This window comes from Temnothorax curvispinosus, unplaced genomic scaffold, assembly GCF_003070985.1.
Source record: "Temnothorax curvispinosus isolate PA1 unplaced genomic scaffold, ASM307098v1 QBEX01016430.1, whole genome shotgun sequence".
Classification (NCBI taxonomy): Eukaryota; Metazoa; Arthropoda; class Insecta; order Hymenoptera; family Formicidae; genus Temnothorax; species Temnothorax curvispinosus.
In genome coordinates, this window is record NW_020226210.1 from 275259 (window position 1) to 419437 (window position 144179).

A 144179-nucleotide genomic window follows, 5' to 3' on the forward strand; every position below is an offset into this window, starting at 1 on the left:
AGAAACTGATCGATATGTACAGATATGCAATTGAACAGGCAAGTGGATGAAGAAGGCTTGTCACATTCGCACGTTAAGTTATTTGTATGGATGAACATTATTCCCTACTGTACCATACGTATCAGTACGTAAAGTGTATTATCAATTTAGTGCTGTGATGGTTCTTAGTGAAAGTTTAGCCTGTGGATACGAAGAGTCTATTGTACAATATTAAGTCACATTAATGCGAACGTATTTAATTTAAACGCTAAAAACCTGTAATCACGAGGTGTCATTATATCAAATATTTTCTTCGTCCATCTGCTCCTTCAATTTAACGATTCGATCGTGTACGATTGAAAAGTCCGTCGTCCATCCGGAATTTTAAGTTACGGTCGAAGCTACTTTCGTCCGATCGAAATCGCGTCTCAGTTCCCTCGAATCTTCGAGAATTTGCTCAATCCCTCGCATAATTTTCGTGGCTTCCTTCGGGTCGTACGCACGGTCTTGTACTCGAAGCGACGCGAGCATCATCGTCGACGAGAAAATAGGAAAAGCAATAAAAAAAAATGATTAAAGAGAAAAGATAAGGAAACGAAGGAAAGAACGAGCGGTTCAGACGTGGGCCGCGCGCGTCAAAAGCGGATCTAACTTCTTAACACGAGAATCGTGATATTCCGTGACTTGTATTGTATATTGTACACTCCTTAGATTCTTTGTCCTCCGCCCTCCCGACTCCGTTCCCAATCTTGCCCCGTCATCAAAAGTCCCTCCGCAAAAAATCCACGTGATTAAGAATTCTATATATATATATATATATATAATAATTTAAAAATACAACACTGTGTATACAACTCATTTCTCACGCTCCGATTAATAAATAAACTTAATTGCACGATGAACTTATCGTTGCATAGTTATATCGCGCGCGCGCGGATATCTGCGCAAAATAAAGCCACAATATGTTATTCCTTAACGAACGTCGCGCCATTCGCGACTTATCAACTTCCGTGCATATTTCTCCTTTTACACTCCGCGCGAAAAGCCACGGTTGCGTCAGCTCTATTGGATAAAACGTGTCGTAACGTTAATTTTTACTATCTTTGTACATTGCCCGTTAATAACTTTGACACTAACTCTAGCAATAGGCCAAGTAAATCGGGAATAGTAATCTCGCTTCGCCACCGTTACAGAAAATCGATCACCGTTTGGCTACTACGCGAAGCGAACGATGATGATTAGCATTAAACAGATGTTGTTTGCGTACGAATGTAACCAGTCGGCCGATATGCGTTTTATACGCGTTTTAACGAAGAAGCTTTTGATTCCGCCGCCTCTTTAATGAAAGAAATCGTTTTTCGTTTTTGCCCAGAAGATAAGCGCGCAAGAACGCGCTTCGGTGGCGCAGGAATTTTAATCTTTCGGCCGATCGGTCGGACGATTGTAATAATTACGGTTTGCTCGTGTGAAGATACGGCGATGCGCTCTTTCCCGACCGCAAAATAAAGTAATGAAAACGTGAGGGGCAGCGAACGTTTTGAAATACGTACAAGGAAGCATATATATAGATTTAATAAAAAAAAAAAATCAGTACATTTTTATCTGCTTTGGATTATTGTAAATTCATACTTTATTATGATTTCGCGAGAATTTGCAAAATTTACATAACACTTTAATTTAAATACTCTTAATATTTCGGAAGAGAGTTATAGTTATATCAGACTCACTACGATATGTTACATGAGAACATAGTGTTCCAGGAATGGTGCAAATTGATGAGATATCGACGTAATTAGCCGGCATATGCGTCTTTTTTTTTTTTAATGAAAGGTTTCCCCGATGAATTCGCATTTCCGTGCCATGGCGCAAAGGTAAATTCCGATGATTACGTAGATAAAAAGTTAATGAATACGGCCTTGTTTGAAGCAAGCAGACTAACGATTCCTTGCAGCGAGACAATTAGGGGTATTACATAGGTAATTAGGCGGCCGTGCATAAGTTTCGTCACATTATAACTCAAACTGTTGTCGCTTTCACGTATACCATGCGACGTAACTCCTAAGTGCGAATAATTATAATATTTTGCAACGACGGAAAGCTACGACTGTCAAATAAAAATAAAACGACGTGGAGTGTCGATAACGGAATAAAATTGTTGGAGAATGTTATTGCGTTCTAAATTTGATTTTTTTTAAATATATTTGACACAGTGCTGGCACGTGAAAAAGTTAATTTTGAGGTTTTCTATTATGACTCTCGAATTACGTGGTTGTGTCTTTCTCGGACACAAAGCTCCTTCATATAAAATAAATTGTGGCGAGGAAGAATTCTCCTTTTGTCAACCACGTGTCTATTCCGACATCGTTGCCAGAAATGGAGCAATCGCGATTTCTCGATTATCCCGGTAATTTGAAACGCTTGCATTTTGCGGCGACTTTCGTGTCACGTAAGCGCTTTCGCCGAACGATGAGTAAATTAATATGAAAGGAGCAAGATTAGGAAGGGCGGAGACGAAAAGGGCGATCGGAGCGGCGGCGATTTTATTTCACGACGAAAATCGAAGAGACTTTCGTGTCGCAGTATGCTAAACCGCGTCAGCGAGGAGAGTCGCTCGGCAGCGAGCTGAACACGAATGCGAATGACTGTATTACAATAATAAGTTGATTCACGATGCTGAATATTGCGTTTTATAGAGCCATAACGCACGTTTGTCGCGATAGTAAAAGTCACGCACGATAAGACGGATGGATTTATGGGAGAATTAAGAGTCAAACAATTAATTCCCGCGAACAATTAAGGATCTCTCAGTAATTTTCCGCGTGCTACAACGTGCTAGGATACTTCGTTATATCGTGGAATCATTTCCGTTCAATCTAATAATCTAATTCATTGATTCATAAAAATATCGAAGTTATGCACGTAAAACAAAAACTGTCATTTATGGTTGATGCACTGTACGTCGCACTGCGTTCTGCAGACTGGCAGCGACAGGGTTAACGACCATCTGAAGGAAGGGAAAAGGCGGAAGGCACACTATCGCACATCGTCTGATTTTTATAAGATCTTGCTTCTCGATTTCATCAGAACGCCGTTAATGAGCTCGTGAGTAATCGACGCGATCATGAAGGTGATGCGTCTTACGCCGCGATCGGATCTATAACGTAACGTAATAAGGAACCCTAGGCAATTATTAACGTTTACCGTGATATTCCATGCGCGCACTAAATAATTTATATCCTCGTAACGTGCACGACCCGAAAGGATTTCGATCAAACTCATTTTGCTCTTGTATCGCGAAATCGATTGCTTATTGCTTTCCAATGGAGGGAGGCATTTAAATTTGCATAGTAGCAATTTTCGTAGCTACGGTGCAATGTCGCTGCAACCATGACAGATTGCATTGCTGGAGTACAAGTTTTAAAGGTCTTACCGCATGTCAATGCGGTTTACGATTGAGCCAATGGTAATGGACGAGGGTGGCAGCGAAGGGAGAAAGAAGAATTAGTCGGTACCAAGCAACCACTACACACACCACGTAGCGTGTTCCGCTAAAAGAGCTCGGTTTAATATCGTTTATAAATTATTCTCCGCGGAGAGATAGCCATCAGCATACAAATTGGTTCGCCCAGGACCTCGAGGCTTCCTGTAGAGAGGACCCGCTATCTCGTCTAGATTCTCACCCTAGCCATTTTTCTACGAAAGCCATGTCGGGAAGTGCTCCGAGAAAGTTTTACAAATGCGCAATTTCGCAGTCGTTTCAACCGGAACAATCGGAACCGGGAACATGTCAAAGAATTTGTCGGTCGCGCGCTCTCGCGATCATAATTCCCTCTGTTGATATCTATTCGTTCTCTATCTATGCTAAAACGCTTAAGAGGTGCATTAATTTCACAGCTACCGAATATCATTATTTAAAAGGAAAATCTCGATGTGACCCATTATGACAATCGTTATGTTATCTATGATAATAACGTGTGCCTTCTCCGTGCATCTTTCGCTTTTTGCGAAAACTTAATGAGAAACTTCTCTCTAAAAGGCATCAATTAAAAGCCAAATGTCCTGCGAGTAGAGACGAAGAGGCGCAGAGAAAACGACCACGCGGACTCCGATTCTCGAAGAGAAGCCCCCGACTTCCTCGGGAACGAGAGAGAGAGAGATTAGGAAGCAATCGGAATGCACGGTGGCCGTCTTTGATCGGCGAACAGACACGATCCGGCATTGCCGGTCCAGTCCTCGCGAGGTCCGTGTCCTCGAGGGAATTAGAATCCTCCAAGTTTCGAAGAACCGCGCCGCGCGGTCCACTTGGCAGCCCGATAGCGACGAGGATTTAATTGACACCGGGAGGTGTCGCCGCACTAAACTATGCAAAGTAGTCGGCTTTCGTCTTCTGAAGCCTTCGACGAGCTGCGCGAATCGCCGAGTTCTATCGAGATAGCCGACCTGTCGAAGATGATTATCGATCGTACGGACTGACGGTGTGCCCTTTAACAAAACTCGATAGATTTTTTTTATTAAAGAAAGACTGTAGATTATTTTTGACGATGTAGAAACATTTTTCAGAAAAAAAAAACTGACGCGCGAAGGCTGAATAAAATTAAGAAGTTTACATTTTGATGGAATTTTTTATTATTAGTATTCCGTTAAATCGAATTATAGAGACTCTGTTTTCGGATATCTGTATAGACAACGCCGTAACGAATTTAATTATTTCCAATCGTATCTCCATCCGGTTCAGCAACACTGAAATATTACGTGTTGTATGATTTAGGAGACGCGAGACCCGTTGAAGATAATCACCAATTTGTGTAAATTAGAAAACGCAATAATCGATCTCTACAAGATTCCTAATCAAGCGGCGGTTAATGGCGTAATCAACGCGTACGAATGCTAATAATATTCATACGTAAACATCGATATATAATATTAAAATCGATATATCATAACATCGATATATCATATATATCGGCAAGTTTTTTTTTAACGTGAGCAATCTCTCACACTAATGTATACTAAAGTTTATGACTCTTCGACAGAATTTTGCGCAATTATATTAAACAAAAATTGCAACTATTAAAGCTGTTGACCTTGCGACAATCGATATTTGAATAGCGGAGCAGCATCTTTAGGATACTCGAGAAATTTCCACCGTCTTATTCCCGATGAAGGACATTGTCTGCACTTTCAATGGCCGCGCTTAATTGACACTGGTAGGTGTCACGACTCTAAACTATGCAAAGTGACCGGCTCGTCGGCGGCTTCGGGCCTCTGATGTCGGCCACGTGTGCGCGGCCTCTCGAGAGCCGACTCGAGCCATCGCTAGGTACACGTCGGCACGTCTGACGTCCGCGAAGACGATCGAGCGAGGATGATCATCGATCCGAGAAATTGAGGCTCCGCCATTCGATCGGACCGAACGAACGAACGAACGATCCGTTCGGCGGAAACTCATATTGAAACGTATTAATTATTGACGCTGTCGGTATCACGTTTCTTCTACATCGCTCACCGCTCTATGCGTCGTCTCTCCGCGCTAACGGGAGGCTCGAATTCCTCCTCGCGAACCAGTTTATACCGAAGCTCTTCGTGGCGCGATGACAAAGATCGGCCGCCTCTAAAAGTCGAGGCCGCTCTTTTCGTTTTTCTCGTGAATGTTAAAACGTTTCAACATTATCTGCAGCATCTACAGCATTCTTTTGTGAAAAAAAATGTAAAAACAAAAATTACACGTACGCCGTTAACGTGAGGATCTCTTTCGCAATTTTCAGTTCTCTTTTTCGCGCGTACGATAAAATTTCATCCTCAACTCGTTTACGTCGTTTATTTCATCGTAATAGAAATCGTGGAAGTTAATCCTCGTATAGGTTCAGCTCTTCGCGTCTTCAAGAGACGGTCGTCGCGACCATCTGTTTTGCGACTTCCTTCGCACGAGTAGCACTCGCGCAGAACTTACTCGACCAGGCGTAAAATACTCCGAGAGTCCGACGGTGCCGTTCTTCTCTTCCCCTCTGTTTCTACCTTCTCTCTTCGTCTTTTCTGTGCCGGCGACGTGCCGCAGAGGGCGGATATGTATAGCCACGGCGAAGAGGTACACGACTAGAGGACGGCTCCCGGTCTCGGTGGATGGACACGGACAGGTCCGCATTGTATTCTGCGGCCAGTAAATCCTCCCGCTCGTAGTGTAAATGAGAGCCAAGCGGGAGAGAACGCGGCTGCCCAAGTCAGAAGGGAGTTCGACTCGATCCCCAGCTGCGGAGGAACACCCAGAGGAGATCCGGAGAGAGCGGACGAACGAGCGAGCGAGCAAGAAGGAGGAAGAGGAAGACGGGGGTGGAGGGACAGAGAAACAGAGACGGAGAGATTTATCTTCCGCGGCGACTGTGCAGCAGCCCTTTGTCGCCGGCCGAACGGTGAGAAGTTCGCATTTTTCGTCATTTTTTTCCTACCGGCACCCCTCCACGCCCATTTCCACGTCGTTCCACGGATTTATTCTCGTTCCTTCTGCATTTCGACAGCGACACCCGCGACACCCGGCCATCGCGTCGTGAGCAACGCTACCAGGCTACTGGAATTGAGAACTTTGATGTATGCGTTTGTTTCAACAGTGAAACAATTTCAATCAAGAGTTTCTATATTGCATAAAGCTCGTATTATCGCGATGGCAGCAAACGGTTTTCTACCAAGAGAAATTTGAATCCGTCGTTCAAATCAAGAGGGCAGAGCGGCTGTCACGAATAACCTCCTTCCAACGATCCTGATTAGCACCTGGTCGTCGCGAATGGGGATCATTCAAAAATCCAAACTCCGCGTACCACGTCGAAGGCTCTTCACACGAGCTCGGCGAACAGACCGTATATGCGATCGCGTATACGTGTATGTCAAAGGGGACGGGGGGGGGGGGCAAGGTTGTGTGGAGCGGTAGTGGCCGGTGGTAGGAGAAGTTTCTAGTGAGACAGCGTTTGTCGGCGCGTTTGTGGGCACCGACGCCGCCGGCCTTAAGGTGCAGTCTTCTAAAGAGGCCCACGGTGCGCTATAATGCCCACCGGTTGCAACGACTCCGGCGAGCGGCGGAACTGCGTGTCTCGCGTGCGTTAATTCGACATTCGTGACGTACGCTGGACCCAATCTGGGCGTAAATTGGTCTTTCATACTGGGCTGACATAACTTTTAAATGGAAAAGAGGATCGCAGTATAAAGCGCGTTATATATATATTTTAAAATTGGATTTTATGAATCGAGAGATAAAGTGCAGAATTCCTTACTGTGGCTAATATGTAGAATTTACCAGATTTGCGACGCAAGGCTCATTTACGCACAACTTGTACTAGTCGGAGGAGAACAGCGCTCTTTTCATTCTCGGTCGAATCGCGTGGGAGGGACTCCGCGTCCCGTCACTGATTTGCGATCAATTTGCTCTGATTTACAATCGGTGTCGCGAGTGAGAACGCTTTAGGCTTTAGGCTTGTTGTCGACCTCGAGAAGCATTCCGATTGTGCCCCAAGCTTCTTCGAAGAACTTCAACATCCTTTATATATTAACTAACTATAGTTCAAGCAAAAATTAAGCAAATGATTCACGAGACTGGAAACTCTAAATTACTAAAGTTACTACATTAGAATAAAAGATGGATAAATACATTAATGAAAAACACTAATATATCAAAGATAATGATGTATTAATGATATAATAATATTAATGATAAATATATTAATGAAAAACATTAATATGCTAAACGATCTCAATGTCTATGTCCGATTTGTGAAAACTTGGAATTATAAAAGCTATTGATTGAACTGGGCACGTATTATGAAACTTTTCGGAATGGATTCCGATCGGAATTGTTCAGTTATTTCTTAGATTTCTATTGTCTTTTCTAGGGAAAACGGAATAATTCTGATCGGAATCCATTCCGAAAAGTTTCATAATACGTGCCCTGTACAAGAAATTCGTATTTCAATTTCCGCATCTATGTATCACGAATTCAAATGAGAGAGGATGATATTAATCACGCGCGTTGAAAGGAACGTGATTCTCGCTCACATTCCCAGGGATCAAATGAATCGAAGATTAAATTCGGCGTTTCATCGAAAATACCTGCCGTAGTAATTAGTAAGATCTGCGGTTGGTTGTGTGCGCGAGATAGACGTCGGAGACAAACGGCGAGAGACTAAAGGAAAAGGCGAGACGCGGAGAGGAAAGAGGCTGACTCGTCAAACATGTCGACCGGCGTGGTATTTCACCATGGCGCGTCCGCCACGGGGCCCGACGCTCCTACGACGTAGCGTCATACATAACGCTGAGACCTCTCACAAAGGACTCGTGGTGAGATGGTAGCCTACAAGATCGGATAATATGGGTAGTTATTTGTCGGCGCCGATGTTGGTTTTTCGGTCGAGTGTGTTGCCGCGTACGTGTGAGACCCCCTGCGGCGAAGGACCCGACGGGCACCGCTCACGGGCCCCTTGGCCTCTACTATTTCTCCCTTCTCCTATGCGCCTCTCCGCGCCAGCCACAGACGGACGGTATTTTTTATTTTGTCGTATTTCGCCGTCGCGCTGGGTCTTGCCATCCCTCTCATTGTATCCGGATACTTCTCTCGTTACTTTCCATATTCAATCTCTTCTCGCATATCTCAAGGCCCGGTGTAGAAGGCGTTGTAGAAGGGGGAAAGGATAATGCGAATATGGAAACATATGTGGGAATTCTACGCGAACAATTTTTTATAGCCATTTAAAAACCTGTATCAAATTTGTAACTTGAGATTAAAATTGTGATCGTTAATGTATCTCTATCAGGTATATATAAAATACCAGTACTAAATTTTATTCATATCTCTAGCTGCGTGCCCCGATCTTGCTCGTAACTTCCTCGGGAAATAGATTTTTCGCAACGATAAAATACGGATACGGGTAATCTTCCACACCGGCGCGCGCACCGCGAAGCACGTAGCAAATTATGCTAAGAACGACCTAGATCACGTCCAAGAGGATCAGTTTCCCCCCGTACTGTGCCATTCGCGCGACGGGAAAAAGCGAGAATATGGGATCTCTCGCAGCGAACGAACGGAGGTGAATTCCAGCGCGCAATCGTAATCGGCGCGCACCGGTCAGCTCCGATCCCGCTAATTACAACCAGCTCGGGCCGACCAGCAGGCACGGTGGTGGAGCAGCGGAATATGAAAAGTGTCTCCCCTCTCGGTATTTAAAACGGCGACGCTGATCCGGGCGTTTACCGGTCTCACCGATGGCCCCTTTTTACGACGTAGACCAGCAGCGGCGAGGCCGGCAATCACGCGCGCCGATATGATCCACGGAACCGTGGGAGCCGGAGCGGGAGCGCGCGGGGAATAATTCCGCGAGCAAGTCCGCCGCGCGTTAATTCGCTCGTTGACTTTCCGCGAACGAGGTGAACGCATAACCCGCGATCCCGGGGAAATAAACATAACCGTGCGCGGCGCTCGCTGGTGTGCTCGCTGCCGACTTAATTGGGACGTAATTGAAATTAGGGATTGTAAATCGTAATTATACGACGGCGAAAAAAATTGGCTTAATTAATTTCATCGAGTCGACCCTCGTCGCATCGTCGCGCAGCTCTGCGCCGGCAGCCGCCGCCGCGCTCTTTCACGTCGTGCGCTGCTCTCGATATTTTAATTTCATATGGCGCGCATCGGCACGTTCGACCGCTCAATGGCGATGTGACACGTTGCGATATAGATATTTTTTGCGAATATAATTAAACGCGGGTAGAGGGAGCGAGGAAGAGAGAGGCTAATTTCTTTCCATGTCTCCGTACTATTAACGTTAACGTTTGGATTATGAAAAATGATTCTTTAAGAATCGTGATTAACAATCGCTTAAACCTATAAGTTTTTTTTTATGATTACGCAATTCCAGAACGGTGCTCGATGATTCCGAAAACTCAGGCGTATTCCCGCGGAATGTTCAATCGTAGCAGAGTTACGACCGAGAACACGTCCGAGACGAGCTATATTTTTTCCTCGATTTCCGGTCGCCGATCTCGACGATTTCTCGCGTTAATTTCTTCTCCCGGGTCGCAAGTCTGCTCACCATGGTCACCTCCTCCCTTTCTCCTGTCCCCTCTCTCTCTCTTTTTTCATCGTCTAATAGCAATAAACTGAGAAAGGCGAGAGCCGTTAAGCACGAAAATATACGAAGGGGGAGGTAGAATCCCGCCACCACACACATGCTGCGCCGAGGCGTCCGTAACGTCTTTTAATCACGAAATGAGCCGGCTCTCTTCAAACGCCGAGGGGCCCACGGTCCTCTTTGGCCGAATTAAGTAAATCAATAAATAACGAGGATACCTCGGCAACACCTGCGCCGCTCTCCTCGCCTCGTCGGCACGATGTAACAGGATTTACGGCGCTCTGCGCAAAGCGCCGCTCCGCGCCGCGCTGCGCCGCGCTGCGGCCGCTCCGCTCCGTGTCGGCGTCGCGTCGCGGCTGATTCCTCCTTGGGTTCGTTCCTCTCTTTCTCTTTCGCTCCTTCCCTCCCTCTTTGCCCCGTTCTTTTATCTTTCCGTCGGGCTAAGCGCCAAAAAATTCGCCGAGACTTTCTCTGGGCGGAAGACGGGAAACAGGTATCCACTCAGCGAGACGTCGTTTTTGCGCTACGAGCTATATAACCGCCATGTTGCATCTCCGCGCGCGACGCGTACGTCTTAAGAGGCATGTACTTTAGCAAATTTAATATTGAAAATATTATCAAGTTATCATAGAAGAATATACATTGCAAACTGTTTCTTATCTTTATGTGTTATATTATTTTAATGAACAGATGATAAAATATGTAACATGCAATTTTTGTTCTTTGGCGTGTGCGAGTTTTCTGCCATCTTTGCACTTACAATTAGACCATATTTCAGACGTAGAGGAATGGGGAAAAGCTGATCGTAATTCAATATGGTGATTAAGGTTTATAGCTGATAGTACCTGCATGGTGCACAGCAGAGTCGTTTCATACACGTGCGGGCTAATGTGAATAATAAAGCTTTTTGCCGCGTCGGCTGTCACGCGATATTTCCATTTAATCTTCTTAATATTCAATTTTTTAAAGAAGTTTTTGTTCTTATTTTGCAAAATGACATTGTGAGGACGCAAACAATAATTCGCAATTAGCAGGGTTTAAGCTCTCGAGTAATGAGCCTTTCAACGTAAGTTCTGAGCCACAATATACCTACAATAACTTATGTTAGCCCTTTCATTGGTCAAGATACTTTGCAGCATGCTTATGTTCTTATGCAGATTTGTGTGTGCAAAGGCCTTAACTCGCTCGTGGCAGCGGCAATGGCGAACGCAGCACCATTTCGCAAATTGAAATGGTACCGGGTGCGCCTTTTTTTCGCGGCGTTTAACCGTAATACGCGGAGCGTTTATCCGCGTGTACGGAGCCCCCTCGACAAAAAGAGGAACTGGCGCGTACAAACGGCAAGGAAATATTGCTTGGTGTCGGCGCGCGAAAATTTATTGCTCTGGTCGGCGACGCGAGGCGGTGAGAGCGAGCCGGCGAAACAGAGAAAGCCGCGATGTAGAAGGAGGAAGAGAGAAAATAGGAGCGCGGACGATGAGAGAGAGAGAGAGAGAGAGATCCATCCGGCACTAGCTGGAATATAGAGACGCGTTAATAAGAGAGCGGACAGGGTGCGTCGCGTTTCGGCTAATCGAAAATGTAAAATGGGACGCGAATGGCTCGAGCCGCGGACGAGAGAGCCGACGTTGCGTTAAATTATCGGGCAAATAGAAGGCGACGCGCCGGAATGCTTTGCTCGCGTTAGCCGTTCAACCGGAGGTGCAGAACGGTGTGTTTCAGTCAGCCACGCGAGGTACCACATGGTCCCCCCCCCCAACGCGATGATAGTTTGTTGCAAACGGAGACAGCACAAAGGTGTCCAGGAACCACACAGATCCCTTTACGATGACGTGTTATTTACGGCTTAATTCGCGGAAACGTTTAAATTTTCATTCCCTAATGACTTGACAGCTAACGGAGCTTCGACGTTTGCAGTGTTAAACGAAAGAATTCCGTATAATAATCGCTGCAAGAAAAAAATATGTAGATTGAGAGAATGATGATGCTTTTAATAATTATAATTTTTTTTCCCGGCGATAATTTAAAATCGAAGTAAGGAGATATCTTGGGAACGAAGAAAATCCTGGAGACACGAACGGCACGAGTTCTTGCATTACTGAACCAGGTTGGAGTCACGCGTGGGCCTAATAAGACCAGTCCGCCGTGAGCTGTCATCAGCGGGCCCACGCCGATGAGGGGGCCCCGCGCTCCGAACCCCACACGACGGCGCAGCGCGGCGCGGCGCGGCGCCAGCGATGCGACGCGGCATGTTCCCGCAATAAATTCGCCGTCGGAGTAATTTTTGCCAAACGCCGCGATCGAAACAACTTATTCGCTGAGTATGGCAGCATCGATTATCGACAGTACTGTCTTGCGCCTCCTCTCCTTCTCTCTTTCTCTTTCTCTCTATCGTTTGAATAATGGATCCTTTGTGCGGTCGATTATTATTCTGGCAAGCACTTTATTATCGGCGACGCGCGTGCTACTCGTGGAAGCGGACTGATCTTTAGAAGCGGGGCAATTAAGGAGTCGACTGAAAAAGGATGCTAACCGCGAAAGGCGACGCTGGTTTTTCAGCGGACCGGCTATTGGCAGGCAGAGATGAGGTCATCTGTCGTCGTTAGAGAAATAGATCGTCAATTGACTTGCAGCATCGACGATGTTTTTTCCCGCGGCAAGTTTGTAATGTTTGTATCGATCGCGAACATCAGGAACTGTCGAATTCGCGCCCGTATGCATCCCTCGTCTAAAACGCCACTCTTTCTCGCTCCCCATATTTTTGGATGATCGTCGAAAAATTGCGAATGTTCATGTAAATTCCTGCGGCGATGAGGTTTCGCGCTTTATCTAGAAAATTACCTCGCGATGCGAGGTAGTTTCAAGCAGAGACTTACAAGCTGGTCGTTCGGGGCTACGTGGAAACGATTTCACATATAAAACACCCACGTGCGTTTTCCTGCGGCGAGACCGCGCCACGACCGCGTCGCGCCGTGCGAAAGATGTTATCGACCGTTGACGGGATGCATTACAAAATTATGCAAAGCACCGACATGCACGATTAATATCTTTAAGAGCTCCACGCTCGCAAATACGCACGCGGTACGGGTACGTATTTATTCAGGTAGTACGCGCGCGCGACATCGGTCTCGCGCGGCGCGCGAACGATTAGCTCTTATCCTTTATTTCTGCTGAAGGATATGCGGGTGCGACAGCCTTGAAAACGCGCGGCGCGAGGTCGAGGAGAGTTTGTCCGACGGTCACACCGACCGACCGACCGACCGTCTGCATTATCGAACAGCAAACAGATATCTCGGCACTTATTCGATAACATCGACAACAACGATGAAGCCGGTGCATATGCGTCCTCTCTCTCTCGTCTTCCCTTATCGTCAGCCGTGTAATGAAACCGCTCGTTAGCTTCGCCGCGAGAAAAACCGATAAGCGGTGAGTTATGAACTCGACCGTTTAACTCGAGTCCCCCCTTCCGTCGTAATTATGCGCGTTCGTGCGACCGCGTGATGGATTGCGAATAAAATGGATGAAAAGGTTGAACGACGGACACCTTGATATCGATATGTCGCCGTAATCTCCTATCGCAGTTATGTATAACAATTTAATATATCAACGATACACGTACGCAAAAAAAGAAAAACGGTATATTATTGAATTTATAATTTATTTGAAAAAAAAAAGAACTTGCAGGATTGCGTCGTATTCAGACTTAGAATACCTATCTCCGTCTTCTTCAGAGAATATTTTTTTCTTTTAATGCCAGAAAGGTTTTTGCAGTGTGCCTTTACGTAATTGATACGCGTAAGAAACGCGGGATCTCCGAGTTATAACGACGAATCGATGCTCGAATACATTATCTGTAAGCAGTTGCATTTATTAGCGCACGTGTTGCAAAGTGTGTCATTACCAATGCGTCAGCAGATAATAGAAGCGGAGATAAAGAGTTTTAGGAATATAATTAGAATCGCTGCACTTTGATGATACGTTATTCGCTAAGCGATGTGTGTAAAGATCGGTTACGGATAAGATGCCTACCGCATCGTTTTCTCGGTACGAAAGTGAGATACTAATCGATGGATGAGCTACAATGTTGCTCGCCGACACGAGGCTCTACATCACACTTGGACTCGATGGACATTTTATTCCCTCCTTGTTTTTGTCGATCGCGTATACATAATAAAGCGCTACCTTTAACGTTTTCACGTGGAAAAAAAAAGATAAGCAATGAATTATCCACCGTCACTACTGAATTTTAATGCGCAGATAATCACGTAATATCCGTCTTAAGACAGTCGTTAATGACACATTGCACCTTGCAAAACTCTTGGATCTGTAATTGGAACTGGAAATATAAGAAATGTCACGGATCGAAGCGCATATAAATCGGCCAAAATAAATGCCGAATCGATAGTCGATCATAAAGTACGGATTTTACAGACATAAAAATGTGTTGTATAAAATTGGCCCAATGCGTTAATTGTACGAATTGGCATAGCATCAGATATGCATGACGAATTAAGATATTACTTAATTTCAAGAAATTCTTCGGAATGTTGATTAGAAAAAAAAGGATTCATTAAAATGCATAGAAAATAGGACGGCGACGAAAGACGGAAGGTGCTAACGATGTTGAGGGAGTGTCTCTTTAGTCCCGGCTAATTTCTTGTGTGGTCCCGCAAAAAGGGCTAAACGAGTCAATAAATCTTGTCCATCAACGGTACGCGCGCACTCCATTACGAGTGTATGAGTATACGTGTATCTATACATATATCGTCACTTTATAGCCAGGTACCAGGCCATAATTAGGGTGAGAAACAACAGGTGAGACTGACACAGCTGCTCCGCGCCTTCTCTTCTACCCTAACGTCCAGGCATCGACTACCTTTGGACTGATCGTATCTCGCAACAAGATCGTCCCAAGTCGAATGTCAAAAGCGAGAAAAATTTTTGCTCGCGAGCTATAAAATGCTCGATCTCGCGTCGCGTCATCGCTTCGAGAAAAGATTTTTTTACTCTCATATTAAGCCAACTAGAGGGATTTCAATCTTGAATACATGATTATATGTTTCGAAATTAAACTGAATTATATAGTCGTATATTCGCATTAAGACAAAATCTAGATCAGATTAGTCTAATAGGCTAATAAGGATAATGTTTAGACTTTCAAATAAAAGTAGAACTCATTAATGTAAATAAAGACTTGTAGAATGATTTCGATGATTTTTAGGTGTTGATTTTATTAGTTGGATTTGTCCGGCAACTCTTTCGTCGCTACTTCTCCCTATCGAGAGAGTAAGAAATTTCTGCGTAAATCGATTATAGTTCGATTTCACCGTGAGAGTTAATGATTTTGTTACATTATCTTGCGCAAATCGCGGTTTCGTTACGAGCGCGATTCTGCACTTATTTAATTGCATCGAATCGGGAAAAGAGTAACGCTGTCGAAACACTTAATGCGAGTAGTTAAGAAACGGTGTTTACAACGTGGATGTTCCCCGTCGATGAGCCGAGATAACGGGGGATAATGAATTTCGTCGTTGGCGATCGCGACCTGCGAAATCGATCCGCAATTAAAACAAATCGCGGTGGCTCGGATCTCGTCTTGCGACTATCGACGATGCTTTGGGGCAAAGATGACATCCTATCAAACTTGCTTTACGTGATCTGTGATGCTAAACATTTTTAGTAATAATCAAATAGTGTCTGAATGTTGTATAATACATAATTTTAGATAATAGAATATCTTTAAGCATCGTAATATTTTCTGTATGACTAATAAGTAATAATTAGATAAAAGAAAAGATCAGAAATAAAACGATTAAAATTAAATTCTTATAAGTTTCAATTAATGATGATAAAAAATTGAAAAAAAGCAGCATTTCCGAGACCATGCGAATATGAATGGACGCACATGCTAGTGCTCGGTGTTTTCTGAAAGAAAAGATAACGCACAGTCGAGTGAAACATCCTACGAGTAACTGCCTGACCGGAAGCAAAAACGCGTGTAATCGTTAGCTCCTGTATAGCTTGGCTGGTTCTGCTCGGTCCGAGTGTATGAGGAAATGCATCCAGGGCAAAAACGTCGCGCGGTTTTGAACGCTCGACTGAAAATTCTGCGGTATAAGTGAAATTTTCTTTGCGCAACAGTAAAATATTATTCCATAAATGCTTATCGTTAATGCCATTTCGGCAGTCGATGTGACGGTGATAAATTCTAATGTTAATATGTAATTTGACGTTATTTTCCAGATTTTGTTTTCTTTAAAATTTTGTGTAAAATAAAATTAAGTAATAAAATATTGCAAATATAAATAAAGATTAATGTTTGTTGTTAATTCTGACAGTTTATATATATAAAAGTAATAAATTATACGAAACATTATTATAGGTAATTGTTTCAATTCTATAGTGAAACTTAAGCATTTGTCGAACGATTTCTGGATACGATGTAAGAATCGCTTCAAGGGATTCACCAGAGTGCCAGAGCGACCGACCAGTTTCTCTCGCGTATAAAGTTATCTATAGTTGTTCTCTGTATAATCCAGAAGCTGGAAAGCCCCTTACGGCTGAGAGACACTTGGTCGGCGTCGGTTACGTCGGGCCGCGCCCCGCATGGTCGATTCGACGATCTAAACTGCGGGGATCATCTGATTGCGAGCAGCCGAGTGAAAGATCCAATTCTACCAATTAAGCTTTCGCACTTTTTGACGACACGCTCGACGGCATCCAAGAGCAAGAGCGAGAACGAAGAGAACGTTGAAAAGAAAGAGAAGCGAGCCCGACAAAATCCGGCATTAAGGTCGTCGCCGGTCGATTGGATTAACCCACGGCTCGCGTGACAATTGACTCACGTCATCAGCACGATCGCCGATCTCGACGGGGACGACATCGGTCCGTGAAATTTGCGAAGACCTCCACACAGGAAAAAAAAGATCCCCGACTCCAACGAAACGTCCCTTTCATCGGGAGCTCGACGCCGATACAGTTTTAATGAATTTATTGAAATCATGATTTGAGTAGTTAAAAAAAAAGAACATATTTGAAGTTAAATTTATAAATATAAACAAAATTCTATATTAAAATTATTATTGCGTCAATTTTTTGATAAGATTATGAACATTTTCGACAATTCTTTTTAAAATAAAATATTTTTATAAAATAAAACAGAACGCGTGATAAAATATAATACGTTGTAAGCAATTTTCGACTTAAGGACCAATTACGATTATCGATTATATGAGACGGAGGAATCGTTTCTTGTACCCAAGATTGTTCAAGAAGTGGAAGGAACCCTTCTCGCCGGCGCGGCGGTCAACCTAAACATGACAAAACCAGCACTAATTTCACAAACGAATAAACGTGACACGGTCGCCCCGCTGAATAGCGGGGTGGGTAGAGAATACGCATTACTCGCCCTCGACAAGCTGAACGGATAGGCGAGGGAAGGAGGACGAACGAAATTTTGCGTGCTTCTGCTGGATGCTACAGACATACGGTGGGGTCGCTGCGGAAGGAGAGAGGGCGACTGTGGGGTGGCCGGGGTGGCTGAGACGCGATAACGCATGGGGTGATACCGATACAGCTCCGAGTATACGAGACGGAGATGAGTCAGCTGTGCTGCCGGTGCACTGAGAAGAGCCACCCTCGAACAATTCACCCTTAAAAGCGGCTGGAGACGCCCTATCGAGCGAGTCTGTCGACTAGCCGGCTCGATCAGAACGCGATCCTCGTGACGAATGCGATGACATCGTCAAGTCAATGGAAAGATCCTCCAAATCTGATTGCCAATAAAATCTCTTTCTCTTTCTTTTAATTTGCGAACTGATATTATCGATTTTTCTATGTTAATGCTTCTCTTTTATAAATAACGGTAAAAGATAAATAATTTGAAAATAAATAATACAATATATGTACATATCTCGTTATTCTCGTTGTTTCTAGATAAATTTAAGCCATACGAAATTTACTTTTAGACCTCGTCTATCCGATATCCACTGCTATCTATTTCGTGATAAAGCTGGTAATCCAGACGGATCGCATCCTCGCGGCGGTGTTAGTCCCAAATTAATTGTGTCACTCCTTTGAACAGACTGGTGCTATAACGGTCGTAGGTAGGCATCGTTCCGAGCGTGTCGTCCGTTCCGGTATCATACGAGCGCATCTGCCCCCGGCCATTCGCCCTTGCCCCCGGAGCCCTTCCGTAGTGTAGGTAGACAGAGGGCCATAAGAGGAGCTCGCGCGCGTATTCGATTTATTCCTCATACTCGTGTGGCTTGGTGTGGTTGGGTGTCGAAACAGCTCGACCAATTATCGAGAAACTGGAATCTCTGGCCACCCAGGGGCCACCCAGAGCCCGCTCCCCGCTCTCCCGATTCCCAGCCCGTCTTCTCCTCGTCTCCGTCTTCGTGCTTGTCCTCGTCATCGACCAAGTCGCCGTCTTCGTGGATCGCCGGCAATCGGCGCTCGCAAACGAGCTCTCCTCCTCGTCGACTTGGAGTTAATTAAGGCCGATCTCCGTACCGACTAAGGACCTTCCCCCGGCTTACGCCTTTTCCTCAAGTTTTGTCTCTTTCTCTTTCTCTCTCCCCCCTTCTCTCTCACCTTCTCTCTTTCTCTGTCGTCCGACTTTCTCTTCTTTTCTTTTGTTCTTCTTCTTCTTCTTCTTGCTTGTCTTCCCTCCTCGACAATCTCGTCTCGCTCGCGAATGTCCGCTCCTTTGAACATCGCCGCGCCGCTGCATGTCCGCGCGTCGATCTCTGCTATTAAACGCGCGCAAGAGGACCAACTTGGTGGTATTTTACGCGCCGCGTTTCCTGTTCCTGCGCGCGAAACCGGGCGCCGACTTAATGGCAGTGGTTTTGCTGACGTGAATACATATGTATATAACGCTTCTCCGCATTATTCATAAACAATGTGTGGTCGAAACGTCGTTATAACCGTCGCGGAACTCCGTTAAATACGTTTAAATCTTTACGCGGAACTACGTTAAATACGTTCAAATCTTTACGCTTCATGCACATTCTTTTTCGATTCTCTTATTTTTACGATTCCTCGGAATATAACACTCTTGTCCTTGCTAGATTTCTAAGTATATCACAGGTATATCGAACTGTCGACGGTAGATTTACACGAGGATTGGCCTTTCGAAATTGTTCCTTTTTTCGTGTGGTTTGACCCAAAATCGTCCGATTCTTTTGTTCGTGCCGACTGCCGACGGATCTAATTGCGTCTATGCAGAACGATACTGAAGGGACAGCGCAAAAGGTATCCTCAACAATCTTCGATCAACTGGTAAACGATCTGTATTGCTGGTAAGATGTTATCTCGCCCGGTGGCGGTGATCTCGCATTGGTTACCGTATTCCCTGGCGATGTCTATCTTCTCGACACCCTTACCGATAAAACCGACGTTCACCGTTGACCACCAGAACCGATCTCTTTATTCTTCTCTATCTCCGCGTCCCGCAGGGAATTGGCGTTTGCGAACGTTATTTATGAACTGTAGTATAATTCTTCCCTCAAGCTTGAAAGCAATATAATGTGCGCGCATTAAAGAGCATATTCGATCAATACTATCGTCAAATTGCACGTATTTTAAATTATAAATTGTATATATCATTACGTTTGCGTTTGTAATTCATATCAGAGAGTATCACGCGCAGTTTCAAAGTTAGAATAATGTCGTAATGGCAAACTTCAATTTCTGACAAGCTAGTCACACCTTTGTCTTCTAGAAAACCGGCCGGAGCAGTTCTCGTGACCCCGACCTGTCCGCCATGAAGAAAGGAGATGAGAGACATACGCGTGTACGTGCAAGATGCGCGCACATTTTGGTGGATACGTCTCGTGCAAGTGCCATGGAGAACAAGGCGCGGGTGTCAGATGCATTCGAGATAAAACTCCGTGGTCCGTGCAGGGTTTCCGGTGCACGTCCCGACGACGGTCCCCGAGAGAAGGAAACGAATAGAGGACCGGCCGCATAAGGATCCCCTTTCCTTTTGCTTTCAACCGCACGAAAACCGAAAACGTGGTGAAACTACGAAATATCTCTCTCTCTCCCTCAACTCCTTCGCCGATAACATCGCTGTGCCGTCTCGGCTTCTTTAAGGAGCAGATGCGCTGATGGAACTGAGCGCGTTGTCCCTTTCGAAGAGACTCGAAAGATCTTCTGGTAGCAGCTAACATTTTCACACCGTCGCAAACATAAGTTCATAGATATAGACGGAGCATGATTGGTGTGCGAAATCCGATATGAATGCAGACAAGATACCGGGGCGCGATTGAAAATAAATTAATTTGAGTAACTACAGATTTAGGAGAATCGCGGATCGAGGAAAGAGACGTGAGATGTAATAAAAGAAAAGGGAGGCGCGAAAGAGGGAAGGTAAAATTTGTAGCGAGAAAGGATCGAGAAAGAAGTTAATGGTGATAAAAGGGTGGGAGAGGGGATGCGAAGGGAAGAGAAAACGCGGCAGGAAATTTGTGAGGCTTTTTTGTTAGATTCATTAGAAACGTACGATTAGTCTGTATAATGCGGCCGGGGCAGTCGCCTCGTAAAAGTAATCTATAATTGGGTCGTAAAACAATAAACTCTATTAAGCTTTGACGAAGGCGCAAAAGGCGGACCGATTGGACTGTATAGCGAGACTTTCGGTGCAGAGGCTTCCTGGAAGCCGCCGGCCATAACGCTCGCCATACGCTTTAATAACTAATAACCGACAATCGTAACGTAATCATAATCTGAAGCGTTGCCATCTTAATGCTCGCCGGCGCTGATGAGACCGTCCGCTGGTTCACTGGTGGGGCGAGCGGGGTATTTCATGATTTCGAATTAATGACTGTGTTTTCGTGTCCATAAGATTAGACTTGTACGCTCGACTCGGTATCATTGGGCGTCCTTGTGGGGAATAGAAGTATGAGATGCGCATATCACCGAGAGTCATTCTCGTCCAGCCTGGAAGCACGTCAACAGTCAGAAGATCCCTTTGGCGCAGGTAGCACTCGTGAATGTGGTTTTCGCGAGGGGAGGCAATGGTGTCGGGCGACACTTGTCTCATCGTGAAAAACTGGACGTTCCTACCCGCGCGTCATTGGCGGCGATGTCGGTGGTTCAAACGATTCCGTCGATCGCGGACGAGCAGCCCGCGACGAAGGATGTCGTCGTTGTAACGAGGACAAAAGCGCGTCGACGGATATCGACGCCATTGGGGATGTACGGTTCCATCCATCAACGAAGAACGGTCGTCTCGTCTTCTGGCATTCTCTACCGGTGCCCCGCTTACCTCTCGTCCTTCCAAGTTGGACCATTCCTATCCTCATTCTCCTCCATCCTTCATTCCTGCTGAGCCTTAATTCCAGGCGAGCGACCGCGCGCACATTCCCCGTTACGTTATCTCTCTCTCTCGTCAACTTCCCTGGACTCTTCCCTCCCTCTCTTCCCGTGGTTGTTCGTGTCGCTTCTTCGTGATCTTCTTCCTACGCTTCTTCTTCGATCGTGGAGATCCGAAACTGCATCGGGGGACACACTTGTGACACGCTCTCTTTCCTTCGTACGAAGATAATTTGTTTTCGATCAACAGAACTCAATTTCCGAAATCGTGTTTCTTTAAGTGCGTGATAAATGTGCAAGTTTATTAGTGAAAGATAACATGTATAAAGCTGTGTTATCTCTTCCTTTTATTCTTTACAAAAATGAAACCATCACTTTCTAATATAATATTGTAATCTGGCCTTCATCAATGTTATTCTTCGATAAAGATTTCTTTGTGGGATTATCGTTGTTTTTTTGTAAATGTTACTTATCTGTATCAGATAATATTTATATAAATGTGCAAGTTTATTACTGAAAGATAATATGTGTAAAGCTGCCTTCGTTATCTCTTTCTTTTATTCACTAAAATAAAACCATCATTTTCTATTATAATATATTAATCTGGCTAAAGACTTCCTTATAATATTTAATATGGCCTTCATCAAAGTTATTCTTTCTTAAAAATTTCTTTGTGGGATCATCATTGTTTCTTTGTAAATGTTACTCATCCGTTGTGGTATCAGATAATAATGTCCTTTCGTGGTGGGATTGCTCAATGAAATCATGTGCTATGTGTGCGATTAACGCCGGACACTGAGTGATTTGTGATCGTCCAAAGAACAAGGCAGTTTCCAAGGTAGTTCTTGCGTAGTTTCTTGCATTTTAATTCTTTCACAATTTTCTTCTAGAATGATCGCGTGGCTTACGTTAGTTGCGGGATCACCGCGGTAATCGTCGATTCGCATTATCGATTACAAACGTTACATATTTATAAATTGTCGCAAGCCATCTCTTCAATATTTTTAAAGTTCTATCGACATGAACACAGTGGGAGAGATCTGAAATATGTTTTTGTTTTTTTAATAAGTATTTTAATATGATCGTCTTTTATATACAGTGAAGTCGGGGTCACTCGTCTTTCTATATTTTTCATAGTACAACGCAATTTAAAATTTTGTAGGCGCAGAACGATATGGAGTTAGACACGCACGTTAAATCCGACATCATTATAATTCCTCGGTCGTGCGAAGAAGTAACTGTACAGAAACCCTCTAAATAACGTCGTCGATCTTATCTCACGCATCAGAGACACCCCTTGCCTTATAAAATACAATGTGCCCTGTCGAGATCCACGAATGCCATTGGCCGTCGTTATACCGCGTTTTTCTCTCTCTCCATAAAAACGAACGTTAGGACGGCGCAGTTAAAGCTAAATTAAAAGACACTCTGTACAAAGCTGATTGTGAGAGAATTAATAAAAGTTGCTATCTCGCGCTGCAGATCGCGATAAAAATTGAAGAGTTCTGGTGAAAAGGAAGGTAATAGAGCGCGCCAGGACGCAGTTTTTACAGCGACAGCTGTAACAGCCCGAGTGACTTATAATCCTAGTCACACGCCACGCGTTAATTGCCTTTTACAACCCTTTACAGCCCTTCTTAGCCGGTTTAATTGTATCGGTTTACAACCCGCGTGGAAATCTTTAATTCGTTTACGATTGCACTCGCGAGGCAACAACCTAAAAGTAAGGTAGGTGTGTTAATAGGAGAGTTCGTTTTAGTGCGCTCCATTAAATTGTGTCTTCGCACTTGCAAACGATGCGATGGAATTTCGTCGCAAGAGCAGCAAATATATATAATCCAGAGTTCTCAAATAAATAATGCTACATGCAAAAGAGAGTGAACGCAGAGAGTGGCGCGTGTACATAAAGATATGTCATCGATCTCTAAAGATATATAACTTTGCTACGCATTCGTATGATCGATTGCATGTTCGATTTCTTAGATTTCAGGACGAGGAAGCGATAAACTACCGACGTTGACTTCAGTTGACAGTTACATCGAAACTGGCGATCGAAACTTCTCACTCGACCTCGTTCCTGTAACCGACTAACCGATAACTGGTTAACGAGGGAACGGGAGGAAAACGTGTATTTCGAGATAGCACCGTTGTCCGTTGTTTCCGTATATCCGCGGCGGCGATCGTCGCATCGTTGACACGCAAATAGTTTTAAGGGGCTTCCCGTGTGTCATTGAACTAGGCATATCGGCGAAGTTGCCACCGCACGGCCGGTTACAGCTGAAAATGCGCGCGGGAGACAGGAACTCGCGAGCAATTTCTGGCTCGCATACGTGAAGCTTACTCAGCGAAGCGTCGCACCTTCTAACGCGAAATGCACTTCCATCGTGCGCAATTCACAATCACTTTGCATTGCAAATGGAAGCGGAACGTTATCTATGCCGACGAATAGAAGGAAGCACTTTCTTTCTTTCTTTCTTTCTTTCTTACAGACAGACGAACGGATAGTTTGCGTCCGGGCAATTACACCTCGCGGTGAAGTGCGCAACCGGCGGGGTCTCGCCGGTGTTCGTTAACGTCGATCGCGTTTGGGTCGGGTCTCGTGATATTAATCGAGATCAGGCACACACTCACCTGCGGTGCGCGCTGTCAATTTCTCGGATGGACTATGCGTGTCGGATGTAGCGACGAGTAACGACGCTCCGCACATCCCGTAGCAATCATTATGCGGCCTTTAACGGCGGTTATTTAGTATGCTTTTTAGCTGCGGGTTAACAGCTGTACATTTCACGGCACTTGGCCGGTCTGCGTATAATACGCACTCGGGCGCGAGAACGCACGCAACCGGACACGTATCACGCGTATAGAGGCAGCGCGACGTGCCAGCTCTGACTAAACATACAAAGAAGCTCACACGTTGTAATATAAGAGCGTATGAGGTCAAGAGTTCGCGACTACTATTATAATCATCAGCTTTCAGTGGCTAATGATCTCTCGAGATGTGTTGATATTTCATCGAAATTTAATTGGTAGAATGATAGTTATTTGTAATAATGATTTTGCTTTTTTTCTATTTAGATATTATAATTAAAATAAAAAAGTTTTAAAAAATTTGGCCCGAAAAAGAGAGAGCTGTTGATGACATAAACTTTTTTCAAGTCATTGACAAAAAGAGTTTTAAGAACGAATTTATAACTGTCTAATGCCATATGAACAAACAACATTTGCAAAATAAATTAATTTTTAATGAAAATGCGCCCCTGAAAAAATGTCGATGCAATTTAGGCATTGTAATTTTAAAATCATGCTTGAAGAAAAGTCTTCTGACTGTCTAAAAAAATATTAAGAGTATAGGGACATATTATAATGCACTATATGTTATCTTTATCGCACGATTGAAGTTTTAGCGAACACAGCAAGAAAGTGAAAAGCAATCAACATCTCATATATATATATATATATATATCATATGATTATACCTGCGTTAGGTTGAGAAACTTGTTAGGATATAAGACTGTCATGGTCACTTGCTTCTGATAGTAATACGGGTAACTTACCCTCTGTCTTTTATTATTGGCAGCGACTCAATGATAATTACATGTTAGTATAAGCATTATACAAGAAGAAAACTATGAGAAACTATGCGTGACTGTCATAAAATTATAACAATATGCGATAAATTTGCATAATTTGCATCGTAAGTTTCTTGCAATTAATGTAAGCCCGCTTGCGAAATTATATATTTCGTAAAAAAAGGTGTATCATATTTATAAGGTGTTAATTATTGTCTCAATTATCTGGGGAGAGAATACCCAAACGACGAGTCCCCTCAAAACCCCTCGGTTCATCTTTATAGAGACGCGGCGAAAATATTTGACTTCGTGTATGGGCGGAGATCCGTCTACACTTTAAGTTGAAGTAGAACCGGTCTGAAGTAACCTGTCAGAACCCGTAGAACCTCAACGAGTTTGGAGAAGCCTTTCGATGTTCCGCGTGGCAGAAAAACAAAGATATTGAAAACAGAGTGAGATCGATATCGGGTGGATGAACACGAGTGAAAGAACTCGCACGTCTACTTCTTCTTCGTGAAGTATATACGGGCCGCAAGAAATCGGTGAGAAAAACGCTTCTTACGCGTTCGATCGTAAATCGCGGCCTTACCGTACGCGTGTCTCTTTTTTTTCGCGTTTTGTATCCCCGCGGAAAGGCAGCCGAGCGAAAATGGCCCGAGCAATTTTAATGGTTCAAATTCTCACATATAGATAGCTCGTTGAAGAAAAGCGCGGTATACAGAAAAACTGGGCGTCCGCTCGGTTTCACTTCAATTAAGATTGGAGTCTGACGTTAAAGGGGACGTACAAATCCGTCAATGTCTTCGTTCGATGCGGAACAGGTATGGGCGACTTCAGAGAACCACAAACAGCCCTCTCTATGCCGTTTCAAAGCAGCACTCTTGAATTTGATTAAGAAGCTCGAAGCTTTTCCCGTCGTGAGGTCATTCGATAGCAAAAAGTGCTCGTACACAACTTCCTATTTTTAATGACATAGCTATCGATATAACGGTATCATTAAAAAAAAATTGCATATAACATTCATGGCAGGTTGATCGAAATATTGAAATGAAATTGGTAGGAACTTAAATCGCAAATTAAAAGTGATGATGTTTAAACTCAATTTTTGTTTTATTTGATTTGGTGATAATGACCGTGATTTGTGATTTCAACGAAGATCTATAGATCTAAAAGAGAGAGGTGAAGAGCGAAAGTATCGACGAATCTTCGATAATTACGATCGAAGACAACCGCGTGTATCCATTAAGAGCTTAACTCGCGGCAAAACCGGTCGGTGGTCCGAAGGTTGGCGTGATCATTTCGGTCTTCAATAGGAAGGAAGAACGATCAAGTTCTCGAAGACGAAACTAAAAAAAAAACAAGCCGTAGAAAAACTTGCGGCCATATTTACGTTGATTGTGAAATTGCTTAATTAAGCATAGCGGCAAAAGGACGGCAGAAAAACGGACAGGGATTGCACGCGAACAGGAAAAATTGGCGCAAATATATAGCAGAATGCGTGCGATGAAGAAACTTATACTGAAACGTTTCTTGTGCCAAATACACATAAAATGACTGCAATATAGTTATCACGATTGCCGGATACTACGAATAATAAAAGTTGCGTGAATTTAAATCAACTGGAGTATTGTTAATCATTTCATGTTACGATAGTTTATCAATTCAATCAATATTTTTGTAACTATTAGCCTCTTTATAAAACATATAGGACCATTATACCTATTCGTAAAGTTAATCTAACGGGCTTGGAATAACAATATATAAAGTTATATAGCAACAGCGTTGTATTTATAACTTTTTTTTCCGATATTTATTTTACACGTATTCCCGCACTCATGAATTTAACTTTCATACGAAATGATCGATCCCTCGTGAAATTGGATCCCTTCACATCTCGAATGGATATGGTCGAAGAGAAGCGTCGAGAGGACAAGTACTGCTCAAAGTCGATCCTCGAATGCGGGAGACCGGTCTCGCGATGTCGGCTGAGACACGAGTAGGATCGTGCCGGGAGCTTTTGCGCCGATCCCGAAGAACATTTTATTAAGCGCAGTAGCGGTGGAGAAGAGTGTAGGAAGCCGCGGTCGGTCGGCAGCCGGTGCTGCCACAGAAACGACAGAAAAACCAAAAGAGAGCCGCGAACAAGACTCGGTGTGAATCTCATCTTTTATTCAGCCGTCCGATCGTGGTGTGCGTCTACCGCCGCGTTCGGAGCTGGGCCCACGGTCGGGCCCCAGAAGCGGCCGGATGTGTGAGTGTCGTCGGGCAGAGGCACCGCGCCACTTAGGGTGTGAAACCGGCGACATGCCATGGAAAAATCCGATGGACCTTCTTCTCATCCTCCTCGTCCGCCTCTTCCTCGCCATGCTTTGCGCCACCCGCTCCTCTCTCGCTCGCCCTTCTCACGGATCGGAAGAATTCACCTCGAATCCCGGACTTTAAGGCCCGGGCCATAAAGTCGTCGTTGTCCTGGTATGCGACTCGCGTATGCAAGCCGCGCAAAAGCCGACTGCAGGTGCGTCGCGGAGACGTAACAATCTCAACTGCGGCAATCTAGACTACACCTGCATTAAGTGCCAAATTCCGAGGCAGCGGGTCCTCGAGGTATTTTTTTCGTCGAGCTAGTACACCCCGAGCCTTTGGATAGGATAGGAATGCGATTTAGGAGAAACGTGACAATCTGACTGATATTTACCAACAGTTCAGCTCCACGAAAAGCTAAATACAATATGATCAAAACGTAAGCGTATATAATAATAAAATATATCACACACAACGGAATATATTAAACAGAATTAATTATTAGTGCAATTGATGCAAACCTTATTTGCAACTGTTACGAAGACTACACTATAGTGCATAATGATAATAATTCATGGTGCACGTATAAAATCGCATTTAGCTTGCCAATAACACCAGTTAGTATTTTAAAGCTGATTATACATTAACATAGAGTTAATTATATAAATAATTAATGTCGAATCTCTCTTTAGTTATAGTATACGTCCTCTATTTCATTAAAATGAATAAATGTCAAAAATTGAGAAGTCGTGTTTTAACGCGGCTTTTAACATCGTTAACATCGGCATTTTGTATCGTTAAAAGCAGCTCGCATGATCGATCGCGATTTAATCGATACCAGGCACATGATACCTCACAGGTTGACACGTAATCGATCCATCGTCTTTGTAACCAATTCGCTATGGTGATAGCAGACGCCATCGATCAGCGGAGAAAATTAAAGGTTTATCCGACCAATTACAAGCGGCCGTTCTCGGAAACCTTCAGCGACGAAATATATCATCCCCTAACGCGTTCGGGTATAACGTAGGAAATTATTGCCGCGTTTAGGATCTAATTGGGCCGTCAGCGTCTTGTTATCCTGTCGTCCACTCCGTTCGTACCTTCCGCGCTCTTTTCACGCGCGGCCCATTCGTTTTTTACTTCGTCCCATCCCGAGGACCGTGACAGCCGGTACCGCGAGCTATCCGCACGAAAGAACGATCTCGTGTCGAGAAAATTTGTTAATGGCCAAGAAACCTTTTTCTCGAGAGAACACAATCTGCACTGTAAGAACTGCGAAAATATTGCAAAATTTTAGCAACTTAATCTGAAGCGAATTACTAACAATTGTAAGTAAAATCTGGTATTGTATAGGTAGCGTAAATTAAGCATAATTTTTTTTCTTTACAGGGATAATTATAAATCATCTAATGGAAAAAATCTCTGAAAAGACTACATGTTCGGTGAATAAATAAAAGTATCTAAAAGCTGAATTTGTCGAAAAATAGTTCGACGCTGCAAAATAAATGTGTGTAATCCTTTCCAGTGTTTTATTTCCAGTGCTCCACAAAGAAACGTCGCGAAAACAAAAAAATAAATCATTATCATTATCATCTCGCGAGCAAACAATATAGCAAACGCGTTGTATTTAGGATCTAATTGTTCTGTCGACGTCTCGCGTTGTCCTCAAGACTTCTCTCCCTGTTTCTCCCCGGTCACCGGTCTTCTCTCGTGACAGTTGGTACCAGACTTCCCTCGTCGTCGTCGTCGTCATCGTCCTCGAGGCGTCTTTTCGTAGTTTTCAGCCCGTCGTTAACCCACCCGCGATCTTGTCGCAAATTAAACGTCCCACGGAAGACCCACCATTCTCGTCCTGGCTTATTGATTCGTAATGGTCGGTTCCGAACGTCCTGGTACACCCCGTGGCTGGCGTGCCTCATGCAATTCCCGATATTGCGAAAGCGCGACGACGACGACGACGACGACAAAGAAGGTATGAGCAAATTCGCTGTCCCCGAAGGAGGAGGCGTCGTCGTTCGTGCTCGAACCGGTTCCTCCATCATCGAATGCCTCCCCCCGATCAACGAGGAGAGAACGAGCATCTCTCGATTTGACTTTCGAGTCGACGGGGTGTCTTTCACCGATTGAAAGATCGCGGCTCGTTTTATCCACATTCGCATGGAAGCGAGTTGCGCTCGATAGAAAGGAGTGGCTTGCGGCCCAATCTAACCCCATCTCAAGAATTATTTTTATCATATTATTTTTAGTACATGTGATGTACAAAAACCGTACCGAGCACGATAATAATGTACTACGCTTATTTGCCGCGCAATGTCTGTAATTAGGGGATTAGATAAATGTCAAAATAGCAAGACGCATCGATGGGGACGGTATCGAACCGTCGAGTAGACCTGTCGCTTAAGAGGAAAACGTTTCTTGGTTGCGCATGGCATTAATGTCGCAAATACACCCGAGGGATTAATCGTTCCGGATCCTGGCAGCATTATGACGAGGTACGGCGATTAGGCGAATTAAGCGCGCGAAGAGGAAATGCGGCAGGTGAGCGTTTCGGTGAGGACTTCTCGCTGGCCAAGTATTTTCGTTCGTTTGAACTACCGACGTTATACTAATGGCCGAATTAAGCGGCGTTTCTATACGGAATTACGGAAGCCGGCGCGCCGATATTTCAAGTATTCGCCGCCGTTAAAACGAAGTAACGAAGCGAGATAAGGCTTCCCACCGCACTTAAGTCGCTCTGGGGCCCCGTTTAAGGCCCACACAGGAGCGACCGTGGCGTGTCTCTTTCTCTCTCTTTCTCTCTCTCTCTCTCTTTTCTACCATCTCTACCTGACGCTTCTCCTCTCTCGCTCTTGCACCGTTTTCTCCACCTCTCTGTGTTTCTATCACGCTTTCTCCCTCTTTCCGCGTGTGTGGGGCCACGCATTTATTTGACGGTGTTTTGCGTTCTCCACGAAGAAATTATCACAAGGTATGCTCGCTCGTTGTGACCAACCACGCGAGTAGCTACCGAGTTCCTCTCGAACGCGTATAATAGAAGAAATAAAAAAAAACACCTTGGAAGCCAAGGCTCGAATTAAGTAAACAGCAAAAGAAAAATAATTAACGCCACAGAAGCTAAGTTAAAATTATAACACTGATATATAAATTAATATTAATTTAGTGAATATATCGCAACAATTGTAGATGTAATTATATTTTATTTTTTAATCTCATCTATATTATTCAATTTATCATTAAAAGAATTATCAGTATAATCGCTATTAAGATATAAAGAACTTCTTATATGTTATTTATGTTATTTTTACTACATACAAAATTTCAAATTATCAGGAAACAAAAGGCAAGCGCGAATCGTTCAAACGTGTTAACGTGAAAACGCGCAGTCTGTCGCTTTCCCAACCGAGATTAAGCCTCGATACCGTGAATTCGGTGGTAGGCGCGTAATCGCTCGGACTCATCGCTAGTCGCATTCGTAATGGGACGAATTATCGCTAGAGTTGGCATTTAAATAATTGGAGTCAGCCCGAACAGATGGGATAGCGAAGGGAGCAGTTCGGGAGCGTGTTAGTGAGCGCCGAACATTTTTTTCTTCCCTCGACTCGCGTGCCTGTTTGTCTTTCAGATACCAATCTTCTTTGTTACTTGCACCTTTTTTGTAAAACGAGCCATGTCGATTTCGATCACGCGATCGCCCGTGAACGCTCGTGCTCATTTATAGAAATTTGAGTAAAGGTATCACCGCTTTAAAACGTTTTTCGAAAAGATCTTAACTTGCGTATTTTTTTTTTTTTTTTATGTCGGGAGATTTCGCAAGATGATCGAAGGAGCGCTCTCTCGGGAATCGCGAAATGCATTTCGTCACACCGAGCTGCTCGTTCTTTTCCGGCCAATCTAGGATGATTACGCGCAGCATAATGTCGACCGCCAATTTAGCCTGTCTACTCGCCCCCGCTACCTCGCTTTTCGAAGCTGCAGCTTGATTACAGTATGCAGCCGAGGAATATACTCTGTACCCAGAACTCGTTCATTTGCCGCGAGTGCCGACGGCATAATCATTTCGAGTGTCAACCTCGCTGAGAGTTTAATAGCCATCATTTCCGTACTTTGTGCGCAACATGCTCTTCTGACGTTTTTCAAACACGCGTTGTGTATCGTTAAGAACGTGAAGGTTAATTGCCGAGCGTAAAAAGACAAATTACGTTAATTTCCAATGTGTCCGAGAAAATTGGTATCGCTCGAGCAATATTCGGAAACTCGCGTACTATCCACCAAGAAGAAAAAGAAAAACTAGAGAAAAGGAAAATCAATTATTAACCGCGTGTGTAGTTATCATCGATCTTTTCATTACCATAAACACCGGTCTGAGAACGAAAAGAGCAGGTCGCACACGACACACCGACGGACGCGCGAGAGATTAAATTTCACACCCGCCTTCCTACCGATGACCTGACGAATTGGTCGATCGAATCGATTATAACCAGTCGCGAGACCACTCGAAATAAAGAAGCGGCGCGGCGCAACACGATCACTCTTCCTTTTTCTCCAGTGCGGTTGTAAACAGGAAACGGCTGTATCACTCGTCGGGACTATTTTTTTTTTACCTCATGCCGATTAAGCTCACGTCTCGACCGTTTTTCTGGCCAATTTGCCGTCATTAACGCTCGTTCGAGTCCCAATCTTTTCCACACACGTTCATGTACCGTTTCCCCGATGTCCTCTCTCATCTCCTTTCGTGGCATTATGAACGGTAGACGACGAGAGGTCCCGTCGTTTGTATTAAGCGACGGCGGCTACGACGACGCCGGGCAACGTCGACAGAGAGAGAGAACGAGTGGGCGATCGTTCGGGCGTCACAGACAATTTAACACCTGGCCTAAATGGTTTGTTAGCGCATAATATCAGCCGGTACCCGGGCGACAGGATACGGGACATTACAATATGGAAATGACGGGGGCCCCACCACGGCCGTCCGTCCATTGGGCAGCGCACACCTCAGGCGCGGCCAATTTCTGTCACTTTAATGCGCCGGATCGGTTACACAGACCGTTCTTTCGTATCGCACCCGGAGGTGCGTCGTCATCCTGCCTGAGGTCTCGATTTCATCGTGGAACGATAACCATGTTCGTAATGCGCGATGTTGTTAACCCTGTCATTCCGACAGGCGTAACCATATGGCTGCGTATTAAATACTCAAGTGAAGGAATTACATAAATTTCTCGTTAAAGTTGCTCACTGATCAAATTAGCTTTCCAAGCGTTCCAATTTTTTCCAAGTTCTAATATCAATCGACAACTTTTGAAATAATTTTACAAACGAGCTTAAAACATGTCAAGTTAAGTATATTAATGACAATCTGTTAAAGAGAGAGAGAGAGAGAGAGAGAGAGAGGCAATTCTTCACAGCCTATTATACCTTCGGTATAATAGCTAGTCGTCCCGTTTCCTGAGTTCTCTGAAGGAGCGCCGCTGGCACGCGCGATTCCGCGGCGAAAATTTCTCACCGTGGCCTGCACCAGCCAGCAGCGGCAGGAAGAGACACCTGGAAAACAGCGAGTGCCGCTTCGCCGACGAGGTACGCCGGCCGCGGAGGAAGTGACTTCCTGCGAATCGCGAAGCCGAGCGGCAGAAATTTCGCCTGTTATTATCCCCCGATCGTGGCGTGACGCGGCCTTCGGAAAATACGCGCGCTCACACACGTGAGAGAGGTGGGAGAGGCCCGAAGAGACGAACCGCAGGCTGGCCTTGCGGAAAGAAACAAAGTGGAAAGAGGCTGAAAGGCGTCGTCTCTCGTCCCGCCGTTCGCTCGTCTGATTGCACGTTACGAGCGCACCGAGACGCTACGCCTTTTTATTGTCGCGTTTCATATTTCTCACACACACCGAGTCTAGTTACACCTCTTCCACCGTCTTTCCGTTGCTCAGCGAGATTCCGCGAATGGCGGGGTTGTCACTTGTCAGTGAGGATTTACATTATCACGCGTCTAGTTATTGGAATGTCGATCGTATATAATCGTAAATAATAAAACGCAACATTTTTTTCTAACGCTTAAATCGACTATTATTTGAGAAGGCAGTTATTATTCGTTAAAAATACAGTATCCGCGTGAACCAATACCGGAGTTTCTACAATGTATTATATGCGCTTTTTAAGTCTTATCACTTCCGCCGAACTTCCGCTCCGAAACCAATTTCTAAATGAACGTTCTACACCGGAATGTTTATTCTGATCCCGAGTCGTACTCCCAGGATGGTTCGTTGCAATATCCAGGAAATCCTTTGCGCGCTCATCCATCGGATGGATCCCTCCCTGCTTCCGGCGAGCCGCTGACAAATGGATCGGCTATTTCCTCGAAGGGAGAGACCCACGATTAGCAGCGAGCGTCGACAGAAAATTAAATGATGCCAATAACCATTGAAAAAGCCAGCGAATCCCGATATCAATCTATTCCCATGAAGGAGTTGAACGACAGTTGCTCGTCATACTGAACCGAGAGATTTAAGTGCGACGGAAATTAACGAGAAGCAAGGAAAATTGAATCATTAAAGTATAACAAAATTATGTAATATGATCCCAAGTACGGAAGTATTTCACAGAATGCCTCGATTTATTTCCTAACAATTCAAAGTGTAACTTAAAAAAAAAAACGGACCTTCTTATATAAGTGCACAAAAATAGAATACTTATTTTTATGCATTCACATAGGCTATTTCTTTCCCACGTGACGTATTAATGCTTTCGGTAAAATTCATCTGGCAGCAACCCTTCCCATTCTTCTGTCCACGTCCGACCGCACCCCGTCGAAAACTTATCGCGGCCGGTGTCCACGATTCGCACGGTCGCGGCCATACTCCTATCTCTCTCTCTCTCTCTCTCTTTCTCATTTTCTCTTTCTCTCCCCCACTCCCCCTGTTTTTATTTAATGCATAAAAGCAGGAAATTTCTTGCCCGTGTTCCTTTCCGGCCGAGTGAGTGCGGCCATGCCCGGACCGATAAATCACCGAAAAACGGCGATTTCCGCGAAAGGGGAAAATACGTCGCCAACGGTGCCATCGGCAACAGCAACAGCGTTGCTAGTGACGAGAACATATTATGGGCCGACGAGAGGTGTGCAGGGTGTGCTGTGTGTTTGACCAGTGGTCCCGCAGGATCGTTTGTCCGCGTACGGTGTGGAAAAGCGTCCGCGTACGCATACTGGCACTCACATTCCTATTGACGGGCACACGTGCGCGCGTGTCGGTGTGTCTCGTGGGTGGTAGAAGGGGACGAGGGTGGTTGGAGGGCCTTTATAGATTTGTAGACGAGACCATGGTCATTCGACACTGCGTTTGACCACACCCTCGATTGTGCCAAGATTTATGGGTGCCCCCCCGCTGCCTCCCGCCCCCGCTCGCGCGAGCTTCCCTTCGCCCCTTCGCTCATCGGTCGCCTTGTTACCAATTCCGATCGGCAGTTTGGCTTGTAACTACCGGATCAGTCGTTGCTGCAATGTCGGTGCAACGTTCGGTTCCGTTCAACGACGGGATTTAGCGACTTAGGCACGGACAGCGTGCGTATATGCAATTTATGATAAAGAAACAGTCAGTTAGAATACTTAGAATATAGAGCCAGAAACACATAAGATTTAATACGCTTGACTTCATTGAATTCAAAAAAATAAAAAAAAATAGATTTAAACGTAAGTTAGTTTAACATATGTATCTACAAAATTGCGTAAATTTCTATTAAAAAAAAAAAAAATTCTGTTTATGCCTTAGCTTTCAAAATCACGTTCATTCTATCACATCTGTGTAACGCTCGATGAAGTGTACCGGATCTTGTCGCTTCTTGTATGATGCGCGATAGAGTTTCTAGGCTGCTCTACGAAGGGAGGAAATGTCACATATGTCAAACGCGTGGAGCCAATACAAAGGCACTTCCACTATTACGAAATACCGATGCCATCGGGCACAATAAAAAGTGGCGCGACAGCTCGACCAATGTTCCGTTATCCGTGTCGTCGATGCGTGTCGCTGAAAGTGCATATCTATCATTCTGCACCTTATGCACTCTCGGCCTCGCTCCTCCCTTCCGATCCATCCGCTGCGGTTCGATCGCGGGCCGTGCACGCATAACATGTGCCGTCGCGTAGCGTGAATAATAAGACGGCTATGCGCGAGTTATTACGCCTTTCCGGTGCTTATAGGTGTCCATTACGCGACGACAAAGGTGAACGAGTTTGCGGTCTTTTGTTGCCGTGTCTACGTACTCGGCTCCGCTTCCCACAAGGCGGAATCGCTGAAATTTAGCGTTTCCGTTGGCACAATGTTCTCCGCGGTCGCAGAACATCTGCAAGGATCGTTCGTGTGGATATTACTCGCGCTTTACACAATTTCGAATTCGGTGGCCCCCGATATTTGCTTCAGATTTTGAAAATCTCTCTTCTCAGAGCGAGACCGACGTTTTCAACTTTCACACTGCTTGTTTTTCAAACTAGTATTACGATCTCGATCGCATGGCGACCTTTAATCTGCAAGACCCTACGTATCATGAAGTATGTATGTGTGTGTGTTGCGTCCAAGGGCGTAGACGACTTGTGACATTTTTTCCCCCGCTATTCATTACGGTCCACCATACGTAACGTCATTTGGCTCCCTCGCTTGGCCGCCGCCGCGTGGAAGTCGACCGAGATGTCGATTACGGTAATTAAGCTTATCTATTTTATTGGATGACTAATCGACTCGTCCAATATTGAGCACATATGCCAGTCGGTAATTGCAAATATATAACTTTCTTCCAAAAATCTTTTACAATTATCTTATCATCAAAACGAAACTTTTTTTCCAGAACTATATGTATACAAATTCTTTGAGTTTTTAACGTATTATAAAAGCCATGATAAAAATTATTCTTCTACCAACGAAGTTTTTTAAAAACCCAGAGAAGTATAGCGCGTAGAAAACATTGTTGCACGCAAAAAGAAGCAAATTGGATTACGCGCGCGCTTCATTAGGTATCCAAATTATTGTAGTAGCATGACGCATCAACTTGTTCCCGTCGTTGCAACATTCTCCCGCGTTTATGTCTTTTTTTTCGCCCGCCATTCCCTCGTTCAACTTCTCTCGTCGGTCCTTATTGACCCTTGACCTCCCGCTCGATCCTGCAATTAATCTGGAATTGGATAGGACACCCGCTCGCGCACCCCGTAGTCTTTTTGCCACTCCGTTTGAGTGTAACATTCGATGCTCTAAGTAAAGCATATCAAGGGACAAGAACGTAGCGACTTTAGGAAGTGGAAGATGGACCGAGAGGATAGAATCGCTCCAATTTTCTCACAGAAACATAGAGAGAAAAGTAGAATTTTCTCGAGCAAGATTATGTTTGCTGTGTGAAGCCAATACGTTGTTCTTATTGTAGTAAAAAAAAATTAAAAAGACGAGCGCTTATGGTGCTCTTTAAAGCTTTGATGTTGTATGGATGACGCGTTAGATTAACGCTTCTGTGAAAAGTACGAAGTGAGTCAGAACGGGGAATTTGAAAGTTCATGGTATATTCCTCTAGTCTTTCATCGTACTCACTTAAATTTAAAGGCGGCAGTAGTCGAGAACAGAATACTTTTCAAACGACGTAGGCAACCCTAACTTAGCCAAACTATGGTAGCACGCGGCATCCTAAACGAGGCACGTCGAAAGGACAAAGTCACGGAAAGAAAGGAGGAGACAGATCGACAGGAAGAGAGACGAGAAATGAGAGAGAGAGAGAGAGAGAGAGAGAGAGAGAAGGAGAGAAGAAAAAGAAGGGAGGAAAGGACACAGAAATAGTCCCAATTCTCTCATGGAAGCAGGGGGCTGGGGGTGCCGAAGTTCATTCGAGTGAGAACACGGTGATCACACAGGACATTGAGCAACGCGACGCCGACTGCGCCAAATTATAACTTATTTTATGACTTTTTTGCATCGGCCATTTAACCTGCCGGCGAGGGAAGGATGCAGGGGAAGTCGAGGGAAAGTCGGCAACGATCCCCGGCGAGAAATACGGAAATGAAATCACACCCTAATAACTTCCACTTCTGGGAGTCTCACTGTACGCAAGCCCCCCCGTCGGGGGATGGGTCAGTTCTCAGTTCGCGGCAGTTTGTATTTGCATCGCAAAGTTTTCGTGTTGCATATTTCGATAGACATTTTATTGCTATCCAATTGAAAGGATTCTGCATATAATGAAAGTTGAATGTATAGAAATATAAAAGAAAATGTGAACACTTGTTAATTATTGGCATCTCGATTTAAGGGGTCATTCCACTTTGACGGCCCAAAAACTATAGGCTATTTTTAACCATTTTTTTCACAGTGAATACACCATATATAATGAAATAAATCTTTTTGGGATTTATTAGGGGGCACTCTTAAATAACACCAAAAAATTTTTGTCATAATTAAAAAATTTTTTTACTTTTTTACAGCGTCAAAAAAAAGATGCAAGTTCGCTGCGTTGATCAGTTTTTTCATTCAGGCTTACCTGAAACAAAAAATCAAAAAGATTTTTATGTATGAGTGTCGCTATGTCCCGAGTTAAAATCAGGTCAAAATGTTTATTTTATCTTACTTTTTACATTAAAAAATACCCCCCAAAAAGGTGATTTTTTCAAACTTTTCTTCAAACCGGCGCCATTTTGTTACTTTTAAACAAAATTTTATTAATTGAGGTTCGGGACGTACATAGCGACACTCATACAGATTAAGAATCTTTTTGACTTTTTGTTTCAGGTAAGCCTGAATGAAAAAACTGATCAACGCAGCGGACTTGCATTTTTTTTGACGCTGTAAAAAAGTAAAAAAATTTTTAAATTATGACAAATTTTTTGGTGTTATTTAAGAGTGCCCTAATAAATCCCAAAAAGATTTATTTCATTATATGGTGTATTTACTGTAAAAAAATTGTTAAAAATAGCCTAGTTTTTGGGCCGTCAAAGTGGAATGACCCCTTAAAACGAAATAAATATCAATAAAAAGATAAGTAAGAAAGCCCATACGAAGTACGTTTCTCTTGCGAATAAATTCAAGAATCGAGCCCCTGATATATTTCACGATTGCTGAACTTGCGTTAACCATCAACGAGCGGCTAATGATAGCGTCGCGAATTTCAGTAAAGGCAAAAAGAGAAAGTGTAAAAAATTAACAGCGGCCGGCACGTGAACAGGCGAGCGACGATCGCGTGTTGATATGACACACGAAGCGAGCGAGAAAGTGTGCCTTTTCGTCGCGCTTTTATTTCTCGTTAGTGTTGGCACACGCATACGCTGTACGTTCGCGACAGCGCGAACGTATATCAGAGAGGAGGATAGCGTAACGACCGGAATGGGATATATAACTACCAGCGACCGACAAAAAGTCCGCGAGTTCGCCTGACTTTACGTAAGGGGCGACAGGGCATCGTATTCTCTGTTTTCAGTTACAGTCCTTAATATATTTTAGTTCTTAGTTGTAGCCACAGTAAGGAACATTAATTTAGTTATTGCCTACGCAATTCTGGAGGAAAAGTTATTCCGTTGCTCCACTTTAACCGCGACATTTTATTGCCTCGCGATAAGTCGCAACATCCATGAACGCATGTTTTGACATCCTCATACCCCGCGCCGCAAAATGATACCACTGCGAGTTCATGTTTCTTGCTGATCTTTGAAATTCGAGTGTCGCGAAACAAGGCCCCACGCTGCGTGGCGCGCCGCGTTTTATGGCCTTTTCGTCGTAGAAACTAAACTTATTACGCCGCGGGGGTCGCGCCGTATCGCCGCGTCCGCATCATTCACTCCCTGCGTGCGCGAGGGGGCGGCTTTTTTATTAAATCACACATCTCGCGTGCTCGTCGTCGCCCGATTAATTTGCCGTGACGCTTTCTTTTGTGGCGCCGAGCCAAGCCGCGAGACAGAGAAGGAGAGAGAAGGAGAGAGACGCCTGCACCGGGCTATCCATATTTCATGCCGACGGAGAGACGCATCCCCGCACGACGGGACCCTTTCTATTTTCACGTTCGCCCCGCGAGTGACGGATGTTACACGCGTTCGACGTAGACGGAAGCATCTGAGACCGGAGACGTGTGTTTGAACCTGAACGTCGAGTGTCTGAGAATTTGTTACCTCAAAGTGACAGTCGGAAAATATTTATATTAACCGCGAATGTGTGCCGAACTGGGACAACGAGTATTCTATTTTCGCCTATAAAAGATACCTCGATACGTTATCAGATGGAGAGACAGACATTTGTTACCGACTCTCGAAAATGCTGTTAAACAGATCTCAAAACAACATTGAGTTTAAATAAGACACCAATTTAATTGAACGAGATATTTTTGTTCGAAATTGATTTACACAAAAGAATAACGAGGAATAATTTATATATACAGAGCGGAGCAGATAACAGCAAATTGCGTCGAAGAGATGAAGAGAAATGATTACGTGGCAGTAAAGAAAAGTACGAACAAAACGACAATTTCAATTTATTACAGAAATTGAAATGTGTCTTTTGTGTGGCGTATAAATCCGCGCCAGAAATAATACTATTTGCTGATTCTGTTAAGTAATTATTTTTCTTTGCCCCGTCTATCGTTTATTGTATATCCGACAGTAACAGGGTGATTGTTGATCGTCTCGAACGTCTCGGCAAAGGGATAGAAGCAAGGGGAGGGAGGAGGAGGGGAGGGGTGGCTCGGCGACGATAGCACAGAAGCGGAAGAGGGCGAAGGAATTCTAGAATCCTGCAAGGGACGGCTAATTCCACCGTGATCACATCTGATCGATGTCCCTCGCTTGCCCTCGTCGAAAAATTATTGTCCTTCGCGGTTCGTCAAACCTAACTTTTATGCGATGCCTTCTGACAATATCACATATAACCCCTAATTTTTCAAAAGAAATTTTCGTTTATAATTAAATATTGTTCATTGGCTTTGTTCAAGAAAATATTTCTTCACATGTATATAAGTATAATATATAGAAGCGAAAACGTATCATGTTTATTATTACAATTATAATTAAAGGATAAAAGCTTCATCGTATTAGTAAATTAAATTAAATCTTTCAAAAGTCAGAGAATTTTCCTGAAAATGATTCCTATTTACAGATTTGTTCGAATTTTCAACAAACACCACGGTAGGTTAGGCTTGCAATAAAATCTCGGGGCAATAAAAAAAATGTCAGAACTTTTGAAGCCACCTTTGGATGATTCGAGTCTGCGGAATCGCCGCGTCCCCGGCGCTTCGGACAAAATATCCTCGCTGTTCCCGCGCGAGCGGACAGTTTCGTCGTCGCCGTGCCCCAGCCAGCATGATTCTTTTATTTTAGTTTCGGTCTTGTTCCTGGACACGGGCGTACTCAATTTGACCCTCCATCTCTGCTGCTCTCCTAGCGTCTATTTTCACCCGTTTCATACGGTGGACGAGGCAAGAAGACGAGGAAGGAGAAATAACGAAAGAGAGTGCTCTCGGCGGAGGGTCTCGGCGGGGCCAGACAGAGGGTGGACAGAGAAACGGCTAGAGCACGAGCGAAGTAGGGAAAGTGGAAGAGTTACTACTCTAGGAGTGGACGAGGCGGTCGCATATGGCTAGCGATGGGCACGATACCCTCGCGCAACATACAAAAAAAAACACTGCTATATTATCCACGTTATATCACGATATCTCAAGAAAAGTCTTGCCGATAAGCAAATCTCGAATCATGATGTAATACATTTCTGTCATTCGATTATGTTAAAGAAAAATATTTGTATGGTCAAAGATACTATATTTATAGGGACAAGACTATGACGGAATTATGGAAATGCAACGGATCAACCCTCGTAACAATGATACAAAAGTATACAAGTTCTGATCGGATGAGGGACATCGGTTTCTCCCCATCGCTACACGTGATTCGTCCACCCCCGCGCGGAAAACGAGGGATTGCAGAAGTTTGGTGTTCGTCCAAGAGATGACTATCCTAACTCCCTTCGGGCAGCTCCTTCTTATCTTATCGCGCCGCTGATAGATAAGCGCACGCCGATAAAGCTCGGCGAAGAAATGACGGCGCGATTCGCGTGGCTGCACCAGCCACTCCTTTAATTAAGTTCGGACAGCCGTTTATTCGGTTTATTGTCTTGTTTGCCGTACCCTCGGGACGTTCGCTCCGCGATTACACGCGTCCGTGTCAGCGGATGCAGCGTCATCGCGACAGAAGACGCGTTGTCGACGCTCGCGCACTTCGACAACACGCTTCTCAAAACGCGGATTTATTTTCGAGACTCTTAACCGAGAGATTCAAGATACTTGAAGAAGCTGATTTTAGCAAGAAGGACGAAAACGATACTAAACCTAAGGCTGAGTAATTATCTTTCATAAAAAAAGTAAATACGCTGAAAACGCGGAATTTTCAGATCTCATATATTCATTATTGATCAATGCAATAATTTCTCAGGCAGTTTACTTCTCGAATAAAGAGAGTATCTTTTGTATATTATATAAACGGATGTCGTAAATAAACATTAGTTTAACGTTAAAAATTAGAGTTTACAGACTCTCTTGATATTACGGCAGTTCTGTCGTCCGCGCCGACTGTGACGGATTTCTTTCGCAAATTTGAGCTGGCGCTATATGCGAGGACAAATTATGCGCATTACGAAAAGTGTCCCCGAAAGAACGACGCGGAGGGCGCGGCGGCGGGCACGGGGGATGAAACGTCGGCACGGGAGCCGCGCCGCGGATGAGAGATGGGCCCATTGTGCCATCGTAAATACAGGGAAGCGGCCCGTCCCGAAATAAGGGCATATTTCAGCTTCTGTCCGGCAATCACCGCTGCTCCGCGGCTTCACGGTCGTGCAGCTATACGAATATGGGCGCGGTAGCGAGAACGGCGCGGCGGAAGGGAAGAAGGCAAGGGGGGAGAGAACGATAGAAAGGACGGGTCCGAGCGAAAAGGAGCGAGCGGGTGAACGAGCGGGGGGATCCCGGGGAGGAAAGAGATCCCATTTCGTATTCCTCGGGCATCCCTCTTGATCTCCCCGCATTTTTATTGCACTTGCCGCCGGTTAAGAATATGTTTTATTTATATTTCATATTTTCCCTTTCTTTCTCTTTCTCTCTCTGTTTCCTTTTTTTTCTCTATGCTGTGCTTCGTAATCCGCGGTCAGAGACGGACGCGATCCACCGTCGTGGATTCTCACACAGGAGGGTGACCACGAAATATGAAGTCGAGATACGGGATTCCCCGCGCGGAGGAGAAACCCGGACACTGTGCGTATACTCGCCGTATATAGTTTCCCCTAACACCCCTATTTTCGAGAGGGGACCGGGAGTCGCCTTTAGCCGGGTGAAAATATTTTGGCAATGTTTCCGCGAAGAGTATTTATGTTCGTCTCGGTTCCATTCCTTCGCGTGGCTTTATTGAAATGCCGCATTAATGAAATTGCGTGCGTTGTCCTTACAATGTATTTAAGTAAGCTGTGATTTTTTTTTAGATATACATATCTTATTCTTTATGAATTTCGAGAATCGTGGATAAATTATGGAAAAAAGGAAGAGTATATACGTGCAATAAATAAAAAGATACAATTAACAATCCATTTTTTCATAATTCAATACGAGGGGGAAAAAATTGAGACGGGCGCGAGGAAGGTATTCAAGAGAGAATCGATCGACTTCGCTTTTAGCGCCCAAATTTAATTCAGCGTCGTCTGATTGAGACGAAGGGTGTTACACGCAATTTGCCGCGTTTCGCCATAATAACTCGGCGAACCCTTCGTCGTGTTTTATGGGTATCACCCTGAGTATGCATAACTCACGGTCCAGCGAGTAAACTTCCGCGAGCGGCGCGAACCTTTCTCGACTACGAAATTCGTTAGGATAACAAAACGCGATATTCCGGGGTGTATCAACGTTGTTGACGATTTACATATATCGCGCTGTTACCGGAGTTACGTTTACTTCGTTCACGTGCACGCGTTTGCGGAACGTGAGAAAAGTGTCTCGAGGGATCTCGCACACCGTCGTTAATGGCGGAGAAAACTCCGCCGAGGAGATGCAGCATCCTCGGCGAATATGTCCGTCATCCTACGCCGGCGCGACCGTTAAGATCTCCATCGTAACCGTGTGAAAGTGCAAGAAGCCGGTGGAACTGTTTGGTACGGCACGTGAGCTGAAAGTGAGGTACGAGCGAGCAATTTCATGTCTGGCGCGCATACGTGACGGGGCCCCCCTTTGATACCCGGTTCACGCTCCCGATACGCGCGCGCTCGCCCGCGCCGCGCACAGTCCGCGTGTGCGTGAGCGGCGCGCGTGGGAATTTTGGATTACGATTTGATAAGGATTCACGGCGGCGAAGTCGGAGCTACTCCGAGGGCATGGCAGCGAGAGCCTTCTGTATTCCGCGCGCGCGGCGGCCTGCCGTGAGTTTTGATTCCGGTCGACGTCGCCGGCTTTGACTAGGCGCCGGCTCTCGAAACCCGAGAGACATGTAATAAATCGAAGGTTTAATGCTTCTGAAGACAAATCCCGCCTCGAATTGTCTCCTCGGATTTTCGAACGAATAATTATGTGGAAGAACTCGGCTTTCCCCTGTTATTCTCGTAAAAATGTGACGTTTCTCGCGCGATATACATATTTATGATAATATAGAGTAATATGAGAGTATATAGGATATACATATAGGACAAAAGTTAATAATATACATATTATAGAGCACAGGTTCGAATTCGAAGTCAAAGCACGTTTAGATACACAGTTTAAACGTACCATGCATACGACGAACGTATAGAGCCTGCATGAGTATATGATATGCTTCGTCTCTTTCTTACAGTGATTGGCGATTGTACATTGTACTCACCTCGCTGCACCCCGCCATTCCGCTCCCAGCTTTTCCGCGCAGCTTCCGCAACCGTGCGTCCACTGATCCCGAGAACCAGATGCATAAGACACTCGTCGGAGCACACGACACTTAATTAGCGAACGCAACCTCGATGAATTTCGAAAGGCGTAAATAAATTCCGATCGTCCCGCTTCCACCGCGCGACTACCCGTTGCCGTCAATACCGCGGACTGAAAATATTTACGATAACATTAGGCCAATTCCTTTTAGTGACACAAGTCGACACAAGTGTCGTTCTGTCATTGTTATTCATTGAATGCTAAGAAGGATAGGATAGGATGTTTGTGTCGACTTGTGTCACTAAAAGGAATTGGCCCATTGAATACAGCGTAACATAAACACGATTATAGAACGTATGATAGAGCCTGCGTGCATATGGTATATGCCTCGTTTCTTTCTTACAATGATTGACGATTGTATGTATACTCACCTCGCTTTTCGCTCTCGGCTTTTCCGCGCAGCTTCCGCGACCGTGCGTCCACTGATCCCGAGATCTTAAGATGCATAATACACCCCGCGACGCAAACGCGACGAATTCCGAGAGGCGTAAATAGACAAAATCCGATCGTCCCGTCCCGCTTCACCGCGCGCGACCACCCGCTACAGCCATTATCGCGGAATGCAAGATTCGCAGCAGCGTCCGTGCCCTTGCAGTTTAGGACCCCGGAAAGTTCGATCAGTTTTGCAACAGCGTCCGTGCTTTAACTGTTTAGGACCCCGGAAAATTGGTCAGTTTTTAAGCCGCGCGCGCGCGCACGCGAATAGAACGAAAACTTTTCGACGAGGCGACACGTCGTACGCAACAAGCGCATCGTAAATATTATTGAAGCGTTGTCTGATGCTATTTAAACATTTTTGTACGACGTCGAGTAAATATTTATAAAATGACGCGCGAGTCGCGCGACGGGCGCGCACCTTTGAACGAATCACGTGACCCTGTCGTTCGCGCCGGGACCCGAGATTGTTTTGATCGTTTATTCGCTATGAGATTGCTTTGACAGGTCGAAATGTTCGCGCGAGTAGTTACCGTACGGTGAACGGGTAGATACGAATGGTAGTAAAAGAAGATTCCGTAGTCCATTTTGGAGAGGAAGAGGGGGCGAGCCCGGTGAGCTAGTTACGAGGTTAGGACAGAGCAACCGGTGGGAAGGTGTCGCATGTGTACACACAGCGAGGCTGTTTACGTTGCACAGGTGTCGAGTAATGATCGCAATCTGCGTTATCTTTGCTGTGATAGGATTATTTGTATGCGCGCTGCTTAAAGCCAGACTCGACGAGTGGCTCGAAGATTCAAGGTACCGACGTGTCACGAGCGTTTTGTAGGTTAGCTTTGTGGTCCAAGCGTGGCGACGTGAACCTGCCTTGACAGAGAGCAATGCCTACCTTAATTCTCCAAGCTATTCGTTGATCTCAGCTTTGAGTTCCGTCGCAGAGATTTAACGTTTCGAAAGCTTTCAGTATTGCTAGATATTATGCTTCAAAGTTTCACGTGTTTATTCATTGTCTTTGTATTCTTTTAGCATGAGGAGGTTGTCTTTGAAGCGAAGCGGCTACTGCAACCGGGCACAAGGCACGCTTAATGATCCAGTAGAAATATCAGATGATGACAGCTTTGATTCGCTGAATATAGAGGAAAATACAAAGGCGTGCATGAATGTAACAAATCATGAAGCAGCTAACGTTTCGAATAGTGTGACAGATGTTGCCAAATGTAATTCGAAACATGACATATCAGATGATTTAGGTAGTGAGGAAGATGTTACGATGGCTAATGTTGTTTCTGAAAATATTTCTAAAAACCAGTCAATGTTTAACTGGAATAAGTCAATCTTCGCTACTGATATACTGCATCAAAATGTATTTCCTGAGAGCAGTGGGACGAGAAACGCGATGCCTGAAGAGATACCTAACAAGAGACAAAAACTAATGAAAGATTTGAAAAGCTCTGACGACTTAAGCTGCAGTGAAGATGAGATCATGTACTTGAGCCCTAAGAAAGATGATTCACCGCCTCAAGTTAGAATACAGCATGAAAGAATGATAGCTGGAGTCAAAGTTAAGTTTCCTGTCAAACCATATCCATGTCAGATGGCAGTAATGAATAGTGTAAGTACTATGATTGTGTGATTAAATCAATGTCGGTGCTCTTTCATCATAGTTTCATTACGTTATTAATTATGTTGAATATTATGTGTGCAGCTCATTGTAGGATGTACTAAGGAGCAGAATTGTCTCTTGGAAAGCCCTACTGGCAGTGGTAAGACTCTGGCGCTTCTCTGTGGAGCCCTGGCATGGCAAGAGCAGTTTAGTGGTGAGTGTTTATAACACGTTTATCGTTACGCGCATATTAAATGCGTAACAATTTAAGTTACAATAATGGTTAGTTAAATGTGTAACTATTTTCGACGATTATCTTGGTTCACGCATCAAATTGTGTTAAAAATCCGCGTGTACGCTTAGAGAGTTGACTAATGCGTGTTCCCGCGCGATTCATCATACGATATTCATTAATTTCCTACCGATCGTGTTCGTGCAGCGTTTTTCGCAACCGCGATTATGCCTGTCCTTAAGATTTATTTAGTAGAGTTTCGCGAAAATCTCGTTTTGTCGTCGTGCGACGTCTCGTGATGCCTGGTCGTTAACGTCAACCGTTCTAGCGACTTTTGTCTCGCTATAACACACGCACACACGCCCGCGATTGCTCTCGTTGGATTTTTAACTGTCGTGCGAATTTTGGAAATTAGAGAGATCGACCCGTCACCCATCGCGTTTGTCTCTCCTTCGTCTCGCGGTAGAGCCTCGGTCTTATTAAAGTTTTCCGAAGTTTCGTCGACGTTTTACTTATCTCGTCAAACTTTAAAAAGTTTTCCGGATAATTTCTCAACGCGTGTCACGCATTTCTCGACGCGACGTCATGCAATTTGTCGCTTTCGTCGGATCGTCAGCTCATTAATCTTTATTTCATATTAATATAATTATTACATCTCTTTTTTAAAGAATGTATAAAGAATCGATTTGAAAAAATCTATGTACTTTATAAATAAATTTGCGTGCAGGCATGACATGTATCGAAAGAACATTCTTGCTTTAAACGGCAGATTTATCCATCGACATTTAACTCGTTAATACGGGTTGAAATTAAATATTGCTTTGCAAACGTTAATTTATGTGATTTTTTTTTCGACGAAAGGACATAAAAATCAATCGCGGATCGTAAATATTGCGCGATCAATTCTCACGTATAAACGCCGCGTTGCGCCGAATGGGCGAGCAAATTTAACTGCAGGTGAAAAGGAGACGCGGACTCTCGTTTCCTCGCCGAGAAAGCCATTCCGATCGTTAGCGGTTTCTTGGCTATGATATTAATTTAAATTACTCAACCGTTTATGTGCGCCGGCCGGTAATAAGCTTGACGATCACGGAGTCGCCGGTAATTTCGAACCCTGCACGCGTGCATGCAGCTAATTGTTCGCGATCCGTGCAATTTCTAAACAATTAGATTTGCCTTCGCCAATGCGCGGTGTCCCGTACCGTCCTCGGTCGTACCAGTCTACGAAAAACAGCGGGACGGCCGGGCCATAATCACATTTCGTTAGTATAATGCGACGAGAATGTAATTTCGTTCAATGTCGAGCGTCCAACCGCCGTTTTCATATATATATATTATTCAATCTGTAGCGATATAAGATACACAGTATTCTATCTGTAGCGATAAGATATTGGCATCTTATACGTTCTTAACAAATGCTGCCAATGATACGATCTGCACAGCATTGTACACGTAATTCTATAACATTATAATGTTTTTTTTTTGTAAAAAATTGTCTGACGTGGCGAAAGTGACATCGTAGTTTCATTCAAATTTTTATATTAATTATTATGTACGTTACTTGAGGTTGACAGTTCTCGTTTGACACAATTCAACGAAATCGTTTACTGTTTCGCTGAGGCGCTATAGTTTTCTTGATCTTAAAATCGTCTTATCATACTTTGTCTTCGTATTACTGTGTATCTTATATTACACGATTGGATTCTATGAAAGATATGTTAAATTTACCTATATTTTGATGCCGAACTATGTTTTGAGTTTGAGTAATTATAACATCGGCTGAAGTGTGCATAAAGCGACAATGATGCTGGAACGTCGCGAAATATTCGACGATTGCGTGCCATTTCGAGCTGCACGAACGGCGGATTAAATGTTCCGCGATGTTAACGTCAAATTTGCGTGAGTAATGTCAGGTCCGCGAGAACGACATAAAGATGGACAGGACGTCTCCAGGAATACACCGGAAGGCCAGCACGAACCGTCGTCGCCTTCCGGAATTATGGACGCGTCCCCTCCCGAGTCTCATCCTCCGTGACATCGCGTCACAAATCGAAAATTACTAAGCACGCGAACGTTCTTTTTTTTTCCGTTCTTACGAAGAAACGAATCAAAGCAGTTCCAGAGTATTCAAGATTCCCTCGTTGAATATATCATCACTTTTTAATGTCATTGAACAATGTTACGTATTATGCAGTGCAATAGCGACGTAGAATTGAAATTGACTTATTTTACTATAAGTAACAAATAGATAAATATATATAATTAATTGCCGACAGAAAGAATAAAGTTAGAAAGCATAAGTTTCTACTTTATTTTGTGCCCTTGTTATTTTTTTTTACTTACTTTTTACAAGGTTATAAGAATTTAGATCCATAATTTCTATATTTTTAAAAGGCCACGTTTCAGTAAAAGAATCGCACTTATACACGTTACGCTAAATGAAATATGTTCTTGACGAAATATCAAGGCAATTATCTGTTATTTACGATCCGTTCTTCGATGCGCATCCCTAATTAGGCAAATCAGGATGGAACGACTCGATGGGAATTAGTCATGATACCCCCGATTTTCGTATGTGTGTAGCCAGGGATATACATGCGTAGGTGTGCCGCTTTGCACGACATCCTGCTTTTCCCAGTTATAATTTGCTTTATGCTTTAAACCTGGCGCTGTCACGCTCTGCCGGAGGTCGAGTGGTACTGCTAGCCGCCAAACTGTAAACTTAGCTCGTTGGAGAGCCACATAAATTAGGTCCTCGAAAGGGAATAGAGAATTTTCTAGCGTCGCGGTTTAATCGATACCGCCGTTGCCGTCGACTCACCGTCGAGACTTGTTACGACATTTAGCTCGCTTTCAAAAAATGCAATTAATCCACTTGACGTAAGCAAAATCGTATAAACCGCGGCGTGACAGTGAAATATTTCATATCTAAGCTTGGGAAAAGGGACAATCGCGTACACGGATCTCAGATGTATTCCGCTGCAAGAGAGAGAGGTGTTGATGGAAGGAAAATGCGAAACTTGAGGAGTCGGCCCGCCGCAGCCACTTTGTTTGGCGAGCCGCATGCGACTCGTAAGCCGCATGTTTTACGTGCCAGCCATAGCGCCCGATTAGCTTGACGTAACATTTACCGGAGAATTCGAAAAACTTAAATCGTTCGTAGAACGGAGGGAGCGTGATGCGCCGCGTCGGTAGGGGGGAAGGGACATCGAGAGGGTTGGACGAATAAATTTCGAAAGTTTATCGCGGAATCGCATGCCGGCTAATGTCACTTTATTACCAGTAGAAGACGACGGCGACGTGGAGACAGGCTCGTCTCTGTCCGGGGGACGAGGTTCGGAGAGGAGGGGCCGCGCGCGGAAAGGATAAGTTCGAAATAACCGGCAGCGACGAGACTCATTGTGCGGCAGGAAACTTGGGAAGTCATAATAATTATCGGCGAACGCGGAATTATATATTGTGTCCCCGTGGCAGCCTGTCGTCGTTGTCGTCGTCGTCATCGTGTCATCGCCGTCGTCGTCGCCGCGAATTGTCTTTGCGCCTGAGCATGCAACGGAATATGCAGCGCTACATGCCCTGTGACGTCCTGACATTAATAATGCGCCGGGGATCCGCCTTTTATGCCGAAGGTACCAACCGTGGTACCATCGCCGAGGAGGACTCTTCCCAGAAGGAGCTCGCCGATCGTGCCGTTTCGCTCTTGCACGACCCGCGTTCTCGCGTTCTCTTCTGGGTGGCTTTTAAGGGGAGCAACTGTCCCGAGATTTCGTATCGGTTTGATATAAATTTTGCATAATTACATAATCACCATAAATACTTAAATTATATTATATATAAATTTTACCGTAATCAGCAATAACGATTAATGGCCGTAGAAGCAATTTTTATTGCGATATAAAATTATTTATAGTAACTCCTTTGGGGTGTAAAATAGTGACGCCGCCTCGTATGAGAAGGAAAATTTGAATTTGATTCTGAAATCGAGTGTCGAAACTCCCTTACTGCTCCTTACCGTTCATTTTTTTATACGTTTCTTCTCGCGACTCGCGAGATATGCGAGAGAAGAAAAGGGGAATGGAAAGGGAAAGATAGAAACCTGGAACGGTAGTCCTGGAATGGTGCAGGGCTACCCGCAGAGCACGCTACTTGCTGTGGCAGCTTCGCGAGCAAAAGACAAAGGAGGGCCCACGCTTTCATCCGTGCCGACATTAAGGTACCTCTACTGTATATGCCCTTTCGGGACACAATAAGGTCCGCATGCGGGTCCAACGGATCTCACGTCTCCTGTGTACACGTATACCCTTCTCACAATGAGACTCTCTCACTCCCTCCCCTGTCCCCGCGCCTTTTTTTTCTCCCTTCGCTGGGAGTCCTTTTCCTTCGAACGGCGGCTATGCACTTCGGCCCCGAATTCCAGGGTAAAGGATTATCGAAGCGCCAACGCGAGCCGCTAAGATACTCGACAAGTCGTAAAACATTCGGCGCGTTATCCGCGGAGCGATAATAAACCCGCGGCGTTCGGCGAAATTGATTCCGCGGCTAATGAGTCTCGGTTATTTACGAACCATCGTGATGACTGTTCGGTGGAGAAGAACTGGTACGAAAGGATACTGTGTTTTTGCTTTCTTTTTTTTGTGAGAAAGAAATCTGTCGCGTCGTTTGATTTTTCGATCAGTGCTTGAAACTTTAAAATTTCGCAAATTAAGTACGAAAATCCTGACACGATGAAAGTGTTTCTCGTACGTGTGCACCTAGGATTGACCTCGGAAAAATGTAGCTGCCGAGCGATAATAGGATGTCGGGGAGCCCTCGCGAGAGCGAAAGGTTCGCGGACAGGTCTCGTCGGTTCGGACGGTCCCCGGGTAAGCGAATAAGATAAGGGACCCCCCGAACGAATACGGCGTGCGCCGCCGCGCCGGTTTCCAACCAGTCCTGAACCTCTCTCTCGGGTGGTCCGCGGCATCCCTCTACCCCTCCGCGCTTCTTCTTTTATATTGACCCCCTTTCTTCCTTCTTTTACGCCGTCTCTTCTGTATCCCGCTTCTGCCGCGGTTCGTTCCGCGACGGCGTTCCCGGTTGCTTCCGGTTACATCTCACGCAGCTGCCGATCGACTTTAAAAAATTGCGCGAATATCATTATCGATCCCAATGATAAAATAGTGTCGCAAAATACTTAAATTACCCACAGAAAATTAATTTAGGAAAAAAGGGTATAATGTATAGATGATATCATATAATATTTAAATAAATTAAATAAATTACGAAGAAGGTTTGAACAATTTTCGAGTTTAATTCGGTAGCGATGAGTTCGCGATCGAATAGCCGCGATTGCACGGTCGCTTGATCGTCGGTCGGTCGATAGAAGCCACGACGATCCACCTCCTTCCGAGAAAGGATCCGCGATTCAAAAAGCGCCGCCCTTGCGAATTCCAAACGACCCGCGATCTTACATAATTCCACATGCTCGGCAAGACCGCCCGACGTCCTGGAATCGTCCCTTTCAGAATTTCCAGGATTCCGCTAACTATTCCGGATATTCCAACTGCAGAATGGGACAATCTGAGTCTTCTCGGCTTTCAGAATTTCATCCGCTTATTCAATTTTCTGATGTGCAAATCGGACGGGCTGGGAAAAACATTTCTTAATTCGTCTCGTTAATATATTGTCTTATGCTTGTTTTTTTTCTTTTTTCACGTATTTAATAATAACCTGATTTTTTTTTTAAATAGTTCTTGCGATCTATAATTTTCCATCCTTTGGACTAGGCCTCACTAGCATGTTACACTTTATTCGTGTATTATTGTTACAAATATTTAACGCAAACCGGAGATTTTTGAGACTTTTTTCCAATGTTAACGGATACCGAAAAAACGCGAAATTAACTACATTGGTCTCTTAACGCCGGGATAATTTAAAGCGAGCGTGAACTCGCGAAACACGTTTGTTCGACGAATTCGGCCGCGCATTCCCTAATGTAATTCACGTGGAATCGATCGTGTAGAACTTCGGTATGGGCGCTTTTCGTTCGGGCGGAAATGTTTCTCGCAGGTAAATCGCGGGCGCCGGGCGCCTCCGGGCGTGTCGGGAACGTCCGCCACCGTTTCGCCAATCGACGCCAACGTACTTGTCGTCGTCTCTTAAAATAATGTCTGGTCGATTTATTTTTATTTTTTTTTTGTTTGTAACGCAAACACACGCATACATGTACAGCGATTTGAGTAAAATTAATAAAAATTAATAAGATACAACACAAAAATGATAACTGATCAACCGTGCATTTTGAGTCGAAATGAATTCCGTAGAAATTTTATAACGTGTCTCTCTTTGTTATCAGGAAAGAAATTTACTATGTTCAGAGTATTGTATATCGGAATGCTCCATGTTTATTTTATCGCTGTTTGAGCCTTGTATTAAAATAAGAGCGGACCACTATCGGCAATATATACCTACAATTTCGATATCCGGCAACATCCATCGGGTTCTTTCATTATCGATACTTCCCTCCCCTCGTCGCGTAAACACATATTCACGCGGAAAGAGAGAATGCGGCAGTGGAATGAAATGTAGGTGGACCATGGCAGGGGAAGGGGGATGAGACAGGGAAAGGAAAGTACATTCGCGAGCGCTTAGTTAAGTGCAGAAACTTCTCCCGCGCATTCTGCATCGCCGTGCACTTCTCTAGCCTGGGTATACAAATTTATAGCATGCATACGCACAATATGCGCGCACACGGCGTTAAACAAAAGCCGCCTGTGTGCACGCGCGCGCGCGCGCGCGTGTGTCGATCATGAATATGTATGGGTCTTTTTGCGGAAGATACGTGCGTGTCCTTTTTGCCCCCGCGCGAGACTCGTGTGTGCGTGCGAGATCAAAGGATGCCGCCCATCTCCCGTTCTCTCTTCATCCCCTTTTGTCGCACACACACATGCATATTTTCCCTTCCTTTTTTTCTTTCTCTGTCTCTTTCCTCTCTCTCTCTCTCTCTCTCTCTCTCTCTCTCTCTCTCTCTCTCTCTCTCTCTCTCTCTTACTTCTCTTTATTCCTGCATACGTAGATTACGCGACCGTGTCCTCCGTCTCTTGCACTCCATCGCCTTCTTTCTTCTTTACGGCGACTGTGCGTAACGTTTATCAGCGAATGCGACAGTAATCACCGCCGCTGTATTAAAACGTATTTTTCGGAATGTTACGCGCGATACGATTCTGCGGTAGAACACCACCGTCCAGTTCGTGAACGTAACGTTAGTAATAAAAATACGTTCGTAGTAAATAAATACGGGGCAAAAAAAACATTTTGTTAAGAAATTTTTTATCTACGTTTTCGGATCTGCTTTACGAGAGGACTGAACTTTTAATCTAAATAGAAATTTCCATGTCGAGTGCAAAGTTGCAAAATTATCGTTCGCGATGTATAGAAATGTTGCGCGCACTTTGTATAATTTTTGCTAAGCTAAATATGCGGAGAGTTACGAACTTCCAGCCGCGCAGGGAATATTTTCGTTCGGCGTTAACCAACATCCGCGCACTACATGACTCTCGGAAAAATTAAATCAACTAACTCTCAACGTTAATTTCGCGGCAATTCCGGTTCGCACGGTCTTCGCTCGCGCGCCGGGGCGATTTTTTTTGTCAACGGCGCGCCAACCGACGCGTAAAATCGCATATAAACGAGGTGAGAGTATTCCCGGCCGAGCGTTTAGGCAAAAAGGTCGGATTTATTGAAGCCTGAAGCGGAAGTCCGAAGGCGGTGTTCGGATCGGCCGCCGCCGCGCCGCGGCTTAAACGAAAGTGCCGAGTACCGAGAAGGCATTCAGCCAATAACGCGCCCACAGCGCAAAGAATTCCTCGTTGCGCGCGCGTCAGCGGGCCGGGAAGGAAGTGAATGCTAATTAATGACTCTTAATTCTCTTAATTGGTCGTTACAAACGCCGCGCCGATCGCGGCGGTCGTCCGCGCGGCGTACAACACTGGGCCCGTAGCTACTTCTCGATTGTTGTAGACTCCCTCGGAATAATCGAGCCTCTGTTTCCCACAGCGGGCGTCTTTGCGAGCATATATTTCTCTCACTCTCTCTTTGCCAAGTAAACTCGACCCATCCGGTATGCGATTAATTGCGAAAAAAAAGAGGCGACAATCTCCAATTTGTATCGGCGAGAAGAGCGATGGACTTCGTGGCTCCATCTGCGAACGAATGCCGGAAATGTCTGAGGCACGAGCTAGCTGAGACGCGAACCCGGCATACCGGGTGGGATGCGAAGAAAGGGGTGGAAAGAGTAACCATATAATAGAAAAAAAATTATTTTTTGTTATCAAAAATTTCTAGATGATATTTATTTATTAATGATTATTGTTGATTTGTTTGTTACACTTTTTATTTTCAGTAAATTACGAAAAAAAATGCGTAACACGTTGACTGCCATGCTATATTTGGGAAAAGGGTTCCTGACATCAATTTGAGTTATGCATGGTAAATTATTCAAAACCCAAAATATAATATATAAAAATAATAAATATCAATATTAGTAGACGTGTTAATGAATGAGCAATAAGACAATAAATAAGTCCGATAATAAGACAATGAGCCAAATCGCAAGTTAATTGGCAGTCAACGTGTTAATGAAAAGTTAAAAACTCGCAGTTTGTTATTTCTTCTTATCTACAAATTTATTATACAGGGTGTTTCATAAGTGAAAATTCCAGGAAGTGATTCTTTGGATTTAAAAAAAAAGTTTCTATGAACATGGGACCGGAAATGCTTTCCTACAGAATTATAGGCATTCAAAATTGAAGAAAAATAAGTTTTTTTCTTAAGTGATGTCAAAAAATCCAGGAAATGATTCCTTCAATAATTTTAAAGAAAAAAGTTTCTATGAACAAGGGTCCGGAAATGCTTTCCTGCAGAGTTATAGGCCTTCAAAGTTAAAGAAAGATAAAACTTTGAAGGGCCATATACTCTGCATGAAAGCATTTCCAGACCCATGTTCATAGGAACTTTTTTTTTTTTTAAATTTTCCAGGGAATCACTTCTTGGAGTTTTCGACATTACTCAGGAAACACCCTGTATACTAAGAAACGCAGTGACGAAGCGAAATCTATTCGTAGTCTCCTTATTAGACAGCATAATGAATATCACTTATGTTTGAATGACAATGCCTCTCTGTCTTCTCTCTTGTATTTATTCTATCTTTACATTTTCTTCCACTTGTCGCAGAATTCATTAACGAACTGCCGCCGCGTCTTTAAAAACTTCTGTCGTTCTTTATTATTCATCGGTGATGATATTCATCATCAAAGAGACCTCTTACTCGTCAAAGAGTTTCATTCTGTAATTCTACATATCGAAGCGCAATTATTGCACGCATTTCCATATTGCATGAGGCAAACAGGAATATGTTTTCTTGATTACACTCATGTAAAATCCATTATGGATTAAGTCAGATATTAAGAAACATGAAATGCATGTATAATAATTACAGAATCTTCCTGTGAAATGATATATGTATAATTTAATAATCGCTTTTATTACGTAAATTTAATCGTGAACAGTTTTTAGAAAAACAGATCTTACTTATAACAAATAGGGAAAACTTGTAAAGTTATTCTGAGCAGTTTAAAACATTTCAAATTAAAAAAAATGTTCTTATATATATGTTGATATTCAAACCATGCGATGATCAGAGAAATTAAAAAAAAAAAAAAATAGAAAAAAATGAAATATAGCGACAACAAAGTCACATTGCGCGGAGCTCTGATACCAACGGTTCATTCGTTATACGACAGAAACGTTCATAATGTAACGCCGTGGATGGGAACGTAAGGATGAGACACGAGACAGGGGGCCGAAGTGACTTCTCATCGTGGGCGGGTGTAATCCGACTCTTGCTGAAGGAGATATCAGGACGATGACGATGACGACGACGTCGACAATGCGAAATTAAAAATGCGCCTGGAAGCGACCGGGAATATACGAAAGGAGGTGAGAGTGGAATGAAGCGGGCTTGGATTTCCGTGCCCGAGCTTCCATTCGCGGGCCCGCGATATTCTCGACGATGCCGACGAGGAAAACAATGCCGGGAATCTGCGTCAATGTGCTCTTCAGCGGCATTTCATCGACGACGACGACGACGATGACAACGATGAGGACTTCCTTGTGACGCTTATGCTGTTCCCCCTTGTCTGTCGCTTCCTCCCCATCAAATTGATACCGTTTACCGCGTTGGCGCATTCATCAAATTCTTATCGAGTCAAATTCTTATCAAATTTTTAAATTATTAATTTTTTCATGAAGATGCAAAGGCTGATATGGATTTTAGAAGATTTGAAATAGTTTATTCGAAACATTGATGTCTGATCTATTGATGGAAGTAATTAATTTAATTTACTATATTTTTCGAATAGTTACAAATATCGCTATTAAAGAAAATATCGTAAGATGTTTTTAAATACCTAGAGAATTAAAAGTATATGAAATATACTCTTGAAAATGTGTGCGCGCGTAAAATACAAGTTTAATTTTAAGATTTTCGAGCGCGATGATGTTGTTCGTGGGTTAACGATTTCAACAAGTAATTACTAGTCAAGACAAGATGTAACAAGAATACGATAAATACGATAAAAAAACGACATTATTCCCAATTATGACAATTTTTTTAACGGTTGCTGCTCGGATTATCTTTCCGTCGACTTCGTCGCTTCTCGTCTCCCCTTTTCGCTCTTCGATGGTTCTTCGTTCTCTGACACTTTATGCGCGCATATTCCCTCTTCCCTGCCGCATGGAAATGTAAATCGGGTGTGTACGCATACGCATACGGTGATGCGATCCGTGTGTACCAGACGAAACCGCCCCGCGTCGCGGCTCTAATTAACCGATTCTCATTACGTAGTCGCGTTACACGAAGCTTCGTTTAATGAGACCACCAGTACGTCGTACGGCTTTCCTTCTTCCTCCCTTCCCCCTTCCCGTTCCCCCTTTCTCTATTTTCATCCCTCTCTGCATCGGCGCATTGCTCTCTAGCCTCTCTCTCTGTCTCTCTCTCTCTCTCTCTCTCTCTCTCTCTCTCTCTCTCTCTCTCTCTCTCTCTCTCTTTCTCTATCTCTATCTCTCTTTCTCGCGGTCCATATCTCGTCTGGCCGGCGCGCTATGTCGCGATGAGACGATCGGTTTCCGTCGTGGGTGGTGATGGATTTTTTTAAACGAGAGAAGAAGCAGCGGACAAATGCAGGAGAAACGCGTGCCTCCGCGAGAAGAGAATTTATCGCGAGGACCCGGTATCGATCTCGCGAGACTCGGAGCGAGTCTGCTCTATCGAGACGCCAGCCGTATTATGCGCCGTCAATCGTGCAGATCGTAAGTTTTTTACAGGCCGATTTCAACGAATGTTAATACGTGCTATTGGCGATCTCTAAATACAAGGGTATGCCGCGATATACAGCGTAATTATGAGCGAGTCTTTTCATTTCGCGCTTAATTTACTGTGCTAAATAATTAACGATGGCTGAATGCAATCGTGAGAGTTCCCGGAACTTTCACTGTCACAACGCGCCGCGTCGTATTTCGCGAAACAGTTTTGCCGCTTTCCCTTTCCGCTTCGCGTTTTATACTTCCTTCTTCAACTTTTATTCGATAGAGTGGAATCGTGAAGAACGATACGTAAAATTTGCAACCGTGTCTCGCGATGTAGGACACTAACAATCGATCTTGTAATTACCTCATATAACCGCACAGAGTAAAAAGTCATTTATTTAATTTTATGTTTGAATGTTTAAAATAATACAAGAAATGATCTATAGACTGTAATGAGATTTTAATATGTGATAAAATTTATGCAATTTTACCTCGAGTTTGAAATTGACAACTAAACATCCAGCGATTTTACTTCGAATTCGAAAATTGACAATGAAACGTCCGGAAGGAAGTAAAGTCACAATAAAAACGTCGCGGTAAAGATCGAAATTAATATTTTGTAATTTTGAAATATTTTGATAACGAGTAAATTATCTCCCTATCACGGTATATCGACTGTCCGAATGTCGTGCATTCGACGAACTCCGGAACGTATATCGAGCGACGTAACGCTGGATCGGCGCGCAATCGGCGATCCCGTTCACCGCCGCTCTTCGCCGACCTCCGATGGTGGAGGTCCAGGAAGAGGCTGCGCTCTCCTGACAATCGGTTTCTCGGGGACACGGCATTCGGATTCGACTTCGCGTTCTTTGTCGAGGAGGTAGACGGTCTCCATCGCACACAAAGTGCCCATGTACATTGTGCTCCTAGCCAGGAGGATTCTGAATTCCCATTGGGCGAAAACCGTCACAGGCACCACGCCCATCGGACCTTCTATAGAGGCTCACCTATACCCATGAGTCTTCGAAGAGATTCTCTCTCTCTCTTTCTCTCTCTCTATCTATCTACCTCTCTCTCTTGCTCTTTCTCTCTGCCTTTCTGCCTCTCTGTTTCTATCTCTCTCTTTCTCTCCCTCTTCCTATCTCCCTCCTCCATCTATCTCTCCCTTTCTCTCTCTTATTCGCTCCATGTCTCTCGTCGTCCCGAAGAGACGAAGCTTCTGTGCGCTTCCGTCGATGTATACACACGTGCGTGTCGACAGAGAGACGCGTCCGCGAGAGAGAATCCACGCGCACCACGGATATACATGCACGATTCGCTGCACTTCGACTCTCTTTCTCCTTTCCTCTTTCTCCTCACCTTTCCGTGCAGTTCGCCCTCCTCATTCGGCTTACATACTTGCTCTTGCCGCTTCACTACGATTCTACGATCTCTTATTCGCTTCTGTTTTTTGAAGGAGAGAAACAAAGATAGACGGAGAGATAGAGATGAAGAAAAAGAGAGAAAGAGAGAGAAGTAAAATATGAAGGAAGGGGGTAGTCCTCGGAAAAGAGGGTGAGTTACCTCTAACAGTGGGTACTACTCGTGTTCGCGCTACCCCCCGAGAAAGACGAAGGGAAGAACAAGGAAGAGTCGACAGAGTAGAAAGCACTATTAGCGAGAGCTCCGATCTGCTTGTGCCCGGCAGATTTCTCGAAAACAATTTATTCCTTTGTCGTTTGTAATCCGGGATAAAGAATCTTCTTGAGATAACGAGGCCTCCCGCGCGCACGCGCCGCTTATACACGCGCCGTGTAAAACGTGAAATATGCGAGAAACTGAGTCATTAAGAATCGGCGCGGCTTTGAACTCGTTAGGCCGCGCCGATGAACGCAGATGGGGAGATCAATTGAAATGCTCCTCATCTGAATATTTCGAAAGAATATTCAAGAAAATTAACTTGGAGCTGGGAGAGTACTAATGAAGGTTCATGCTGAGGCGACGAGAAGTTTGCGAATTAAAATGGAGTATAACAAAATTGTTGTATTTATTTAAAGGATGAAGAATTAATTGTTTACATAATGTAAAATCTTGTGTAGTAACGAAAAATATAATGCATAACGTGAATATATAAAATATTATCTCATAGTGAAGTATAGAAATTATTATAGAGAAGAAATAATAAGATATATCGCAATGAATTTAATTTTTATAGTTTGCGTGAAAATTTGATTTTTTGAAAATGATTAAATGTAGTTTTTAATATTTCGTATCATCTATAATCTAAGAAATTATACTAATTTAAAGGTATACGTAACCTGTTTAAATTCTTCGCCTCTGATTTTATCATGGAGACAAAATAATTTTAAGAAATTTGACGGATTTTTCGAATAGCCAGGTCCTTTGAGTGTATAAGAGGAAAAAGAATAAAACTACTACTTCTTGAGACTTTAAATAACCTATTTAATTATGCTTATCACGATTTGCAGAGTGATCCGTATTATTTTCTAAGAAAAATTGGTACGTGTTTTCAAAGCTGCCGTAATTTGCCTCGAATTTGCCGTATAGAGCCAAGAGTTTGAATGGGAATTGGTCGCGAACTGGGAATTAAAAGTCACCGATTGATAGTTGAGAGTTCGAAAACTGAGATACGTCCTCATATTCAAAGTTATCGCATTTGGATGAGAGAATTTCATATATATATACGTTAATATTCAACGCGCCGTTTCGTGCGCAAGTTCGCATCGCAGAGCTCTCTCAATTTACTCCCGCGGGAAAAGTCACGCGCGGATTCATTTCGCCGACTTATTTCCCCGCGGGAGTCGCCTCGGGAAGTAGTCGGTAGTCTACGATCTCGATGGGAAATCTGGGCGTGCAAAAAGTCTCGTGGGATAGATAGATACACGCGGATCCTACCGCGTACGTGGAGCGCGGCAGAAGGGGGACGGCGTAAATCCGTCGACCGAACCGCCGTGTAATATCGCTTCTAATTCCTTTAATTAAATATACGCGCTGGAAAGAGATAGAGAGTCCAGGCGATCCGGTAGGGCTACACTTTACGAGTCGTAAAATCGTAATGTAGAAACGTTGAGCTCCACGCGTCCCGGAAAGGAAATAATTCAGACACGTTCGATCGCTCAAAAAGGTCATCAAAATACGACGCGCTGGTATTTGTCAATGTTCTGTCTCTAAAAGAAGTTTTGAAGCAAATCTCAGTTGCGACGTTTTTCCTATCGTTTGAGAAAGTAAAAAGAGGCATTATTAATTTAGAGTTCTTGAGAGAGTAAAAGCTACATTATTTTTCAAATTCCACCAAGATTAAAAACTTTAACCAATACAATTTATTATTTTATTATTACAGCTTACGATACAAAGACCTTTTTATGAACTTCTACGGAAGCGGATATTCACAGTATATATTTTTCCGTTTTGTCCATAAAAAAACCATCGCGATCTTTGGGACTTTCAAAAAGTGTGTCGTACATACAGATCGAAATCGATTCGATCGAAATCGGATCCCAAGAGAAACAAGCGAACCGGGTGGCCCCTCTCATTTCGGGGACGTTTCTCGCTACTTTTCTACGATTGAATTTCCGATTCACGTAAATCCTATCGCCGTCGTGAGATCTCTCCACCGCCGACAATACGTCGGAATAAAGAAGTCGGTAAGAGGAGCGCTCTCTCTCGCGGTTCGGTTTATCCCCGGTGATCTGGAGCGAAGGATGCTGTGCTTCACGAATTTCACGTTTCGCCCCCTTCTCGCCCCGTAGCTCCCAACTATCTTGTACGCGAAGCAGCCCCCGGGTCAGGTCCTGTTCGAGTGTTTACGCAATAGACGCTTTTGTCCATCGAGCGATGAGCATCATTGTCTGTCCATCTGTCTGTCTGTTTACCGAATAGATATCCGCGAGTGGCAGGATAGAAGACCCTGTTCTCCTCCTTTTCTCTCTTCGTCTTTGCCTCGCTCTCCCATCCCTCTCTCTCTATCTCTCTCTCTCTCTCTCTCTCTCTCTCTTCCCCGTCGGCGGCCTCTCCAAGCTCGAAGATGTACTTTTGTGCCTTTATGAGAGAAGCTCGCCCGAGCCTCGTTCCCTCTTTTGTTCTTTGTCCGTTGCGGAGGTTTTCGTTTCCACGGTAAGAAGAGCGCGAGGAGGGGACGGAGGATCCTGGCAGGATTTTGCAGGACCTTTTCATCTATCTTCCTGATTCTCTCTCCCGCCTCTCCCATTCTCGCTCTTACTCTCCTCCGAAGAGGGTTTTCGATTTCTCGGGATGCAACCTTCGCTCTTGGAGAACTACCGAGACAGGTTACTCTACTGGTTCTTTTTAGAAACGACGAGGACGCGTACAAGCGGACGCCAAAATCGATCTCGAGATCCTGAATGTTGTTGAAGCCGGATCTTGTTTCTAATTGGATGGACGCACGGCTCGTCGAAGGACCCCCGTTGATGGTTGCGAGGACATCGCAAGGCGCGCGGTCCTCATAGAGTCTGAGTTTGAAGTTACACAAACGTAACGATGAGTGGCCGACTCAGATTCACTCATTACTTCAATTGTTCTTCTCGTGGATATAAAAAGTCTGCTTTTATATTATTCAAGATGATCTGCATGAAATATTATTGATGCGTAAACGTTTTTGCAAATGTCTAGACCATTATTGTTCGATATTAATATTAATCGTTTATTACTATGTACCTACAAAGAAAGATAATACCTAAAATATCTCCCAGCGTTTTATACATATGTATATAATTTTACAACTATAATTTATCTTTGGTATTTTGCGGGTTATTATTTGCAATCGGGGAAAATAGTTGGATTGTCGATCGCGAATATGAAAACATTTCACACCGCGGTGTTAACAAATAAAATAAATCACATGCAATGCCTGTTTGCGAAAACCCAGTTGCCACATTTATCCGTCAACAAATTGTATTTAAACTGTCGACCGCTCGTCACGCTCGCGTCTATATTGCATGCATTTTCAACGCGAAGACTAAAATTTGCCTTTATTTCGACAATGGACCGAACGGGGAACTCAGTTTATTTTTTTTTAAATATAATATTGCTATTATACGCATGTACATAGAATTCTTCAGAAATATTTACTCTCGCCTGTGGATTTTTTGCGTATAATGTACATGAAATCGGTATTAAGTCTCTAAAGAGCTATTCAGGGATTTTCCTATTCTTGACCTAAAATGAAAAAGGATACGCAGTAGCAGCGCGTTTAACGCGTTCAAGAGTGAAATGTCGCTCGGGTGCCATTACGGTGGCCATATTTACCCTGATCGCCAGCCTCGCAGGGGGTCTGTATACTGGCTGTGTCCATACCCGCCACGTAAGTGGCGTACAGACACTGTCAAAAGTACATAATGTACCGCCATTTCGGTGATAGATATCCGCAGTTAGAATATATTATAGTTAATGGATTTTGATAGCTGTCGAAATTCAAAAGCTTTGCTTTATGTATATTATTAATTTTATGTATATTATGTTTATGTATATTATTAATATCATACAACGTAACGGGATAATTTTATAAGGATTGTATTTTACCTGACGTACTCTCTCTAAACAGGGATAATTTAGCACTAAGTATATAGATAACTTGCCACAAGCTTAATTGGGAAATCCCAAATATTTCTTCAGACATAATTCCTCTCTCTTTCTCTCTCCTTAGTGAATCACATTACTTTTGCGACTTTCAAGATTGATGTACCTGTAAGGAATTCACTTGAAAAATGGATTTAGTGAAATTTTAACGTAGAAACATTTTCCGTTTAATTACATTTTATTTGCTAAATATATATTTAATTTAATTTATTGAGTTGATTAATCGTTCAGAACGGCGAAAGAGATGTCACTCGAATAAAAATTCCTCTCTTGCCCTCGTGACGTTTCCCTTCTTTCTCATCAATTTTGAATTTTTTATTTTCTGAAATATATATATATATATATTTTTTTTTTATAAAGAGGATAAACCGAAGGTGAAAGACCTTTTCTTCAGGGGACTTCCGCGCTTCGGGCATGCTGGGGAAAAGGGAGAAGATGCGAGAAGTCTTCTCCTAGTTCCTATTGGAGTGGCACACGCCTAACAAGTTACTACTAACAAGCCGCGCGTTTCTTTCGCTGCTCCTTTCTCTCCATGCTTTCTTTTTCTCGAGGGTAACACAAACGAGGAAAACAAGCGGCCGTTCTTATGCCATCGCGATAATAAGGCCGCGCGTTATATGCCACGGTAGTTAGCGCAAACAGGTCGTTAGTGAATGATGAAAAAGTGAATAAAAATCGTCCGAAGTGTGAGCACAATGCGATACTGCCGGGCGCGAATGAATTGCGACAAAGGAACTGGAATGTCGAGAGATACGTCAAAAGAGTGCATGTGCTTTATATAAAGCCTTTATACTCTTCTTTATATAATATTAAAGCTTATGGAAATAAAATAAAAATTATTGTAGCGAAAATAATTTATAAAAAAAAGTACGAAAAATCGAGGAAGTACATCAGCATAATCGCAAACCTTACACTCTCAAGCCTCAAGTTTCGTCGTCATATCGCGTTGACGATCTTTCGTAATCAAATTGTCTCGAGATTGTCCGGAAGAGAGAACTCGAGAAGCGAATTTTCCCCGAAAGCAAAATGAGTTTTTAAAAATCCGTATCATATCGACATCGCTCGCTGTTGACAACCCTTTTTAAAACGATTAACATTTACAGGCTTACGTATAAACGTTTCAGCGCGTAAATTACTGGCGGAATTAATTACGTGACGCGCGCGCGCGCACGCGTTTCGTCGTAACGAATGCGTGTAATGGATTTAACGCGATGAGGCTATGGCCGAATTTGCCCCAGATGGACGCAGACCATGGTTTGAGATGGACTTCGCGTTAGGCGGGCGGACGGGCGAGCGGGCGAACGGGGGAGAGAAAGAGAGAGAGAGAGAGAGAGAGAGAGAGAGAGAGAGAGAGAGAGAGAACACAGGATAGATAAACCCAAAGCCGGGAGAATTAGTAATGCAACCAGCTGTACCATACTGCTTTACGCGCGCGTGCACGTGCCGGCTGACCAATCAAAGCCTCGCGGCACTCTATGAAGCCTATCAGATCCCTTATGTTTCCTAGAGGCTCTCTCGTTACGTGCGAGGGCGTCCGATTATGCCTGTATACCCGCGCATATACATACGCACGAGCGCGTGTGTGTACGTTGCATGCCATACAGGGCGTCCCATTAACTTCGTCCCTTCCCACACTCAATTGAATTTTAATGCTGGCGATTAACTGCGCGACGCCGACGGTTTATAATTTAAATACGAACAACGCAGCGTCGCCGTCGCCGCGCAGTTTGTAAGAATTAATTATAAACGGGCGAAAGTGTGTGGGTGAGCACCGGCGGTAATCAATGCGCCGGTCATTTTAAACAAATTGTTACCCCGTGAAATATCGATGAGAGCCGGCCGAGCTTAAGCTTTCCCCGCGGCTCGCGCGGCGATGTCCGGTCGGTGAACGACCTGTCCTCTTCTCCCCTCCCCCTCCACCGCCCACTCTTCCGTGACCGATTAATATAATCCTTGTCTAATTGCAAACTGCATAATGATATCGTCATGAACCGGAGGAAGGTGCGATGTACGCGCGCAGGTTCTGGCTACCTGGCCGCGGGAGCGTTAGTGCTTACAACGTGTTTTATTCATTCTGTCTCGCCATGCGTGATTGAATTTTAATAGCCCCTATTAATTGTACAGCTTTTGCGGTCGGAATATAAATATGGCAATGTGGGTATATGCTTCACCGCCGGATAATAATTCATTCCGCGTGCGTGAAACAGTCAATTACCGGACGATAATCGTTACCATGATCGCGGTATAATTTGTCAGCGAGCGATGCGGCGGGTCTTCTCTGTTTTTAATTGTGTGCTATCGACATTAATATCGTATTTCGCCTGTGTGATGAAAAGCGATAGTTTCACATACATACTTTAAAAACTATAATTCCTAATATAAAATACAAAACGCGTATTTTTTTGCGATTAACGCATTTTTCGTTAACATAATTTATAAACTGTAAATAAAAATACGAGCAAATATATTTTGTTTTATTTATTATTACTTCTTTATTTGCTCGCATGGATTGATAGCGTTGATATATTCGTGGCATCCTCGAAAGAATCGGTCGGTCTAGACTGATCCCTTCTAAAGATCTATTTTTCATATGTTTTTATGAATTTTATTGCCGCCCTGGGAGTGCGGGGGGCGAAATGTGCGTTGAAAGCGGTTAGACGATTGAAACCGGAGAAGCCGACGAAACGCTTGCCCACTCGCCGCCGTTGATGAACAATGCGAATTTCAAAAGGCCAACTGTCACCCCCTACGCCTGACTTCGTTCCGCAAAGGAAATCCGTTCTCGTGAACGCGTGTGCTTTTAACTTCAGCAGTTTTTTCGTTAAATTTATCGATGAGGCACCTATATTCGACCGTATTATTTCGCATCGCGTATACCTCCACCGATGATTCCGCACATGTCATTCTTACGTTCTTACGTGCCACAACCAGATCTATCGGGCGAACGTTTTTTTCAGCGACGGGACGGGAACGAGACGCGTTCCCTTTTATTTTCAAAACCGGACACGCGTTAAACCGCTCACTTTTGTACCGCTGATACATCTCCGGTGATTTCTATTTTGAGGCAGAGAAGAGGATGGGAATGGTAGTGCAAATAAAATTCTTCTCGCTCACGGCGACGCAAATACTGTTAGCCGGGCCGACGTTTAAAAACGCATTCGCCGTAACTGAAAATCGAAAGCTGCGCGCTTTCAGGCGATGTATCGACAGATCCATCTTACTTCTCATGGGCGTGCCTCGCCCTGAGGGGCGACGTGTCGTTTTGCGTTTTGAAAATCAACGGAATCGCCGTCGGGCGAAGGATTAAAATCCTGCGGTGCTGCGCCCAAGCTTTTGGCAACTTTAGCCGCGGGCTTGTTTGCACACCTGAACTCTTCCCTGATATAATTTAAGCGCGCCATTAATAATGGTTTTTTCCTGCGGTCGTCTAGTACTACGTTTACGCGAGCGTTACTTCTATGATAATTCCTTCGCGTAAACGGGATTTTGTAGTAACTTACAATAATTTACTCCACGTAAACGAGTGATATATCGTAAGTTACTACAGAAGTAACGCTCGCGTAAACGTAGTATATGTTTTTGTATGAGATCTTTAGCATTCTCATATCTATTTAGTGTCGCATATAGCGCTAAATACGAAGTCTCTTCTATATTTTTTTTTTGCCTAATATTCAGATTGTTATGAAGAAGTTCATTGTGTTGAGTTTATGCGACCGAATCGTGATTCGTAAATATTTGACAGCTCGGTGTCGAATTGTAGTATTAACTGGCCAAATGCGAACGACGAAATTTATCGAATATCAAAAAAATATATTTTCAATGCCTTGATATTTTATTGAGCAGAGATATGAGTCGCGGTGATTAAATAAGGATATATTGCAGAGGGAGATATATCGCACGAAAAATAAATTGGACGTTCGCCCGATAATTTACTGATGAATAAACATAACGCGGACATTAATACCGGCACCGGTCAATAATAAATAAATTGGATGCGAAACGCGGAAAATTGTAATGTATTTACGCGTCATACTTTTGCGTGGCAACCTGCGTTTATATTCGCGCTCCGAAAGTTTTTATTAACTTCCGCATACCGCGTAATGTTCCCACGGTAATTAACCCGGGACAATAATTCTCGCGGCTGCGGGAATAACCCGGTGCGATCCAGTTTCTGCTTTGTGCGAAGCTATTTGAAATCAATTTGTTAAGTTTACGCGTACGCTGAGTGAGACTGTATTAAATTCCGAAATTAATTTTTAATACTTCTACGAGATTACCGCACAGATATTTTGCAATTAACTATCTTTGCAAGAAATTATTTATTATTGATGTGTGTATATTTTTTTCTTTTAGCCTTTTTATCCTCTACAACAGAGATATCTGATTAGACCGTTTATATATATCGCTTTTGTACATATCAAATATTTTTATTGTAAATTTTAAGTATGTACAAATCTCAAAGATACTGATTACATTTACGGTTCGTGATACTTTTATCATTCTTTTAATAATATTGATTTTTTCTTCTTCTCATCAAGGGAACCAGAACTTTTCTGTTTATTCGAAATGTTTTATAAGTACTTCTTGACGTTTCCATCACAGTATGTGACATCCATAAGATTGATCGGATTGCATTCAACGGCAGTACGAATGGATGTGGAATCGGTTGTGTAAGATAGCCGTTCACGAACACCCGAAAATGACCCGGGATAGAAACGTTGCGCATCATAACAAACAGCGTCAACGCTTTTCGAAAAGATTGCGAGTAACAAGTAAACTCGTAATTCCGTTTGTGCGCGATGACATCCATTCGACGCAGCCGGCATCCCGAGCCGGCCCGGAGCGATCGGCGGACGCACGGCCGGTTACCGGTTTGTTTTTATTGAGTAGTTACTCCCGCGGAAAAAGAGGAAGCGAATATAACTAAACGCTTCGCAAAAGTACACCCCGGGGGTTCTTTAGATCCCATCAATCGCGATCTGTCCGTTTTCATACGCCGATACGTTTATCTCCCTTCCAGCTTCCATCAATCGTTCGTTCATCGCGATCGACTTAATGCGGTAGCTCGAAATATCGTTTCACAAATTTTTATTTTCGTCTGTCCGCCGCTCTTGTACGCTCGCGACAAATCCAACAGCGAACCTCTCGATCCTTATCGTGCAGAATGCATACGAGGAAAGAAATTCGCGAAAGGCAAGATGGCAGAACGTCATTCCATTGTTCGCGACTCTTACGCTGTCGTTTCGAGTAATTTTGGTCCTTGAGCGTGCGCCATTGTAAAAAAAAATTCGCAATTAATATATCTCCGTCGTGTATTGGACTCCATTCCCCGAAATCGAGTGGAGCTGTCGCGACGCCATTCTCCGCGGCGGTGCCGTGTCTGTTGAAAAAAAAGTGCTCGGCAGAATCGAGAGAAGGACGAAATTTCGTAAATCGAGTTGGCCTTCCCCTGGAGGGTGTCGGTGCGTCTGTCCACCATATTGATCGTGGAGGCGGTAGATACCCTGCTTGCCTATATGTACGCGCGTGTATGTGTGCATAGGAGCGTCCTGCGTGTATATATATATATATATATATATATATATGAAACAGAAAATATATATATCTCTTCTCTTTATATGTATATTATATACATATACGCGCGTATGTATATACATGTATATCTGTTACAGGATGGTTTTAGGGGTGGTTTTCACCCTCGAAGAGGGTAGAGAGAGAGCGGGGCGGAGGGAGACGAGTGAAGGGTGCTGACGCTAGCACGAGGGTGGGCGAGAGGCGGCTTTGCCGACGGAGGGAGGGTTAGGGGGCTATCGAGCGGCGCGGGGGGAGGGGAGGTGGTAGCACAGAGGGTGGCCGGGCAAGGAGGGAGATGAGGGATTCTGGTGGCGTTGGAGCCGACACTCGCGGGTGCCGCCGTTACCATGGCTACCACCACCCTCGCTGTGAACAAGCCCTCTACGTCATATTGGCATAGTATATTCCCCGCACCATAAAGCCAAATAATCTACCGAGTGATCCAATCTGAGAGACTCCCTGTCTAACTCGCGCCCGGCCAACTGCACTTTCGCAGATATTGAACATTCGCACGTTGGTCGTGACATGTTCCCCGCTTTTGCGCTATGTTCAATGGCTGTGATGATAATCTCAAACAGACATCTTTCCCTGAATTGGTATCGAAATTAATTATAATTGAAACGGTTGGACAAATGTTGAACTTATGTTGAACAAATGTTGAAATTATGTTGAACAAATAATTCTCCGGGATTTTAGATACAAGCGTATTAGGTGAAATTGTAAACTGATTTTTATGTGATGTATGCATCCACTATATTGAGTTAATTTTTAAAAAATAACAATATAGAGAATGTGGTAAAATGTTTGTCAATTATAGAGGAATAACTGCCACATATTGAGAAGAATTTGTACAAAGTAAATTGCATATTTCGAGAATGCAATATCCTATAAAATATTGATACTTCGACCGAACCTTGCGGGAAATCCGCAACGCAACTCACGTATCAACCAATATGCAATTAGCGCGTAGAAAAACACGTTGAAAAATGAAAGTTAAAAGTTTTGTGCACTGTACGGATCCGACATTCGATGTGGTGCTTCCGATCTTTTCGAAACTCGATCCACAACGACCTCGGGAATATCAAACCGACCAATTATGCACCTTCGGTGCGCAGACACTTCATCAAATTTTCAGCGCGATGATCCATCGCGCGGACTTAACCGTTTGACGGCGCCATATTTGCACACGGCATTCCGCGCGTCATAAAGTCGAGCGGGCCACAGAGTGATTCATTCGGGAGGGGAGGGGCGAGAAGGCTCTCCCGCGGCCTCCATTTTCCGAACGGGGCGAATTCGTACTCCGGGCCACTCTAATTGCTACTTGATCATCGACGATTACAAGTCGCTCGATGGCTGCCGGTTGCGCCCGGCGTTTCACGAGTGAGAAACAATAAATTGCATTCACAGCGTGAGATCTGCTCCGCGGGCCACGTACCGAAGTTACTTTGATCACTATCTCTCTGAAATCGGAATGCTTTGTTCGCGGTTGCACGTGTCTGCTCCAGGATATTGCTACTTGATAGTTGCGTTCGACGGCCGGTCGTGCATTTTGCAGGGCGAGAACCAGCGATTCGGAAGTCAAAATACAGTACGGGGAAAAAGTTTTGGCTATAACACGTGAAACAAATAAAGATACATATCTCGCTCGATGTTGGGTCAACTCGCGATGAGAATTAGAAAACATCGAGCACCTGCGATATATTTCTGTAAAATTAATATTTTAATTATACACATACGCACACTTCGCAATTATATACAGGGTGTTTTGTCTCTATTTTCTTTCGGCAATTTCATATATATATCATCTTTACAGCGATGATGACGATTTGTGTTTTTAATGGGACGTTTTTAATTGAAGCACGGATACGGAACGTCCTGTGCATTCGTAATTACAAATAATAAAATTATCGCGCGTGTAATTATGCCATTTCGAGATTGCAAACGTTACGGCTAGGGCATATTACGTCAACCTTATACATTATTGCATACAATTGCTTATGAATTATGAAATTAATTAATTTCACATTCTGCGTTGCGTCGCGTCGCGCTGATACAAAGCCACAATTGGATGCTACAATCTCGCGCACCGATCGTCCTGGAAAATGTCATTTTTAAATCATGGTTAAAATTGTTATTGTTATCGCGATGCACCTTGTAAAATGTAAGCGCGCAATAAATGAAATTTATCAAGTAACATCCAAACGTAATTAATTTAAAAAGGTTGAAAAGGTAACATGTATAAAAGAGAAGTACTGTAACAATCTAACCAGGAATATAATCTATTTCCGCTAAATACTGCGTTGCGTATTTTTGTTGTAACGTATTTCGATATTCAATTGAATGTATCTATGGAAAAAGGGTATCGTTTTACTGGCGGATCTGCGAGCGGCGAAACGAAATTTCAATAACCCAGTTTCGATTTTCAAATAATCCTCCCCCGAATCTAAGCCGCGTTTCCTATCGCTCAAAAAAATCTATTTGCTCGATCACGAAACTTGATAGGTTTGGCAATAAAATGATTTCTTTTAAGTCAACCGTAATTTTGAACTTTGAAAAGATTTCAATTTTACGGTTTACAACGGCGGCGAAATGCCTCCCCTAACTCCCTTAACTATATTTTCCGATCGTTTTATTTAAGAATAATTTTTGAATTATTCATTCGAATGATTAAGGGGAGTAGTAGGGACATAACGTGAAAGGAAGAGTCGAGAGAAAAAAAAATATATAAAAATTGCTCGGATTTAGAAAATGATCGGAGAAAACGTTCCAAAGCTCCAATACGGCCATTTCGTTCTCGAGGAAACGAGACAATGGCCCAGCCGGGACAATGTGCCCTGTGCGGTTCCGTGCAAAACTTCGTCGCTGGGATATCTAGCCGGTGGCGCGAATCGTTTTCTCGCTGCTTCACCCACGGCCGGAGGGGTTGGCGGCAGGATGGCGTGCACGGGGGTGCACGCGGGGATGGTCGGCTAAGCGAGGCTCATTTTGTCGGCGGCAGATATGGCGCGGCCCGCCGCCACCCCCAACACCCCGGCCGCCTTCCACAGCCGCACATCCGGTGATGTGGGGTGCGCGGAGGTGACAGGGAGGGATAGATAGTTGAGCCGGGGGTGGAACGGCTGGCTGGCGACATTATTAGACGCCCCCCGGTGAGTCAGTGAACGGCGGTGAGGATGGGGACGAACGACGACGATGACGACGACGACGAGTGGTAGTGCCACGGGGTTGGACGGAGGATAATGAGGAAAAAAGACGGTGCACGAGATGCTGCAGCGAGATATCGCACGGCTGTCGTCGTTCCGCGCCGCGGAAAAGGCACCTACCTGCGCGAAGAAAGACGCAATTTTCGCGTGCGTCTATCTCCGCCGGAGTATTAGCTCAGCTTGTGGTGGAAAAAAGAGGAGTCGACGATGGCGAAGTACCGCGCCATCGTTGAGGGGGTTTAAACGTCGAAAAATGAATGGTCTTTAGAAAACACGATGTGACTAAAATTAGAAATAATAATTCAGATACATATGCGCGCGCGCTCACACATACACATATTTTTATTAAATTTTCCATGTTTTTTTATTTAAAAAAGAATTTGAATTCTGTGGTTTTGTTCTATGGTTAAATGCTTCCGTGATGTATTCACATCTAAAAATAATATGGATAGAAAGATATTTATAATATAATATACTTGTTGGAATTATTGTAAGAACTTTTCTATATGCGTGCGTATTAGAATTATTAATAAGTCGGCACATCGAACAGACTGTCGCACGAAGCGACTTTCAACAAATTTCGCAAAGTCTCCCTTTCTTGCCTAATAAGAAAATAAATCATCGGCTGGCATCAGCTAGATTTCGTCGATTAGCCGATAATGGTGCCTGCGGGAAGTGAGCAGCCTTCGAGCGCGCTGGCGGAGTTCTTATTTCCGAAATTAAACGACGGCGGTTCATCCCTGCAACCCCACAGCGAGAGCTTTTATTTGATTCGCTATGCGACAGCCAAGATAGCCGGCGCGGCGCCGAGCATGGTGCTCATCCGAGCTCCCTCATGCTCGCGGATGCGGTCTGAAAGCTTTTTCGCCGCATAGGAGGAGGAGGGAAGTGGTGGAAGAGGAATGAGGCGGCGGCGGGGGTGGGCAGGCGGGTGATGTTCCATCATGGGGAATGAAAATCAGGGGCCCCCTCGGGGCTCGGAATTAAAATGGCTGTCACACGCAGCCGGGGGTTGTGCTCTTCCTGCGGAAAACCTCGGCGAGAGGAGGAGGAGGAGAAGGAGGAAAAGAGGAAGAGGATGAAAGGCACCCATCCCCGTTGCCGCTTGCCATCCTTTAACCATCCTCTTCCTACTTCTCCGACATTTTTTTGTTACCTTATTCTCTCTTTCCCGCTAGCTGCCTGTCTTCCTCTTTTTTAATCCGTTTCTGCTCCTATCGGGATCTCCTCTCTCGCGTTTTCAAGACGACCTGTCGTCCGCCGTTTGATCGACACCGATATTCGATCGCTTGCGATAGCTATCGGTTATGCATAGAGGATTTGTATCCGGACAAATTAACAAGACACGAAGTCGTAAAAGTTAAGCATATAATTACGCTAAGAAAAAGAGTAACTCTTACAGTGAAATAGTATTGGTACTTAAACTGGTAATTTTTATAAACTATGCAATTAAGAACAATGCTCCTGTGACGAACATTATTTTCTTATACATATAAAGAATATTAACTATGAATATAAAAAATATAATGGTGACTATAATTAAAGAAGTCACATAATTTTGGGGAAAATAATCAAATTAACATATTTGTACTTTTTCACGGTAAATAATTAAATGAAATTTAAATAAAGCGAAATCTCTTGAGTTATAAATATCTGTAAAATTCTTTTACTATCTCTATACTTTAGGACACCCGGTATAATCTCATCGTGTTTCCGTTGTAACCAGTTTCTGCGTCGTCGAGCCAATCTTGCCAAGGGTGCGTAGCTCCTATAGCGTTCCCCCTGTTACGCCCCACCCTTCCGTTGGCCCCCAAGGGGATCGAAATTAAAATGACAATGAGGGCAGATCCGAAGGGTGGCTAAAAATGCGTACCCTTGCCATCGTCCAATCAGCAACGAATCCCACGACGCCATCGCGAACCTTTCCCCTTCTGCCTCTTTTTTTTCTTCCTACGGCCCTTCGCGTCCGGAGAAATGCCACGAAATGAAAATGCTTAAAGCGCGATGATCCTTCAGCGAAATCTCCAACCCCTTCCGCCTCCATTGCTCGCAATCCCTTGGAAAAGTTTTCAAGTAATCGGTCGAAACCGAAGAGTGATTTCTGCTCGGTTCAACAGTGGCGATTGTTATCGTTGAAAATAATAAAAATAATATTCTTCCGATGTGCGAAATGAAACGCTTCCATAAAACCGATTAACGTTTATTATTTAATCTTCGCTCGCGGTCTATGTATTTGCACGGAATGGATTCCAATAACTAACTATTACTTGTTTTCGTAATATGTTAAACTAAGTTTACTTATTCGTCACTCAAGGAATATTTGTTATTTTTAGTGGAATGCTTAACGCTTGATTTAGAAGAAGAGTTGATTTTATACGCAATATTTTTTAAGTTTTATTTTTTTTTTTTTAATTACAGATATACAATGACGAAATGTATGTGAAATTTTAAAATCGCTAAAAATGTGCGAGAAAAGATGCGGCGAAAAAACGTAAAATCGTGCTCGAAAATGTGCGCAAATATTTTTTTCAATCGTACAATGAAAGCACGAAGAAGGCGCAGCGACGCGCGTTTGGCACATAACCATTGGTTTCTCACCTAGCGTGTTTGGATATTTCCATGAATATAAAAACGCAATTCGTGTTTGCATGAAATACTGATTTTGGAACTGCATTTTTTCCCCAGTTTTCTGCATTCTCGAATATTTCGACGGTATATGGTATTTTGTGACTATAAAATTTCTCGGTTGCACGTTTGTCGCTCGACCGTTTTATTCGGATTTGTTTAAGGAAATTGTTTCGAGATCAGGATGTATCCACCACATTTATATAGATAATAATATTAATACTTCTTGAATTATATACTTATTTATATAGCAAGCCAAGAATTATATGTTTTAGCTTGTGTTATTAAATTAGTCGATGCTTGTATAAATGATTAAACAGACAATTTCTAATTTATTTAATTATTAGATGTTTATTAAATTAGATTAATTCCTGGTCTATTTAATTACATGTTTACTAAATTAGACCTATTATGACATATTATAGACATACAGTAGATAATTTAGTAGATAATTTATGCTTAATTAGATTAAAAATCTACTGCGATATACGATGATTGTGTCATACTGCCACCAGTTTCTTTTTCGTTTCTTTCTCTCTCTCTCTCTCTCTTTCTCTCTCTCTCTCTCTCTCTCCGCCATTACACCGGTCGCAGAACCGCGGCACGACGAAAGATGCAGGCGTAAGAAAAAAAGAAGCGAGTGACGGAAGAGAGGAGGTGGGGAGGGCGATTGCAGGACCAAGAACGAAAACGATATCCCGTCGGCACGTGCACGCGGTTAAAAAGGTTCACGAGGTTTCGCCGCGTCGGCCGCGGGCCTCGGCACGGTAAAAGCGGAACCGGCTGTCGTGATACGGATCTGACCAATCATAAAGGCCGCACATATACACGCGCATAATGGCCACTCATTCAACCATTCCAGTCGCGCAGCGGAACAAAGGCGGAAATTAGTCAGGTTCGTTATGCTTATTAATTGACTGACATTTCCGTCATATTATTGTACGGCGAATCGGAAACTGCTCTCTCGTATGGGGCCCTCGAGAAACGGGGCCCCCGCTTCTGTGCGCGCGCGGTGCTATTGCTACAGGACGTAGGTTTCGTTGAATGGACAAAGTCAACGATCTGAAGAAACGTGCCGACGCTTCTGTGGATAGCTTCCGCGGTTAGATTCAGAACTGAGATTATATTATAAGCTTACTGTGCAATTATAAGAATGGACTAGGTAACTATAGACCAATATGTGATATATATATTGAAAAAACTCATTTCATGGTAACCTGTCTTTCTCTAAAATCATCATTTGTTGGATTTTGATTTAAGGTAGTTCTCTTGTCCTTATACTAGAGAAAATCGATTTTCTATAAATTTTTTTGAAACTGTGAATATACCTCTTCCGGTATAAAAAATCAAGATACTGAGCCTTAAAGTTTCAATTTTTACCAAAAAAATTTTTTAATTAAATTTTTTTTAATTTTGGCATTTTTTTCTCATAGAACTCGACGAGAGGAGAAACTTTGGTCCTCTTGATTAACCTTGTATCTCTTACCGTTTGGCCTGGAAGACCTTTTCATTAGTAAAAGTTGAAACTTTGAGGCTCAGTATCTTGATTTTTTTATATCGGAAGAGGTACTGAAATTTATACCACGCATAAAGCACACCTAAATTAACGTATAGTCACAGTTTCAAGAAAATCTATAGAAAATCGATTTTCTCTAGTATAAGGACAAGAAAACTACCTTAAAGGCAACACGATTCCAATATGAAAGTGATGAAGATAAAGAAAAATTACCTTATCGTTCAGAGGGAGAGAGTAACTCATCGCTGAAATTTCAATGGAAAAAAGTTTGAATGGGCCAAATTTAATATTTCTGTATTCTGAAATATTTAATCAGAAATAAAATAACGAGATAGCGTTTGAAATTGAAGGCAAAAGAGTTTGATAGGAGAACTTTCAGGGAGAAAGCTTTGATGATGTTTCGAGAAAATTTTGAGGATAAGTTTAGCATAGGCGATTTATTATGCGATAATTACATACGTAGGTAGATATTAATTACTGATTAATGTAGCGCGTCTATTAGCGATAACATGGCCGGAGGAAAATGATACGAGCGGAATCAGATAAAAGAAAATGGAGCGCAGACGAAATGCAAGATGCGACTCGAGTGAATCGCAGAAAAATTACACATAAATGAGAAGTTTTTCATATAACGTATGTTAACGTATAAAAGGCACAAAAAGATATGAACATTATGGCATCTGTGCTCTGTGCGCTCAAAGAGAACGCATTCGTGTACGAAAATCCCTTTTTCGTACGCGTGGTGAACCGTTATCATGTTACGTCTAAATATCCTTTATTCATATTGTTAGCCAACGTGCAAAAAATATCTGAAATGTACAACAATTTTTTTTCTTATTATTTTCAATAAGATATTATTTGGATGAAGGAAAGACGATTGCAAATTATTGTTTTCCTCGTTGCGTGTACGACATAACTTTCGTGCACAGCGCGCTGTCGTTTTCAAAAACTACCATCTTTCGACACACGATATCTCGTTATCTGTGAATATGGAGGAGAATCGAAAAATGCTGGTATGATACATGCGAGGGGATAAAGCAATTACGTGGATTCACTAATAACGATGCCCGTAGCACATGCTGCTATCTCTTTCTCTCTCTCTCTCTCTCTCCGACAGTCCATCCTCGTTAAATATAAACTCGAAACAATGATTTTCTGTTATGTTCTAACAACTATAACTATAAAACTGCCTCTTTCATATTATAAGCGTATTAAAAAATTTTTCTATCACCTTTCTCTCCCGCCCGAAGGGTTTAAAATCACACCCGCGATTACATCTTGCAATTATATATCTGATGAAAAAAATGGAAAGTTTTTATTTTTATATGAGCAATAATTCGTACGTTTCAAACGTCAGAAAGCCCTCTGCAAACGCGCGATGTTCTATCGCGTATTCATTTTATGCACCCCTCGCGAGAAGCTGGTAGAAAATGGCGACCGGCCGATTCTAAAAAGGGTAAAGGGCTCGTGTAATGGAGCTTGGGGATTTCTTAATGATGCTGTCGTTGCTGACGCGAGCTCTGCTATGTTTATCCTCCGCTAAGGGACGACACACGTGAAAAAAGGAGGGAGGGGGCGTATCGGTACCGACGTGCAGCTGTGCCCGATATCATGTACCTATATCCCTCGCGGAGGGTGGCAAGCTACATCGGCGAGGGAATAATGCCACGGGGGTGCCGGAACGGTTTCATTACACGGCTTCCCGAGGGATAATATCCCGGGATATCTCTCCGCGGTCGACCCCACGGGGGTGAAATTCCGTGCCATCAACCCACCTCGCATGAGAGATGAACCCTCTGTGCGGCGACCCCTTGGTGGAGGAGCATCAGCCTGAGCAACCCCTTTGGAGGGCACAGCGCGTTTCGGAGCGAGCGAGGGAGGAAATTGCAGCAACCGACCACACTGGGGCAAGGGATCGCCGTGCGGCGACAGTAAAATGGCCGATGGCCTAGCGCGTGGCGATTGGAAATACGAAGGCGCTATTTTAATAACGGTATACAGCGCGAGAGCGGGTTACACCGTTTTTGGCATGTCTATTCTCTCTCGAGAGCTATAGAAAGAACGATACGCGGCGAACTCAGTAACACAAAACGGACGCTGTTATCCATTTCCAGCTTCATTCTCTTTTGTTCCTAGATATGAGTTTTTTAAAGTTGAAGGAATATATGATCTCAATAGGTTTATTTTTAGACGGATTATGGGATTATCTTTGTTTAATAAAAATGACGGAAGAAGTCTCACGAAAATGATCGCATATTGACGTCTTATGGAACGTATTTTTCTTCTTTTTTTTTTTCAAGTCGGCACCCTTTGAAGCTGCCACACGTATATCGCCTACCTCGATGCCATTATATCGCGCTCGCGCTCGCGCGCGCGTTGCGATTAGTATTTAATGCGCACAATGTATAGGAAAGGGTCCTTTTTCCCGTATCAGATGCGGGGCGGGCCTTAGACCAGTTATTAGCCCGCTGACAGGCCCGTATAATCCGACTGCTTCTCGTAATGTACAGAACGAAAAATATAATGCCTATTAGCGAGGATCTTTTCAACGCGGCTCGTGTTGCCCCCGGGATTTTTTCTTTGCCTTTATTTCTTTTTCCCTCGCATCGGCAGCGCGTTGGTTCGCGCATAGTAATTTTCATGTCTCCCTTTCCGCGCGTTTTACGTCTAAATCTCGTGTCGGCAGTCTGACTGTGATGGTAAAATATAGGTCAGAGAACAATTTTTTTTCTTCGTATAATGTCAACATCGAAAAATTTAAATAAATTATTTTGTCAGAGAAGGACAAAAAAGATATTGTAATTGATAATTTATTATATATAGTTATACAAAGTATAACTTGTTTGTATATTTTTTGAATTTTTATTTCGGCAGTTTTTGATCGTACCAAATAATTTTTTTATCGTAAAATTTTGTTTACCTAAGAAGCACATTTTTTTACCAAGAATTTCTACCATTTCTTGATAATATTTAATATTTTTCTGTTTCAGAGAAAATATTCCAAGGAGGCGATGGGATGGATACAGGTGAGTAACACAGAAATATATTTTTCTTCTATTATTCCTCGTCAATACAATCCACCGATCGACCAAAAATGTCGCTCGCTCGAAATTCACCTGTGTTCACCTGTTACGTTTAAAACACGGTCGGATAGGATAACGCGTTTGTTAATGAAAATGCTGCCGAGTTGTTCGAAAGAGAGAGAGATTTCCGTCAGTTTTACGTGGTTTAGTGAATACATTGTATCCTCGGACACGAAACGAAACGTTGCGCGAGCCGTTCCAGGTGTCTGCTCCTATTGTAGTTGGCGATACTCGAAAAGCACAAAGCGAATATGATGTAACATAATTCGAGCAGTTCAAGCGCGAAGACCCGCCGCAGTTATTATATTTAATACAGCATCCTGATCTGCTAGCATCTGCCCGCGGCGCGCTTCTTTATCGCGAACGAGAGGGATATACTCTCTCAAGAACTTAAACATGCAACGACGTGACGAATGTATTCGTGTAATCAATACATTTTTGCTGTTGAAAGATTCTGTGCTTTTGAAGAAATACTATTACTAACATTAATATTTTTATTTTGCGCAATTCTAATTTTTTTCTTATTTTAATCAATAAAAATTAACTATGCTCCGCGGGGAATACATTTTTTTCTTAACCATGGATTTAATTAACACCTCAAGAATTTGAGCAAAGTTTCTCTGTCCATTTAACGATGGCATGAATAAATAAAGTGTAATAACATAAGAATGAAGGAAAGAGACACCTGATTATTTAACTTTAATTAGTAATGGACAGTTGACGACAGCATAATAGGTTGTAAAAATGAATTTACAATTGCAATGCAGACTATAGTTTTCGGTTCGTTAGCAATCGCGGGACCGCATGCGGATTTGCGCCGGTGAAAATTACTGCGCATTCTGGAATAATCAAAATCATATATTATTTGTAAATTACGGTTAATGATTATCATTATCTTTGATTTGAATGTAACTAATGTTACATTTGCAACACTAATACGCGCCGTCCATTATTCATGAGCTCTCGAAATAATATCAGCGTACCCGCACATCTCAACGTGATCGAGTGCATCGGACTGATATATATAATTCAATAACGGAATCATTTACTCTTTCATTAGCGCGATTTTGCGCTAATCTTGTCGCGCTCGAATTTTTTTCGTTACGCGACGTGTTTTTTGAGGGAGCGAAAAATGTGTACTAAGAAACGCGTATATTATTATCTCTCAGTCGCGAAGAAAGTTGGAGAGAAAATTTAATCCGATTTTACGCGGAAGGCATAAGGTATTTTCCCAGCGTTGACATTCGCAGTCGCGACGAATATCTTGATGGTGCGGAGCTTGATAGCTGGTGTCGAAGCGCGAACATATATCCATCCCTCGATTCCCATCCATTACGTAACTCCGAAAAATCATCGACGCGACCTATCGGCGGTAACATTACCGACCAGCCATCGCCGCCGCCACCTCCGTCATCTTCGTCCTCGTTGTTGTCGTTGTCGTTTGCGACCTCATATTCCGTCCCACGGGGGGACGTGTCGGGGGTTGCGCGGCAGCGCGGCAGTGCGGTAGGGTGGGTAATGTCGGGAAATGCAGCTAACGAAGTTTACGAAGACACTTAACGGAATTACGCCCTTGCTCGCAATGGTCCCCGACATCGTCCCTTTCCCCTCGTCCCCCTCGTGCACCCCCGCGCGCGCGCACCGTCCGAGCCATCCGCCGCAAGCGTCCCTTTACACTTTTCCGGCGGCAGGAAGGTCGCGTTAATTACCGACGGAGGCAAGAAGCCGGGGAAACGGTGGCAAGATATTTCGTCCTCGACGCTGAGCGTCGATGGTTAGGAAAGTCGGCTATGGGGGCGGGCGATGAAGGACGGCGAGAGGGGGAGGGGAGAGGGGGTAGCCGGAAGTGGGAGCGGGTCGGGAAGGGGTCGGTTTGCGCTGAAGAAGGGTGTTATTGACATGGTGGGTGTCGCGTCGTCGGCCATCTTGGGCCGCCGCGCGGTCTCCCCGCCGCCGTCACCTCCACCTCCTCGTCCTCCTCCTCGTTTTCCTCTTCCTCCCAACCGCCGCCCGCCGCCCGCCGTCCACCCTCTCTTCGTCGCATTCGCTCTGCTCCCCATCGCATCCGAAGGACATCCTTGTGTTCCCTTGTACCGAGTGACATTCGGGCTGCGTGCCCAGCCTAACCTGCCCGGCGGACGCCCTGGGCCACCCTTTTCGACCAACCCCGGCAACGAGCTGCGAGGGTCCCGGGGGCTGCTTGTCGCCATGGCGACCGAACCCTCGCCCAACCCCCTCAACCAAACGCCGATTCCCTATCCCTCGGCACTTCGCTACCCTCTTCCGTCACCCTTCCTCCTCGTCGCGCGCGTCGTTCACGCTGCCGTCCTCGTCGCCAAAGAGAGAGTCTTTCGATATCCTGCGCATCACTTTGACGGCGTTCTCCTTTTTCTCATCGTGCTCCTTTTGTCTGCTTTTTCTCGCTCGTCCTCCATTTCTTCATCCTCTTTGTTGGATAGCTAAATGCCAATCTTCGATTTTTGGAATTTGTGTTGTTCTTTCTTCCATCATAGTTCATTCTTGTCCATATCTTTTTCTTCTTGAGTAATTTTGAATTTTTATTTTTTTAGTGTCTTTGTAGTGTTCATCATGTTTGAACCAAATAATATTTTTCAATGATGAATCCTTCGTTCCTGCTGTTTTTTTTCTTCTTATCACTTGCAACTTTTGTTACTTTTAATATTTCTCAATCTTATATTTCACAATATCACATCTCTTACGATCACTCTAATTTTTTGTTTCTGATTAATAAATTGTTTTAATATGTTCATATTTAAATGAAGAAAATTATAATTGTTTATTTTTGGTTTTGCTTCTTGTAAAATTGTATTTTTAATAAGATACGAAATATAATTTTATTTATACGCATATTTCTCGAAGTGTTTTCTTCAATGCAGCATCAATACCGATAAAAATTCGGCGTCCAATATTGATAGTCCGAATATAATTAATGGTTAACAACACTTCCCTATATTGATTAAAAAGGAACATCGGCGTTTTTGCTCAAAATGCGAGTTGCGGTTTCGGTGTTACGCGAATTTAATGGCCTGCGCTGCAAAAAAATGTCCGGCGGTGTTTGGAATTGGTTAGCTGGTGGTGGCGTTAATTCCGCTAATTATATCGAAGAGCCAATCTCGGGGGGGAAACTCCGCACAATCTTCCTTTTGTCTTCCTAACGGGGGGCGACCCTTTTATCAGACATTCTCGAAGGCACAGTCGCCCGCCCTTCAACCCCCGCGGAATTGGCGGATATTAGGAAGGACTTCGTCGCGGCTTTTGTCTCGTTTGGCCACAAAGTTTCGCGAAGCACCACAATCCCGACCAATTAGCAACGATTTCCTAAAATCAAGTCATAACCGCGAGCTAATTGGCACTTGACATTCAACTCACTCCCTCGTCTGTCGCGAGAAACTCTTAAACCACAATCATCGATGATAAATGCTCCAATTAATTGTATGGCTCCAATTAAAAGAGCCCTCAACCCTTGGGAAGATTTTATACTCTGGTGTATTGTGTATTGCATTCCGATTTTTTTTTTAATTATCTTAGGAATGGAACAAGCACAATCAGTTATATCTAGGGCTGCATTTATTACGAATATATATTCGCGAATTTTTATTTATATCGAATATTTATCTTTTTTTTCTTTTATTTAAAAGGCAGCAATCAGTTGATACACCATTAGTCGATCTTTTTAACCAACTTCATGGCCGACCAGTTGTTTAAGACATAACTACATTTACGTTATTATATATACGTCATTTGTTTTAAAATTATCACTAGATTTCTAATTGTTACACCGAGCAGAGTCTAAACCTTAAGACCGAAACGTTTGTAATTTATATATATGTTTATAAGTTACTGTTTTGTAATTTATATTTTTCACTTTAATCAGAATTTTTTGCTTTTATTTGCCTCGTGTTTCAAAGTTGATTGTATATCTAGAGAGCATTTTCTTGACTTTGATTTATATTGAAATGTAAATATGTTGTATTACGTCGAAACTTTTATTTATATTGAAATATCCCTCTTAGAGAAATCAATAAGAAGATCACTAATAGCACAAAGAGTGTATTCAGAACCATTGTCTATGGGATAGAATTTTCAGCGTCCTATGCATTCGCGTAAAAACAAATACTCGATATATTGGGAGACAAGTATCGACGTTTCAATGGCGTTGAAATAGTTTAAAGACTCGCGGGGTCCGAGAGACGTGACGGAACGTTGGAATAAACTCGACCGGGCCGTGTTCGCCATATACCAGCTGCATCGCGGGCAAAACAAGAAGACGCCTGTCATCGGGCACGACGATCCGTAGAAGACGCATCGGAATGCGATTCTGCAAATGCGCAACCGTGGCCTCCATTCACGGGGAACGCGTCGCGTCGTCGCGGCCAGCTACGGTTTTAAAATACGGGAACGAATGTGGGTAATCGTGCGGAATGACAACGCGATACGATTAATTAATGCCGATGGAAGCGTCGAGTTCGTATTCGTGTCGAGTTCGTGGCGATAGGACCGGAAGCGCGCGCCGAGCGCGTAACAAAAAAAAAGGAGAAGAATCGCAGCCTTTATGTACGCGAATCAACTGTTTATTCAGCGTATATGGCGAAAACGAGAGAAAGAGGAGAAAGAGATGGAACGAAAGCGGGGCGAGGGGGAGGACCGGGGGAGGAGAGGCTGCGCGGGGGAGGAGGGAATGCAGCAACAGCAAGCGCGAGTGATCGACGTGAAACGAGTTCATTCATGCTTGGATGTTGTAATCCTGAATGGACGTAGAATGGATCGAAACTGTGCGATCAGCCTAGATTGGGCTGACTTGATATATATATATATTTTTTTTTATTTGTAGGATAATTTTTACGTGGAAGGTTGACGTAAATTGAACTTTCGGCGTGAGATATTGTCTTTATATGTATCTAGTTAAACATAATCACGCAGTTTCCGGTTATTCAATGATGCTGAATACGATTTTTGCGTTAGATATGTGCAATCCAAGATGAGAAAGAAACAATTATCAATTAAAACGTCGAATTTAATATCCTCCTGTGAATTAGAATTAATTTTCGGCGACCGTACGTCGTTTGACGATGCCGCGTTAAAATCCAGGCTCGTGGGCAAGGTTAAAAGGGCGCTTCTCTCTATCTCTCAAGGGTGCGATAACTTTCAGCGCTGACTGTATCGCTGGATGATGTATCCCCCGGGGGTTTTCTCCCCTTGGGTGTTGGGGTGTGTTTCGTTGCCTGGCAACGACACCCTCGAAGTCCGCGCTCTGATTGGCCCCGTCTCGCTTTTCCTGTCTTAGCCTCTCTTCTCACCCCGTCGCCAATCAGACCCCCCCCTTCCCCCTCGCCCGTGCTACCGTAGCCACCCGTTCCGTGCTCTCTCTCGCCGATGGAAACCGCCGTCGTCGGGGCGAAGTGCACACACGGGCGCGTGCAGAGGAGAAAAAAAGAAAAGAAAAAAAAAACCCGAGGAACACGCTGCAACGCGTCTACACGAACAGGAGGTATTAGGGGGGTAGTTCGGCGCAATGGCGCAACGTACGTGTATGTGCACATATGGGAAAGCGATGTAATATTATCTCGGATAAATAACACGGATCTTTTGTTACTTCTCGTATTGTTGTGCGAGTGGAATAATATGCCGAAGAGAAAGTGCGACTAGACGTTTCTTTCATCAAAGCTGACTCTTTACGTTTAATTCCCCCCGCTAATAACGCATATCTTAGCCGTTTCTTTTAATACCGAGTAGAAAGGGGGTGGGGTACCCCTAGATAACTCCGGCAAAACTTGAAACTAGTTTTCGCAGGATATACCGGAATCTTATTTGCCGTAGATTCATCCGTTCGAAATCCGATTACCGAGTAAACCGCCGCGTTTCGTTTGGCTCTCGATGTCATTGAGAGTCATTTCTATTTTTACGGCTCCGTAAATTGTACGAAAGGATTAAGGGCGATTCCATTGGCTTCCTTTTCAATGCCTTCTTCGAGTAGCCGGCTTGTTGTCGGGACTGCACAGCGCTACGAGAGGATTAAACCTTCCTATTGATCCCCGTTCAATGGATTCGTGCCCTTTCACGTGCCAGCATTCGTAATGTTTTGACATCCTTTGCGCTCGTCTCTTCGCCTCTCTCGCTCGCTTCCTCAACGCTGGGAATATATCTCCGTGCCTCTCTAATTCGATATTCGATAATAAAATTTACTTCCCTCGAATGGAATATACACGGGGAAAATAATTTCTTTCAAAAATATATTGGTTTTATTTTTGCCGGTAAGAACTTTTATAAATGCAGTAAATTAATAATTGTTATGTATTATCTGTTTAATAGACAGTCCATGCTGCAACGATGATTCTTTAAACGAAAATTTCTTCCTTAACCCGTCGCAATACTTTGATGAAGAAATGGTCGATAAAATTTCGAGCAAGAACAAGTAAGTGCGTTATTAAATATAAGTAGTGTTTCAAATGTTTTATCTATACAGAGACTAATTGTAAAATTGAATGCCCGTTTTTTACAGAATACGAAGAGTGCCAAAAGTATATTACGGAACGCGAACTCACAAGCAAATCGAGCAGGTAGTCAGAGAATTCAAGAAGACCGCGTACAGGCACAAGAGGTAGAGCAACTCGCAAAATATCCGTTTATTAAATGAATGTATAACGAGTAAATTTCTTTAGGATGACCATATTGAGCAGCCGAAAGCAAACGTGCATTCAGCAAACCAAAAAGGATAAGAACGAGTTGTGCAACGAACTACTCGATCCGCGAAAGGTTTCTATAAGCGTTATATACTCACAGAAATTAAAAATTAAATAATTGTGTAACGACATTATTTCTGCACGTCAGGGTAAAACATGTCCATATTACAATGACCGCAGTAGGATAAGGGGGGATTCCGCATTTAAAAGTATGAAAACGCCTTGGGATATCGAGGATTTGGTCTCATTAGGCAAAAGCATCGATTCCTGCCCATATTTCGGCGCAAGATCTTTGATGGCCACCGCGGAAATCATCTTTTGTCCTTACAACTATATCCTGGATCCAGATATTCGCGAAAGCGTAAACATAAATTGTTATTAATAAAGTATCTAAAACCAGGAAATGCTATGAATAATTGTAGCAAAAATACTTTATCAATAGAATTTTTAATAGTTTTAATCTTTTTATATTAAAATAGCCTTTACACTCTTTTCTAAAGTATTAAATATCGAATAATAAAGTATATAATTAAAATATACAGATGCAAATCAATCTGAAAGGCGATATCGTGATTCTCGATGAGGCTCACAACATCGAGGATATGTGTCGGGATGCTGCCAGTGTGAATCTCAGAGATGACGAGATTACAAATGCTGTTAAAGACTGCAAACATCTTTTGTCCAAAGGCCATGAACGTGAATATGCCATTTATGATACTATACAGAACTATCTTATGGATATCGTAAATTTCCTTCAGAATATTGAAGTCAGAGATAATGTATGTACTTATCAAATAATCAATTAAATATTAATTTTAGTTTTTACATTAATTTTGTATATTATTGTGATTTATTTAAAAATTTTTTTCGTATTTCAGATATTTATTATCAATTTATAAAAATAGTTATAATCGTTATCTTTATTATAATAGAATATATATGCTTTATAGGGTTCTGATAGGGAAATGATTAGTAATACTTGGCTTGGTATGGAATTCCGGGTGTTGCTCGACGTGAATAACGTCGGATGTTCTAGATTTCCCAATTTTCTTGCCGCCACTAGAGAGGCTATAGAAGATTTTAATAAAAATATGAAGGAACCTGAGAAAATGATACTGACTATTTCGCAAGAAACTAAGAGAATTCTTGAGCACGTTTGTTTATCTATGCAAATGATTGTATCAGATATCTTAGTTGATGACTATAGGATGTGTGTCATAGAAACGATTGAACTTACTAAGAACGTTGTAAGTCCGTATATCTGAGCAGTTCAATGTAATTACAATCTGTTTAATTGTATGAAACATCACACAGTCATTTTTTATCAGGCACCCGAAGACACCTGGATCAAACCGAGTTTCAAACCGAAAGTTAAAGTGCGAACCATGAAACTGATATGTATGAATCCCGCTATAGTTTTTGCGCCTTTGGCCCGTACTGTCCGCTCTATGATAGTCACTTCGGGTACTTTGACGCCGACTACGTCGTTTCAAAGCGAACTCGGCACGCAATTCCCGCATATAGTCAATCCTAATCATATTATACCGAAGGAGCAAGTGTATGTAAGATGCATATCACGAGGGCCAAAAGGAATAGCTTTAAAGGCCGTCTATGAGAAAGTGGGCACCTATGATTTTCAGGTCAGGAGAAACGGATTGTTAATGATTTTATTTTAGACACATTACATATTATAAGTATGCGAAAATCAGTTAGGTAATAATTTTTTCCTAACGCGAGCGTGAAATGGGCCGCTTTTCGCGCTTGTTTTGAGTGAGCAAAACGATCCATTTTGCAATGATGACGTAAGCGTTGAAACATGGAGCCATTTCTCAACTAGTGGAGAAATGAAATTGTAAAACAAGCGCGAAAAGCGACCTGTTCCACGCTCTTGTTAGGAAAAATAGTATGAACAACTCGTGGGAAGAGTGGTCGAGCCCAAATGAGTGTGATGATCAACTTCACACTCATTCAGAATCGACCACTTTTTCCACTAGTTGTACAATATACTATTATCCTAATAGGACGAACTCGGGAATTTGATTCTTCAAGTATGTGACTCGGTACCATATGGTGTACTATGTTTCTTTTCGTCCTACACGACAATGAACAAGATACACGAGAGATGGGAAAAACTCGGCATATTGAAGAAACTCTCCGACTTGAAGGAAGTTTTTATAGAACCGCAAAAAAATGAAGATCTGCCCACAGTCATGAGAAATTATCGCAGAGTAATTGAGGAATCGTCGTCTAAATCGTTTCGAACAGCATGCGGAGCTATCTTGTTTGCAGTTTACAGAGGAAAAGTGGCGGAAGGAATTGATTTCAGTGATAATGAAGCTCGTTGCGTATTAGCAGTAAGTAACATTCTTAATTTTTATTTACACATTCACATGCATGTACACATGTATTTACATATGTAGTATACATTTATATATCCTTATGTCTATTAGATTGGCATACCGTATAAACCTTGTAAAAATAATGATATAAATATGAAGATGAAGTATAATGATTCGAAAGTATCCAAAGGTTTGCTATCTGGTAGCGAATGGTATGGTATCAATGCATTTAGAGCAGTAAATCAAGCAATAGGTCGTTGTGTCAGGCATATAGGCGATTGGGGGGCTGTGCTGCTAGTAGATGAAAGGTATGTATGTGTAGATATAAATTTGGGAATAGATAAAAATATTCATTATGTTGATTAAGTTTTACTATTAGATATCAGTCCAGATTGAACCATCTACCAAAATGGATAAAAACAAGTGTAAGTTTCGATTGTCAAAATAAATTATTGTAAACTATATTTACAATTTTTTACTAATAATTGATTTATATCGCAGATGAGATGTAACAATGATTACGATCTAGAAATAGAACTTCAAGATTTTGTAGCCATGCAAGCTGCACGTGAAAGAGGAGAAAAATGTATAGAGAATTAACACTTTCTTTAGAAGATATATAAAAGTCTATGCGCTGAATGAAGAACTTTTTTTTTTTATTAAAAATGATTATCTAACAATTATTATGTTACGTATTTAATTAAGCATCCTATTTATACGGATTTATTTAATGTTACATATTGGTTGTGTCCCTCTTTTCAATCATTCTTAATTGTTTTTTCTTCATCCTCTTTATTTTTGCAGTATTTTTAATCTGAAAATGACGATACAATGAGAGATTTATAATATACCCAACAAATGTACGCTATAATATACATGATGTTAGCATTTACACTTACAACTTGCACGATTTCACTCTTTTTTCTATTCTCTTCTGCTCTCTTTAAGTTTTCTCTTCTTCGTTCCTTCTTGGCCTCTTTCTCCGCCTGCTTTCGTGCCTTGATTGCCCTTGACATCTCTTTAACGCGTTTCAAATCTTCTCTCAACTTTTGTTTCTTATCAAACGACAACCGAATTCCACGCGTTTTAATTATAGAAGAAAACCTGCAACCAACATTTGTATTTGCATCATTAATTCATATCTTCATGTTTTTTTTAGTCATTTACTTATATAAAACGCTGGAATCTAATTAGATATCATTTGGAGGAAATTTGGAGAGCACATCAAATATTTTCATTTTATTAACTGAAATTATTACTGTAGAGTTTTATTATGAACGGAACATTGGACAGTTCAATGCTAAAACAGTTTCTTATCAACAAAAGATCTTTAGAGAACAGAAAACCTTCAAACAATGATATTAAAGTTAAAAAAAAAAGCTCCAAAGTGAAGGTAATGGCAAACTTACAACCCCCTCCCATAAAAATTACAGTACTATTTATTTCTAGATAATTGCTTGGTTTGTAACGCTTAAGGAAGAATTGTTTTGAGAATAATTGTATTATTACTATTTGTAACAAGCTGTAACTTACTTTGTTTTCTCTTCCTTCCATATTCTACCGGATTTCGGTTTGCCTCGCGGGATACGTTGTCTTTCACGTTTCTCAGCATTAGTCGACGACTCTGGCGTGTCTTTATTTTGCACCGGCGCCGCATTCAATATATCTTCCATACGCGTCACTTTCTCGCTCGTCATTATTCGGAAATATCGATGAAACGTGCGCTCTTGAAATACTCCAGCATGTAAACAATCTTCTCGGAGGTTAGTCTTGGTCCGTCACGTGGCGGAACTGGCGGAGAAGTGGACAATAAGCGAAGTGAAATCGCCACGAGCTTCATTACCAGCAACAGAAAATGTAACGACAAAATATAAACGCAGAAAAAAATCCAATTTTCTTTATTATCAACTTTTCTCATCTCTATTCCCTATTATTTATTCTTCTTCATCTTATATTATTATTATTTTTATTTAGTAGCACGTTTGTAGGGAGCTACTTTAATCGCAGTAGTTCAAAATTGATTTCAGTTGCTAAGTACGTTATGTTGGAACAAGATCCTGTAAAGATTGTATTCTTCTCAATGAGACGTCTCCTGGGATTTTACAAATAATTTCTTTTTATCGAAAATAATCCTCATTCGTGCACTTTGTAATTTTCGATTTTTGTCTTTGCAGGTAAATTAAACCTCGAGCACCCTGTATGTACCGACGGACGTGAACTCTATTTTTTACTGCTAGATGGTATACGTATACGTATATGATATTAGTTGCAAGCTACACGCGTATACTATACAGAGGGCTACTGAATAACCGCTACTCACGAGTCACGTCACTGACGCCACTCACTTGACTCACGACTATTTTAAGCTGCACTGGCTGAACTAGACTGAATTGGTGCAATAAGTTGAAGTGAGACAAGTATATTTTGTTTCACTCTAACTTACGGCATCAGTGTGCACTGTGCACCACTTGCACCAGTTCAGCCAGTGCAGTTAAAAAAAAAAAACACCCACTGTATCCTGTATCCCTTCATTTTTCTTCATTCATTGATGAAGGCACGTGCATTTGTGTTGATAGCACGCGTTGCTCTTCGTAAGTAAAAAACTACGATTTCTAAGGGTTCAGATTATCAGAACTTTTGATAAATTCACAGCCACAGAGTTAAATACATCAATTAAAAATCATGGAATTTCTGCAAAAAATTTCCACTGAATACTTAAGCCCTAACAGCCGACTTGATCTGAGACTCTGCGCGTCGAACCACGTGCTCCGTACGTATTCTCACTCACGTATTTTAATTACATACATATATGTATAAAGTATCTCGCGTCCTACTACGTTTGTCTATTTCGCTAAAGTCTCGACTGATCACTTGTGAAATTCACGCAGACTTGTCGGCGACCGCTGCTGGCCGGGAACTCCTATTGCAGGCACCAGAAGCATTGGTGCAGTTTGTTACTCTTGTACAAGATGATCGCGCATCCATCAGCGGGTGTGCCGCACGAATATTAGTAAATATTACCGGAGATGAGGCAGGAGCCAATGCAATGCTGATTATTTCGGAACTAGGTAATTCGACAAAGAAAGATACGACTAGGGCTACGGTCAACGTGACGCTACAAATGCTTTGGAGCATTCTTCTCTTTCTTTCTTTCTTCATTGAAAGAAAAGAGAAGAGGAATGCTTCGAAGCATTTATAGCGTTGACCGTAGCCTAGTAAGCAAGATGTTAACGGATTTGATCCTATTGGCGTCAATTATATTCGCATTAGGTTATTTCTGTTCTGTCAGTAGAACTTCCAATAATCTGACGACATTAAAGCAGCAAAAAAAATTGAGCAAAATCTGGTCACTTCATAAATAGAATATTTTGAATAATTACAAAATGGTAGATTTTTTCATTTTTTGTTGGCATTCTGCGAACGAAATTGTAGCAGACACTTTATAAAGTTTGTTTTCAACAGATTTGCCTACCCAGGGACCTAGTCAGAATTTAATAAAAACTTGTCTGAGGTAATATATTATCGTATACTTATTGTTGTATCTTCTATTCCGTTTCGGATTTTACATGTTATTTTTTGTAGGGCCATAATGGATAAATCCAGTACTCTAGCTGACGCCTGTTGCATGATACTTTCTAATATGACTAGACCGTTTCATCTGGTGAACAGAGTGATAACACTTATCGAACAAAGTAATTATTCTTGGGATGAAATAGTAGCTGCATTTACTGCAAACCAGTACAACACTACAGGCGAGAAATTGCATTATCTTGGATATGTCTTTAGCAATCTTAGTCAATCGCCACGTGTCAGAAGGTACTGCTGATAATTGATAATTGATAATTTTTGTATTTTACTAAGTTACATCTCGTAAATACATGTGTTTTAATTACAGGTATTTGATGGATCGAAATCGTTGCGTTATTCAACGGCTCTTTCCGTTCACGGAATATTCTAAAAGTCAGATTAGACGAGGCGGTGTTGTTGGTACTTTGAAAAATTGCACTTTTGACACGGAAAATCACGAGTGGTTGCTAAGCCCCGAGGTGGATTTGTTGTCATGCCTGTTGTTGCCACTTGCTGGTCCGGAAGAGTTTGACGACGAAGATAACGAAAAATTGCCAATTAATTTGCAATATCTTCCTGCAACAAAAACTCGAGAGGCTGATCCAGGTATAAGGTAAAATACAGCTCGGCAGATGAATACTTAAAAAAATCTAATGTAAAGAAACATTAACAACAGTATTTATTATTATGTTATTTCCAGACTTATACTTTTGGAAGCATTAAATCAACTCTGTGCAACAAAAGCAGGTAGAAAAATATTGAGAGAAAAAAATACATATGTCATACTTAGAGAGCTTCATAAATGGGAAAAGGATAGAAGCTGTTTATTGGCATGTGAAAATGTCGTGGATATCTTGATAAAGTAAATGTTTCCGAATAAAATTCTACTTCTAAAATTTAATTAATTGGTTTTTTTTTATATAAAAGAAATTTGTATCTTTTTGTTACAGAACCGAAGAAGAAATTGGCTTAGATAACTTGAAAGAAGTAGAGGTGCCATCTGAGTACACAGAGACATTCCATAAGATGGATGAAGACTTTATTAGCGATACATAGATAGTGCAAAAGTTTGAATTATAAATACGTATAATATTTGAAAAGTATTTCACATACAGTGTACATAATACTTATCTAAGCGAAGAAACGAGCATAAAAATGGTGATTTATAACACATTCGACTCTTTGTATTCGCGTTTCTCATATTGCACTGTCCCGTTTTATCATTAATAATAAACTATCAGGTCCGGCGTAGCAAAGAAATATCATAACTTGATTTTTATCGCTTACAGGTAAACGCTTTAAAGTTGAAATAAAATATATAAATAATTTTCATTTCCTGTAACTTATGCGCTAAAATCTTTCAACATGAAAACAGGTACAAATAAGTAGTTGCATGTTATTTATCGAGAAACGACTAATTGAATCACGATATGTTCGTGAACGATCCTTTATCGATCATAACGCGAATGGCAAGGTATTACACGAACACGTATATAATAATATTAAATACTAAATATGCGAAAGTACTGTTAAAGATAATTTTGGACTTCCATCAAGGTAAGTAGCCCAATCCAGCTTCGAGACTGATCGAACTTCTTGTACTTGACGCGTTACTAGCCCTTCTCGAAATACGATTGTTCTCACCCGCGCCGAAAACCGCGGCGATCTCGGCGCTTTTTTTTATGGAGAGCGCTTCGTGATGCGCTCCGGATCTCCCGCTACCGCGGGAGGAATACTTCTTGTCCCGTTCCGCGCCACCGACGTAAACCAAACGGCCCTGAGTATCTCTGGCGCTAACCACGAGGACTTTCTCGCTGCCGGACGACTGCTGAGATCTTCTCCCTGGGCTGAAGAGATCGTAATCCAAGGCCAAGTTATCCGAACTGCCGCAAACTGGCGACGATCGAGTCTGCGATAGAATTCGTACAAAGAGATTTTAATATGACTGTCAAAATTAAAATAAGATTAACAGTTAACATAAAGTTCCTTGGCTACCTTGAGGCAATCGGTGTTGCGTGATGAACTGTGACTACTGGTGAGTCTCGAACCTCTGATCCTCTCAGGACTGTCTCCTCTGCTGAGCGTGCTCTCCGCCGGCACGATTCCCTTCTGCCTGAGTTGCTCCAGTATAGTCGGCTGTATCGGTTTCCTCGCGCAGTAACACTTGTTGCTCTCGGAGCAACTGTCCGTGTCGCAAGCGCAAACGACCGTGTTTCCTGAGACAGGCGTAGCCTGTACTCTCCTGGACAACGAGCAGTAACACTTATCCGCCGACACGCACGTACACGACTCGGAGTCGTAGCTGCATTCGCTGCAGCTCACGTATCCGCTGCTGCTCCTGTTCGCGGTGGCACCCATGCTGCGACTCAATCGTCTACCTGCGTAGTTTTATAATTATTACGCGTCAATAAGTACAAACTATACCGAAATTCAGATATTTTGTTATATTATACTATATTATTATAATATATATTTTGTTTTACTTTATAACATTTTGAGAAATTGGAACGTACTAAAGGTGTAGACAAGTATGATTAATTTAGATTTTAATTGTAATATTTCTACAAACATGTATCGCTGTCTTCCGAAGTCGTGTGGCACATCCCGTTCTTGCTTGTCCTCCGCGAGGATTTTCTCCTACCGAGTCTGCTCGCCAGCACTCGGTTCCGATGATTATTCCTGACGTCGCATGACGAACTACTGCCGAAGCTATCGTTTAATCTTCTTGCCGGGAATATCACGGAGGTAAATTCTGTGGGACCACCTTTCAGTCTCGAGACCGACCTCTTTATAGCTCTGCCCAATAAACAAGATCGACGGCTCGATCTTCGTCTTTGTGGCCTCCGTCGTCTTCTCATGATACTGGCGGATCGTTGATACAATTCATCTTGCGTCAAGGTCGCGGCCAGTTTCAGTAAGAACTCCTTGTAGAGCGGCTTCAGATCGTTAAATGACATACCCTCCGGATCTGGAAAATAATGAGATCTAAAATAATAATAGAGCGCAGTTTGAAAAATTAAGAACAAAGGAGATAAAAGGGCAAGCTGGATGTGCTAAGAATGTATTATAAATTAGATAAACAATAATGTGACATGCGTTTCGATCTAAAATAAGATCGTCTTCAGCGCGCTAATAAATCCTGAAAATGTATTATAAATTAGATAAACAATAATGTGATATGCATTTCGATCTAAAATAAGATCGTCTTCAGCGCGCTATAATAAATCCTGAATTAGATCTAAACTTTGTTAGATTGAACTTTGTTCAATCATATTATTATTTAGCATTATATTATTACCTATAATGGCTGCCAAAATGTCGTCCACGCTGGTCAGACCCTCCTGATTCCTAAACTCGTCAAACAGCTCCGTGAATCCGAGCGGAGTGCCCCCTTTGACGTTATTGGTTCTCCGAGTGCTTCTGGAAGTCAGGAAACTGCCTCTCCTAGGTAGCTCGACCCTCGTCATCAGGTCCCCTCTGTCCACGTCCACGTCGCTCTGCGATCTCTTCAGCGCGTTCTCCTGCAGGATCCTGTTCGCGTTCTCCGAATGGCTAACGGGCGGCTCGCTGCCCGCTCTGCTTCTTCTTCTCACCCGAGGATGACTGTACTCCGGCATGCTCAGCGAATAACCAGGATCCTCTTTCCTCAACGGTTTGTCCATGGTGACGACTCGGCTGACTCTTTTGCCGGAGTACGCTCTCTCCGGGTCCCTCGAGCGTCTCTGCTGGTTTATCGTGCCGTCTGAATGTTCGTGATGTGACTGATAGTGTCCATTATTTTTCAAGTTCTTCGCGAAGAAGATGTCTTCTTGACATCTTCTCGCCTGACTGTTTCTGTTGTTCTTGCCCGCGTAAATGTCCTCCTTCTTGAGACTGTAGATTTTATCAGCGTCTTCGATACGCGAACCGTAGACATTTTCCTTCTTCCTGCCGGGTTGCTCGTAAATGGAGCTCATCTCGTTTCTCCCGGTCTTATTGACCTTCTCGTATATCAGAACGCTGTCAGTTCCGGAGGAGTATAATTCGCAATTCCCAGCGCAATTCGCTCGATTCAAATCGTACGAGCCGTAATTTCTTTCGTAAATGTCATCTTTCATGTCCCGTCTCGTATTGTTCCGTTTATACAGTTTTTCGTACTTGTTCGACTGTCTCTCGTAAATTCCGTCCGTATCGTTATCACGAGCGTGGTAAATTTTATCTGACTTATTAGACTCTATTTCGATCCTTAAAGAATTCTGGTCCTTAGCGGAAAACATCTTGTTCTTCGAATTTTGCAGCTCCTCGTTTCTGGACAACACGATGTCACGATTGTTCTGTCCCAGGTTGCACTTTTCGACTTTGACATTGTCGCGTCTTCTGCCGCGCGCCTCGAGAATGTCCTCCGCCTTCACGTCGGAATTCTTCTTCTTCCTACGCGGTACCTTCTGCTGGCTAGGCTTTCCGCCTTCGTCCTCGGTGACAGAGCTGCTCACGGAAGTCTTCTTGGTTCTGGGCGGTCTGACAGGATGCGGCGCGGTCGGTCTCGATGGCGGAGGCAACAGGCAACTGATCCTGCTGCTGTGACTGGGCTCGCGGACGCTGGAGGCAACGGAGGCCAGACTGATGCAGCCGACGCCGTTCGTGTGACGAGGTCGTCGCCGATTCGCATCCAGATCGGCGAGAAGAGCGCGATACAATGTGGCCGCGGCCGCTATTGCGTCTTCTTCGGATTCGCAAGCGAATGCGTGACACTCCAAGAGCCTGGCCGCCCCGGGCCGTCGCATCACCACGGCGAAGATCGGGGGATAGAATTCCGCTTCGCTTTTCAAACCGCGCATTGTCCTAAAATTAAAAGCAAAATTAAACATCTGTTCGTGGAATTTAATCTTTAAATGTATGAATATGCGCTTTTTACGCTGTTAAAAATTTGTAGTGCCAAATTATACTCATTTTGAGATATTTTTAATTATTTCTATAGGTCGTCACAACTGCTCCATATATCATTAATTTAAGTAAACTAATAAAATTTAAATAATATTGTTTTATATTAAAATAATAAATTTTGACACACATGGTAATTAAAAATAACAAAATATTTTAATATCAAATTAAATTTCATTCTTTAATATTTAACAGGGTAAACATATAATATAATAGGTATTGGTAGATCTTTGTATCCCAAAAAATTAATTATAATTATACGTAGCGTCCACCTGTAGAGATCGGCGTGCTTGTCTTCCATCGTCTGTCCCTCGTCCTGATCGCCGACCAGAGGCAAGAAGGCGTGGTGCACATCGCCCGACGGTGTTCTCTTGCATCGCAGCCGCAGGGCACTCCATACCGCTATTCTGCGGAAAGGATTATTCTTCTCGCAGACCTCGCTCGTGCGGAACGTCAGTCCGCGCCGGGAGACCTCCAGCTCGGCCCTCACGCATCCCTCCATGCGTTCCAATAGCTGACGAAGAGGTTCCTGAAGACCCCGCACGCTCGCCACGCGTCCGCCGACTGGAGCAGCTCCCATGTATTTTACCTACATGAAAGTGCAAAATATTCAAATCATCCCGAAGAATATATTTTTAATAGAGAAAGAAGACAGAGAAGATAATTTAAAGTAACGTAAAGCCGACGTATCTTAAGCTTTTTATTGTTTGGAATGTGATTTATTTCAGTAGTATGATCGGAGATCGGAGCGAGAATAAGAAATCTACAGGGGAGTTTCGAATAATTAACATAAAAACTTTTTTTTTTACTTTGGACGACATTACGAGAGACCGACGCATCTATGTAAAAATAGCGCTTGACAATAGATGCATTCTTTTTGCGTGTCTGAAAGCGGTGGGAACCTGTTTCGCGCGATGGGCAATGTCGAAGATAAACAGGGGTCGTTAAACGGGAACTTTATTATGCATATTTTGAACGCGATAAAGTTCTAACTATAGTCTCTCTGAAAAATTTTTATTGCGTTGCCGCTTATTTATATTCGCTACCGCTTCAATATCTTATCCCCTGCGGAATGTAATAAACATTATAATATATATGTTACAATGTGCAAAACTCGAATCGTGGACATCGGATTTCGTACCTCGGATGAAAAATAACGGTGCTCACTTTTATCATACAATTATCCGCGAAATCCAACGATTCGAGTTATATAGAGAGAGAGGCGTGACTTCAGCCATCAAAGAAAACAGGAGGGAGTCAATGCTCTCGACTGTAACAAACAGCTGCCGTGCCATTATGATTGACTGCCACGCCTAAGCAGGTTTCCTCGTCAGGTTCTCTGACGTAATTCTATCGATTGATCGGCATCTTCTTTCGTGAGCCCCAATCGAAGTGCGCGAAGCGAGGCGAAACAATGCGGCGGAGCCCATAAAACAGAATACCGTGTCGGCGGCGGTAAAGAATCCGCATACCGGCGTAACACAACTAACAACTGAAGGAGAATTTTTCAGCGCTCCGAATAGTTTGTGGAACTTGTGGAAGTCCGTCACGCTTCGCGGATCGTGAGCGGAATGAAAGTGACGATTAAAAATTCCGGATCGACGCCCCGAGGAAAGTCGAAGGACTTTTCGCGACCCTTTTTCGCGAATCGGGGCACGTCCGCCGCGATTGCAATATTGTAACGCGTGCTACGTATACCGAATGTAGATCTCGTGTTCGTCGAATTTTTATGTATCAAAATACCCAAGTCAATCCCTTGAAAAATACACTAATTAAATATATTTATATATTTTAATTACAAGATTTTGATAATTTATTTCATATGAATTGTAACATCATATTATTTATACTATTATAGTTTTAGAATTATAAGCCTTATTGCAACTCTGTTTATATTGTAATTAATTTATGTAAACGCGTTATCAAAGCGTTTTCTTCGCTTATTAAAAGTTCTGTTGTACCGCACATTGCAATCTATTATAATCTCAATTAAAGCGATACCATCAAATAAATGTACGTATCTACTAATATACGAACTAATTAACACGTAAAAAATTAATTTTGCTGTGTAAGACCGATTAAACTCCGAAGGGTTTGATACCATCTCAAGTTGGATATATAGAGATCTCAGATATATGATTTGCTTTCTCTTCGGATTTTTACAATTCTGTATATACTATAAGTACATTACTCCTTAAAAGATCACTGAGCAATTCTTTCCTTTCTAATGAGCAACCAGCTCGCGAGTAATTATACGTCGATCTCAATTTTATTTCTGACACGGAATCATCACGATCGTCAGGGTGATCTACGCGAGATTTCTGAGGCGGAAAATGGATACCATCCAACGTGCTTCTTTTCACGAAGCTTTTCACCGATCTCATATTTCAGATCTCATCTTCGATGAAGAACAAAACATATAAGATTAACGGTTTATTGTTGAGACGAAATGAGAAAGGTGAATTAATCGAATTTGAAAATGAACGAACCTGATTAATTGTGCGGTCGCAAGGAAAAAAAATATATATATTAAATTATATTTCTGCTCAAAGGAGCGAAGCTAGGTCATCCTGACACAACTATTTTTCGCGCGTAACGATTTCCGCAATTTTACGTCACATTAATTTCTCATTAGATGCCTCGACATTCATTCGCGGGATTTTGCAGTTGTTTCAATTTTGACACTGAGATAGACGAATAAAAACGCGCCCGTGAAGTCACGTTCGCTGGCGAAGTAGGTGAGCCTTTCGTCGCGGTGCCCGAACCTTCGTCTCCCTTGGAGAACGGAATGATCACGTTCGGCCACGTCGAGATTCGCGAGATTTTTCAAGCGAGGACGTGTGCGGATGCACACAATGGAATTAACATAAGTGAAAATGCAGCCGCGCGCGTACTCGCTACGTATACGGTTGAACCGCCGCGAGATCCCCGAATCTGAATCCTCCGACGGGCGACTCGAGCGGGCAATCTCGCGAGTGCTCCACGTGCGTAATTATTTATTCGTGTCATTACCGGCAGAATTGCGGCGGCACATTCACCGGGCGTCCCACTTTCGGCCTCCACCGAGGCGAACATCGCCTCGATGCGCGCCTGGACGGCGCTGTTCACCCTCTTCTGCTCCTCGTTCGCGTCGTTGGGGTTGCTCGGGATGACGACCGACAGTCCGGCGTACCATCCTCCCAACGTCGAGCTGCAGATCGATCTGAGGTGATCAAGACTCGTCAGTGCGAAGATAATAAGAATAAAGCGGTAATGAAAAAATAGTGGATAATAAAAAATAAAGTAGCGCAAGATCAATATTAATTCCCTACGCTCTAATTGGTAAAACGTAATTAAAGAATTTAATGAAAGATAAACAAGAAGTAGTGTAAGATCAACGTTAATTCTCTATGCTCTCTAACTGGTCGAATGTAATTAAAACAATTTAATAAATTCGATTCACCTGGAGTCTTCGAACAGCGCGTCGATCTGCGCCTTGCTCCTGAGGGAGCATTCCGACGGTGGCCCGCCCAATCGAAAACCATCTCCGTAATGGGATATTCCTAAGGTCGACATGCTTCGTACGAATGTTACGCAACCCGTTCGAGATGCGTGTGTTTGCAAATTGTTTTTCTATTGTGTTGCCCGCTGACGTCATTCGTTCTGAAAAAAAAATGCACATTATTACGGTGTAATCAAGCGGTGGCCTCAATTGGAAAAGAATTATTATAGCTGATGATATAATTGACGCTAGTTTGTTCGTCGATCAAATCTAAACAGAACTCGTATATGGTAATTACTCGCGTCTACTTGTTTCTAACAACCTTGTGGAAGTTAGTCAAGGTTTCCCCGAATGACCCGAATACGATATCAGTGGAAAAGTTGTTAGGACCGCGCGTATACGCACAATCGGGTCCTTCGGCTTTCATCTGGTGTTTCGCGTGGTGCTCATTACCGACGTCGCGGCGCGTTAAATTTATGCGGGCGCCAGACGGTGCGTGAATAATTAAAATCGCGTCAGACAGGACCGGGTCAGCCTCGGTACTTTTACATACGAGGCGAGATAGACGCGGGCAACGGTAAAAGTGATCGGGACAAAAGGAAAATGCGAACAATATGAGCTCGCGATCGTCGATGCGTGACAGATAAAACGGTTGACCGCGGCAGCGGCGATTTGAATTTTCTTGCACGTGATGTCTCGCGATTATGCAAACGGCTTGAGAGACGGGCGTATCGGTCAACGTATTAAATGATGAAAGTTGTTAGCACCGCGTTTAAGCGTAAATTAATATAAAGCGAACTGATATAAAGAGTGCTTTACTCCTTTGCCTTGAATCAATATCAAGGTCGTTGTCCTGCAAACTAGAAATCGTAAAAACTGTTATTCATGGGAATATATAATATATATATAGAAAAATTGCGTGTTTATCCGCTGTTACGGATTTCACCGGCAATTGAAACTTTACGCATTTCTTCATTAAGGTGGTGTACGCGCGCCGCTTTTTAATAACTCTTTAAAAAAATGGTGCCGTTGTCCAAGTGCAAAACCGGTTTCAACGGAGATCCGCAGTAATAATATATTATAATTTAAAAAGTGACGCGACTTTCTCCTTAATCAAAAGACAGAACGATTATCTTGCCACATGTTATAATTAAAGGTACATTTTTTTTAATTGAAAATTTTATAAATGTAGTTGAAATTAAATAATTAATATTCGATGCAGTTATACAAACATTTCAAATTACAAATTTTGTAATATTAGAAAGATGTATTCTTGCAATAAAGAGTCAACGTCAGCCTCACGTCCGGTACGAGCTAGCGCTTTAAGATATCTATATACGACTGCTCACAGTTAGGCTTTACAGTTATGGGCCAGCTGGATGAGGCGGCATGCAGCCTGGCCGGTAGCCGAAAGGTGTCAATGTCGAGTTTGGAGTCGGGTTATTACGCACGCAATCTTCTTTTTTAAATTTAAAGTATAAGAAGTGGCGCTGAGTACTAAACTCCTATCATCTATCACTTGCAAAATGTCAACAATAATTTTTAAACTCTTGAACAAATAATTTAATTTAGATAATCCATATGGATCCTTAACTTCCTATTAAACAGGGAATCTACCTCTTAAACGAGGTATACACAGGATGAAGACTGGGCCGGAATCGAAGTACGGATTTTTGTGTTATTAATCACTCGCGCAGCCACGGAGCAACGCGTCATCCCCGCACGCAATCTGAAATAACTGTCAGTACGTGTCCCTCTCGCGAACGCGTATTGACCTTACGTGTCGATCGTACGCAATCGTTACACGACGAAATCGATTGTCAAAACAGCACTGTAATTACGATTCGGCTGATTGGACCACCGACGATTTCGAAAACGAGCGGAAGGCTGCGTTACGATAATTATCGGTGGCGCAGGGTAATTAACAGGGGCCACCTTCGGCCACGCGCGCGCTTTTAATCGAAACGGAAGTTTTCTCTCCGCGCGCTCCACTCATCGTAAACAGCTCCTGACACTCAAATTTTCCTTTATACGGCACAAAATGTGTGATGCCACTCATTATGTCGTGAGATCGCTCGCGAGAAGACTGCCTCCTTGCTCATCGCCTGAAGCCGGCCCTGAATAATCACCGCCGGTGAGCTTCTTGATGCCGGTGACCCAGTTTCGGCTCTGCACGCTACCGTAATCACTGCAGCAGCACGAACCTCATCGATGTTATTATTAACAGTCTGTGACTACGCGCCGAATTAGCGATGACGTTTGAAAAATTAACACGGAGCGCCGCGCGAGCGGAACGTCGGAGGAATCTCCGTGCGGCGTGGACGGGAAAATCGCGCGGGGAAACGGAGATGATTTCGCGAGCGATCGCTCGATCCGCATCCGCACTGTCCGTCGCGTTTCTCTCGAGAGCATCATCTCTCCCTGTTTTCATAACTGTCGAAGCGTCCGCGTCGTGTTTGAGGCAACGGTATTAAGGTCGGCGAACAGATTACGGCATCACGTGTCGTAGACGAGAGCTCTGGTCGATATAAGCGCTCGACTTTGATGCGTGTGCGTCGTTCAGCTTACAATTACCAGGTTCACGGCTCGTTTCCCGCCTGCATCTGCTTTAATGGATTTCGAACCGACCGATAATCACATGCGCGAGACATACATCGTCGGTGCGTCATCGCCTCGATCGCATCGATGGATCATTTTCTTAGCGGTTTTAAAAGGCACGTCGTCGGTTCCGGGAATTTTAGAAACTCGGTAATTATCGTGCGCGGCCGGAGATTTCATTTATTTCAGACGCGCACACATAACGGTTGTCGATGCCGACAGAATATTGATCGATAATTTTTCACTTACATTTTTCACTTACCTATTGTTAGTATTGATCGAATTTGTATGAAGAACGAACTCCATAGTCGCGTCCCGTCACGTGGACAACGTGATGATTTGATTGTCGCAATGTTTATTGTCAAATCAAAATATACGAGGCTAATGTAATTAAGATTTACATATCCCCGAGATTACGTCATATAGCGCACTATTTAGATATTTAGAGCGGCAGGAACATCTACTTTCTTTTCTGTGAAAAATTTGGCATATTTACGTCACGACTCGAATAAGACTAATTGTCCGAGATACCTACCTGTTTGCTTCTTAAATATCGCCACGTGTGCTCCAAGATGAAACTCAACCATCCGATTTCGGCGCTGCCACCCCTGACACAGTCTCAATCGTTCGATCAACTCGCACTGTCATATCACCGTCAGGTACAGAGAATCTATCACGAGAATTGGCGAACCGGGACGTCATTCGCGAGAGGATGCCGCACCACGTCAAGGAGCCTCACTCACGATCGTTCGCCAATTCATCTCTTTGGCCGACCTTCGACGGGGATCCTCCTCCTTGCGTCCGCCGACCTTGGCCGCGACGAGTCGATCCGGATGGCCGTCGACGTGAAACTGCCGGGGATGTTCCGCAGGAGAGGCCCGAGTTCCTTTAGCTAGCGAGTCGGCGCCTCCGCGCCGCGGAACGAGCAGGAGGAGAGGGATGAAGATCGGCAGAGTGAGAAAGAGAGAAAGAGAGAGAGGCGAGATGCCTTCTCCCGATGCGCTCTCGGGCGTCGCGAAAACACGCCGGGTACTCTCTCGTTGCGACGTCCGGAAATCTCGCGCTAATGATACCGCGCTGATAAACCCAATTGACACGCCCACGATATTGCACTTTTGCCGGATAAGACGCTTTCTTCCCTCGCTATTACATCCGCTATTATCCAAAGAGGTGATGCTTCACGGAGAAATTTTTGCCCGCCGTTTCAAAGAGGCATGAGATTCATCTAGGTACCTTAATTTATATTTTGGAGTAATCAACGAAATTGGCTAATGAGGATATAATACGATCTTGTCTGGAAGATATTTCCTTTTTCCATCAGCATTATCTCTTTGCAGTTCTTGTTTTAAACATTTCTAATATCAAAATTCTGTTTACTAATCGACATATTTTGCGATAAATTTTATTTCATTTTATTTGCATTTACATATGTAAATACAGCCAGTTTTTAAACGCTCTTGCGCATACATTTTCTCTTTTTCGTAAAACAAGTACCTAATAAATCAATAACTTTTGCGTATTATTTTACACATGACGCGTGTACTTCGTCTGACCGATATCCGACTGGTTTCGAGGTGGGTTAAGTCGAATGATGCCAAGAGGACCGCACCGGCGAGGCGAGGAGCAAACGCGGGAGAGGATTTCGCCGAGAGCGGAAGAGCGAGGGAAAAAGATAGTTGCAACTGAATCGATCGGGCAATCGGGTGGACCGTATGGCGCGTTCGTCCCGATCCTCTGATTACCGCCGGCATTGGAAGCCGGTGCGCGCTCGCCGCGGTAACGTCGTAACCGGTAACGGTACCGGGCTTCGACGGTGCTCACCGGATGGCCGCACCAATATGAGAGTACTGTTATTCCAACTATGCGGGCTCCCTGTTCTCCCTCTCCGTCTATTCCCTCAGCGGCTGTGCCCCGTCACTCCCGCGTTTCCGTCTCGCTCTTTCTTACCCGTTCCGCGACACGTCCGGCTCGGTGTTACCGTTCACGTCTATCGATCCGGTTTCTTTCCTTTTCTGGCGAAAGATTTGGAATTCCCATGTCCCGAGTCCCTGGTGAAAAAAATTGCTCGTATTTTCTCAGAAATTTTCTAAGAATTGAGATTTATGAAAAATTCTGGAAAAATATATAAAATTTCTCAGATACTTTTGAAAATAATTGGATGGAGATTTTCGGAATATATTTCAGTAGGTATCCGTATGTATGAAAATTTCTGATAAATTGCACAAATTTTCTCATATTTATTTACATTTCTACAAAGACATGTTGGCGGGGAAATGTTGGCGGCATATTGATCTGAAATATTTTATTATTTTGTTTAAATTTTTCTGAAAAACGTTCCAATTCGTAATAAAAAATCTGAAAAATTCTGAGAAAATCTGAAGATTTTTATAGAAATTCTGAGTGAAAAATTCAGAGACATTTTCCACCGGGGGTGAACGAGTGAATACTTAATGATGATAACTGAGAAAATCACGATTCCTCCTGTAGCGAAATTCATTGCACGTCACAATCTGATTTACGTTATTTTCAAAATTAGCCAGCCATGTCAACGTAACGGTATTGAGTGCCGAAATATTAATACAAAAACGGTAAGTCGGTAGTAGCAAACTTCCGTGGAGAAAAATAATTGTTACAATCGCTCGAGTCGAGTAAAGTGACTATGTCTCGCTATGCATAATTTCTGTCGCAATCGCAATTTACTTTCATTTGTGTATTGTTAGCCGCCGCAACGCTCGTAGATGCATTGCTCGACATTAACTTTTAGCTAATGGCGAGAAAGTCGAATTTTAAAGATACCGCATACGTTTAACATTATCTTTATTACTTGCATTACAAAATTGCAGGCTAAAAGCACTCGCGCGATGATGATTGCGACGCTTTTTAATTCAAAGCGTATTTTTCTGTGTAATGTATTAATCATTGCAACAGAAATTTCAGCTTAGTGGGTTAATTGTATGAATACTATTAATAAAACATAGAAATAACTGTTAATTCTGTTATATATTTAATAATTATATGTGATTGTTTGCGCGTTAGTCTAAAGAGAGCGCATCTTTCAGAAAACTTATATATATAAAATAAGCCGCGCGATGTTTCCGTCAGGATCGATAGAGACCCGTTATAGATCAAGTTCGCATAATAACCGTTGGTTTTATGCATCGCGCGATTACGGCTTACGTCTCATAGGTATCGTTCAGTCAACAGCAGGTGGCATATATGCCTCGTAGCCACGGAACGTTTTGCTTTAGCGAGAGGCTACGGCGACTGCCAATTTCTCACGAAGGCAATCCCGCATCTGTTGTGTTCATCCTTTTGAAAATCACGCGAATGCACCTAAGCCGGATACCTCCGATTAGGCGCCGCAGTGTCGTTGCACCGCTATTTCGCAGGGTTCATCGAATTGTTGATTCGTGTGTTCCATATCTGTCTGTCGAATGCGCCTTATTTCTCGTTACACATATGCATACCGTGAACCGGCACGTTGAATCGGTTAAACATTTAATGAGAAGCGTTTGTTAAGAGAGAGTTTTGATTCCTGAACCGTTAAAGAACGAGATATTAATGATCTATAATTTTTATAATCAACGTGCAACTAGACATTTCCTCGGGTAAATGTTACTAATTAATAAATTGCGCTCGATTGTCACGATATCGTGATATCCTTTAATTTTTAATTTCGACGTATACAAAACCGGCGGAAGTCTCCGCGGTATGTGATTACGTAAAGCTTTTAAAATCACTTAGAGGGATTCAGGCGGAAGTATTGGCGACTATCGATTTGTCACGCAGGCACGGGTTTTCGCAGCTGTTACCTCGTCTCTTCTAAATGCAGAGTTCCGCGTTTAAATGCCGTTTCTCCATTAGCTAATTGCGGAACCTCCCATCATTCACAATTACTCGTTACTACTTCATAATACATCGAAACTGCATTTAAAAAGCACTTATAGCAGGAAATGACTCTTTCCATCTGTTGGAAATTAGATGAAAATATGTAGGTATGTTTTGAAAGCGTTAACTTACGAAGTATTGTTTTAATAAAATAGTTCCGTTTAATAAAATATTCCATATAAATTTCATACAAATTTCAAGTATGAAAAATAAATATAAAAGATGTTTTTAATCAAAAAGTATAAAAAAATATAAATAAAATATTTCAAGTATTTATTTTCGAAGTTCGATAAAGAGTAATAAAATCGTGCCCGTCAAGATGGCCGGCCGCGGTCGATCGTGCTCATATAGCACCACTCATTAAAATCACCAAATATACCATCTCTGAGCGGTATAGCCGCCGACATCTACCGGCGAGTGTAACGAGGCATCTCTTCTTCATAGAAAGTAAATCAGGTCTCGAGCTGCTCGAACAGAGCCACCAGACCATTATTTCACACGCGGTTGGTAAATTATTTTATTCGCCGTGTCATCAACCCGCAATCGCCCCGATGATCGATCCCGCCCCCATATTTTTTCTCCCCTTTGACCACGTGTATTCTTTCTGTACTTACAGATCTCTTCCCCCTACCCCTATCTTCTTCACTGATGCATCTCGACGTGACCCTGTTCACACGTTGCTTGTACTCCAGATTCGTGGCCACAGTCGCCGTAATGCGCGCGATGCAATTACACAGTCTGCTTCCTTCGAAAAGGAACGTTCGATGGACCCATTGTCGTCGTCCGAGACAAGGAGAAACCGAGAAGAGTGGATTCCGCAAAGATAACTGTAGACGGTTGAATAGCAAGTGGACTTTACGCGAATTCTAATAGGTGAATGCGATTTAAAAAATTACATTTATGTCAATGTTTTTTTTTTTAACGATAGACTTTACAAAGCTGTCCGATTGAGGATACATTATTACGCGCGCGTTAACATCTCTCACGTCATTTAGAGTAAAGAAAACCGTACAAGAGGAATATTAAGCGGCAGGTGGTATTAGAAATAGTAATCTGTTGTTGTAATTGACGTGCATATGCAAGTATTACGCCGACCGCTTTGCTCGGCAAACGATCGTCCGTTAATCCGTTATATCGCCACCGGCACCGTTATAGGAATTAAATTTGCACGAGATATTAGAGTGCAATAATCGTCCGGCGGGGGTTGGATGAATCGCGCCGACGACGGCGCGGCCTGGACGGATTATTAAAAACTAATTTCGCCTCTGACCCGATTTCTTTACGCCCGTACGCCCGTATACGAGCGTGTATACGTGGCTAACTGTAAATCGCAGAACCACCATCTAACTGTAATTCGAGCTTTTAGCTCGCGCGGCTGCGTTACGTTATCGCAGGAATTTGAGAATGTTAAGGTCGCTACGTCGACTCTCCGCTAATCAACGATCCGTGAAGGCCACCCGGCGCAGCGCTCGATATTAAAATTCGTAAGAGATACTTGTACTGAATCGCGAAATTCCGTGGTAGCTGCAACAAGACGTTGCATTCTCACTGTTGCATTTTTTAGATATTATATACTTTTCCACTCAATTCGCATTACAAATTATTAAATATTTATTTATTGTACTATTTGTCGAAATAAAAAAAGTGGGATAACGTAAGTATTTCTGGACTGTTAATTTTGTCAAATCGAATAATTTTCGTTTTCGGAGCAACGACTTGGACCGCGGAGATGCGAGGGAAATTAATAATTAAGAAATATTTTATTAGTTCTGCGATGATTTAGTTAATGATATTTATTTGTTGCGACAAAACGCGTGTACATTATATTCACATTGTTTCTCTATTCATGACATTAGCCTACGTATGTACGTACACGCGGAAGTTTAATCGGCGACGCACTTTCGTCGCGAAGGAAAAGCGCGGCTTGCGCAACGCCGCGCGTTGTATCTTCGCATTTTCTCTTCAGCGGAAGATAACTCCATCCTCATTCCTTCGCTACTCGCCGCGTTCCGCGTGTGCGTACTGTGTATGTATTATCTATATATATATGCAGTTATAAACGTAATGAGTCTTCTCTTTCGCATTCTCGATGGCACATTCCTATATCAGCGCTCGTCTCAGACGCGAGTGTTAATTAATGACAAGCGTCTTACGCACAACGCAATCGTCTTTAAATAAACTGTCGCGTCCAATCGCAGATACACACACGCACACACACACACGCATGCATACACAATTAATTATGGTATTATTGATTGTCGTACAATGAAGTGGCGACCTGTGCCTTGCCGCGCGAAGCAGCTATGCAGTTTCTCATTTCACCGCGGAAAGCTGCAAGGTCGTGGAGTAATGCACCGGCATCCGGATGCCATTAGCGCATACCTACGAATGCATTTCGTCCCCTTCATCTTGGCATAGCTCTTCCGGCGGTTGTTGTACTCGCGCGCCGGCTGCCAACCGGCGGAAGAGCGATAAGAAAAAGAGAGAGGAGTGTGAGGCACTATTCTCGGACACGCGTTTGTACCGCTATGCGTGTCCCCTTACGCGATCGACTGGTAACGTGGCTTGTCACGCGCGTATTGTTTAAAGCCTATAGATACGACGAAGTGGAAAATGTAGAATAGTCCCCTTACGCGATCGCGAGCAACAATGCAAATGGACGGTAGAATAGATAATAACGAAGAATTATGAAATGAATCATCATTTCTGCGATTGACCGTTTGACGATGTGTCATTTCTCAATCTGTCGCATTGGTGACTTTCGTTGTGAGTTCCAAGCCAGCTTCGCAGAGCCAGCTGCTCATTTACCACACGATAAACCACAGATGAGTTTTAATATTACGCGGTTAGTATAATCGTTACGTCGAGTTAATATATATTTGGCATACTAACGTATCCAGATAGGGAGAATTCAAATGGAAGACGATAAATGATTTGTCCGAATGTACAGGGCGATTAAATCGACATAGAAATTTACAGTTACAATGTCCGAGCGCTCTAACTGTACCGCTTGTAGCATTTATACCCCGCAGCGCCGTTTTACATTCTATAATTATGTGTTATAATCGCAAAACTATAAATCGCTAGTCGCGTCTCTCACACGACATTTCATTATCCTATGTATTCAAGTACAATGGCTGCATCCTAGCGTGAAAACGCTGGAATAAACGAGCTTGGAAACCGTTGTACTACCGCACTTCCAGCTCGAGGAAAATGTTCGAAAGTACCAGGCTTCCCTTTTCTTATTTGAAAAGGAGGAAAATTGCAGGATCTCTTTAGCATTCTCTTCCCTTCGACAATTCCAATAATAATTTTCCTGTATAACATCGATGAAAGAGAAGAGAATCTGAAGAATCTTTTACTATCGCCTTTTCTCCTTTCCACAAGAAAAAACTTTTCATATCGAACAGACATATCTCGTTTAACATTCTTTCACATTCGACACCGACATTGCATTTTCTTTCCTTTTTTGGAGGAAAATTCGTTGTAGTCTAATAATTCAGTAATTTTTCTCTCGTACACGTTAAAGCATTCAGAGCGCAGACTTTCCTCGAGAGTGCCCAAGAGATTTTATATTCAGCTTTCGAACTTGTTCGGAAATAATAAACTCGCCAAAAAGCCCTTTTATTAACGGCCGAAGAGAAAGAACGCGCTCCACTTAAGCTACCAATCAAGGTAATTTGCATTCCACCGGTTGTTTGTTGCAATCCTGAAACTAGAGTATCGCGTACGAGACGGGTTGGCGGTTAACCCTGAAAATTACACGGGAGAACGGAATGTGGGGCCGGCGACGGATAGGTTCGCGTGCATGGTGCATATAATGCACCGTAAAGTGAAATAACGCGTCTCGTGTCCGAGCAACCGTGATGCTCCGACAACGAAATTCGTCCGTTGTTCAAAATATGTTTCAGCAAAACAGTTTGGACTACTATCAGTTAGACCGTTCTGCTTGAAATCCAACGTTCCGACAAAATGAATTTCGTGCCTGGCAAAACACTTCCAATTGCAAGCACGAATATTCTCGTTGTATCTCCGTTATGCGCGCGTCGATTAGAATCAAGATCACTCTCCGACGTTCCTGCGCGACTTAATGGCATGCTCGTTTAATTAGCTTTGACTGGCTTATTTGGTAAATACACACACACACACACGTATGTAGATATATCTCCGTATTCGTACACGTATATGCCTGTACACGCACTTTTCTGGTCATAAATATTTTACACTCACTTTCTACCTCAGCAATACTATATAATTGTCGCAGCAATAAAACAATCTTTGCCGTAAACGTACATTTTTACTTTATCAGGCGTCGCGAAATTTCGATCAGGCGCCTGGGAGAAGCGCAGTTGAAAAGAAAAGAAAAGGAAAGAAAAAAGGAAAGGAAAAGAGGGAATTATACGACCGTGTTACAGCCTTGACGTGAAAACAACGTGGCAACGATAGTCGGTGACTAATAAAGTGTGCATCCTAGTATGCACGACCGGCGATAATAATTCAGTGGCGTGGAATTCTCTCTTTTTCCTGCCGTGCGTTTGCATCTAAATATTTTCTCCGTTTTTATCTTTTACAATCGATTAATCAATCGGTCGGAGAGAGAATTTAATCTAGCGGTATTTAAATTTGCATATTGGCGATATGACTTGCGGTTCTCTTTCATCGGTGAGATCTCAAGGAAGGATCACTTCGGAGAAAAAGGATCTACCTGTCTCGTTTCCTGATTTGCATAATACTTCCGCCGTGAACAAGTTACGCTGTGACGCATTAACGATGCCTACGTGCCTACGCCGCAACTTTCTGCTCGAAGACACGCGTCGATTAAGCAGCAATGTCGCCTTCTATAAACACGTTGCCGCTTATAATTCCGAATTTATACATTGAATCGCTTTGCATATTCTTTGCCCACTTGAATATTAATTTGGAACGATAAAAAAACTTGACGATTATGTAACGCTTCTGCTGAAAGTGCAAAATATACATCAGATTATATTTATTTTTATTATTCTACGCGCGTTATGAAATCTCATGAATATTGTCGAAGTATACTCTCAGTGATAATTTAAATAAAATTTTTCGATATCCATTTTTTAGAAGTCGAATCGAATGTCGAATTATGTTTTTTTCTGTTCGTACATCCTTCGTCGATATTTTTCTGCGTAATACCTATCATTATGCCGCTCGGAGAAATTCGTGGCGAAAGGCGAAGCTCTTTTTTATTGCTTATAATCGACGCGCTCGATGAAAGAGAAACGCACTTCTGAGCGGTATTTGAATGCTGTGTCCCAGTTACGTAATGACGAATAATTGTTCTTGCATAGTTCCTGGTCACTAATCACCGAATACTAATATGTATACATGAATCATTCAAAATCTTCGCGGCTCGCCGTTTTTACATCGAGAGCGACATTTAAAACTGAAAGGATCGAAACTGCGACTGAGAAAATTTGAGCAAGTTTCGAAGATTCGCAGGCGACACGTCGAAGGATTCGACGGTTTATGTAACCGCATCACAATGAAACAAGGCGAAAGTGTTAATTATAGCGACTGAGCGATTAAAATCTTCTCTGTGATCATCACCAGCGCTGACGTCTACGCAAAAACATCTCGATGCGTTATTTTTAATCGGTGAGGACACTTGTGTTACTATCATCTATAGAGAATTAACATCTTTTGCGCGTATAATTATCATAATATTATCATTAATATATAATCATCCTCCTATCCTTAAAAACACGATCTCGCAAAATGATTTCTTTCAACTATGAAAACATCGTGGATAATGTTTTTCTCGGCAGTAATAAAAATTAATGTTTCGATAACACGATAATAAACGTATAATATATCTATACGTGGTTTCTGGAGATCTTTCGAACGTGAAAAACACATGTCTCAACATCGAATGAGATTCCTTTGCGTTTAAGCTTTTGCTTACGACATCAGTGCTAATGTGCCACGATAAAACTTCAACAAGCGCGTGGCCGCAAAATGTCTTAACCAAGGACACTTTTCTCGGTCGGCGGTAATGTACGATTGTACGCGCCTCGCGAATGCAAATATCGAGGCTTCTGACCAGACTTTTTATCTGTTCTTTATATAACGTATCATTTCTTGCTCTTTTCCACGAGTTATATAAATCGCACAGATGTTATATGTGCAGTACGTCAGGTTAATTGCTGATTATCTCATTAAAGTACTGTTTGAAAAATAAGGTTTATTTAATTACACGAAAACAAGAGAAAGATATTAAGAGTCGATTGATGTTTTGATATTTAAGAGATGTTGTACGTGTCCAAGTATTCGAGGAAATAGCTTTCAAATGCTTTTTTAAGTGCTGGCGACAATGACATCTTTGTTGATCTATTCGCAAATTTTTTAACTCGTTTTCACAGAGAAAATATATGTAGCATGTCTCTTTTTTCCTCTACGCTTTACGCCTTCATCTAATGAGCTTCAGACAGAACTGTTATCTTTCTAAGCCGACAATAATTACTACCTAATTAGTTTGTTCTGCGATAGAAAGGTCGTTGCGTTTCTCGAGACGTTATGTCATCGTGTAATGTATGGCGTTTCGTTCATTCTCCGTTTTTATATTAAATGCTTTTTATATTAAACTGATCCAATAAGATATATGTTTTTAGGAAATTTGATAGATAATTATATTTAACATAATAATATACTTATATCTTCAAAATGAATACGAATTATATCGTTATCGATTTAATTAAGAAAAGTAATTTAAAATACGCCTGCTGCTGTATAATACCGTTAGGCAAAACTTGCTACGGAGAGTCGGAATTGCAACGTTTCGCAATGCAGTCTTTTTCCACGTGACATGACGACGGAACATGAAATCGCTCGTAACTGTAGCGCCGATGTCACGCTTGGAGAAGCAAGCTGCAAGAAGATGTTTGTTAACCCAGACAAAGTCTATTGCATCAACGCGATCGACCGGAAAAAGCAAGATTCATTTCGAACAATCGCCTGGTAGTAACATCGCTAATAAAAGAAAAAAGAATCTCACGAAGTATTTTTACGATCGAACGATAGATATAAATTATTCGTTATAACTTTATCGTTATCGACAGATTAATGTTCAAATATGCCATATTTATCTGTTAGCATTCTAAACTAGTAAGGGACATTAGCAAATCATTAGTAGCTGACCAAGATATCTGATAAAGAAGGTGAATATATCAATTTAACTAAAAATGCTTCGCTCTTTATAGTATTCTCTTCGATAAAAAGTATCCAGAAGTCGGTCTGGATCACTTAGAAAGCTTCAGGCAGCATGACACTGCAAGAGACCAATCTCGAGAAGCGATTCTAACGGGGTCTCGGCCTAGGCAACGGTTGAATCTGCTGCTGCTGTTGATGATGATGATATCCTCCCCTCGAATTCGTGGCCTGTGTTCGTTCCGGTCCATCGTTGAGGCTCAAACCGGCAACCAGTTGAGCAATCTCGCGATCCTTCTTCTCCTCCTTCGGCAGCGCGTTACCGTTCTGCGCGCTGAAGCCCAAGGAGGCCAGACTGCCGTGGCTCCTGCTGCGATGTTCCGCCCGAATGCTGTAAGAAAAGGCTCTCTCGTTCAGATGACCTTTCCGCCGGTATATGCCGGTACCAAAACGAGACTCGTTCTCCGGACTGTCCGCCTGTCGAGCGACTTCCGGCGCGGTGAGATCCGCGTGAGAGGCGGCTAATCTCCTGGACGTGCCCAGGGTGGAGTTATCCGCCTCCACCGGATGTCGTCTGCCTCTGTTTCCGGCGGTACCATACGTGGCTGGATAAATGGCCGCCGCCGGTGCCGCGGTCGGCGGTACCACTGGCAGAGGAGCGTAGACCGGGACTATCGGTGTCGCTGCCGGAATGGGCCTTAAACGCGGATGATGACTTTTCCGTGGCAAGGTGGCCGCCGGCACCAAAAGCACCGGCGCCGGTCTGGCTAAAGTACCGGCGACGGATCGGCTACTGGGTGGTAGCGGGTGAGGATGGTAGTGTTGTTGTCTGATGGGATGACCCAGGGTGTGATGTCCGTGGCCATTGGCGTACACGCCCTGGTGCAGCTGATGGTGAAGAAGCTGCTGCTGTTGTTGATGCTGCTGTAAGGCGTCCTCGTGCAACGAACGAGTCTTCATTTTCTTGAGCTTCTTATTAGCTTTCCGTCGCGCGGAAGAGGATTCCTCCAGCAACAACGGTTGGGCGGGAGGGGGCGGCGGTGGCGGCGGCGGCGGTGGGGCGACCAACTGGCGCGGTCTGGATCCTTTCGTGCTTCGCAGGGTGCCCTGTTCCTGATAAAGTCCATCGACTTCGTCGCGACCCCTGGCCCAAACCTTGTGATTCTCGTCGCCATTGTACAGACTGAGGTCGTCGGTCGAGGCAGTGTCCAAACGGGTCGGTTGGGGGCTGTCCAGGGTGGTGCTCGAGCCGCCCAGAGTGTGGTAGAGACTGTTGTTCGACTGTGGATGACCCGTCGTGACCCCATTCGTCGTCGCCGACGACGGGTCCAGGCCTTTCGCGTAGCTGCTGTCGGCGTAAGCGTGGAAGCAACACCTTACCAGGGCGTTGGCCGCCATGTCCCGTTTGCATATGAACGCGTGACACTCGAGAACCTTGATGCCGGTCGTTCTTCGCAGCACGGCGGCGAACAGGGGTGGATGATTCGCGCTGGGCGTCCGTGCGAACGGCGAGTCCAACGGCAGGAAACGCGTATTGGACGTGTCGCCGTTTCCACCCTTGACGTGTCTGACCGCGGCGCAATAGTGGAGCGCCTCGATGGGGAAGAACCGCGTGATCTTTTTGCGATGCTCGTCGACATTCTCCAGGAGCAAGCCGTTGCTCCAAACGCTTAGCCAGGAGTCTATCCCGCGCGCACCCAACGCACCTTGCTCGGGATAGAGTTCTCTCAGGGGTTCCTGCACGCCCAGGAGCCCCTCTTTGCTCGTGTGAGGTACCGAGCTACCTAAATAGAGTACTCTGCAGCGACAATACGGCGTCGCCGTATCCTGATTAGCTCCCCTCATTTTTTTTTCTTATTCGACTCGACTAACTTATTGATTAGAGAGATTCAACCGACTTTTGCGAGCGCGATTGAGTAATGAAATTTAATAATCGTTAATAATCAGAGAACTATCTTTAACAATTCAGTTGTAGAAGGTAGAGATATATTCGTTTAATCCGATTACAGATAATCTTATTAGCTGGTTACTCTCAAGTTCTAAAAAAAAATTATTGTACGTGAGTCAATCGCATTGTCATATAGGAATGACACTCAAAAGTGGTCCTAAACTGTCCTAAGCGGAGAAACCGTTTGGAGATTTCAACGCGTGGTACGTAAGTCCCACGATCGGCGACACTCAGGGATATGAACGTCAATTATTAGCCGCGGCGGATCGTTTCCCATGCGCAATGTGGGACCGCGGATGTGACTCAGGATCTCATTGAGCGATTACGCTGCGACGGGACTCCGTCCGGTAGCACTCGCAGTCGATTACGCAGTCGTTGCTTTCCAAAGACAGGCGGACAAGCGGCGCGTACACGTCGTCGCAGCGCGGCGTTGCAAAATACGTGCGCGCAGCAACGGCGAGAGGAACTCCGGCGGCGCGGATATTTCGCAGCAGCTGTAGCCGCTCGCTCGAGATCGCGTCAAGCCATTATGGCCGCCTTCTTGCGAATCCCCCCTTCTCACCGGCGTATCGGGCCCCCGCTTTGCCCTCTGTCTCTCTTTCTCTCTCTCTCTCCTTCTCCTTTTTTCCCTCGCCGTCTCCGTTTCTCTCCGCCGCTTTCTTTCCCTTCGTGCCTCTTCCCTCTATCACGGGCCCCCTTCTCGTGCTCCGTCTCTGTCGCTTCCTTTCAGTTCTCTCTAGGCTTCTCTATCCCCTTCTCTGCGATCAGACCCGGGGCCCTCGCTGGTATGCGGCGCAGTGGCGTAGCCGTCGCCGTTGTTGTCCCTCACTAACGCACCTCCACGTGTAGCTGCTGTCACATGTATGTACGCACACGTACTCCATACACTCGCGGTCGCCGTGGAATATACCTGGGAACGACAAATGGAGAAAACAGCTCGGCGATACCCGGCGATACCCGGCGGCGAGGATTTAACGACTATTCCCGCGGGCCGTGTGCTGGTGTTTGTGGAATCCAGAGGCGCGGCCGCAGGCGTCGACCGCGCGAATCACCGTACCCAGCACCGGTGGGCCTCATTGGGCCTCACGCCGCGGAGATGGCGAAAATGGCGGATGCTGCTCCGGTTTGAATGCCGATTCGATGCTACGGAGCAATCGAAGACGACTGACGGCTCGAGGAAGAGCGGCACGAAGATGGTACGCGAGGGGGGTCTCAAGCTCGACACTGACACATCATCGACTTTGCGGGGGAGCCGCTCTTGCCGTTCTTGCCGTTTCTGCGTCCGGGCACACACACAACACACCAACCACGCGACACGCACACACGCGCACGGACGGTCTCGGAGCGGAGCGGCGAACCAGCTAACTGCCAGAACGTTCGTCTTCGGACTGAGAACTGGTGGAAGGCGTGAGACTTCGTGACTGGGGTCCCACTCCGGCTTCACCACCAGACGCTCTCCCACTCTCCTCCTTTGCGCTTTTCATCGTCGGGTCACTCCCTGGACTCCGATCCTGTCGCCGTACCTATCTCCTCTCGGTGGCGAACACCGTCGATAGGACGGCGGGGAATTATGCCGAGGGAAATGGACATTCCTTCGGCTCGATTTTATGTGGAGACGTTAATGGCGCTTCCCCTTTCCTGCGAATGACGCAACGCGACGCTGTTTTGCTATTAATACCAGTTAGTACCTTGACTCGAGATATGTGACATTTTAGCACGCAGGAATTTCGCACGCATCAGGATGTCGCGAGAGAGTTGACTCTTCAACGCTGTCAATATTAACGTCGGACGATGCTAATTTATGACTACAGATGGTGACGCGAACATCAAATTACAATACAGGTTGTAATCAACTTTGTATTTCAAATATTGTATCTTCAATTGAAAGTGAGCAATATAGTTCCACAGAGCACACATATATCTTCGTATTTATTATTTATCGAGTCGTACATCAAGCAGTATTGCTATGTGCATGTTGCCCTTTATAGGTCAAAGATTGCGTAGGTATCGTGAAGGAAAGCCCGTCCGGCACACGGTTTTCACACAGAAACTGTCGGGGCCTGGGAAGTGAACGATTGTCTTTTGACAAGAGGTAGGATTCGTGGTCTCTAGGTCGTTCTTCATATCGACGAAGCAGAACATGATCACGAAGGTGAAATCACAAATTTGTTGCGTAACAATGTGAACTGAGACACCTGCCAGACTATAAGCAAACAACAAGTGCAAAGGTCTTTTAAACGGAGTTTACTTTGCAGTCTGCATTTGTACACCGTTAAATATTAAAGGATGAAATTTTTAAACCAACACCTTGAATAACATTTTGTTGTTTTTAACTACTGTGTCGAAATTTATTATTTTAACACAAGACAGTATTATTTTAACTCCATTGGTTTAGCTAAATTATTTGTTTTAATTAAATTAACGACATATTGAGTAGGAGCATCGGATATCTTTTCATTGAATCAATTAAGAAATTTGTAATTATCTCTACATGTACTATCTATCCTAATATACAAACTATTTTTGTATTTAAATACATGCAAGAGATTAAAATAATTTTCACGCAAAATAATTAAAATTAAACATTACGTAACGGTGTATCTTCCATTACGGAAGAATTAAATTTCTCTTTGATACTCAATAAACATCGTTCTTCTCCCATCGAGCTTTTGTATCCGGTAGTTTAGTCTCTGCATATGAAGGACATATTTTCCGCATATTTCATTCGGTTTCGCACAAAAATGAAATGCTTTCTCAATGCATTTTCCACGCAATTAACCGCGAGCGGTGCGCGACAGGAAGACGAGAAAATCCGGTAGCGGGTTCGTGTCGCGAGCGTGAAATCGCGGAGACGCGGAATCAGGGTCGCGTGACCGGGACCCTGACCGTGGCCCAATGTCGACATTTTTCAGTGGGAATTCTCCTCGAATCCTTTCGCACAGCTGACACATTTAGAAGCAGGACGAATACGGCGGAGTCATTTCCGTTCGACATGAAACGTACGAATTAACTTGAGTACTGTTGCGTGTAACTGTATCACAATTTTATAACGATAAGGATGCGAACTCTTGAGATCCAATTAAGATTTCTTGCTTGTCGCTCCTTGAGACATGCTTTCGAGAAGTCAGAAAATCTCACTCTTCGAAAATTTAAATTTAGAAAAAAAATCTCATGACTTAGGGCCGGTTGTTTCAACCTGTTGGTAATCTAATTAATAGTTAAATTATATGTCTATCTTTGTCTAATTTGAGGGAAAAACAAAGACATATATGTGATTCCAACAGGTTGGAACAAGCAGTCCTTAATGCAGTTGTACTTTGTATACGACATTAATGCCGAAGATTATTTCTTTGTTCTTTCAAGAGACTTGAAGAATGCAAATGTAATGTAAATGGATGTTTTATAATTAATTTAGAAGCCTATTCACTTTTTTATCTTGATCACGATTTTCTTCGATGTGCATAAGCATATTTTTTTTGCAGCGATTACTATATCTCAGACGAAGATGCGTTTTATTGCGAAGGCCAGAGACGAAGGTCTCACTAAATATCTGTCGCGTTTCTTTGAAAATAGGTAGACATTCGAGATAGTCCGAACTGAGACAGATTAATATGCAAATTAGTTGTTTCTTTACTGCAGAATCTCCCAAATATTTATTTCAGGAATGTCGACTTTCGATGTGCCTTGTGTCTCGAAGGACGACTGGTGAGCATAATTCAGAATCTGCGATCCCCGAGTCGCAGAAAAGTCGCGATGTTTTCTTTTTATAATTATAATAAGAGCTATTTTTAGCAAGCCCAAAAACGTTTCAGCTCCATAAACGCCCAAATATCTCAGAAGTGCAGGTACATTAAAAAAAAAGCGTTTATTTCAAACTGTTGAACGAAAAAAATCGATCGTCTAGTGGGTCAGTGGGTCGTCGTCACGTTAATTACAAAGACTCCAAAAGCCGTGTGTACAGTGCAATCACCTCTTGTCCAAGAATCTTCTCCAATCCCCTCTTCGATGACGTTTACTCGTGACTGGTTCACTTGTCGATGTTGCTATATCTTTTTTTCTCTGCAATTATATTACTATCTAATACAATGCAATATTAGTGAATAATTTAATATTAAAACAGAATAATTCAAATAATCTATCTTTCGTTATTCGCCAGCAATTGTATAAAAAATACCTAAATACCTAAATACCTAAATAAAATTTAATAAGATTTTAAAGAACATCCAATAGCATGTTATAAAAATTAACATGCTATGATTTTTATAAGCAAACTATTCATTTTTAAACAGTTTTTTTTTCAATTTTTCAAAAATTTAGGTTTGTTGATTGTACGATCATTTCTTAATAAATTTAATGATCTAAGTATAGATGTAACGGATATATCATACTCTTTGTTATTTAGAAAGATTTTCTGTTTGTTAAAAAATAATTTAAAGTTTGTGATATTTAAAGCCTTCTAAAGTTTTCTATGTCTATAGGAACCATTGATTCGATAATGTGTAACGTTAAAGGAATCTTTAAACCTCAGGCAGCAGGTAGCAGCGTCCTGAAAGTTTCAAAATTAAGATAACTCGGTGTGGTCCAGCAACGAGAAAGCATACCTCCGTATCAGTGACTGTATAATGGCTTTCTAACGGCCAAGCGGACAATTCGAAAGTTCTATGCAAATAGAGGCGATGGTCGAGGTCTTGTTGCGAGTAAAAATCTGTGAAATACGCAAGTTTGTCGACCCGGCACGAATATCTGCGCGCCGCCGCCGCTGCCATTTTTGTCGAGCCGCGGTACTTTCTTTCACATGCGACGGGTAATTGTTTTCCGCGTGCCTGGAACTTCCACGATGCGTAAATGACAGTTGGCGCGCGATTAGACCACGAGAAAGTTTGGTGAAACGTCAAGAAAAAGACTGAGCGTTGTGAATTGCGAGTCGCTTTAAAGATAGTAATTAGCAATCATAATTTATTACAAAAACCTGCTAAATTCTTGAAAAACTTATACGTACTAGTACATACATATATTATTTATAATATATAAAATATATGTGTAGAACATATATTATTTATAATATATAAAATATATGTGTAGAACATATATTATTTAATATACACTTTCGAAAATGTAGATGATTTCTGTATACCAATTTATAAGTGCTAATTACTAATTACTTAAAGGAACTCGCAATCGGTTTTTCTTTAAAAAATAGACAACAGATAAAACATAATACATATATATTTGTTATAAACTTAACCAACAGATATTGAAAGCTATATCGCATTGTCTTCCATAGAAGATCAGTTACCAATTGCGAGGAACGTCATGATAATAGACTGCGACTCGTTCTTTCTCTTTCATGAACGGTTGTGTTTTATTCTTATGTTGTATTCTTATGTCTATCACTCTCGTGCGCTCAATCGTGCTGTCCACTTGGCGATAGCGTGACCGGCCATTGAAGTCGCCGGGTTGAGCAGAATAACGGGAGACATAAACGCGTTGGAGATATTCGCCGCTCGAGCATCGCTGCCTTGATAATCACGACGGTTCACTTTTACTGATTAAAATGGCAATTGAATTAAACGTTGCAAATATTCCGCGTGTCAGACGTTTAATAAAAATCTAAATTTATTTAATATAGAGGATGCAACTGTTGTGTAATATATCGGTAATCACGTAAGTATAAATTATCGTAAGACTTTAAAAATAAATTACACTCTCTCTATAAAGTTATGTCCGTAAATGTTAATTAATATAACTTCATTAAATAATTGTAAATGTTACGAGTCAAACATACATATAGTCACGCAGGAAAAGTTTAAAAAATTCCTTCTCGTGTATGCATCGGAAGCAGCAGCACTTCCGACACGTAACGTAAGCATTCGCTTTTCCGTCACGTACTCCTATCTTTGGATAGTCACGAGGTCATCGTAGCTCATATTAATGTATCATGATGATGATGTTGTGAAAGCCAAATCGTTTTACGTATATCAAACCACTTATTCAGAATTTATAACTACATTTGACTGTTATTTATAAATTTATATTTCTCATTTTATTTAGTAGATTTACGTTTAGAAAATGTTTTTCCTAGATGGCTTAAAAAAAATTTCTACATTCAGAAATCAGTATTATTAATCATACTCATGGTAATTAAGATGCATAGAATAAAAACTCGGGATATTTTGCAACTTTTTCGCGGAATGTGAATAAAGGGTAAGACAAGATCATGATATATAGGTTTAGAGCGCGCAATATAGTGTCTGGCATTTAACCAGGAACTATCGCGTGCGCGCGCGTATAAAAGCCCTGGGGCCCGTGAGACCCCTATAACAGGTCACTGCCATCGGAGAGAAGCGAGCAGGTTCGAGGCGCTGAATCCCTTTACAGAAGAAGGGGAGCCTGTTTATCCGTGCTGCATTTCACACGCACATACTGACACGCACCATGTGAATTGTACATTTGCGAATCGAGTATCTCGCGGAGAGGCAGAGCGCTCTTGTCGTCGCGTAAAATCGTTCAAAAAAAAGGTAGAAAACAAATAATCAATTTGCATGCGCGTCCAACAGGTTCAGATTCAGGCCTAACAGGAGGATTATCTCTCACTTTTGTATTCGAAAGATGTGAAAACGACGCATCCGTGTCTCTAAGAAAATTTAAACGCGGAAAGTGCGCGCGCGTGACAACGCAACGGTAATCGAATTTCTGAATTACATTAGGCGGCGTGCGAATTACGTTATAAGAGAACGACACGACCATTCGCGCGGTACCGTTCTTAATAACGGTCACCCGGTATAACGCTCTCCGCTCGAGAATGGAGCAATGTTCCGCGCGATTGCGGGTCTCATCAGCAGGAAAGAGCAGCGACAGTTCCACGCGTCTTGTAATCTCGGCTTTATACCTTTGCGAAATTACAGCCGAGAGTCCAGAGATTATGGTTTACGAAACTTCGCACGGAGCATTTTTGCGGAGCAGAGTCGCGCGCGCACGTTTCCAAGTACGCTGATTGAATTACAATGAATGAAAGAGGATGCGATTGAAAACGAAAGATATGAATAAATTGCAAATATTGAAATATGTTGATTTACGTCAATGCTGTTACGTCTTGGGCGAAAAGACTTTCTCGAAATTATAATACACTTAGGCGCTTGTTGTACTTTTCTCCGTAAACGACGATATGTATCAATTTCTGTATAAAACCGTTTCGTATTGCGTTTAAGCAATTTCTCCTCTTAATGCGAAAGTTGATACGCGAATATTTCTAGTTACTTTGCTGTTAGCATTTTTTGCGTATGCAACATATGTACAACATGCGTATATCGCATTATATATCGGGAAGAAGAATATTATTCATCTGTGTTGGTAGAAGAAACTTTCTCTTCATTATTTGCAAGAAAAAAATTCCGAAAATCTCGAAATAATGTCAACCGCGAAATTAATTTATTCCTCTAAATGTCTAAATGATTGGTGTGTACGATAAATTCGACCGAGTAAAATATCGATTATTTTTTGTCACGATAAGCTTTCAGCACTAAGCTGCAAATTTATCTCCGCCATTATGTTAAGAGGCTGAATATATCTGAATTGTTTTATTGGACAGATAACATTTAAATGTTTGAAACAAGATTGGCATTCCACAAATTCCTAAGCTATAAAATCTTGGCATATCTGCATTTTTTTCTTTCCGTGCATGCTTTACCGTATCGCTGCTGTATAAATGTGGAACGCTTGTTGCATTCGGGGCGTAAGGTTCAATGAAATGTAACACAGCCCGGAGGCAACGTCTTCCTGGAAATCGGAGAGATCATTGCTTGCGCCACGCTTGTGCCCGATTTTCACCTCTGCGTCTCGTACGTATATGTAAGTGCCGCCGCAGGATTCTCCGAATTCATTTTATTACAACTGAATGTCTCCCTTGCGTAACCGCCGATGTTACTGCGGGGATATAATCGCGGAATAAATTAAACGAAGATTCATGATGCGTGTTATATACGTGCTATCTTCTAAAATTCCCACCGTGCAACTAGAAATTAGGATGTATTATCTTAACCCGGGATAGAAACGTACATTATATAATACGTTTAAAGAGAGAATTATTCAATTAATTATTTTTTTAATACATAAGACGAAATATTATATTTTTATAATTCTTAATAAACATCTTATTTAATAAAAAGATATGTCTTTATGGTAAAGACATTGATTTATCGGCAACTTTTTATTATTAAACAAGAAAACTTTTATGTAATAACCAGTTTTTGATAAATACATTTCGCACATATTTTGATTATATGAATAACATTATATAAAAATGTAAAAATGTTTTCTAAATAAATTTGTTTTCAGGTTTATATAATTGACTTTCGATCATGCTTAACGTTCAGCGATCGAGAAGATCTACTTCAGTAGATCGAAGTCGAAGGAAGAAATAAATAATACGAAAGATTGTTGTTACAATTATTATTGGTACTGTTATTATCGGTATTATTGTGTTGTTACTATTATTATTATATTGTTAGTGTGGCATCTGACGCATAACAATATGGTACGTACACGGGATCGTGTTAGAATTCGTTCTTTTAATCAGAGAACCATTCTATCAACGAAATCCTGCGTTCGTACTAAATAACAACGATACGCAAAGTCAATTGGATTCATCGAAAGTGTAATACATATACAAGCTTCTTTTACTTTCGTTACATATACATATACAATCTCTAATCGGCATTGACTGTTCAGTGGCACGATACATGAGCAAATCTTCAAAGTCATATACGTCTATACTTCATCTTAAAGCGCTATCCAAATTCTTTAATTTTTTTATATCATAATAAGCATTTTATATAAACAATTTGTTTTACCAGTTACATTAAATAAACCATTTTTACATGCATTTTATAATTTAAATGATCGACAGAATGTTGTGAAGAATGATGTTAATGTTAATCGAAACTGTTCCCTGTTAGCATCCCACAGTCGAAAAATAAAAATATCCATATCGCGCAGTCCTCGATCTCCTTTCTCCTTCCTCACTTTATTGCAGAGGCGGGATAAAGGCCATTAGCCATGAACACACTGAACGGTCAAGGCGTAGTGCATGATTAATAACGATAGCGCGATAGATCGGTTAATTCATTAAATAATTCGCCAATTAAAAAAACGAGCTAGCGCATCAGTAGGGATGAAGCGCGGCTAGGCCCAATCTCGGCGGCTCGGCGTAGCTGTGACGGTATCTACCGGATGTCGGGATCATCTCCAACGGCGGTCTGGCACTTTCGCGATCGAGTCCAGGATATCTTTCGTGCTCCGACAGCTCTTGGTACGCCGTGCTCCTCGTTCGCAACTTATCGCGCAACTCCCGCGTATGCTGCGCACGTTCCCGAAATTCTCGCATCTGTTCAATGAAGAGATACAAAAGTCGTCATAAATTTGGAATAATGCTTAGATTACGCATAGTGCTAAATGCGATTTTAAATCGCGAAAACGATTCTTACGTCTCTCGGATCTACGAGATTCCTCTGATCTCTGAAATCTCTGCCGACCGGCGGATTCTCGTAGAAGCTCCTTGGCCGCGGCCTCGAAGTTTCCGGCTCGGGTGGACATTCAATCGCATAATGATGAGTCCTGGGTCGTGGTCTACCCTTGTAAGACACAAAATTTTCACGATCAAGATTGTCCGGCTGACTTCGTCTGATTGCATTCTCGTGCGAGGACATGGAGTTCATCATGCTCGCCGGATATTGGCGACCAGGTCGATCTTCGTGAACTTGTCTGGCTGACTGGACTCTGTCGAATAACAAGTCCTTGTAATTCGGTCAATTAACAATAAATAATAATAACATTTTAATGCAAAAAAACGTGATTCTTCGGGATACGATCACCTTACACATTTATTAAAATCGAGAATTTATCCGGAAATGTTTTCTTTTTATTAAAAAAAAAAAGTTTAGGAGAGATTTTCTACGAAAAGTTAAAGAATGTGGATACGCAGGATACCGACATTAACTGCAATTTCCACAAACATTCCCGAACGCATCGAGATATATCTTCATAAATTTCTCTTACGAGAACGCGTGTGATCGGTGAAAATGTTTGTTACTCGAAACCCGTTCGAGCGTGGAAAGCTGAACAGGACCGTATATGTGCAAAACGAAAAGCGCGACAGCGGTCGATGTCGCGTTCAAGATCTCTGGACTGATACTCTCGACGACGATGTTGCATTCCGACTTTTACTCGCGATCGAATTGCCCGTTTCGCCAACTAGAATATTCATTTGTATTAAATATCTGCGATTACGGAATAAATTTTACCATTTCCGTGTGGTAGAAGACGAACTTTCCTTATTTTTATTCTATTTATAAATTTTATACTTTGTTCGTTTGTTGCTCTATAAATTTTATTATTTATTTTATCTGTAGAAACATTATTTTTGAAGCACACCTGTGTACGGGATGATGATCGATGTCTCTCTGCCTGGAGAGAACAGGCCTGGCGATGGCCTCCCTCTCCATCGCCCTAAACATTTCCTTGGCATCTTGGAACCTTTCTCTGGGACTGGTCACCTCACCGGGATTGACCCTGGGCTGATATTGAGGACTCGGCGATCGCTGTCTAAATTCCGCCGCTCGTCGATTCCTGTTACAGCTCGGCGAAACTCCTCTGTTCACTTGATTGGGTAGCCTTTCGGGGCTTCGCGGTAGTCGCGGTAATGTCAGACTCGCAGCTGTCTCCACTTCTGGTAGATAATCATTATCCTCGTTTGGCACACCCCAATCGTCGTCTACAAAACGATTAACATATAAATTATAATTACTTCCAATTATAATTACTTCACTCCATTTACGTTAAATATTTCTCACTCTTCATATCAATGTTTTATCGCAGTTTTTACTAAATATAAGAAGCTTAATCATAAAAATGGATGACTTTATCTCATACCTATTTATGAAAGGGGGAATCAAATATTGTATTAAGTTTTTATTTAAAAATAGTTTCTCGCTTCTTCTTCTTCTTTTGTATAAGATAATAATCAGCGACATGGTTTAAAATCTCAAGTAACAGCGTCCGCCGACTCGTCCTTCCAATTTCGGTCCGTGAAAAATCGGCCAATGGTAATTCCCGCGGAATCTGGCATCTCAGTGAGGTCAAGGAAGATTTAAAGAGTAGTAGCGGGCTAAGGAGACGCAGAAGGGGCGGGGGGAAACACCGATGAGGCTCAGAGAGACACGAGGAGGCTGAGAGGTGCCTCGGGCTGTGGGCCGAGAATGCGGAACCTTATTCCGTACGTACAACGGCCTCCCACGAGGTCGACTCACGCACGAATTTATGCGCTGTTGCTCGTCGTCGTCGTCGTCGTCGTCGTCAAGACAACGTCTCATCATCATCATCATCAGCATAACTGTCATTACCCGTTGCCGTAAACAACGACGACACGGAGCGGCGCTCTCGGCCCCCGCCTTCTCTCATCCGCGTGTGGAAACGCGCCTCTTCGGAGAAGAGGACTCCTTTGCGCAACGATACGCAGTAAAAGACAACGGTGGAACGCCGTTACTGTATTAGGTAAGAATCAGAGGGTGAAATCCATCGCAAGTGCCGCCTCTGCGAATTTTATAAATGCACGCTTTTTCAGCTTTCTCGATAACGAACAGTTAGAATTATAGTTTATAGTCACATGAATTATTATTGATCGCCGTGCGAATAAATCAGTTTCTGAAGCGTTTGTGATCAACGGTGCAATTTTTACTTATCACGATATCGGCGACTTTCGAAACGGTACGCGTGTACATAACGGTGTATAACGAGTAACGAGATAGTAAAAATTCGTGCACAATAAGACGTCGACGAGAGACGTAATTGATTAGCATCGCCGCGAAGCGATAAGCTGACGTCTAATCTCCGGCCTGGGATCTAAGGCAGTTAGAATAGTTTCGCGCGAAATGCAGCTACGTAAGGCGAATGCAGAGGCGAATCGTGACTGTAAGACATGCGAAGGCAGTTAAGTATGTCATGTCGCTTTAAACCGCAAGGATTTCTGGTAGGAGCAAATGAGGCGCCGCGCGCCGTTCACACGGTGGGACGACAGCGGAAAAAAAAATCGCGATCAGGTGTTGACCATCGCGGTCCAGCATCTGTCGCGTCCTCTCTAATCATGCGAAACGTAAACGTGACGGAAAGAGGATGCGTATCCGCGTGTTGCGTCTCTCGATTATCCCATCTCGGAATAAATCAATATTCTCGAGTTAAATTTATTCAATATTAAATAAATAAATCGTCCTTTCTTTCGCAAAAAGTCGCGCAGAGTCATGTATCTTCTATGACAGTCGAATACTAGCGTCGCGACACCCGTAGGATAAAGTTTACGAGGTTCTTGAAATTATTGAGGACGGATCTGTTATCAGTGAATCCTGACATTCCGGTGCGGATAGCAGATTGGGGAGTAGGGAGATGTCGTTTGCATTAAACGACAAATGAGTTTACGCAGGCGGGCGGTCGGTATATGTAGCTTCAACGGGCACATGCGATAGCTTCGAAATTGGACACTTAGTTCGGAGTGTCCGAACGTGTTCAGCGTTGCCCCCCTGGGGAGACTCACCAGTGCGTCTCGTCGAATAACGACGAGTAAACAATATCTCCCTTCCACCTTACTATTCATGCTATTTCACGGTGACTGACCCGCCTTAATGCATGCCGGACCGCTCGAAAAGAAATGCTTACCGTAAAATCACCCGAACGCATCACTCTCAGAAAAGAATTCTAGATACAATAATAGGATCGAAATAGGGCCAATCATATTTTAATCTTAAATAGAAGAATTCTTAAATTCTATCTAGACTTCTAGATAGTATATTGTTTATCTTAAATAGAGGAATTTTTAAATCTAGAATAAAATAATCTTGATGCTATCCCTCTAATTTTCTCAGAATTATTCTAGATTCAAGAATTCCTCTATTTAAGATTAAAATATTCTTCTTTTAATACTAAATATGATTGGCCCTATTTCGATCCTAATAGTATTGTATCTAGAATTCTTTTCTGAGAGTGTGGGCCAGTTTTTAATTTAATTTAGAGAATATCGGAAACTTTTTAAAAATCAAATTTAATAATTCGAGTCGAGTCATCATCACGCGCCTGCAGCGCGCGCGATTTCAATGCCGTTGTTTTGGCATCGCTCGCTAATTACTCTTCATAATGCGGGAATCTCCACGCTGCTAACGGTACATAATTACGTGGGACACTTGGATTTTTCTATTTGCGAGTCTATTGAAGCCGCGCGGAGATGCCCGGGCTTTCGTGCAAAGTCTTGGCCGCCACAATATCGACGATCAGCTGGTTTTTTTTTTTCGCGGCCGTACGTAGCCCTGGAGCCAGCCGAAGATATGTACGCCCGTCGCCGTCGTGCCGCCGTGGTACCTGCCGCTGACACGACGACGTCCTAACGGTATTCCTTCCACTGTAACAGGTGCTCAATACAATCTCTCTCTCGTGTACGAGCTTGACGCCGGAGCCGAGCGTGTCGTCTACCCGGTACACGGTGCGGCGCGGGGATATCGAATTCGTCTCTTTTTTTTTCTCCCTTCCGTCCTGCTCATCTCGAAATTTATTCAGCGACGTTATATGGGTCAGTCGTCCGTTAAAAACACGTTTCTCGCGAGGTAGGCATGCCCCGGAGGACGACCGTGATGCTTTGATATACGCGCGTCGCGTGCATCTTAATGCGCACCGCTGCGATATCGGACTACCGCGCTGTTTTGTGCATAAGATAAAGCAAGTAGAATGGACCGAGTGGACTCTCATACGCGCGCGCGCGCGCGCGGCGCTCAAAGAAGCATTTATACTAAACATCACCGTTAGTCTTCTCTCTATCATGCCGCGTTCCCATTCTCAAGATACTCTCCCTCTTTCCCTCCGTCCCAAAGGGTATATTGCAAATGAAATAAATTTCTCTTAATCGGATCGTGAGCCTGTGGACGTCTTCTTTCCTCATCGGACATCGGTAGTCACTAGTCACGGTTTGTTGTCTGCGGTCGCACCGCCCACTTTGACAGATTTGTAACCGCAGAAAATTTCGGTCGCGCAGATCGAAAAGCGTAAACAGTGTACAAGATGTATTACACAGAAACGCGAAGGGGCCGCCAGTTTGCGGAACGTGACTCTTTCGCGTTATGATCAGCTTTCCTGAATTCGATGAATGAACTTTCGTTGTGGCCTAGATCGACTTTTTATAATGAGGGTGCGATTTTTCGCGCATTTTCGTCGCATAGAGGTGTCTCGCAAATGCGTTTTCGGGCTTGACCGCGGTGAAAGTAGATAATTTTATTGTTAAAGAAGGCCACGTGCGCTTTGGCAAACCAGGCCGAACTCGATTCCGTATTCAATGCGGAATCTCGGTGGCGGAACAGCCGGAAAAGAAGGAAGGAAAAAGCGGACGTGCTCGAGGACGACAACGAGAAATGATTTTTCGTAGCTAACCGGCAAACTGGGTTACCAGGCCGTTCGGCTCGCCACTGCCCAGTTTTCTACGAGAGCCGATAAGATTCGAATCGAGCTGGCACGCATGGGAATCTGTCCCGCCAGTAGAAAGTGCCCAAATTTTTGTCGTCCCCCCCGGTCGTGAGTCGGGTATGAATCTTTAAACCGTGGAATCATTTCCGCTTTCGTGCGCAGAAGACTGCATGTAGATTGCGAGAGATACATATGTACGCTTGAGAGTTTTTCCTCTCCGAGAGGCAAGATACAACATCGGGAAGATAAAGAAATTCAATCGGTTGAATTATCCTTTTGTGCTTTCCGACAATAATGGCGGCAAAAACACCGTTATTTTGTCAATTTTCGACAGTAAGTTTTTTTAAGAGTAATCATTTCGTTCTCTACGTTTATTGCCGCACATAAAGCCGATTTCGCCGATCTCGGTGATTCTCCTCGCTTCGAGAAGAATGATTATTGGGTGCGCGATCATTTCCTGAGACGGATCGCGAAAAGAAGAAGCGAGGACTTTCACTTTCGTACGGCGCCCAGCATCGGCTTGCGTTTATCCGCTTAACCGGCGTAATGATGCGTCCAGTCAACGGCACCGCGAGATTATTCTAAAAACTTTCCATTTTGTAATTAGCCGCAAATTATGTAACGATGCAGTTCTTTTTTCTTCGTCTTCTTCTACGCTCCCCGGTCGGACGGGCGCGTTTATATGTATAACTTCAATCTTCTTCTTCTTCTCCCGCGCGAGATCGATCTCTCCGTGTCGACTTTCGATATTTTACGACACTATTTACAGATCGGTCTTAGAATATATAAATCGAGCAAGTTGTACAACTTTCGAGATGTTACAGCTATCGCGGCGTGTATAAGGCGTGCGATAAATTTAATTGCCGGAGTCGACATGGTATAAATTTCCCATTAAAGTATGCCAAATGAGAAGGTAAATTGCGACGAAATAGCAGCTTCGAGGTAAACCCGTGTGTTTACGTCCTGAAAACCTATTTTCGCGGCCGTGTAACGTACCCACACAAACGATACTCTCGGAGGTATCGGCCGATGACGCGGAATTTCTATAAACCGCCGCCGAGTGTAATATTCACGGCGAGTTTCACACTCGCTAGACTCGCAATTGTCACGCTCGCAGCCAATTTTACGCACGCTCCTCGAGACGCAGGCTTTCTTGCCTGAAATGGGATGTTGCATCGTAACTTGACGCAACGGCCGCGAGTCGCGAAAATGCTTCTCAGACGGTCGCGTTGCAACGACCTACTTGCTAACGCCTAATTTCATACATGTGTTTCTTAATATCACTACAAGCTCTAGTTTGTCGGAAAGTTCTGGCGTGTTGCGCCAATCGAGAGTTTTAATTGCCGAATAATTATGGAAAAAATGTATGAAATTAAAGAGCTTTGAAATTTAAGATTTACGATATCAAGATTATACAGAAGTTATTTATTTATGTACAAAACCAAAAATTGATTTAAAAAACTGAGAGTTACTAAAAACATCAAGGAGAAAATTATCTAAAGATTCTTGGAATTAAAAATGCATTATTCTTGGTAAGAAAATTTCGAAAAAAGAAAGTTTCAATAAGGATTATCCGCACTGTTTCGCAATGTCAAATTATATTCAATTTAAGTCGTTTTTAACCATTGCTATATAGGTCGCTCCTGCTCCTATTCAATATATTAATTTAACTAAACCAATGGAGTTAAAATAATACTGTTTTGTGTTAGAATAATAAATTTCGACACACATGAGTTAAAAATAACAAAATGTTATTTAACTTAAGGTATTGGTTTGATCCTTTAATATTTAACAGGGTGAGAGCAACTCATTCTCATTTGGCTTATCTCCCAGATCTTCGCTATGACGAAAGTCACTCACCGGAAGAGGAATCTCTGGACGGTCTGGACGGTCTCGGGCCGAGGGAATGATGCGTCTGATAAGGCGGTGGCGTTGCCGCGCTATCGGACCCTATGCCGCTGCTGGCCGCGCTTCTCGTGCCACCCCTGTCGATGGCCGTGCTACCACCCACGATGGTCTGATTCAGGCAACGCCTGAACTCGATGCCGGCCAGGTTGCCGCGGTGCCTGTGCACGGTATCGTAGTCGCGCGGCGGCAGTAATATCGGGCCGACGTCATTGTCACCGGAATTGCCTCTGCCTGAAACACGATTGTCTGCTTCGTATACCCACGTCGCCTTGACACGCATGACGCGTACGCGGACGTTCGTTCGCTCGCGGGCGCGCGCCCATATCGCTAACTGCGACAGCAGCGTTTTATATATGAATGGCAATGAGAGAGAAACGAACGAAATTCTCAGGCATCCCCAAAAATCGCTCGTATAATTTATATTGTATCTTACACTTCTACTTTTTTTTTTACTTATTTATGACTTTCTGTATAATCTCATACAAGATACACGTAATATTCTTCGAGATATTCAAGATATTTCATTTAGCTCCCGACATAGATAGGAATCTTGTATGACAAACAAATGTTAAGGAAATGCAATGTTCGGAAAAGATACTCACCTAATTTTGCCCGCAACTCGGCGGCCAAAGACTCGTAAATGGTCGTGGTTTGGGCCGGGTCGTGTCTGAGCTCACCGCTACCTTCGGAAGACTCGGACTCTCTGGTACTTCGGCCATCGCTGCCTAGATTACTGCGGATTCTGCCCTCGCTCGCCGTGACCCTGGCCAAATTGTCGGTGTGTGACGCCAGCGCTTTCAGCTGGCCACCTAACAATTCGGCGGTCTCGACCGAGTCGCATCTGGAACGGCGAGAAAAGCAAGGCGAAAGATAAAACGAGGTTTCTACCTTCATCAAAATGACGGAGGAGTAAAACGAGAGACAGATGTAATCTCATCCTGTTGGCTCTATGGCGATACTCCAGAATTGTAATTTGCCCGTCTCCCTTTATGTAACGTCGCACGCAAATGCTATACCGAGTGTCTCGAAACAATCGAGCAGCGGCAAAACAAGATCACGTGGATAAAGTACGGTACAAAACTTTTATGTACATTAAGTGTGGGATTAAGCTGTTCTGTTTATGAAAAATGCGTGAAAAGTGCGCGTTTTATTACGTGTAGATGTAAGCCCGCGATAAGTACAATCGCCGTTCCCAGCGAGAAAAAGATCGACCACTTCTTCTCATTTAGGTCGCCGGTATATAAAGTAGGTACACAATATGTTCATCGCGGGATATAATATGTATAGCTGTAATATCTTGTCCGAGCTCTTCTCTCTATACAGCAAAATGTTCTTTAACGGGACTTTCATTGAGCATACCAAAGAGATCGCGCGCCTTCGCGGTTAACTTCGATCGAACAATCGGTGTCGATTCTCATGGGACGACATTTACAACAACCGTTTGTGTCCCCGCAGCCTCGTGCACGAGATAAAATTCGGTCGACACCTCCGAGCTCCAAATAATTACTTCGAACGCGCGCTAATTATCACCGTCGCTGTGAAGCAGATCGTTGAACTAATAGCCCTGATAATTTGCAATTTAATGACAAGGTTGCTCCGAATACTTTTATCCGCTCGCCGCTTTGCCGCGACGATATAACGCCGGCTGAGCTACGTGCGAACGTCGCGGGATTATGAAAATCATTGACGATCCGTTAGAATTACGAAAGTCGTTAATTAAGGAACGAAACGTGGCTCGTAATGGGTGAGATCGAGGCGATGAACCGAATGGCCTCTGTTTAACCGCGAATTCCTGCCACGGACTTGATAGATAAATAGCGTGGCTGCAATGTAGGTATCTCTTAGGTTCCCATGTTACGTCTGCATTCTTAATAAAGGTCTCTACACTTTTATAAAGGACTGCACTCTCTTGTCTGATTAATGATTAAGTGATTCGAATATGTCTGATCGTCTACGGAAAGAGAGCAGAGCTAGTTAACATGAGAGTTGTTTTATTCTCTGTCAATCTTAACAGTAAATCAACATTAGAATGTATTGAAAATTACTTCTCTTAGATTAGCTAGTTTAAGTTATACATTTAATTATCACTATTATGTTTATTAATTTTTCTGTTAGTTTGCATAATAAATTGACGTAGTAACCTGTATGCGTGCACGTGCACGGGATTGTTGGTCGCCGGATTTGGCAGCAGCAGGGTCGCGGCCACGATGTCCTCCCGCTGCACGGCTGCCAGGACCGCGTGACCTGGTACCAAGTGCTTCACCGCCGACCTTGTCGAACCACCAGGGTGAACAGTTTGTATAATCTTCAGACCTTTGTTGCTCACCTATTAAAAATATAAATGCACGCCGTTCACGCCGCTGGTTGCGAAGTTCGCTCGCGCGCGAGTTCCTTGCGCAAACCGTGACTTTCTTTGTACGATACATCGCGAGGATACTTTGCGATACGTTCCATGCACATGACGTTTAAATACATAATTAATGAGACAGATATAGATTAAAAATAAAAAGAATACATGTCTCTCGGAATGAAATTTCGTTCCTTGAATTTTTAAAAGCGCGACGATAGCATTGTCCGCACAAGTTATTAATCAATTCATATAATAATCAAAGATTCTCGCATCGCATAATTTTAGCTCTCTCTCTCTCTTGATTGCCTTGTTCTTCATCTGCGCGTCCCGCGCAAACGTTCGTCCTTGTACTTAAACTGAATCACGTGAGAGATATGCGAGAAGGCGTGTGCCGCGTACAATGTGTTCCACTTCGCGAAATCACTTAATTACCGCGCTGTCGATCATCGCGACGATTCGGATTGCTGAAACGCTCGCGAGACCGGTTATGGATATCTACCACCCACGAGAGATAGATACCATGGACTTTCCCCGCGCATCGTCGCTACGCTGACAATTAAACTTACACAACGATTAGGTGGAGTTATAGTCTCGTTTCATAACGCGTTTTTTTTTACGCACGATGTACGTGCTTTGCCGTGAATTTCGACTGAACAACAAGGGCATTGAGTAAATTAGAAAAACCAGCAGCGAAAACAGGAAATGAAAAAATCGTAAGAATATATAAATATTATATGTTATATTTGAATATATAAGTATTTATGTTACATTTGTTTTATCTCTTAGTTTTGTACAAAGCAAACGATAAAATTTGACATGAACTTTCGCGATAACGTGCGAATACAGTTAGAGATAAAACCTAATCGGTTACTCAACTGCTCAGGTTTCCATCGTAAACCGTTCACGCGCGGTAATCTCCTTTTAACAGCCCGGACTCGGCGCATCTGGCGAACCCTAATGCGACGCAGGGTAAAAATTCATTACAAAGAACCCGTTTGCTTCATTTCACACCGTTAATACGTACGGCTAAATCATGTTTCGCGCTGTCCAGATTCGAAAACTGCGGATTCGAAGCGAGATTTATTGCATCACGTATATACCGGCGCGGCGGCGATTTCTAAACGAGCGAGCGTATTCATTTTCAGACGCCACTTGATATGCGTCGGGGAAGCGCACGCCACGTGTCCACGTTTAACGGTCGCGAAACAGTTTTGGCGTCCGTACGTTTAATTTCTCTTTTCTCCATCAAAGCGGCGTATTAGCAACGCGCTCGTTTCTGATAAGATTCGGGTCAGTGAATTTATTATTACATTTACGGCGAACGCGTAACGTTACAAATACATAATCAAAGCTGCCCCTCGGGGAACGATTTCGTTGCACGCACGTAGTAACTGTCGGAAAGGAAATGACGTTGAAAAAAACGCGTCGTCGTTTCACCAATAGTCACGGACGACCAAGGATCTTTTAACGGGAATTATTAAATCGTGCTATACGGATGACTTCTTCCTTCTCCGTATACATGTATTGCGAATGCGCGTTCCATCGGGGTTAATGGCGTCTCTCCCCGGCCGGGCCGCGCGTTTACCGAAAATTCTCACGTTCCTAAAATGCACCAAAGCGCCGTCAAACCGCGTCGGAACGTTTCGTTCGTTCGTTCCGCCGTAATCGGCCGGACGCGAAAACCCGTCGAGCGAACCAACCTGCAGCTGCGGGATAAGGTGCGTGATTTCGCTTATTTTTCTGCTCTCCGGCAACTGCTTTCACTGTCACGCGTGCTGACACGCAGGAAAAAGAAAAAAAAAGACGAAGAAGAAAAAGGAAAACGGAAACGACGGTGCAATGTATCGACACGAGTTCCGATCGGTTGGACGCGTGGATCGTCGTCGTCGGGACGATTCGTTTCCGCGATATTTTCGGCGCGCGCCGCCGAAACCGGATTTCAGGATGGTACCGCTCACCTGCAGTGTGACCTTGAAAGGTTCTTGAAGTCGTTCCCGCTCCAGCAGATAAGCTATGGCACCGGGCATCGCGTCCACCCCCTTGGCCTCCCTCGCGCCAAGGTACCAGACGTAATAGAAGCTCTTCTTGACATCCTTGCTACCCCTCAGGCGCAGGGCCATCACTCACTGTTCGCGGAAATAAACGGAATTTCATCATTTCGTCCTCTACGGCTGGCTACGGGGAGGGACTCGTTATCCAGGAAACGGATTGATACGGTGAATGCGCTGGATAGTGGATACGGCCCGTTACTATGGGCGTATTCGATACTTAATCGACTCGTCGGATGAGTGCCGTCGATTCATTTATAATTTAAGAAAACAAAATTATAACTTATAAACGAGAATTCTCTCGCGATATTTCTGTTTCTTGTCGTGAAACTCTAGCTCACGTCGCTTTTCAAATAAATAAATAGCGTGACGCTAATTTAATTTGGAAGACAACACAATTAACAGAATCTTTGACACAAAGCGTGGCTACAGTTCGTCGTCCTTGACGGTTGTTACGAGATCTCTTATTATTAAAAAGTTTAAAAAGTTCCGATAATATGAATTAAAAATCGTGATAGAGATGGCGTAACATCATGTGATATTGAAACGATGTCTCTCGTATGATGGATAGCGAGGATATAGCCATTCGATGATGCGAACATTAGCGCATGCTAACGCGCGGAAGTGTTCGTCGGACCTGCGGAAATTGCGGATAATCTTACGCTCGCGAGGAACGTAAACGGACACTATTTTCTGAATAATTCTTCTTTAATTATACCCTACGCCTCGCGATCGAGGAAAAACGTCAATTTTCCACGAGCTCAGGCTTTTACCTGACCGCCGTCGTCGTGCGAAGGGCATGAGCGAGCCTGTCGGTTCATCCACTTCCTCAATTACTTTCACGCTTAAACCCGTTTCCACGTTATCCATCTCGCGGCGGTTCATTTCCCACTGATGCTTAAAGTCGACGGTGGTTTATAACGAAAATATTTTGCAAGATGAAAGTGTGCCGATATACGCCGCGATCGACGAGATAGATCGTCGAGGAAAATGTGCGTTTCCAATCGATCTCGACGAGTATCAGCTTTAGATGTTCCATGACTCCTTATTTTTTTTTACATGAAATGTTTTATTTTAATGACAAGATGTGCAAGTTCATCGAGATTCGCTGTGTTAAAAATAGCCTCAGATCGTATTCGTGCGAATACGTCGTTTTTCCATTTGATCCTTAAATCAACATTCGTGCGTAACTACATAAACATGCTTTGCACGTTTCTTTTCCACTTGATGCTATACGCGTGCACGAAATTTCAAATATTTTGATTGTATCATCGCATGAATGGCTAGATTCTTTCAGAAAACACTCGAAAAATTGATAATTTGCAAACTTTCTTTTTTTTTTTTTAATTAAACATAATTAATTTCCACATTTATGAGGTCCGTGTGCACTTTAAATTCACTAGCGTCACTTCAATTTAAAAAAAATGTCGATTTAAATTAAATTAGATTTAAAAAACAAATGGCAAACGATCGAAGAATATATTGAGATGATTTGAGGATCTTTAAATATTTCATCAGAATCGGTCCAAACTTGGTAGCCCTACCGAGAACCCTAGTCCCTGCAGCGAGAAAGGATATACCGCAGGGACCCTATGCTAACACGCTACCGTAGATCGCCACTTGCCTGTATATATGTCGGAGGTCTTCGCCTCGCGTTTCGCAGCTATCCCGAGGAAAAAGTCCGCGAAATCCGCGTGCGAATCTATCGGATCCTCGGCAACGAAACACGCGCGTCCCGTCACTACGTCACATGCACACGAACCGTGGGCGCACGAACACGATATGCACACCTGTAACTCGCGGCCTCGTCTGACAGCTGCGGGAGAACCTAACCACTTTTCCACGGGGCACGGGGCCGTAAGGCCGCTCCGTTCTGCCGAGTGACGCTCGCCGATCTGAACGGCGGGAACGGAACGGAACGGAACCAAGGGGGGGACCCAGGAGAGCGGGCCCCTTCGCGACTCGCGAAGAAGCGAAATCGGCCTTCTTCGAGGCCCCTCGGCTCAGCTCGCCGACCTGTTGCGCGCCGAGGACGCACCGAAACACATTTCGGGCATATCGATACGTTAAATTCCGCGGGGGATAATGGGAGGATACCGCGTGCGAGTGAGAAAGAGGAGAGAAAAAGAGAAAAGAGAAAGAAAAAAAAGGGAACCAGTGAACGAGGGAGAGAAGGAGCGCGACGATCCGAGATTTGGCCGCGGGGGCCTTACGCCCGGCCCTATGGCGACCTCTCACGCTCGTTCCGAAGGTCCCTGACGTCTTCTGATCTTCTCTTGCCCTTTCTCTCGCCTCTCCTATCCCCCGCTCTCTATCTGACCGCCACACCTTCTCGACGATCGGACTTGGGATCGGCCGCGCGGACGGTAACGTGCTCCGCTCTCGGAAAGAGAAAGAGAGAGGCCAGCGACTTCTAACCGGCGCGCTGCCGGACAGATTCCGTCCTGAATTCGTGTCTCGGGCACCTCTCGCCTGTCTTCGAAGAAGAAAGAGAGAGGAACGGGTCTTTTCCACTCTCCTCCCGGCCTCCTCTTCGCTCCTTTCCCTCTTTCTCGCGCCTCTTCCGACGACATATCTCTCTTCGTCTCTCTCGGGTTGTCTACCTGTTCGCGTCTACCTCCTATATCGCTCGCGTTTTATTCTACCTGCCTCTCTTTGGACCTTTGCTAAAGACCGATTGTGATGGGATACAGGCCCAACGCCCAACTTAGTGGACGAAAACAGAAAAAGAGAATATTCATTTTTATGATCTCCTTCCTTCGCCAGATATAAAATTTTATCAGTTTCTCTCGCGGTCCTTTTTACTACGTCGTTTACTATCAAAAATTCTGGCCAAAACATGCCTGAAGAAAGAAAGACAAAATGAGAGAGAAGGGAGGCGAATGAGGCCTCTAACAGCGAGTGCTTCTCCCTTGCGCACCTACGTCCGTATATAGACATTACAAGTATTACAAACTCGTTTCATCAGACGTCAAATATTTCAAAATGCGACGATTAGTGATCGATGACTTTAAGTGGATTAGTTGCCTCATATCGGAGGCAATGACGACAGATATAGAGAAATCACGAGAAAACTGAGAAGATTGATGGACGGTTTGCTCCATCGGATTTAAACGATATCTATTGTGCAATCATTTGGATTTGCAGCTTCAATCGACTCGATCAATGAGTCACACGTAATATCCAAGGTTCCATCCAGCGATTTAGCAAATATTTGCAGCCTCGAATCACCTGGTGTAAATATTGCCTCAGCATTTGATCGCGCGCGCGGCATTTCCTTTTCGATAAATCATACATAATTCATAAATACCGTAAACTCTATACCTATCTCCTCTCGTAAGGATCATATTTATAGAATACTTTCTAGGTACGATCTCTTTTGCATTTACGAAGATGGAATACATGGTTGTTAACGTCATCGAGAGATTTGCATAAGTGTCAGCATTTTATCCGAAGCGCTCATTATAATTGAAATCTAAGAGATCCTTAAGAGAATGACAAATCATGAAAAAATTATTCGGCGATATCTCTCTAGAAAATAAGAAATTATCGTCAAACGGGTTTGTTCTCTTGAGACAGGAAGCCTGCCATTTTATAGCGGCGTATGTATGCATCACGGGGGAAGTTCAATCTAATCAAAGTAACGGCTTGCAGCGATTGCCGCGCTCTGAAGCTCGTGGAAACGCGTTTTACATAACTTAACATATGTAAGGTGTCTGGGGTGCCTAATCGCGGGCGAAGATACGGGAAAACAGAAAGGGACTTGCGAGTGAAGTGCGGCGACGTTGAAATCAAACACATTGAGAAAGTGCACGCGGTCGATAATGGAACTCGCGCGAACCTCGTGCGAAGCAGCTGCTGGCAAGTTGTGAAACGTAATGCCTTTCTTGTGATTAGAAAGTTGCAATATTAATATTGAATTTGCGGAAATTGGAAATTAACATTTTTTTCAGCAAATACGTCTATTTAAAAATAAAGCATGTAAAAAAATGCTTTAATAAGTATTAAATAAGCGTTAAAAAAATGCTTAAAAAACGCTTAAAAATGCATTTTTATTTACGGATTTGCTTGTGCGAAAGTAAATCGTAATGTCCTTTGCTTGAAATAAAAGAGGGATAATGCGAGATAAACTTTTGTTGCAGTATATTTTCAAAAGATCATGCTGAGAACGGCGGAAATAATATACCGCTGCTAAACAATAAAATTACTCATACCGATGTTGATGTCGTTCCATTGCCATTTGCGTGCAGAGCGGAACTCAATTTTTGGATCTTACAACGCGAGTATTGTTAGCCAATCTTGGAGTCGTGACTTGAAAATTTTTTTTTGGCGAGATTAAGTATTTTTTTTTTATCACTGTGCCATACGGAGAAGATATAAAAAGTCACGATATATGATTAAGTAGCATCCACAAAAGTAGTTTCGAGGGTAAAACGAGGAAGCGGAACGAAACGCGCAAGATATAATAAAACGAAGAAAAAGATATCATGTTCTCATGCATTAAAAAAACCAGTATTTTTAAGTAAAATACTAGCGGCGTTATACTTAAGAAATAGATTGTAGCAATGCTATACTACAATATTAAACATATGAACAAATATAAATTTGTTATAGAATATACATTTTTGTATCAACAATATACGTTATTTCATGCGAAATTCAGTAAACGCGAAACGCGACTAGTTCGCCATCGATTTAAGCTAACTTAAGAAAGATCTGTAAGGGGCATTAAGACATGCCGCAGCCCTGACATTTCGCCGATCGCACGAGGTCATGCGATTAATTTGTATTATTCCTGTTAGTACCTTGATAGTTCCTGATTTTCACTTTCTCTTACACGCAGTAGTCCTTAAATAACTTATACATTTACTTCCGAAGTTTGCGTCCATAAAATAAGACGCGACAACAATTAATGATTCTAAAAATACTGAAGCCTTGAATAAATAACGAAAAAAAAGAGAAGTTACATTGACGTTATAGAGCGTTATTACTTGAAAAAAAGAAAGAAAAATATATAAAAATAGCTGTTTTCTGTATCAGAAAGATAACAATACATAACGTTAAAAATAATATAATTATTATCGGATCACATAATTGTAAATATTTGTGATCGAGATTGATTGATGTAAACATAAACCATGTCACAGCTCAAAAAGTATGACGCTATATAACTTCGACGGTTCGGTAATAGATTGCAGCACCGTGTAGCAACTTCATGGAAACCTAACGTAATGTAACTTTAATTTGATGTCGTGTCGCAATAGAGCATTACTTTAGAACTACTCTTACAGTAATGCTAATTATTATTTTATCATCGAAAGTAAATGTACGCTCGATGCTGCGAATGTCTTAACACATTAAATTTTATCGTATTTAATTAAATGCTTGTATCCATTTGCATTATGCAAATTGTTTAATTATGAAAGTATTCCTGGAATCAGTATGTATTTATAATTATTAGTGATCTTTTCATTTCTTCGTAAAAGGCGAGATTAAAAAATAATGCGATTTACTTGGTTAGTAGGTCTCGAGAGTTATGCTGCGAAATTGATATGCGTGTTATTAAATGAATATAGTACGAGCATCCTACTTTGCGTATCAATAGCTCCTAAGCACGGAAATATTTCAGGCTGCATCGCCACTCTGAATCGTTTCGTGAGCGCCATTATTAATACTGAATCATGTGGACGTAAGAAATAACTGGATCGTGATTGGAATCCGTGTGGAGTATAAAAAGTAGTATAAGAAATATATATAGAGTCATTAAACTGTGACATTATGTAATAAGAGCTTATCGTATGAGCAAATGAGAAAGCGTATTAATATGAAAAACGGTATAAGAGTGTGAACACGTGAGAATGAAATAATAAGAAGGCATAAATTAATAAATTATAAATATAGTAATATTAAATGTGTAATAACAATGTAGACGAAGCGAAAATTAATAATACTTGTAAGAAGATCAACAACTTGTGATGTATCTGAAGAAAACATAGACGTGTATTACATCAAAAGCAACCACCATTACAATGCTGAACATATTAAGCATTACAAAGTTGCGATTAATCGGAAACATATTGAAAATGTTCAAAATTATTCCAAAGTATCAAAAACAGCAATGACAAGTAATTAATAAAGTGGTGTATGTTAAATATAATTATATCAGATTGTAGAAGCGCTATATTGATTTTAAATATTATCGTATTAAAATATCAATATAATTTAGTTATTGCATATAGGATTGAAAATAAATTTTATAGGAATGTATGTTACGCAATTTTTCTTTTAAATTATAAATGTCTCCAAAACTTGATTATATTATTCAAAGATGTTATAGCAGTAATTATTTTGTTTAAGAGAAATTTTAAATAATCAAAAATTAAAATAATAATAAATAAAAATCCTTTTTAATCAATACAATTTTGTGTTAATTTTATATTAAGATATTCTATTAAGTCTGGAATTTTACTGTTTTATTAAAAAATAATTTACAAAAATAATCTTAGTCGCGATTTAATTTTAATTTATTGATTATCATAAAGGTAGTTTTTTAGACGCGGTACATATAAGTAGTCATTGAGAGAAATACACATTGATCTACATAGCGACAGCAGGTAAAAAGGATTACAGGCAAATTGTATTGAAGTATAAACTCATACAATTTCATGGATATAAATTTGCACAATACATTAGTTGCACATAAAAATGACTAGTGGAAACAGGAGGGAAAGAAGAGATAATAGAAATAAAACCCTAACTGCCAATGACTATTCTTATGTTTTTCTGTATAATCCCATTCACCTGCTATTCACCTGTTCGTTACACACCGGTTCTTTCACCCATGCAACCTTTGCGCAGGCTCTACTCTGCTCTGTTACTATCACTCATCCATGAGGAACACCCCGTAGTATCGTCGAATCAGTATAGCGGGGAGCGCTTAACGCGATGCTACTATGCAGTATATTGCGTGGAGCGCTATCCGCGTCTTTCGGCACCGTCGTGCAGATTACGATCTTCTTACTGCAGAACTCCAATATCTCGAGAGTGCTCGCGTCCATGCCACCAGGAGCCGGTTAGTGCGATGCATTTTTTAAGTAGATCACTATGGAGAAATTTATACGCAAATAGTGATAAACGTTTTTTTACATAGAGATATATAAACGTATAGTTTTTTATCATTTCGAGATTATAGTGCTCACTTTTGTATTTAGATTGTGCTTGGATATGCTTCTAATTTAATTGAAATTTTTTGCATTTATTTCCCTTCAATTATTAGCTTGAAACGTCAGAACGCTGCTATCCTTTCAGGGCAGAGAGTTATCTTATTAGGGAAATCGTTCCATTTCGTGACACTTCGATTTTT

The 144179-nt window shown here is 42.9% G+C and overlaps 8 protein-coding genes across 17 annotated transcripts in view; 4 read left to right on the plus strand and 4 right to left on the minus strand.

Annotated features, from left to right (window-relative positions):
* The window catches only part of LOC112466643 (optomotor-blind protein), an 85450-nt gene extending 84634 nt beyond the window's left edge, over positions 1 to 816 (plus strand). Inside the window, exon 7 of the mRNA XM_025034848.1 lies at positions 1 to 816. This exon is cut by the window's left edge and continues 5160 nt beyond it. The gene's annotated coding sequence lies outside the window, so the exon portion shown is untranslated.
* A 44263-nt stretch (positions 817 to 45079) lies between these two features.
* On the plus strand, positions 45080 to 89125 carry LOC112466624 (Fanconi anemia group J protein homolog). Of its 4 annotated transcripts, none has more exons than XM_025034817.1 (15): positions 45080 to 45432; positions 45658 to 46243; positions 46337 to 46448; positions 79313 to 79348; positions 85736 to 85838; positions 85926 to 86024; positions 86086 to 86179; positions 86255 to 86467; positions 86649 to 86885; positions 87057 to 87353; positions 87435 to 87746; positions 88128 to 88460; positions 88557 to 88753; positions 88813 to 88870; positions 88947 to 89125. In XM_025034817.1, the coding sequence occupies exons 1-15, from the start codon at positions 45341 to 45343 to the stop codon at positions 89043 to 89045; spliced, it is 2868 nt and encodes a 955-aa protein (XP_024890585.1). In that variant the 5' UTR covers positions 45080 to 45340; the 3' UTR covers positions 89046 to 89125. The 4 variants fall into 4 exon arrangements, with proteins under 4 accessions (XP_024890585.1, XP_024890586.1, XP_024890588.1 ...); XM_025034818.1 differs by having other exon boundaries at positions 88825 to 88870; XM_025034820.1 differs by having other exon boundaries at positions 45080 to 45337.
* Positions 89081 to 90360, minus strand: LOC112466626 (coiled-coil domain-containing protein 86). Its single transcript, XM_025034823.1, has 3 exons — positions 89979 to 90360; positions 89345 to 89549; positions 89081 to 89259 (listed from the first exon to the last, which is right to left on the minus strand). The coding sequence occupies exons 1-3, from the start codon at positions 90140 to 90142 to the stop codon at positions 89179 to 89181; spliced, it is 450 nt and encodes a 149-aa protein (XP_024890591.1). The 5' UTR covers positions 90143 to 90360; the 3' UTR covers positions 89081 to 89178.
* A 92-nt stretch (positions 90361 to 90452) lies between these two features.
* On the plus strand, positions 90453 to 93185 carry LOC112466625 (protein HGH1 homolog). Its single transcript, XM_025034822.1, has 8 exons — positions 90453 to 91036; positions 91098 to 91215; positions 91334 to 91513; positions 91908 to 91956; positions 92028 to 92261; positions 92341 to 92625; positions 92713 to 92874; positions 92963 to 93185. Exons 2-8 carry the CDS (start codon positions 91128 to 91130, stop codon positions 93066 to 93068), a joined length of 1104 nt encoding a protein of 367 aa, XP_024890590.1. The 5' UTR covers positions 90453 to 91036; positions 91098 to 91127; the 3' UTR covers positions 93069 to 93185.
* A 163-nt stretch (positions 93186 to 93348) lies between these two features.
* Positions 93349 to 103839, minus strand: LOC112466623. Its single transcript, XM_025034816.1, has 8 exons — positions 103547 to 103839; positions 100375 to 100574; positions 99945 to 100134; positions 97205 to 97521; positions 95311 to 96833; positions 94582 to 94980; positions 94008 to 94390; positions 93349 to 93921 (listed from the first exon to the last, which is right to left on the minus strand). Exons 2-8 carry the CDS (start codon positions 100485 to 100487, stop codon positions 93565 to 93567), a joined length of 3282 nt encoding a protein of 1093 aa, XP_024890584.1. The 5' UTR covers positions 100488 to 100574; positions 103547 to 103839; the 3' UTR covers positions 93349 to 93564.
* A 4837-nt stretch (positions 103840 to 108676) lies between these two features.
* LOC112466631 lies at positions 108677 to 117575 on the minus strand. Its single transcript, XM_025034827.1, has one exon. The coding sequence runs from the start codon at positions 115915 to 115917 to the stop codon at positions 114223 to 114225; it is 1695 nt and encodes a 564-aa protein (XP_024890595.1). The 5' UTR covers positions 115918 to 117575; the 3' UTR covers positions 108677 to 114222.
* Positions 117576 to 124483: 6908 nt separating this feature from the next.
* On the minus strand, positions 124484 to 141676 carry LOC112466644. Of its 4 annotated transcripts, none has more exons than XM_025034851.1 (8): positions 141622 to 141676; positions 136727 to 136894; positions 134560 to 134744; positions 133021 to 133259; positions 132371 to 132649; positions 126449 to 126788; positions 125503 to 125794; positions 125181 to 125402 (listed from the first exon to the last, which is right to left on the minus strand). In XM_025034851.1, exons 2-8 carry the CDS (start codon positions 136886 to 136888, stop codon positions 125181 to 125183), a joined length of 1719 nt encoding a protein of 572 aa, XP_024890619.1. In that variant the 5' UTR covers positions 136889 to 136894; positions 141622 to 141676. The 4 variants fall into 4 exon arrangements, with proteins under 4 accessions (XP_024890620.1, XP_024890619.1, XP_024890618.1 ...); XM_025034850.1 differs by lacking the exon at positions 141622 to 141676 and adding an exon at positions 138607 to 138739; XM_025034849.1 differs by lacking the exon at positions 141622 to 141676 and adding an exon at positions 138441 to 138739.
* A 2033-nt stretch (positions 141677 to 143709) lies between these two features.
* Positions 143710 to 144179, plus strand: part of LOC112466610 — a 7060-nt gene continuing 6590 nt past the window's right edge. For all 4 annotated transcript variants that reach the window (XM_025034792.1, XM_025034794.1, XM_025034796.1 and 1 more), the window contains exon 1: positions 143710 to 143888. In XM_025034792.1, the coding sequence (XP_024890560.1) occupies positions 143762 to 143888 (127 nt within the window). In that variant the 5' untranslated portion in view covers positions 143710 to 143761. The remainder of the gene's footprint in view (positions 143889 to 144179) is intronic.

What these genes read in the sequence shown, in the direction of transcription:
- LOC112466644 (XM_025034852.1), bottom strand. Translation starts at nt 136,888, where the DNA reads ATGGCCCTGCGCCTGAGGGGTAGCAAGGATGTCAAGAAGAGCTTCTAT. An exon ending in CTTTCAAGGTCACACTGCAG is followed by an intron (nt 134,745 to 136,726) that starts GTGAGCGGTACC and finishes TATTTTTAATAG; the next exon opens with GTGAGCAACAAAGGTCTGAA. An exon ending in CGAGTTGCGGGCAAAATTAG is followed by an intron (nt 132,650 to 133,020) that starts GTGAGTATCTTT and finishes ATCGTGTTTCAG; the next exon opens with GCAGAGGCAATTCCGGTGAC.
- LOC112466626 (XM_025034823.1), bottom strand. Translation starts at nt 90,142, where the DNA reads ATGACGAGCGAGAAAGTGACGCGTATGGAAGATATATTGAATGCGGCG. An exon ending in TGGAAGGAAGAGAAAACAAA is followed by an intron (nt 89,550 to 89,978) that starts GTAAGTTACAGC and finishes TGTTGGTTGCAG; the next exon opens with GTTTTCTTCTATAATTAAAA. An exon ending in AGAGTGAAATCGTGCAAGTT is followed by an intron (nt 89,260 to 89,344) that starts GTAAGTGTAAAT and finishes CGTCATTTTCAG; the next exon opens with ATTAAAAATACTGCAAAAAT.
- LOC112466625 (XM_025034822.1), top strand. Translation starts at nt 91,128, where the DNA reads ATGGAATTTCTGCAAAAAATTTCCACTGAATACTTAAGCCCTAACAGC. An exon ending in CAATCGCCACGTGTCAGAAG is followed by an intron (nt 92,262 to 92,340) that starts GTACTGCTGATA and finishes TTTTAATTACAG; the next exon opens with GTATTTGATGGATCGAAATC. An exon ending in GAGGCTGATCCAGGTATAAG is followed by an intron (nt 92,626 to 92,712) that starts GTAAAATACAGC and finishes TGTTATTTCCAG; the next exon opens with ACTTATACTTTTGGAAGCAT.
- LOC112466631 (XM_025034827.1), bottom strand. Translation starts at nt 115,917, where the DNA reads ATGAGGGGAGCTAATCAGGATACGGCGACGCCGTATTGTCGCTGCAGA.
- LOC112466624 (XM_025034817.1), top strand. Translation starts at nt 45,341, where the DNA reads ATGATCGCAATCTGCGTTATCTTTGCTGTGATAGGATTATTTGTATGC. An exon ending in AAGCTCGTTGCGTATTAGCA is followed by an intron (nt 88,461 to 88,556) that starts GTAAGTAACATT and finishes TATGTCTATTAG; the next exon opens with ATTGGCATACCGTATAAACC. An exon ending in CAAAATGGATAAAAACAAGT is followed by an intron (nt 88,871 to 88,946) that starts GTAAGTTTCGAT and finishes TTTATATCGCAG; the next exon opens with ATGAGATGTAACAATGATTA.
- LOC112466623 (XM_025034816.1), bottom strand. Translation starts at nt 100,487, where the DNA reads ATGTCGACCTTAGGAATATCCCATTACGGAGATGGTTTTCGATTGGGC. An exon ending in GCGCTGTTCGAAGACTCCAG is followed by an intron (nt 100,135 to 100,374) that starts GTGAATCGAATT and finishes TGATCACCTCAG; the next exon opens with ATCGATCTGCAGCTCGACGT. An exon ending in GCAACACCGATTGCCTCAAG is followed by an intron (nt 93,922 to 94,007) that starts GTAGCCAAGGAA and finishes ATTCTATCGCAG; the next exon opens with ACTCGATCGTCGCCAGTTTG.